This window comes from Notamacropus eugenii, chromosome 2 (genome assembly GCF_028372415.1).
Source record: "Notamacropus eugenii isolate mMacEug1 chromosome 2, mMacEug1.pri_v2, whole genome shotgun sequence".
Lineage (NCBI taxonomy): Eukaryota > Metazoa > Chordata > Mammalia > Diprotodontia > Macropodidae > Notamacropus > Notamacropus eugenii.
In genome coordinates, this window is record NC_092873.1 from 28,595,052 (window position 1) to 28,739,230 (window position 144,179).

A 144,179-nucleotide genomic window follows, 5' to 3' on the forward strand; every position below is an offset into this window, starting at 1 on the left:
GAAAGTGAGAGAGAAGAGAAATTCGTAATCTTTAAACTTCCAGTTTTGAGAGAGAATGTGACATTCTAAACATTTTTCAGGTTGATGAAGGGAGGAAAAAGACTGGGAAGAAGCTGATATTGTGAAGGAGTTGTCAATCTCTTTCATGTCCTTATCCCCAGTTTGACACATTAGAGACTTCAGGAATTTTTCTTTAGGTGAGATCTGAGACTCTCTCTCTTGGTTGAGGTGAGTTATTTTAATCCCAATGGGAGGAATCATCTATTCTCTATATGGCTTGCCATATATTCTACATATTTTTCCCTGATTTGCAATTTGTTAACTTGGATAAATGGATTTATTTGCTATGCTATATCTGTCCATTGTGAAATATGCATTTGGTCAGAATGGGGTAAGTCTTGGAGATATGTATATGTGTGTATGCACACATAGATGTACATGTGTGCATATACACATATGAACGTGTATGTATGTGGAGATATATCTAAGTGTATCTTCATATACATGCATTTGTGAATGCACACATCTGCACGTTGTGTGTGTGTGTATGCGTGTGTGTGTGAGAGAGAGAGAGAGAGACAGACAGACAGACACACACACACACACACACACACACAGAGTGCTTAGGACCCTCCTTCCCATTAAGGGATAGTTATCAAAAGTGGAGCTGGGACGGGGGAACCAAGATGATGGAGTAAAAGGAGCATTCCTGCTGAAAACTTTCTTAACATTCCACACCAAAAAACTTCAAAATAATCCCTCAAATTAAATTTTGGAGTAGCATAGCTAACAAAAACTCAGGGTGAGATATTTTTTCCAGAACAGGACAGCTTACTTAAGAGGTATGAAAAAAGGTCTATGACACTGGTGTGGGTGGCATGCAGGAGTGTAGTGGTGTTGCCACTGAAGGCTGTAGCATTGACTGCATCTTTCTGCATTCCACCATCTTGGAAACCTTAAATATAGAGACTCAAAGAATCATCTATGAAAACAGCAGATTGAAAAAAAATGAGCTAGGGACAGCTCTACTACTTCCCAACTTTAATATAAAGCATTCAAAGTCAAGAAAAAAAGCTGGTAAAATGAGCAAAGAGCAAATGAAGACCCTGACCTTAAGAAGCTGCTATGGCAATGGTTAAGATCAAGAAAAAACTCAGAAGCCATTGACATAAAAAGATTTGGAAGAAAAGCCTCAAAGAAAAAATGCAAATTAGACACAAGCTCATAAATAATTTCTGAGCGAACTAAAGAAAGAGAAAAAGAAAAATTATGTTAAAAATCAAGTAAGAAGTGTAGAAGAAAAATAGGGAAAGAAATGAGAGCGATGCAAGAAAATTATGAAAAGATGAGCAGAAAATATGAAGTTGGGGGGGGTGATATACCTTAAAAAACTTAATTGACCAAATAGTAAAAGAGGTACAAAACTAGGTTGATGAAAAAAATTTAAGAAGCAGAATTGCCCAAATGGAAAAAGAGCCTTAAAACCTCACTGAAGAAAATCATTCATTAAAAATTATTATTAAGGAGCAGCTAGATGGTAAGGTGGATAGAATATTTACTTGCCTTGGAGTCTGGAGGACCTGAATTCAAATTCAGACTGAGACTCTTACTACTTCTGTGCCCCAGGATTATTCACTTAACTCTAATTGTCTCAAAAAAAAAATAGAATTGGGCAAATAGAAGCTAATGGCTCCATGACACATCAAGAAACAGAATAAAGCCAAATGATTGAAAATGTATGAAAAAGTGAATATTTCACTGGATAAACAACTGAACTGAAAAGTAGATCAATGGGAGGTAATTTTAAAAGCCACAAAAAGAGCCTAGACACATTTCAAGAAATTTTAAGGAAAATCTATCCTGATATACTGGAAACAAAAGGACAAATAGAAAATGAAAAAAATACACAAATCATCTCCCGAAAGAAATATGAAGATGGAAACTCCCAGGAATATTACAGACAAATTCCAGAACTCCCAATTCAAGGAAAAAATAACGCCAAGCAAACTACAGCAATATATCACAAAGATCATAACACTGTAATCAGGTGGAATTTATACCAGGAATGCAGAACTGGTTCTATATTACTAGAACTGTAAGTGTAGTTGACTTCTCAATAACAAAAACAACCAAAACCATATGGTTATATCAATGAATGCAGAAAAAGCTTTTAACAAAATACATCCATTCCTATTAAAGATATCAGAAAGCATAGGAATAAATGAAGCGTTTCTTAAAATGGTAAGTAATATCTGTCTAAAACCAAGAGCATACATTTGTAATGGAGATAAAGTAGAAGCCTTTCCAAGAAGATCAAGTGTGAAGTAAAGATGCCCATTATCACCACCACTATTCATTATTATACTGGACACTGTAGCTATAATAACAAAAGAAAAAGAAATTGCAGGAATAAAACTGGGCAGTGGGGAAACAAAACTAGCATTCTTTGTGGATAATGAAGAACTAGACAATCAATTAAAAAACTAATTGAAACAATTAAAACTTCCAGCAAATTTTCAGGAAATAATATTAACCCCAAATAAATCATCACCATTTCTAAATATTACCAACAAAATCGAGGAGAAAGAGGAAGGAGAAATTCCATTAAAAAGAACTACAGACAGTATAAAATACTTGGAGTCTACCTGAAAAGACACACTTACAAAATTATATGAATACAATTTTAGAACACTTTTCACATAAAAAGATCTAAATAACCTGGGAACTATTCATTCCTTAAAGGCAGGCTAAATCAATATAATTCAAATGATAATTCTACTGAAATCAATTTATTTATTCAGTGCCATACCAATCAAATTACCATGTTATTTTATAGAGTTGGATGAAATAGTAACAAAAGTTATGTAGAACAACAAAAGGTGAAGAATATCAAGGAAATCAATAGAAAATACATGCAGAAGGTAGCATAGCCATACCTTATTTAAACTATATTACAAAGTGACAATCATCAAAACAATCTGGCATTGGGTAAGTCAGTAGTAGAACAGCATTAAAGATTAGATACACAATATAGGGAGGCAAATGCCCATTGTCATCTAGAATTTGATAAACTCAAAATTTCAAACCTTGGGGACAAAAAGTCATTATTTGACCAAAAAACAATTCTGAGAAAACTGGAAAGCAATTTGGCAGAAATCAGTCATAGACCAATATCTCCCACCGTGTACTAAGAAAAGCTTGAAAGAGAAGAGTGATATCATATGCAAATTAGGGGAACATGGGAAAAAGTTGCCTGGCAGATAAGGAAAATTTTATGACCAAACAAGCAATAGGTAGCATGGGAAGTAAAATGGCTAATTTTGATTGCATATAATAAAATTTTAAATGAACAAAACTAATGTAGCCCAAATTAGAGTGAAAGCAGGAAACTGGGGAAAATATTTGACAGCAAGTTGCTTCAGATAAAAGTTTTATTTCTCAAATATTTGGGGAACTGATCCAAATCTATAGAAATAGAAACCATTATGCAGTTGATATGGACAAGTTTTCAGAAGAATAAATCAAACCTATCAAGGTCATATAAAATGCTCTAAATCACCAATAATCTGAGAAATGCAAGTCAGAACAAGTCTGAGATGCTTACCAGATTGGCTAATATGAGAGAAAGCAAAAATAATAGACGTTAGAGGGGATGTGGAAGAAGAGTTACACTAAGGCACTGCTGGTGGAGTTATGAAATTATCCAACCTTTCTGGAAAGCAATTTGGAATTATGACCAAAGAGCTATCATCCTGTACATATTCTTTGACCCAGAAGTACAAGTACTTGCTCTATAACCCCAAGAGATCAAAGGAAAGGGAAAATGATTTATATATACAAAAATATTTGTAGGTGCTCTAAAGGTGGCAAAAAATTGAAAATTGAGAAGCTGCTCATCAACTGGGGAATGACTGAACAAGTTGTAGTATATGACTGTGATAGAATATTATTGTGCTATTAGAAATGATGAGCTACATGGTTTTAGAAAAATCTTGGAGCTGATGAAAATGAGTGAGAAGAACTACACAGTACTGCATACAGAAATAGCATTATCATAACATTAATTAACTGTGAAAGACTTGGCTACTCTAAGTAATATAGTGATCCATGGTAATTCCAAAAGTCCCATGGTGAGAAATGGTACTTACCTCTAGAATGAGAACTGATTAATTCTGAATGAAAATTGAAGCATATATCTTTTCACTTCATTTTTCTTGCTTTTTTGCAACATAGCGCATGTGAAAACATTTTATGTGAATTCACATGTAAAATGGGTATCATATTATCTTCTCAGTTAATGGGGGAGGGGATTGAAGAGAGGGAGAAAACTTCGAAATTGAAAATAAATTTTTTAATTTATTTAATTAATTTTACAACATTGATTTCCACAAAATTTTGGGTTCCAAATTTTCTCCCCATTTGTCCCCTCCCCCCACCCCAAAACACCGAGCATTCTGATTGCCCCTATCACCAGTCTCCCCTCTCTTCTATCATCCCTCCCTTCTCTTATCCCCATCTTCTCTTTTGTCCTGTAGGGCAAGATAACTTTCTATACCCCTTTACCTGTATTTCTTATTTCTTAGCTGCAAGAATAATACTCAACAGTTGTTCCTAAAACTTTGAGTTCCAACTTCTCTTCATCCCTCTCTCCTCACCCATTCCCTTTGGGAAGGCAAGCAATTCAATATAGGCCATATCTGTGCAATTTTGCAAATGACTTCCATAATAGCCGTGTTGTGTAAGACTAACTATATTTCCCTCCATCTTATCCTGCCCCCCATTGCTTCTATTCTCTCTTTTGATTCTGTTTCTCCCCAAGAGTGTTGACATCAATTTGCTCCCTCCTCGCACTGCCCTCCCTTCCATCATCCCCCCCGCCCTGCTTATCCCGTTCTCCCCCACTTTCCTGTATTGTAAGACAGGTTTTCATACTAAAATGAGTGTTCATTTTATTCCTTCCTTGAGTCGAACGCGATGAGAGTAAGCTTCATGTTTTTTCTCTCACCTCCCATCTTTTTCCCTCCACTGAAAAGTCTTTTACTTGCCTGTTTTGTAAGAGATAGTTTTCCCCATTCCATTTCTCTCTTTTTCCTCCCAATATATTTCGCTCTCACCACTTAATTTCATTTTTTAACATATGATCCCATCCTATTCAATTCACCCTGTGGTCTTTGTCTCTGCGTGTATTTGTGTGTGTGCGTGCGTGTAATTCCACCAACTACACAGATACTGAAAAAAGTTCCAAGAATTACAAATATTGTCTTTCCATGTTAGGAATGTAACTCGTTCAACTTTAGTAAGTCCCTTATGATTTCTCTTTGCTGTTTATCTCTCCATGCTTCTCTTGATTCTTGTGTTGGAAGGTCAAATTTTCTTTTCAGCTCTAGTCTTTTCATCAAGAATGCTTGAAAGTCCTCTATTTCATTGAAAGACCATTTTTCCCCTGAAGTATTATACTCAGTTTTGTTGGGTAGGTGATTCTTGGCTTTAGTCCTAGTTCCTTTGATTTCTGGAATATGATATTCCACGCCCTTCCATCCCTTAATGTAGAAGCTGCTAGATCTTGTGTTTTCGTGATTGTATTTCCACAATACTTGAATTGTTTCTTTCTAATTGCTTGCAATATTTTCTCCTTGACCAGGGAACTCTGGAATTTGGCCACATTGTTCCTAGGACTTTCTCTTTTTGGTTCTCTTTCAGGAGGTGCTTGGTGGATTCTTTCAATATTTGTTTTGTTCCCTGGTCCTAGAATCTCAGGGCAGTTTTCCTTGATAATTTCATGAAAGATGATGTCTAGCCTCTTTTTCTGATCATGGCTTTCAGGTAGTACCATAATTTTTACATTCTCTCTCCTGGATCAATTTTCCAGGTCAGTTGTTTTTCCAATGAGATATTTCACATTATCTCCCATTTTTTCATCCTTTTGGTTTTCTTTTGTAATTTCTTGGTTTCTCATAAAGTTCTTAGCCTCCATCTGTTCCATTCTCTTTTTTAAGGAGTTATTTTCTTTAGAGAGCTTTTGAACCTCCTTTCCCATTTCACTAATTCTGCTTTTTAAAGCATTCTTCTCCTCATTGGCTTTTTCAACCACTTTTACCAATTTAGTTAGACTATTTTTCAAGGTGTTATTTTCTTCAGCATTTTTGGGGTCTCCTTTAGCAAGGTGTGGACCTGCTTTTCATGGTTTTTTTGCATCTCTCTCATTTCTCTTCCCAGTTTTTCCTCCATGTCTCTTACTTGATTTTCAAAATCCTTTTTGAGCTCTTCCAAGGACTGAGACCATAGAGTATTTATTTTGGATATTTGGGATGCAGAAGCCTAGACTTTTAAGTCTTTCCCTGATGGTAATCGTTGTTCTTCCTCATCCAAAGAATGAGAGAAGACTATGGCCTTATTTTTCTCCCTTTTTTGGACATTTTCGCTACCAGTTACTTGACTTTTGGGTCCTTTGTCAGGAGTACGTTATACTCTGGGAATCCTTAAAATCTCAGTTCCTCCAAGGTGGCACAATCAAGCGTGTACTGGTCTGGGCGCAGAAAGGGATTTTTGTGCCGAGAATCTTCACAGAGTTTCTTCTCCCCAGCCACCTGGCCTCCAGTTCAGCCAAGCCAGCACTGGGAGGGGCGGGGGGGGTGGGATTCAGTCAAGCTGTGGGGGCAGAGCCACCATTCAGTGCGAGACAAAGACCAGTTCCCCCAGGGCCTCTATACAGGGCTGAGGTAAGACTCAGCTCCTCAGTGTCCCCAGGGGTTTTGCAATCCAACAATGGTCGCAGACTGCTGTAGGGGCTGCTGGGCGTCTGCAGTTGCTGCCTGAGGCTGGAGCTATGGGAAGGCCCTTCTCCCTTCTTGACCAGCTGAAAAAACGCCATCACTGACCTTTGTCGCCTGTGGGTTGAGGGATCTGAAAACCTGCTGCTACTGGGACTGGGGATTCTGGGACTGGAGATTCTGCCCCCGAGTGCTGTTCACAACCGGGCAGCCAAGACTAGGCTCCACTCCGTGTCCAGTGTAACAGACAATAGACGGTTCCCGTGGGCCTTTCAGGTCACTCTTGGCTGGAAATCTCCTCCACTCTGTTGTTCTCCACTTCTGCTGCTCCAAAATTTGTTGAGAGTCCCTCTCTATAGGTATTGTGTGGGCTGTTTGGGGAGAGCCTGCATTTTTGTGTCATTCTACTCCACCATGTTGGCTACACCCCCTAAATTTTTTTTAAATCAGTAGCTTAAACTTAAAAACTATTTCCCCAGATTTACTGTTTTTAAGGGAGAAGCTATAAATCTTAACCCTTTCCAAGAAGGGCAGAGTGGCCAGCTACTACCTCCAATCTCCTGCTTTCCTTCCTGGCAAGAATCAGACTCCTTGGAGAAGGGTGGGAGGAAGAGATTCTAGAAATATCTGCTTTTGCCTCCGTGAAAGTCACATCTAGACAGACCCATATAGGCACTCATAACGTACATGGGTCAACAAAAAAGAACCCATACCCTCTTACACTAGATTTTGGTGAAGAGTTTGATAAACTATCTCATGCTGTTCTTATGGAGACGATCGAGTGCATAGTACAATCAGATGGCATAGATAAGTTTAGAAGTGACATTGGATGACTTTGGAACTGGTTGAATGGCATCCCTCAAAGAATATTTCTTAACGAGCTGATGTCAACCAGGAAAGAATTCTCTATTAGCATATCCCATACATCTTTGCTCAGTTTGTTTAATACTTTTGTCAATGACTCCAAGACATACATGGATATGACTACTTTTTAGGTTATTCAAACTGTGCGGTATAGCTAACATACTGTAAGATAAAATATTCATCCAAAATAGACCTTAACACAATGGAATATAGGGATTGAATGTTTTTTTAGACAAAATTGGATACAAATTTAATAAATTGGTAACCATTTATACTTTGCATCAAAAAACAACTCTACAAGTACAAGTTAAGTAGGCATGGGTAGTAATTATTTGGGGGAAAAAAGGTTTTAACAGAGTTTAAGGTCAAACTGAGTCAACTCTGATGTGGCAATCAAAAAAGGGAATGTGATTGAGCTTCATTAAGGGAATTGTAACTTTTAGTAATGAGATGTCCCAATGCACTCTGCCCTTCTTAGATGACATCTGGAGCATTGGGTTCCATTCTGAGTCCTACTTTTTTGAAAGGCCATAAATAACTTAGACAGCACCTAAAGAAGGGCAAACCAGATTGTAAATGATAGTGATTCCATCATATGAACGAATGGCAGTTTAACTGGAGATATTTAACTTGTAGAAGACAAAACTGGAACGCAGTGTCTTTAAGCATTTAAAACCGTGTCACATGGGAAAGGATTTAGATTTTTCCATATGGCTAGAGAGGGCAGAATCAAAAGAAGTGTGTAGAAATCTCAACGGCAAATTTGGACTTGAAGTCCGAAAAAAAAGTAATTGTTAGAACTCTTCAAAAGTGAAATGATCTGCCTTGAGTAAAGTAGTGGTTTTCCAAAGGCCACCTGATGTCCCATGGACTGTATCATAGTGGGGACTCTTTCAGGCATAGGTCTGACTAGATAAAAACTGGGTTCCTTCTGAACATGTGGCCTCCCCAATTAGAATCCGAAGTCCTTGAGAATGAGATCTATTTCTTGCCTTTTTTTGTATCATAAGAACTTAGCATATATAAAATGTGCTTGTTCAGTTAACTTTTCTAAAATCTCTACCCAATGAAAGAGCACCAGAATGGGGGTTAGAAGAAACACTTGCTAACTTCAGACAGTTTCTTCTCTGGGCCCCAGTTTCCCCATCTCTAAAAGAGGCAAATTGAAATGTTTCTCTACAGATCAATTTCTAGTTTTTAAGCTATGATTTTCCCCACCCCTGAAGCAGGAGCCTTCCCTCTCCCTTTTCTTCCCCTTACTCTCCCTCATCCTTTCTCTTCTCTCCCCACTCAAACCATCAATTTCTAAATTATGTCATACTCATCTGAAGGTAAGTGACGAGCAACAGGCAAAGAACTATGAGCAAACAAAATATAATCAAGTTAAGTATTAGATAAGGAACGAAGGAAGTCACTAACATGTAGCAATATTGAGGATGGCTTCTTGCAGAACATGGGATTTAGTTGGGACTCAGAGAAAGACTGGGAGGCCTGGCAATAGAATGGAAGAATGTGCATTGGAGCTTGCACAGAATAACCAAGGTGTTTGTTCCAAAATACCTAAGTATAGCTTCCAAAAAAGTATTTATTTAAAGGACTGATATTGCATCACCTAAATCTAGGGAATATTGAATTCCTAATGACTTACCTCCAGCTGGAAATGTGTTTAAGCAGGACACAGTTTTGGTAAAATTAGGCAACAAATGAAGTGGATTGTATGAAAATTGCACCTTATTCTGGTCCACTCCTTCTAATCAATATAGTCAGTAAATTTATAGGTAACTGCTATAAAGGGACAATAGCAGGAAATGAGATTGCAAAGAGGAGCCTGAAAGTCATGTACAAACTGTCTTAAAGGTCAAAGGAGCATGATTTGCAAATTGTATCATATATTAATGGCAACTCATATCTAGGTAACATGTGCTAGATCAGGGGAAACCATCTAGGTGGTGATGTCAAGGTTTTGATCCTGGTAAATGTGAATTCCAGACAAAATCCAGCCTCTGCAGTTTCAGATCAGCAGAATATCCAAGGGTGCTGATGATTTGAGATGATGTGGATATGCCAACGAACTATCTCCAAACTGTCATAGATAATTGGTCTGTCTCCACAAAAAATAAACTCTTGCTTCTTCCTCACCCCCAGTACCCTTCCGTCTGAGTCAGGTCCATGCTGGCCAACTCTAGCCCATAGTTACATGCAGGATATTCTCTGCCTCTCCTCTTCCCTATCCTTTACTCCACACCACCTGCCTTTCTTCCACTCCATCCGTTTCCATGAGATCTGCCTCTGTTTCACTCTTCATCATTTGTCTCTTCTTTTACAGGATTTTTTACCCCCATACTCAATTTAATTAAAGTGTTATTGCCACCTCTTTTCTCACTGTCAACTTATGGTGTTTTCTGGCAAGTACCCGAAACACTGGATATGTTTGCCCCAATTTCCTAATTTCATAAATTATCAATTCATAGATATTCAGCCCCCCAAGCCTCCACTGTTCTTTCCAGCATTGGTCCTCCTCTGATCACTTTCAGATGCCTAAAAAGCTCATGCTGTATACACATTCCTTCCATATCTTTCAAAACCTATTCTCTGGAAAGAATATGTTTCCATTAAATATGCAGGACCAATATTTAAAAGTCTTTATCTTTTAGGAGGTAATGGGGGTGAGGAGTTTTTCTAACTTAACAGACTGACAAAGCATTTATATAAAGAAATGGAATTCTAGATAGAACGTGAGTCCTGCACTTCTGGAGGTGGGGGAGGTATTTTGGGGGCTTCCAAATGACAGCAGAGTAAAATGATAGTGTTGAGAATGGAAGAAAAATGGTTTCCTTAGAGTGCCTTGTGCTGGAAGTTATTTAATGTTACACTTCATGGCATGCCTTGGCTTAGAATGCAAAATTAATGGGATCGCTGAAGGTGAAGGTGCAGGTTTTGCTCAAGATAAGACTTTCCCAACACAGGGTCCAAAAAGATTGCCTTAAGAAGTAACAAGGACTCCATCATGAAGAATGTTGGACCAGATTTTGGATGAACACCAAATATATAAAAACTCGTGAATAAAATAAGGGTGGCACCGACCACATGAACTCTGAAGTTCCTTCTAATTCTAATCATTGTATTTTCAGATTGTATATGTTTTTTCCCACTCCAAGGTATAAGAATATAAGAGCTTTAAAATTTTCCTAGCTAAAGTTTGTAGGCTTTAAGTTGTAAAACAGAAGCATAGAGTTCATAATTACACAAAACCTCTGAAAGCCTGCATCCTCTCAAAAACAAGCCTAGTCAGATATACTGCAATTTCTTTTCATAGTGTTGAGAACGTACTTTATTGTTAAAGAAGTATCTTTTTTTTCACTGACTAAACTGTGCTCCTCAAAGACAACCCCATAAAAGAAAGCTCTTGATGCAGGTGGTGAATCTTACTCAAATTGAGTAGAATTGTACTCGTATGTTGTTAGAGCTAGTAAAGCGTCCAATTTCCTCAATGGAGGAACAGGGAGGGAAAGCAATTTGCTCAGTGACTGCACCATGAGGTATGTCTTCTGTCTCCCAGCTCGGTTCTTCTCAGTGCACCACATTACATTTCTACCTCTAGGACTGGGAAATGACTAGTTACTCAGTCACGTGTGTACTTCTATATAAGTGGGGGTTTTTGTTGTTCAATTGTTTTTCAGGTGTGTCTGATTCTTCGTGACCCTGTTTAGAGTTTTCTTGGCAAAGATGTGGGAATGATGTGCCATTTCCTTCTCCAGTTCATTTTACACATGAGGAAGGAAACTGAGGCAAACAGGGTTAAGTGGCTTACCCAGGGTCACACAAAAAGTATCTAAGGCCAGATTTGAACTCAGAAAGATGATTTCCTGACTTCAGACCCAGCACTGTATCCACTGTGCTACCTAGTTGCCTGAAAGTAAGTGGTATGACTTAAGTAAAACTTCCTTCACGTAAACGGCTAACTTCAGGTTTATCATTGGTTCAACTTTGCCAGGAATAGCATTCAAAGACTAAGTGTTCTGGTAGTGATCTTCTCAGTCCCTCTCCCATATATGCCCCCAAGAGCACTTGTGCATCGTCATCTAAAGTGAAGTTCTAAAAACACAATTAATTTGAATTTTTCTTTATTTCCCATGATACAATACATGCAGTACAAATCAGACAAAGTGGTACATCCAGAGCCCTCTGGTCTTGCATTCTAAGAAGTCTGGCAATAATAATGTTTCACGTGTATGTGTGTAGGACTTCTAACTTTCAGAGCACTTTCTTTATTTTCTCAATCAATCTTTCCAACATGCCTGTGGGGGGAAAATGTAGCAGAGTCATTATTATGATGATTCAGCAGGTGAGGCATCCAAGGCTTCAGAAAGCTTAAATTTGAAATAATATAGATCTAGATGACCTACTTTTGATGTTTTTCACTAAAGAAGGAAACTGAAATACTTGTCCATGGGCTGGCGTGGAACCAGCATTGTCAAATGAGTTTCCCAGAAATCTTTTCTTTCTTCTGAAACCCCCTGTGAGAGAAGCAACGACTCTTCACTGCTGTTTTCATCAAAGCTTAAGCTCCTGGTCACTAAACCAGTGGGAGGCAAAGGCCATTCAGAGTTATTGTCTTCACACATTGCTCCATTCTCCTGGCACCTGGATATACTCCAGTACCTGTGACTTTCATTGAATGTTGCAGCAGCCATACATTTGGCAGCAGTCTGATCACAGGAGCACAGAAGCTTCTCACACAGACTCTGTCCTCTACCTAAAGAAGTAAAAGCAAAACAATGAACAATTCAAAATATTATGTCCTTCTCACCAAGAATAACTCATGGGTCTATAGTGAAACTTTACCTTTTACCAAGGCTTTCCTTGTAACAGCCTTGAGACACAGGTAGTTTGATATTATCACCCCCATTTTAAAGATAAGGAAATTAAGACTCAGAGAGTGACATGACTTGCCTGTTCTTACAAAAAAACTGACAGTATCTGGATTCAGACTCAGATCTTCTCAAATTTGAAGTTGAACACTCTTTCTACCTCATTAACTTTTACAGAGAAATTTGTTAACTACAATGCCTCTTCAAGTACAATTTCGTATTATATAATGTGGTGAAATGGAATCCCCTGCTAGATTATAAAGTACCTGAGGAGTTGGGAGGGACTTTGGAGATAGTCTTGTCTAGCGTCTACCTAAAGCAAAGCTACCACCTATAGCAACTATGGCGACCAGATAGCCTCTGCTTGAACATTCCCAACCTATTTAAGCATGACCCTCATATTTAGGAAATTTTTATGTTTTTTCAACCTATTCTTCCCTATAAATTGTACTCATTAGTCCTAGTTTTGCCTTCTAGAGTCAAGTAAAACAAACCTTTGATTTCTCTTCTGAATGATAGCCCTTGATAGATTTGAAGATCCCTGTATCTTCCTCTAATCTGGTCTTCTTTAGTGCAGTCTAAACATCTCCAATTCCTTTAGCCAGTCATATAGTAGGGATTTCAGTTCCCTTACCATCCTAGTCACATTTCACTGGACATACCCCAACTCAACTGAGCTCTTTGTGTTATGTGATGCAGAGAACTAGACACAGTACACCAGCTGTATTATGACTGGTGTGGAGGAAGAGAGAATGATCACCTCCCTTACTCAGCATATTTGTATTTCAGAATTCATATCTGCCCTAGAATCAGGTATAGTAATCGTTACGCAACAGGCACTGAATAAATTGTTAATTTATTGAATTTATTGAATTTCAAGGTCTGATAGGAATGACAATTGCTCTATTCGAACATAGTCATTTCTCAAGGCATATATATATGTGTGTGTGTGTCTGTGTGTGTGTGTGTGTGTGTATGTGTGTGTGTATGTATGTATGTATATGTATATCACACGGAGATTCACAGAGTTGTTACTAGGCTCAGATGAGAAAAGCAAGTGCGAAGGCACCTTGTAATTATAAAGTCTCTCCCCTACACCAGGATGTACATCCCCCTCCTCCACTTCCCAGCACTGCGTTTATGTGTTGTCTTCACACATTAGAACGTAAGCCTCTTGAAGGCAGAGGCCTTCTCTTTTATTGTATTTGTATCACTACAACTTGGCACAGTACCTGGCACATACTGAGTGATTGGTAAATGCTTTCTCTCTCTTATCGATCCACCTATCTATCATTTATGTATGTATGCATGTATGTATGTATGTATGTATCATTTATTTCTGTCTATCTGATTGTCCTCTCTTTAAAGAGTTACCAGAATGAAAACTATTATTATTAATCATATTATTATTATTTCACCTGGCAGCCTAACCTGCCCTTGATCTCCCAGTTCTTTGACCTGATCCTGATTTTCAGTATTTCTAAATCACCCATTCCAGGCTATTTTCTCTCTTACATATAGCCCTTAATTTAGCCATATTTATTCACTGATCGTCCCCTTGTACTTTCTCAACTCTGCATCTTCTTTGCTTGCAAATCATGCTATTGCAGTGCCTCAAAATCTTTCCATTTGTAAATCCTGTCCATTTTTCAAAAGTCAACTCAGATCCCATCTCATGCATGAAGATTTTCCCCTACGAAACTTTTTAAGTCTGATCCTTACTTTTCACCTTTTGCTACCTGGCTTCTAGCCTTGTCATTTAATTGAAACTAAGATAATTTTTTTAATACCAGGTTCAACTCCAATTTTACTTCTTCCATGAAGACTTCCCAGATGATGTCAGCTGCTCTCTCCTTTCTTTGATCACATGAATACAGTTCTACAAGGCTTCAGTAAGTGCCTACTCTGCTGGAAACCCTGTTTTGGCCACTCGTTTGACCCTTATTATATGCTGCTTTGTATTGTTAATTCTTCTTCTTTGTGTATGTATGCTCCTTGATGAAAGGACTCATTCTATTTTTACCTTTTTGTGCTCAGAGTTGAGCACTGTGTAAAGTGCATGACAGGTACTGAACGAATGTTTATTGGTTGACTATCTCTTCTGCTAGATAACCAATGACTTAGGCACAGTGGCTCTGCCTTCTTGGAAGAATAGACTCTTACAGTTGGAAGACATCACAGAGGTAGCCTACACCCTTGTATCCCTGAACAGTCTATCCTATTGCCTCTATAGATTCCTCAGTAAGTGGTCATCCAATTTTGACTTAAATGCTTCCATTGATAGGGACTTTATTATATCGCAAGAAGTTGACTCATTCCACCTAAAGTACTAGTAAATTTTCCCTCATATTATTCCTCAATTTGCCTCTTTGCAATTTTTTAATTGTTTTTAGTTCTATCTTCTTAGGTGAAGCAATATATAGCATAGAAGTATTACCCTTCAATATTACAATCCTTCGTGTAATTGATAATAGCTCCACTGAAGCCTCCTCTGCTCCACTTTAGACTTTCCTCCCTCCCTTCAATTGTCTTCATCTAATATCACCTCCTTCCATTGTATACTTGTTGATAGGCCTCAGAGTGCCTAAAAGACAAAATAGATGTTCAGTGAATATTCTTTGGTTGATACACTGAGAAATGGTGCTTCCAGTAGGAGCTAATGCCATTGAAAATAACAATTGCATGGAATTAGGGAAGTTTAGAGTCATCTTCTCTGGTGTCTAAGTGAAGCATAAATATCATCACCATAAGATGATGGTGAGCATCCAGCCTCCATTTGAAGATCAAAATTCAGAGCCAAATAAATAGAATGGGGGGGGGGGGGGAATAACATATGCAATGATTACCATAACCTAGATAAGGTAGTCAGGCTCAGATCAGTCACAGTCATCAGTCTTCGGAGAGTACATAATGAAACACATCTGACAAAAAACTAAGAGACTATGGAGGCAGAATATACGTATATTATTGGACCACTGTTTTGTCCATGGAAATGAATTAATTTCGTTATTTGTATGGAGGATTGGGGTGGGTGGGGAAAAATTGTGCAAAAAACAAAGGCATCGGTAAAAAACTTTTAAAAATTCAGCATAGTTACATTTGAATTATTTAGAGTTTTGTTAGGGCTCTTGTATTTACTTTTCCCATATTAATTTTTCTTAAGTTTCTCTTATTGCATAATTACTTTATAAAATACTTGATATTTATTTCCTCTGTATTTACACATACATTTATACATACGAACACAAATATATTTACACATTTTTGTGTATTTATTTTTTCTTTTCTTTATTTCCTGTCTCTAACCAGATTATTCAACCATTTGGAGGGAAGGGCCATGAGAACATGCAGCTTGTACTCAGTGATTCCCTGCTAGCCTGACCTGAGCAACAGCCTCCGTGGTATCACTTACATTGTATTTTGTGATTCTCACATGTCACTTTGAATTTTGGACTCCTCTATAACTCACGGTGAAATTTCTTCCCTCGTTCCAATCACCAATGATGTGAAAAGCAACACCTGCAACAAAGCAAAAGGTTTCTTGTTCAAAGGTATCAAGTGCCCAGGCACAACTTTGTTTTCTCTTTAAAAACAAACTCCTATGGCTCCTTCTTTATGGAAAAAGCAGTATATTAACAGTGCTCTCTTGGAAACCAGGCATATCAAAATAGCATCCCTAAAACTATATTCTATGAATCCCTGGGGTAGGGGAAACAGCCAAGGAATTCTTTGTGGAAACAAATTTAGAATGGTCGCCAAAAAAAACAAAACAAAACAAAGCACAAAAACTGTCATCATTTTCTTCTGTACTGCTCTCTGGGCCAGGAGTGCACAACTTGTGTAATAAGCTGATGCAGATATTGATTGAAAATTTATTGGTGTCCCCACAATTGTTGAATACTTTTAAACAGAATGTGATGCAACCAACAACATGATTGTTCGGTTAGTTCAGGAGAGTTCAAGTAGGATAATGTGTCCATCTGTACTCACACCGGCAACATTTCTGACAATTAGTATTGCCAAGCTCTATGCTAAGTTACAAGGGTGCAAAGTAAGGTAAAAAACAGCCCCTTCTATAAAGAAACTTAAATTCTAATGAGAGCAATGTCAGAAAACAGGTGCACACAGGTTACATATGGAACAAAAAACACTTAATCTCAATGGAGAAAGCACTAACAGCTGGAGTGCCCAGGAAAGGTGTCTTGCAGAAGCATGCATTGGATATGAGACATGAAAGAAGTCATGGAAACTCAAAGCTGGAGGTGAGGAGGGGGAGCATTCTAATCATGGAAAGTAGTACATGCCAAGGTAGGTGGAATGCCAAATGTGGGAAGCAGCCAGTAGATGAGTGTGGCTGGATTTAGAGCATGTCAAAGGGAGAAAACTGTATTAATGTTGGGAAGGTAGGTTGAGGCCAGGTAGTGAAGACTTTCAGTTTCAGATGGCCGTGGAATGACTTTCATTACCTGTGTGATTTTGAACCAATTTGTTCAGTTAACCCTGAAGATACTTAACCCTGTTTGCTTCAGTTTCTTCATCTTATAGTGATCTAGGAAAGGAAATGACCAACTGTTTCAGTATCTTTGTCAAGAAAACCCTAAATATGATCAAGAAGCATCAGACATGACTGAAAATGACTGAACAACAACTTTGTATTCTCAATAAGTTCAAAATAAGCTTGTTTTGTTCTCTTTGTTGTGCCTTTTTTATCCAGTAGAAACAGGAGTAGTCTGACATCGACAAGGAAGCAACACAGGAACAGTAAAGACTTGTGATAAAAGGAAAGGCAAAAACATAGTCATTACTATCCAGGTACTCACATTCAAATGGGAGACATAAGCAGTGAATTATTATGTACGTACAAGTCACATGTAGTCTAAATGGAAGATAATCTTGAAAACAAAGAAGCAGGACAGAGGAGGGGCAGACATAATTTGGGGAAGGGACAAAAGGACTTGGACATGATGGATTTGGTCACTTCTCACATTATTTTCTTCACAAACTTTGCAACTATCTAGTTCTATATAAACGGAGATCGTTTAGAACATGAATATTCCTTTGCCCACATTTGTAAATAAGTCTAGCAGGTATCCTAGTACTTCATGATGGGCTTTGCTGATAAGAGAAGCTTAGGATCACTCATAGCAGAGGATTTTAACAAAGATTATATAAATCCCCAAGACAGCTATGAATAGATTTCAGGGGGTCTGTGGACTTGGATAGGAAATTATATATATATATATATATATAATTCAATATAATTTGCTTTCCTTGTAGCACTTTGTAATTTATTTCATGTATTCAAAACCATTATTCTGAGAAGGGGTGCATAGGTGTCACCAGACTTCCACAGAACCCATCTCTCTCTCTCTCTCTCTCTCTCTCTCTCTCTCTCTCTCTCTCTCTCTCTCTCTTACACACACACACACACACACACACACGCACACACACACACACACACACAGCGTGCAGATGTGTGCATTCACAAATGCATGTATATGAAGATACACTTAGATATATCTCCACATACATACACGTTCATATGTGTATATGCACACATGTACATCTATGTGTGCATACACACATATACATATCTCCAAGACTTACCCCATTCTGACCAAATGCATATTTCACAATGGACAGATATAGCATAGCAAATAAATCCATTTATCCAAGTTAACAAATTGCAAATCAGGGAAAAATATGTAGAATATATGGCAAGCCATATAGAGAATAGATGATTCCTCCCATTGGGATTAAAATAACTCAGCTCAACCAAGAGAGAGAGTCTCAGATCTCACCTAAAGAAAAATTCCTGAAGTCTCTAATGTGTCAAACTGGGGATAAGGACATGAAAGAGATTGACAACTGCTTCACAATATCAGCTTCTTCCCAGTCTTTTTCCTCCCTTCATCAACCTGAAAAATGTTTAGAATGTCACATTCTCTCTCAAAACTGGAAGTTTAAAGATTACGAATTTCTCTTCTCTCTCACTTTCACCAACTCTGCCCAACTTCTGACACTGAGCAACCCAATCAATGAGCTCTTTTGCACCAAAGGTTAGAAGAAAAATACTGTTTCTGTGTTGTACTAGTTTAATAACTGCCAAAAATGTTATTAATTAAAGCTCATTACATTAATTTCCTCTCATTCCTCAAGTGTTTCAATCTGGCTTCTGAATTTATTACAAAATGAAACTGCTCTCTCCAAAATGACCAATGGTCTCTTAATTGACAAATTTGATAGTCTTTTTATTTTTAAGTCCTCATACATTTTGACCTCTCTGCTGCATTTTATAATCTTCACCATCCTTTCCTCGTCAATTCTCTTTCTTTTGGTTTTCCTGTTTGACCAATCCTTTTAGGTCTCTTTTTAATTATCGATATCATGCCTTCTAACTGTGGGTCTTTCATAAGATGCTGTCCTGGGAATTCTTTCCCTACATTTTCTCTTGTGGTAAACATTCAACTGCAATAGGAGCTGACTTAATTATCATTTCTTTTAATATTAATCCCAAATCTATATACTCAGACCCAGTCTGTCCTCTCTCTCTCTCTCCCCTTCCCTTCCTCCCTTGCTCTCATGAGTTTTACTCTGACATCACCAATTGCCTAGTAGACATTTCAAACAGGATGTCTTAAAGGCATTTCAAAACCAACATGGCCAAGACAGAATTATCATCTTTCCTCCAAATCCCACTTATCCAACTTCCCTATTATAAGCATCACCATTAATTCACGCTTGTTGTTCCACTCTTACAGGCTCATAAAACTATAATTATGCCCCCCCCCCAACTCTGTTCATCTCACATAACAAATCAAGTGCCAAATGTTACCCTTTTTCATCTGTGCAACATATCTCATATTTGAACACTTGTCTCTAGTTACCTAGTCACCATATTAAGCCTTCATCACTTAGTCTACACTACTTCAATGACCTCCTCATAGGTCTCCTTTTTTCTAGTCTCTTCCCACTCAACTGTCAAATGGTTTTCCTAAAGTACAAGTCTGACCATGTCAACCCTTGGTCAAAATCTTCTGACTCATCACCTCCTGAACAAATATAAATTTTTTGACATGCAAATATCTTCATAACCTTCCTTCATACTCCCTTTCCAGTCTTTACACCTTACTTCCCACCTTATGTTCCATGATCCAGTGACATCAGTCTCTTTGCTGTTGCTTACATAGTACATCTCGAAACTCCAACATTTTTTTTCTTTTTTATTGTTCATTTATTTTTAGTTTTCAAAATTCACTTCCAAAAAAATTTAACTTTCAAACTTTCTCCCCATCTCTCCCCTACACGCACCCAATAAAATCTTGCATTCTGATTATCCCTTCCCTCAATAAGTTCTCCATTCTATCACACCCATTCCTTCCCTTATCCCCTTTTTCTCTGTTTTCTTGTAGGGCATGATAAGTTTCTATACTCCGTTACTTGTATTTCTTATTTCCCAGTTGTATGCAAAAACAGTTCTCAGCATTGGTTCTTAATACTTTGAATTCCAATTTCTCTCCCTTCCTCCCTTCCCAACCATCCCCACCGAGAAGGCAGGCAATTCAATATAGGCTGTATAAGTGTAGTTTTGCAAAAGACTTCCCTAATAGTCATGTTGTTGGAGACGAGCTATATTTCTCTCCATCCTATCCTGCCCCCCAAAGTATTGTATTCTCTCTTTTGACCTTGTCCCTCCCCAAAAGTATTTACTTCTAATTCTCCCTGCTCCCATTTCTCCTCCCTTCTATCATCCCCCTCACCCCATTTTTCCTCTTCTCCCCTGCCCTCTGTAGTGCAAGATATACTTTCATATCCAACTGAGTGAGCATGTCATTTCCTCAAGCCAAATGTGAAGAGAGTAGGCTTCCCTTTTTTCCTCCACTGAAGATTTTTCCTGCCTCATTGATGCGTAATAAATTGACCTCATTCCATTTCTCCCTTTCTCCTCCCAATATATTCCTCACTCACACCCCAAATTTATTTAATTTTTTTAACTATCATCCCTTCTTATTTAACTCCCCCTGTGTTTTCTGTCCACACACACACACACACACACGCACATATGCGTGTATGTTTGCGTCTGTGTGTGTTGTGTGTGTGCCATCCCTCCAAGTACCCACTACCCAAAGTCACAGGAGTTACAAATATTACCTTTTCATGTAGGAATGTAAACAGTTCCACTTTACAAAGTCCTTTATGTTCACTCTTTCCTGTTTACCGTTCCATGCTTCTCATGATTCCTGTGTTTGAAAGTCACATTTTCTACTCAGTTCTGGTCTTTTCATCAAGAACGCTTGAAAGTCCTCTATATCATTCAATGACCATTTTATTTCCCTGAAGTATTGTACACAGTTTTGCTGGGTAGGTGATTCTTGGTTTTAATCCCGGTTTCTTTGACTTCTGAAATATCATATTCCAAGCCCTTGGATGCCTTAATTTAGAAGCTGTCAGGTCCTGTTTTATCCTGATTTGATTTTCACCATATTCAAACTGCTTTCAATATTTTCTCTTTGACCTGGGAACTCAGTAATTTGTCTACAATATTGCTAGGAGTTTCTCTTTTCAGATCCTTTCAGGAGGTGATCTGTGGATTCTTTAAATATTTATCACCCCCCCCCCCCGATTCTAGAATATCAGGGCAGTTTTCCTTGATAATTTCATGAAAGATGATGTCTAGGCTCTTTCTTTGATCATGGTTTTCTTGTAGTCCTATTATTTCTAAATTGTCTCTCCTGGATTTACGTTCCAGGTCAATTGTTTTTACAATGAGATAGCTCACATTATCTTCTATTGTTTTCTTTCCTTTGGTTTTGCTTTGTAATTTCTTGGTTTCTCATAAAGTCATTAGCTTCCATCTGTTCCATTCTCATTTTTAAAGAACTATTTTCTTCAGTGAGCTTTTGAACCTCCTTTTCCATTTGACTAATTCTGTTCTCTAAAGCATTCTTCTCCTCATTGCCTTTTTGGACCTCTTTGCCATTTGGGTTAGTCAATTTTTAAAAGGGTTATTTCCTTCAGTACTTCTTTAGGTCTCCTTTAGTAAGCTGTTGACTTCCTTTTCATGATTTCCTTCCATTGCTCTCACTTATCTTCCCAAATTTTCCTCCAACTCTCTTGCTTGATTTTCAGAATCCTTTTTGAATTCTTCCATGGCCTGAGCCCATGGCATATTTATGTTGATAGTTTTGGATGAAGAAGTCTTGACTTCCTCTGAGATTACGCTTTGTTCTTACTCATCTGGAAGGATGGAACAAAATACCTGTTCACCAAGAAAATAACCTTCTAAAGTCTTATTTTTTCTCCTTTTTGGGCATTTTCCCAGGCAGTTACTTGACTTTTGATTCCTTTGTTGAGAGGAGGGTCTATTCTGGTGACTTGTATTTTCTCACATCCTCCAAGGTGGTATACAAACAAGGAGGAGGTATTTACTTCTTTCCTGAGCTGTTTTCTGGTCTGGGAGCAACCAAAAACTTTTCTGCCCAGCATATGCAATTGAAATCCCTCTCCGTATCCTTCACTAGCTCCACACCACTGCTCCTCCTCACCCCTGGGTGGAGCTCAGGTCTAAGAATCAAATCAGAGGCTCAAATCCCTCATGGGCTTTAGGCAGAGGTCTCCCAGGGCAGCCACTCAGGGCTGAGATTAGATCAACCCTTTAATTCCCCAAGGGCTCTGGGTGAAGGGCTCAGAAAGTGGCAGCTGCCATGCCTGCTGCTGAAGGTCCAGATGGCACTCCCCTCTTCTGGGTGAAGGAGCTTTCCCACTGACCTTTGAAGCTGTCTGTGGTATTAGTGGGTTGAGCAATGTGGGAGCTGCTTCCAGTGGCACCTTAATCCTGTTCTGGGTCCTGACCCTGCTGCTCAGCGCTGGTCTGTACTCGTTGCTCTGCTCTCCAGACATTTTCACTGGCGGGCTCCCATTCCTAGAATTATTCCCTTCTCCTCTGTCTCCTGGACCCCCTAAGGTCTCTGCTAAAATCCCACCCTGTATAAGAAAATTTTCCAGATCTCTTTTAATGTGAGTACTTTCCATCTTTCTCAATGTGAGTACTTTCCATCAATTATCTCCAATTTGTCCTGCACTCTGTGTATTTTGTTCATGTGTCCTCCATTAGATTGTGATCTCCTTGAGAGCAGGGAGTACTTTGTTTTGTTTTGCCTTTGGATGCCTAGTATTTCATATACTAACTACTATATTGAGTACATAATAGGCACTTAACAAAAGGTTGTTGAATGCTCCATCACAGTCTATCCCATTACTCAATCAATTCCAGTGACTCCCTATTGCTTCTAGGATAAAATACAAACTCATCTCTTTGACTTTAAAGTCCTTTACAGCCTGACTATTTGCTTCACTGCAGCTTTCTTCCATCACATGATAGTCTAGCTAAATCCCCACACAGAATTGCATCTCCAACCTTTATTTTAGCTGCTATTCCACTCTCTCTTAACTTTTACTTCAGAAAATTCCTCTTCCTTAAAGATGCAAGGCAAATATTTTCAAAACAAAGCATTTTACAATTCCAACTGCTAGCACCATTCCACCTACCTTCTATTTCTTTTGAAAAAGTTTTATATACTCATATGTGTACTTAGTGTCTCCCCTCATATAAACTCCTGGAGTAGAGTTTTGAAGGTAGGAAGCATACTCTGTATCTCCAAAAGCTAGGATTGTGCCTAGTATTGTGGCATAGAGTAGAAGCCTGAAAAATGTTGATGAAGCTATGCTTTGTCTTTGTGATCATCTCTTCCATTTTAGGGGTTCACAGCTATCTCTTTAAATAATGTTTTGTACGTTTTCTACTCACTGCAATCAATGTAACTGGTTTGTGTTGGAATATATGAAATGGAAGACTCCTTGCTTTTCCCTTCAAAAAATTGGGAATGTTTTCTACTCTGCACTCTTGTGATTCCAGTCTTCATAATTTTTCAATGATCCCTGAGAGTGATCAAGCAATCAATTTCCTCTAGTATCTGAGGATGTATGTGAATCAAGATTTGGATTGATTAAAGATAAAATAGTGACCTTATTATCTTAGACTTCATGTTCCTAGTAGCAATTTTTGTTCTGCTTTTTCTAATCCAAGTCATATTCCTCGCCAGAGAAAACAGAAACAAAATAAACATTACAGAAACACTTCAGACACAGACCTCTTGCCAGTCATTGTCTCATCCATCTGGAAGACCTGTCTTTATACCTACCTCCACTGATCCTCTTTCCTCTCATATAGTTTTCAAAACAAAAATTCTCATTGTCCTGCTCTTAGCTTTCCTTGCCTAACTTGCTTCTGATTAGGGTAAATGAGGATTCTTCAGATGAGCACTTTAACTTTGAACTCATCTGAGACTAAATCAATCTTAGAAATTCAAAGTTGGTAATTTATAAACTACCAATTAATTTAATAAAAATGACTGTATAAAGAAATAGATCTATGTAACTATAACAATCACTATATAACTATATACAAATATATGTGTATATGCATATCTATCTATATCTATATCTATCTATCTATCTATATCTATATCTATATATCTGTATATACATATATATTTAGGGTTAGGGTAGTTATATGCAGGCAGTCATCCCTGGGTGAACATGATTGGTACCTGGAAAAGGCCACTTCAAGCAAATCAACGGACAATATAGACCAGTATGTTTCATTGAAATAGTGGGAAAATTTTCGTTTGGGACCCTATACTATACATTTTATTATATTAGGACACTGGCTCTGGAGTCACATCATTTCACTCCAAATCAGACCTCCGACATTTGCTACTTAGGTGACTTTCAGCATTAATTAACTTTTACCCTCCATTTCCTCATCTTAAAATGAGGACTAAATAACTAAAATTCAGAGGACACTAAGTGATTTTTTAAGGTCTCTTCCAATTCTACACTTACAATCCTAAAAACTGAATCTAAATACTATGAAAAGAAATTTATTTTGTTTTATGTTTAACACAATACTGGTGATGACTGCAACCCTGAAGTAATTCTTAGAATGAGCAAAGATCAAATGTTACCAAAAAATAAGGGTTTCATCAATTTGCCCAAGATCCTCTTATATTCATATCATTCTTTTCTGAACTATCTACTGACAATCAGGAAGAAAAGGACCAGACAAAGACAAAATAGGATGGTCTTGGAAATACATCAGTCTTAAGTATGAATGGTGGCATCTAATTGTATAAGTGGTCAATTCGTGAAAATATATTCATGTTACAATTTTGGTTTGCCCCAGTAACTTCCAGAGGAGGCAGTATAACAGATCTCTGTAGCAAGAAAATTTGTGCTCAGAGTCTGCCAGTAAAATGCACTAGATTGTTACCTTCACCTTTCAATTCTCTCCGCAATATTCTATGACCACAAATTGCAAGATAACTGCTGATCTGTGGACTGGTAAAAGTTTTCTCACTGGGAGTCCCCTAATCAGCTACCATGAAACAAATCCAGATTCAAACAAAATGCAACCTCATAACTTTGAGGACCCAAATAATAAATACCCAAATAATGAGTGACATATATTTGTATGTATTCATATATATATATATATATGTATATATATATATATGTATATATATATGTATATATATATATATATGTATACCTTATTCTAATACAAGGTTTTTCTGACTAGAACAAAAAAATAAGAAAGTATTTAAATATATGTATGCATACATACACACATATGGAATTCATTGGTTCAGTACTTGGCAACGAATTTATCTACTTCTAATTATTTCTAATACAGATGTTTGTGTGTGTGTATGTGTCTGAAAAATCATCAATTTTATTTCCCCACACTTTGAGTTAAGCACCACTATGTGCTAGACACTGTGCTAATCTCTTAACTAATATTTCCTTTGATCCTCACAACAATTGTAGGAGATTGGTATTATTACTTTCATTTTACTCTGTCTTGATCAGCACACAGCAGAAAAGTGCCGGTTTGAACTTACATAGTCTTGACTCCAGACCACCTGCCACATAGTTGCCCCCAGTTAATAGAAAAGTAGTTTTAACAGAAAAGAATGAAAGATCTCTTTTACTGCGAGATTGACTGCACAGTCACCAGCATGTAGACACACTTAAGAAATCTTTATTAAGTGAATTATTATAGTGAAGAAGAAAATATAAAATAATATTTGCAAAGCAAGATATATACAAGACAGTTGAGAGAGGGGAGGTACTACAGTCTAGTGGCTGTGGAAAGATTCCTGTGGAGGGTGAGATTTTAGCCAGGGAGGTCACTTGTCAGGGTAGAGGAGCAAGAGCTTTTCAGGCATGGGGTTCAGCCAGAGTGAGTGCTCAGAGACGACAGATGGAGGGTCTTCTTTGTCAAAGTGGCACAAAGTCAGTGTCACCCGTTGGAAGAATACTTGCTGGGGAGTAAGGTGGGAGAAACCTGGAAAAGGTGAAGGGATCCAGGTTATGAAGGGCTTTGAATGCCTAATGAGGCATTTTGTATTGGATTCTGGCAGCAATAGGAAACTCCTGGGCTTTATTGAGTATTGACAGGGGTGATATGATCAGACTTAAGCTTTAGAAAATCACTTTCGTGGCTGAACAGAGCATGGATTGAGGCAGATAGGAATGTCCTCCTCTCCCTTTCTCCCCTCCCCGCCCCCCCCGCAGAAGGTTATTTTTATAGTCCTGGGTGTGAAAGTCTGTAACAGGGGGTGTCAGTGTCACAGGAGAGAAGTGCAGACATGGGAGAGATGATGTGAGGGTGTAATTGACAGGCCTTGCCAATAGCTTGTTGCCAAGGGGGTGAGACATAGTGAGGAATCCAGGCTGACTCCTAGGTCATGATCCTGAGGGATTTGGAGGGTGGAATTGCTCTCTGCACTCTTGGGGGAGGTATGTGATGGGAAGGGTCTAGGGGGAAAGATAATGAGTTCATCTCTCTGCATTTTTAGTTCCATATGTTTAGTGGACATCCAGTCTGAGATGTCTGAAAGGCCCTTAGAGATAAAAGACTGGAGATTGGCAGAAATATTGGGACAGCAAAGGGCCATTTGGGAATCAGCATAGAGAAAATCGTTAAATCTATGGGAGCTGATGAGATCACCAAATGACGTGGTGTGGAGGGAGAAGAGAAGGGCCCAGGACAGAACCCTGAGGGAGACCTATGTTTAGAATAGTATCCAACAAAGGAAGGGGAGTAGGAGAAGTCAGAGAGGTGGGAGGAGAACCTCAAAAATCTAGAGAAGAGGGTATCAAGGAAGAGAGAATGATTATTGGTGGCAGAAGCTGCAAAGACCTCAAGGAGACTGAGGTTTGTAAAAAGGCCATTGGGAGTCTGGCAGAGTTGGGAGAGAGAGAAGCACAGGGCCTGAGTAAGCAGCAGCAGATGCAGCAGCAACAGCTACTTCTGGGCCTGTCAGCTCACAGACTGAATATTTGAAAGTTCCCTACTTGAACTTCCAGAATCCAGGAGGGTAGAGTACATTGTAAATACTGTCACCATGCTTTGTTGATCTTGAAAAATCCACAGAATATTTTCCCAGGATATACCCAGGAGAAGTGGAACCAGCAGAAGTGATACAACGGTCTTTTAGAGATTGACAGGAAGGACCCTTCTTGCTGTGTCTGAAGGGGACCAGTGTAGGACATGAGACAATCCCGGAAACTTCACTTCATCATATCTTATAGCACAATAGAATTCCATTATGTTCATATACTGCAACTTGTTCAGCCATTCCTCATTTGATGGGTGTCCCCTCGATTTCCGGTTCTGGGCCACCACAAAGAGAGACGCTATAAATAATGTTTTATATGTGGGACCTTTTCCTATTTGTATGGTCTCTTTAGGATAGAGTCCTAGAAAAGATATTGCTGGGTCATAGAATAAGATCATTTTTGAAGCCCTTTGGTGATAGTACCAAATTGCCCTCCAGAATGCTTGGATCAGCTCACAGCTCCACCCACAATGAATTAGTGTTCCAACTCTCCATATCTTCTTCAAAATTTATCAACTTCCTGTTGTGTCATGGTACCAATCTGGATACCTCAGAGTTGTTTCCATTTGAATATCTCTAAGCAATAGGGATTTAGAACACTTTTTGTTATGAATACAGACAGCTTTCATTTCTTCCTCTGAAAACTGTCTGTTTGACCATTTGTCAATTGGAGAATGACTTGTACTCTTGGATATTTGATTCCGTTCTCTATGTATTTTAGAAATCAGGCCTTTATCACAGACAGTAGTTACAAAAATTCTTTCCCATTTTTCTGCTTCCCTCTTATTTTTGGTTTGTATGTGTAAAAGCTTTTCAATTTAATGTAATCAAAATTTTCCATTTTGCCTTTTAAAACTCAGGACCAATAGATGGAAATAGAACTTCCATTGAAATTATACAATATTTGGGTGCTTACCTGCCAAAATAAACCTAAGGGCTATGGGAACACAATCAGAGAACCCATTTCCCACAAGTATAATGAGATCTACATCAATGGAAAAACATCAGATGCTCGAGGATAGCCTGAGCTAATGCAATCAAAATGATAATTCAACCTAAATTAATTTGCTTGCTCAGTGCCATCAACAACCAGTATTGTTTTGAAGAGATAGAAAAAAATATCAAAATTCATCTGGAAATTTAAAAGGTCCAGAACATCAAGCTATGAAACGAAAAGAAATATTCCCAAGCTGGTGTACCATACCAGACCTTACATTGTATTATAAAGCAACAATCATCAAAATGACTTGGTCCTGTTCTATGAAATAAAACAGTAAATCAGTGGAGTAGGTTAGCTTCACAAGACACAGTAGTCAATGGGTACAGTCATCAACTGTTTGATAAACCCAAAGACGACATCTTCTGTGATAAGAACTCACTGTTTCACAAAAGCTGCTAGAAAAACTGGAAAATAACAAGGAAAATTTGGACATAGGACAATGTGTGACACCATATACCAAAAAAAAAAAAGTCCAAGTGGTTATCTGATTTATGTATAAAGACTGATTGAGAGTATAAACAAATGAGGGGAACAAGAAGTAGTTTATCTGTCAGATTTATGGAGAATGCAGGACTTTATGACCAGACAAGAGATAGAGAACATTACAAAATGAAAGATGCATGATTTCGTTTCCATTAACTTGCAAAGTTTATGTGCAAACCTAAGTCATCAATGATGAGGAGGAAGTAGAAACCTGGAAATAATTTTGACAAGTAGTGTCTGTAATAAAGGACTCATTTCTAAGATAAATACAGAGCTGAGTCAAATTAAGGAGAATCCAACTCATTCCCCAGTTGATAACTGGTCAAAGATATGAATAGGCAATTTTCAGAGGAAGAAATTAAAGCTATCTATATTCCTAAGAAAAATGCTCTAAATCTCTTTTGTATAAAATGAGGCAAATAAAAACAACTGTGAGGTATTCCATCATGCCTATGAGATTGGCTAACATGAAAAGAGGAAAATGATCAGTATTGGAATAGATGTGAGGAATTTGGAAGACTGATTCGTTGTTGGTGGAAGTATGAGCTGATCTTACCATGCTGGAAAGCAATTTGGAACTTTGACCAAAGATCTACAAAAATGTGCATAACCATTGACCCAGCAATAATACTCCTAGGGCTGTATGCCAAAGAAATTATAAAATGGGAAAAGAACCACACATATAAAAACATTTTTCACACCTCTTTTTCTGATGTCCAAGAACTGGAAATTCATGGGATGGCCATCAGTTGGGTTGTTGCTGAACAACTTGTGGCATATAAATATAATCAAATGCTATTTAGATATAAGAAATGACAAACAGGCAGAATTTTAAAAATCCTTCAAAGATTTCAATGAACTGATGCTGATTGAAGTGAATAGAAACAGGAGATCATTGTTCACAGAAACAGCCTCAGTGTATGATGACTGATTTTCATAGACTTAGCCCTTGTCAGCAACGCAAGGAGGTTAAATATTTCAAAGGACTTATGATGGTAAATGCTATCCACATTCAGAGAAAACAACTAAAGAGTCATAATGGAGAGCAAAGAAGACCATTTTCTTTTTTATTTTGTTTTGTTTTGTTTTCTTTCTCATGATTTCTGCCATTCGTTATAATTCTGACATGCAATCTGACTGATATGAACATGTTTTGCATAGGAATGTATGTGTAAAGCCTATATCAGATTGCATGCAGCCTTGGGAAGGGAGGGGGAGAAAATTTAAAACGTATAGAAGTGAACTTTGAAAATTAAAAATAAAAAAGAGAACACCATGAATGGCTTAAAAATACAGTACTGTTTACTCCATGAGAGCAATTATGCTTCTGTCACATACAGAGTACACATGAACATGTCTGGAATGATCAGGACCCCTGCATTACATCATTTGCAGGCCAGTTATTATGCAGAATAGTCATCTGAAGTCCCCATTCAGGGATTACTCCCTCTCATCCCTAAAGATTACAAACACAGAAATCTCCAACTCTTTACTGCAACTGTATTTCTACGGTTTTTTAAAAAATAAAACTCAACCAAATCCAAATTTCGCAAACTGCTAGCCTTCTGACGTAGCCATCTGATGATATTTAGTTTTGGTGGAGTAGTGGGAGGAGCTGAAGTGTGGCCTATCCAGGGATGCTTATTTGTAAATGAATGAATGTATTCTATGTTTCCAGAGCACCATGCAAAGACAGAGCAAGCAGAAGTCTAAACTGATGTGGTGTCTTAATTTTTTCCATTCCTGTGCATCAGAAACAATGACTCCTGAGCAGGAAAGTGACAGAAATGGAAGTTTTCCCTTTTTTTTTTTTTTTTTGTAAAACTGCCTACCATGCTCATAAAGTCCAGTCTCCTGGGATTGTACTTTTCTCCATGGTTTCACTGGTTTCATTTGGCTGGGGCGACTCTCACCTGCTGTCAGTTTCAGGTATAAACCTCAGGTTTTCACAACTGATGGAGAGAAGAGAGATCCTTGTTGTTATCCTGTCTTTGACCACTCTGCCAAGGTAAGATGGATCCAGGAATACAAGCCAAGAGCTAGCCAAACTATAGTGCCCTCCACTAACTATTGCCAATCTTTGTCCATATCCCCCTTTCCTTTCCCTCCCTCCCTCTTATGCACTCCCTCATCCTCCCACTTACCATTTTTTTTCTCTGCTTGTGTGGGACAAAAGGTCCTTCATGGACCTTCTGGTGACAGGTACCCCAACTGCTACTTAGGAACTTTGGTGCGTCAGCTAGAGAGAGGAAGGTTTGTCCCACTGAAAGAGAAGCAATGTTCCTTTGCAAATAGTTGAGAAAGAAAGGTGATGGAAACAAAATAAAACCCTGTCATGTAGGCACTTTTGTGTTGGAAAGGTATACTAAAAAAAACCAATCATTTTTCTAAAAACCTTACCAGTACATGTCAACTTCCCTAAATCTCTTTATACCAGATATTCTAGCAGCAAACTTAAACATGACAATGAGCCAAAAGAAAAAGAAAGACAATCCAAGAATTCTGAAATTGCAAAATGGGATTTTGCAACAATTAAATCGTTATAATTTTACTGTTTTTACACAACCAACTATATACAATGTATGTATTTGAACAATAAAGTAAAATGTCCCAAAGAAATGTTCTCTTCTCTGGAGGAAAATAAAGCTTATTCAGATATAGGGTCGTTGCTTCACTGCTGGCTGGGTGTTGACAGGGTGGTTCAGGCAAAGATGAAATTTACGAGTTTCCTAGAAGCAGCAGATGGGAAGGTAATGGAGAGGTCCATTAAGTGACAGTCCATCGATGAGTCCATGAAGGCATCGATTCATGTATTTTGATCGTTTGATCTTCCATGTGGTGTTGAAGACTATCCATTTGTTGCCTTTTAAGAAAAGGAAACAGGTCGAAGGAATAAATACTGTGTAAAATGAACCCCGGGAACAACAGAAAGAGCTATAATAATTTTCTATCACAATTATTTGAAATATTAGTTTCCAAAGCAAACAGAAAGTCCTCGTTAACAACTGGATGTGGCTGAATATAAACTTGGGTTCTCAACCTTATACTATATATTAACATCAATTGCAGCAAGATCGTACAGTTAAGCCCTTAAGGAAACCCAAAGTTCGATGAAAATGAAATCATACTTCAAGAATTTTTATCTGTTGAGAAGAGGAACATATGATAGAATTAGATAAAAAAAGAGCAAAACACCCTTATCTCTTCACCAATAACCAAGAGAATCAAAATCAGCAGAGACTAAATAGCTCCATTAAACGTAATCTGTCAAATTAGGATGTCTTGCAGTCGTAGAAATATTCAAAGGAATCACTCATCCCCTAATGGATCAAAGGTGATCTATCCACAGACAATCAACAACACATACATCAAAAATCATCTCTTGAAACCCCCCCAGAAATTATGAGTTCTGAGGACGTAGGCATCCACACATGCCAATCCAAACTTCGACAAAGAACCCCCAAAAGCAAATATCCTTAGGGCCTGTTAGATATCTTCTCCAAAAAGACTTGCTGGGATAGAGAACTGATCACCTCTTGAGAAAACCTATTCCCCTTTGTGTCACCTGGAATTCTGGTGATTTGCTAATTCCACTGTTTGGCATTCTGACACATGGGACTCAGCTTTCTTCCATGTGACTGCCTTTCAAATACTTGAAAACTGCCACAATTCCTGCAGATATCCTCTTTCCCCAGCTAATCATGCCCTCGTCCTCCCTAGATAAGCTGGCAGGGCCTGAAGACCACCAATCATTATGACTACACTTTCTACTTTACCAATGAGCTTCACACTGCCTTTTGGATGTGTACTTACTGAGGCAAGGTACAGAGAGATGATTGCCTTCCTAGGTCTGGGTATGTTCATTTCTTATTTCAGGAAAGATCGCTCTAGCTCTCTTGTCTGCCATATTACACTACTGACTCAACTGGAGTTTGGAGTGCACTAAAAGGCCAGATTCTTTCAGGAAAATCTCTGCCTAATTATGCCTGCCCCTACTTTGTTAGTGAAGTAGATTTTTTGATCCTTAATTATTTTATTCTAGCAAATAATTTTATACTCCAAAGAGACCAAAGAAGAAGGGAAGAATAGATACGTGCAAAATATTTGTGGTAGCATTTGTTGCTACAGCAAAGAACTGAAGACTGAGGGTGTGTTCATCCATTAGAGAATGACTGAAAACATGGTATATGAAAGGAAGAGAGTGTTGCTGCACAGTACGGAGTTATAAAAGGAAGTGAAATCTAGGAAGGCATATGAGCTGACAGATTAAAGCACAATTACATACACTGACAGCAATGTGGTAAAGAGAAATTCCTCCAAAAGACTTGAGACTCTGGTCAATGCAATGATGAATCAATGAGTCCAGAAGACTAGTAATGAAGCAGGCCTCCATCCTCTTGGTACAGACTATAATTGCAGAATCATACTGTCTTTAGTGATAACAGATGTGTGATTCCCCCCTCTCTTCTATTACCTTAGTCTGTTAGAATGGGGGCGGATTACGTTTTCTTCAGGGTGGATTAGAAGGAAGGATATGAATATTTGGGGGGCAAGTGTAACAAGAAGATACTGATTCCAAAAATAAAAAAAAATGAGCTACAAAACATTTAATTTAAATTTAAATTTAAGAACATCCAGCAAAGAAGAGAATCAAGTTCAGAAAAGGGACATAGACATATGTAAGCCACACAAAATAAATACATACTTTGAAATTACCCAAACTACATATAATAGAGATTCATGTTTCATACACAATTCTCTTTTTCCTCTTTATTCTATCGTTGATAGAAATAGTCATATTGGTTGATGTTTGTCAAATTCTTAGTTAAAGAGACCAAAAATAATTTCATCTTACTAGATTTGACCTAATAACTTTACCATGTGAGATCTTTTGGCATCTGACTGTTAGAAGTGTTAACTGTCTTGGAAAAACATGCCATCTATGCCTAAGTCACTGAGGTATGACTACGACTTCAGTCTTGTCTTTCATCTCCTTGTAAATCCATCTGAACGTATTACTTTCTAGACACTTTCTTCACTCATTTTGGAAAGGACCGCATGGGAAACTTGGTCAAATGATTGGCTACAATCTAGAGAAAGGATAGCTCCAGCATTCCCCTTCCTGAGCAGTCTAATGACCCTGAGAAGAAGGGAGATGAAATGCACTGGGTGTGACTTTGGGAAAGCTAACACCAGGCGCTGACACTTCCTGCTTTTCTAGCAGTTTTCTAGCCACTCCCTAAATAACATGCTCTATAATTTCTCAGCAACAGAGGTCACCCTCCTTATTCTCCATGTGCAGACTTCGCTCTCTTCCCTTTTGAGAAGATCAGGACACTCGCCCTCCTTTGGTCCTCTCCTGTGCTCCATGATTTTCCCCAAATCCTAGTTTGTGGCCTCACCAGTGACATCTGCCTTATTTTTCCCATCTTGAGAGCTCAACTGTGCCTCGTGCCCTGAAGTCGCCAAGGACAATCAGGTACCTCTCTTAACTGACGCATCTTCCTTTTGAGCAGCTATTTCAGTATAAAATGGATTCTCCTTAGTAAAGAAAACAAAAGTGCAGTAGGAGGGACTGCCTCTCTGCTCTCAGGTAGATTATACAGCTGGAGCCCTAGTCCCGATCCTTGTTTCTTCATCCTCTATTTCCACATTGAGATAAAATCTTTTAAGAAGTTTAAATTTAAGTTAAAATTTAAATTTAAGAATTTAAGTTAAAATTTAAAAGTGAGAGCCTTTTCTTCTGTTCATCCTCCCTCACAATCAAAGATATTCCAATGAAAAGAATGTAAAGGTATCCTCTAAACTGGTCAAAACAAGGAATATTGACCAGATGATGTGGGGTTGTGACGTTCTGTAGTGTCCTACTCTTCTTGACCCCATCAGGCATTTCACATGGCTTAAAATGGTCCTGCACTACAGAGGAAGAAAGCAGTCTCAGAGAGAAGGCAAGCAGGTGAGGGAGAGGGTGAACTAGCTGTCTCTATGTCTAGCTACTGATTAACATAGCCTCTCCCCTGGCATCAGAGGCCAGCTGGTCTTCTCTAGAGTCTTAAGTCTGCTTAGTGTTGCCTTCTTTCATGCCGTTCCCCTTGCCTTGGAAGCCCTTGTCTGCAGTCTCTGCAGAGTAGAATCCAAAACGCCTCTGAGAATGGTCCAATTCAGTCTCCCTTCCTTTGAATCGATCTAAAACTTAAATGTGCCTGTCTTTCTGTATTATGTGTGTCTATATACTAGAGTTGTTTGTAAGACTCTGCTAAGTTCTATCTCCTATACTCAATCCTAGGTGCACACACAGTATGTATCAATAAAGGATAGATGAGTGGAAAAAACAAAATCACTTAGAGATATCCCACTCTGGCCAGGGCTGCCCACAAGGGGAGGTCTCCTGGTAGAGTTTGGAGCAGGTCTGTGCAACCTGTGGCCCTCGGGCTCTGGAGCTGGATGCAATGAGTCCAAGGACTTCCTCTCCACATTTTCCTCTAAATTTGTCAGTGGCCAAACCTGAAATACTCTGGTAGGTAGCACAGGGCCCATGAACCACAGGTGGGGAAGGCCTGGGTTAGAGGCTCACGCTATGTTGGGGATCTGTTCAAGGGGAATTTTCTTCAGGTGTGAGTTGGCAGACGGAGTCCATAGGTGATCCTGTTCAAATCTGAACCTTTTGTTATCTTGTGAGAGGAAGCAACATGGCACAGTCACAGGGCAGGAAGAGATTTTTAGGTTGGCAGATCCACTTGTTGTGCATTTGGCATAAGTAACATGAAAGGATGTTCCAAACATACCATAATAAATGATAAACAAAAGGTCCTACCTGAGTTGGTGGAGAGAGATGTGCAGGCTGTGGAGCTTCTCCTTGCTCACAGTGGGCTGGGTATTGAGCAGCTCCTCTAGAAGGGAAGCAGGGACAGGGCAGGATGGAAGTTGAATGGGAGTCACAGGGAAGGATTTGATCTCTCCCTTCAGTTCCTTCCTCTGAAAAACGAAGGTGTTATTTGTGTTATTAGTGCCTACCGTTTAGAGACACAGAGAAAAACTGCAGGGGTGAAGGAGGGAGAGAGATAAAATAATGGTACATGTGTGCAAACCCAAGCTTTCTAAATGTGCACAATGTTACCCAGTTATTGACAGGAGGGCCCCCAAACTCAGCAAGTACAATGTTGGTGTTTTGATGGCCCCCAAGTTGTAGCTAATATTTGTATTGCATTTTCATGTTTGTAAAGCACTTGACATGTGGGAACTGATGGGGATTATATGAATTTGCCAAACTCATGATCATCAATATCATCTCCCTTAGATATGAACCAGTAGATGAGGATTTTCCATGAAGCACTTCTGGCATCATAAGCAACTGTTACTTGTACAATGGGTCATCAGGCTTCACCTTTATTTTACTGGGACATTTATTTCAGATGGATGAATTACAGCAATCATCCTCAAACGTATGGAAGTCCTCTAAAGACATAGCAGGAAGACGCCATACAGAGTGAGCCTTGGGCGTGCCGTGGCCCAAAGCAAAGGATGCCTGGGACCTCTGGCCTCTGAACAGAAACATTCAGGAGCAGTTTTCTGAATTGGGTTTCATTCCAGATCTCCTGAGCAGGATAAATTCCAGAACCTGCCACTTGTTGGGGGCCTAAAGATCTTTCCATCACAACACCTCTTCCTCTTGGGACATTAACTAACTACAAACTGGCAGCTACAGAGGGAACATGATTCTGCTGGCTAAGGCTCTGCAGCATGACCACGTGACCTGTCCTGGGGAGGGTATTCTGCCCCATGAGGGAGCTCAGGTCAGGGGGCATTACCTTGCTCATCTTGCCTTGCTGCAGCTCAGCCTGAGCTTCTGCCAACTCCAGCTTCAACTGGGACACTTCCCGGTGGTGTTTTTCGTCCTGTGTCCTAAGGATGGACAGAAGAATATCAAGTAAAAATGGCATTTCTATGCTGATCTGCAACTGGTTTTGGCTATAAAGCAATCTATGTCCAGTCTAGAAGTGATGGCACCTGGTATTGTATTTTGCATCTTTCTTAATGTCATGTATACAAGACGTACAGTGATGTTCCAGAGCACTAGGGATTTATGAGCACACAGACTCCAAAAAAACACTTAAGCACAGATGTTTGATAACTACATGTTTCTGATAAATCTGCCTGATGATCCTCACCTTGTGCTGTCTGCACTAGTCACAGACACCATATGTGTTTCAAGGGTGATTTACTGTACCCTTTCTAGTTACCCTCAAGTGTGCCACCAAGGCATTTTTATGCTGGCATAAACACTGCCTATCCCTTACATCAGCTAAAAGCTTCTTTTCGAAGTTGACCTAGAAAGGGAGCCAAACTGAACCTGAGCCCCTCCTGTTCCTACCCATGCTCCCGGTGCTGATTAGAGATCAAGTCCAAGGGAAAACATGGTCTAACCAGGAAAGACTGCATTGGTAATGACCCAGACTGCATTGGCAATGACCCAGACATGAAAAGACATTGTGCCTGTGTCTCTGGCTTCTGGACCTCAGGAGATACTGGAATGTAATAATAATAATACCACGAATGGCTACATTTCTTCAACACCTACTATGGGCCAGAAACTGTGCAGAAGACTTTACAATGATCATCTCATATGATCGTCACAACAACCTTGTTGGAACAGATGCTATCAACATCCCCATCTTAAGAGTCGAGACAGCTGAGACAGACAGAGGGTGAAGGTTTAGAGCACTAAGTGCCTGAAGCCAGATTTGAATTCTGGAGTCGGAGCCCAGACAAGTCCCAGTGGGGCAATACTTACAGCAGCCTATGTGTGTCTGCCTGGAGATTCTTAGCCAGCTGCTCCTTGGCCTGCAGTTCTTTCTTCAGTTCAATGAGTTCCAAGGTGGCAGCTTTGTAATGCAGCTTGTTGTGAACGGCTTTGATCTTACTTGCTGCCACCTGTGGCAAGGGGAAGCAAGAGTCAGGCCAAGAAGCCTATTAAGTTGCATTTTCTGTGAAATGAACAGGCAAATAAGCAGACCTTTTTACTTCTGGTGTAGACAAAAAGGCCTTTCAATAGTACTCCTTGAAAGATGCTGAGAAAGCCTTTGACACTACCATCTCTGTGATATGTCTTTCCACATCTGGCAACGACCAAAACCACATAGCCCCTGGTGAGAGCTGTTCTGAGATTCAGAGGCAGCAGGAGTAGCCACATCCACCCACATCCACCTGAGCAACCACATACCTGCTCCTTGAGGCTGTGAACATTGGCCTTCTCAGTCTTTAACGCCCTCATGAATGCCTGAATCCGCTGGTTGATTTGCTGGTCTTCCTCTACTTTTTTCTGGAGAACCACCTTGACCTAGACAACAGGAAGGCAGAGGGGTGGCACATTGTCCTCTCAAGTGTCTGGGAAACCACAGTTAGTGTAAAAAGTAGAACTAGTGTTGGGTGACAGCATTGCCACAACAGCAGACCTTAGAGTGGGGGCTGTATGCTCTTCTAGGCACTAGCTCCAAGCAGGACCATGCACATTCCAACGTGCCACTTAAAAGCAAGCCACAGAGTTTTGAGTTTCTGTGAAGAGACTAAAATACTTTTCCAGAGAAACTAGGTAAAAATGGACTACAGAGATTGCAGAATGTGGAGTATTTAGTGGTGTTTCTTAGCCTTCTCAAGCAAGCATGGTCTCTAGTGGGCTCCCTGGCCAAGTCCCTGATAAAGGCAGCCTGAGTGATAGGGGGCAGAGTCAAAATGACAGAGTAGAAAGAAGAAGCTGTGGAAGCGCCCCACATAGCCCATAAAATACTTGCAAGTATGACTAAACAAATTCTGGAGCAGCAGAAACCATAAAAGGACAGAGAATTGCAGCCCAAGACAGCCTGGAAAGCCACCAGGAAAGTGTTATCACAGAAGATGCAGAGTAGCACACAGCCCAGGGTGGACGGCATAATGGGGCAGGGACGAGATATGGAAGAGGTTTCAGGGAGCCACCAGCTGCAGCATTTTCCAAATTGCTCAATCCACAAATGACAAAGACAGTTTCAAAGGTCATGAAAAAGCTCCTTTGCCAAGGAGAAAGGAATGTGGAATGCTTTACAAAGCAGAATTAGCCTAATGGAAAAGGAGGTTCAGAAGCTCACTGAAGAAAATAGTTGCATAATCATTAGAATGGAGCAGATGGAAGTGAATGAGTGTATGGGAAACCAAGAAATTACAAAACAAATCCAAAAGAATGAAAAAATAGTAGATAATTTGAAATATCTCACTGGAAAAACAACTGACCTGGAAAACAGATCCAGAAGAGACAATTTAAAACGTATGGACTACCGGAAATGCATGAACAAAAGAAGAGCCTAGACAGCATTTTTCATGAAATTATCGAGGAAAACTGCCTTGATATTCTAGAACCAGAGGGTAAAATAAAAAATTGAGAGAAACCACCAATCACTTCCTGAAAGAGATCCGAAAAGAGAAACTGCTAGGAATACTTCAGCCAAATTTCAGAGTTCCTAGGTCGAGGAGAAAGTGTTGCAAGCACCTAGAAAGAAACAATTCGAGTATGGTGGAAATACAGTCAGCATAACAGAAGATCTAACACCTTCTACATTAAGGGATCAAAGGGCTTGGAATATAATATTCCAGAATTCAAGAGAATTAGGATTAAAACCAAGAATCACCTAAAGGGCAAAACTGAGGATAATATTTCAGTGGAAAAAAGTGTGTATTCAATGAAATAGAGGATTTTCAAGCCTTTTAGATGAAAAGACCAGAAATGAATAGAAAATCTGAATTTTAAACACAGGAATCAAGACAAACATGCAAAGGTAAACAGAAAACAGAAATCACAAGGCACATTCTAAAGTTCAAATCATTACATTCTTACATGGAAAGATAATATTTGTAACTCTTGAGCCTTTTCTCAGTATTTGTGTAGTTGTACAGATTGTGCCACACATACTCACACTTGTCTGGAGAGAGAGAGAGAGAGAGTGAGAGAGAGAGAGAGAAAGAGAGAGAGAGAGAGAGAGAGAGAGAGAAAGAGAGAGAGAGAGAGAGAGAGAGAGAACAGGGTGAATTGAATAAGAAGGGATGATATCTATAGAAATAAAATTAAGAGGTGAGATAGGAATATATTGGGAGGAGAAAGGGAGAAATGATATGGGGGAAATTATCTCACATAAAAGAGGTAAAAATATATTTTTTCAATTGAGAAGAAAAGGGAGGAAGTTGAGAGGGAAAAAGTGAAGCTTACTCTCTTTATATTAAGCTTCAGGAGGGAATAACATGCTCCCTCAATTTGGTATGAAAATCTATCTTACACTACAGGAAAGTAGAGGAGAAGGTGATAAGTGGGGTGTGGGGCGATGATAGAATGGGGGACAAATGAGCGCGGGGATATGTGGGGGGATGATAAAAGGAAGGGCAGATGGAAGGAGGGAGTAACTAGAAGTAAACTCTTTTGGGGAGAGACAAGGTCAAAAGAGAGAATAGAATAAATAGGGGGCAGGATGGATGGAGGGAAATATAGTTAGTCTTACACAGCATGACTATTATGGAAGTCTTTTGCAAAACTATACACATATAGCCTATATTGAATTGCTTTCCTTCTCAGTGTGGATGGGTGGGGAGGGAGGAAGGGAGAGAAGATGGAACTCAAAGCTTTAGGAAGGAATGTTGAGAACTGTTTGGCATATAACTGGGAAATAAGAAATATAGTTAATGTTATATAGAAATCTATCTTTCCGTACCAGAAAAGAGAGAAGATGGGGATAAGTGAAGGGAGGGGTGCGATAGAAGGGAGGGCATATTGAGGGAAAGGGCAATCAGAATACCAAGTATTATGGGATGGGGGAGGGGAGAGATGAGGAGAAAATTTGGAACTCAAAACATTGTGGAAATGAATGTTGACAACTAAAATTAATAAAAAAAACTTAAAAAAAATATATGTGTAGTGCAATTTTTCCCAGAAGAAATTTCCAAACTACGGAGCTAAGAAAAGACCTTTAGCAATGGCCAAGACAATAGCACCTTTCTAAGTAAAATAAAAAGAAGAACAAGAAGAAGAAACAAAGAAGGAAACAAATTCATGAGTCACTCATCTTGTTGATTTAGTCCCGGAGGTTAAAGTTGTGCCTTAATAAAACCTTGTTGAGTAAAATTACCATATATACTATAACCTTATGAAACAAGGAAAAACGTTCTCGTTTTCACTGTGGAAATTCTATCTCCACAAGGAGAGATAGGAAGAAATAGTAATTCTACTCATGCCTCACAGTCAAATTGTTTCCCTCCAAACTATTCTTAAAGAAAAATGTGTTTTGATTTGAAGATCCAGGTGAACCAACCCACTAGCATAAAGCTCCAAATACCTTCAGGTTCAACTCTACTAAATCGGCTTCTCTCTTCATTGAAGTCATTTCCAAGACATTGTTTTTCTCCTGAAGGGCTTCATTGGCCTGTTCCAAAATGTTAACCTTTTCCTGCTCCTGATGTAATTGCAGAGTCAAATTCTTATTGATATCCTTCAGGCGCTGTATTTGCCTTTTGAAGCCTCTTGGCTCTTGGAGCTGGGGAGAAATTACGGTACAGGCTCCCTGTGATCTGAGCTAGTTGGACACTTTAGTGAGTAAAATATTTTGATGAATACTTATCAGGCAGAGTAATGTTCCAGGAAATAGACCACACCAATAAAATATGTGACAGATGTACAGAAGTTGTATCCATAGAGTTGTACTCAACACGACATCCCAAGAAACCAGCTTCAACCATCACAAAACCCAATCACTAGCCTGTACATTATTGCAGTCCCCACAGTCACCAGCCCATCTTTCCTGCCATTTCTCACACTCCGTTTCTGTAGCATCCCTTAACATCTCCCCCAAGAAGCAGCAGAGACAACCACCTCATCTTCCAGGTCCATGACTTTCTCCTGGTACTCTTCCAGCCTGCCCTGCAGCTCCTCATGTTGGGTCTGCAGCTCGCTGAAGGACTGCTCCCGGATGTGCAGAGTGTCCTGGACCAGGGTGATCTGTCTCATGAGATCCAGGTTCTTCTGCTGCAAGGCATCCAATAGCGAGTCTCGCTGAGGCATAGTCACCTTTCCCTGTGAGAAATCAACTCCATAAGTCACCTCCATCCAACACAACAATTCCAGTGTTCACTTGTCCTTTCTTGGGCTGCTGTTTGATTGCTAACCATTTAATATCATGTAAACCTCGAGAAAGGGCAGAGCCTGAACTAATTGACTAGAGGTAGCCCCTTGGTCTCACAGATATCTCTTCTCTACTCTCTACTTCTCTACTCCCAGAATTCCCTTTACTGTGTCAACAAGGCAAGATGAAGTAGACCAGAGCATTCTGCTATTAATGACTACCAAGGACAAAGCTCCTCAAGAGAAGGCACTATCGAAAATATATATTTCATGGACATATGCTATGTTATGTCATTTTCATGGTAAAGAAAACAGATATCCTGGGTCATATTTCAATTAATTGTTTGTCTCCTCTCTTGTCTTACTGTATTTACCACTCATTCAGTTAAGAAAATTCTTTTGCATATTATGGTTAAACATTTATGGAAATCATAAATCTGAGTCCTGCATCAGGATTGTTCTAGCATGTGTTAAAGCCTTCTCATTCTTTTGAGCACACAATCCGAATTTACATTCCTGCTCCTTAGATATGCATGTTCTCTATCTTTGGCCAGCCTGAAGGGAAGAAACAATGTGAATTAAATGCCACCTAGCCTGTTTGCCTCTTTTAACCCAACTTTCAGGCAAACAATGTTTAAAACACAAACCAAAAACAGACAAATATTTGAGTGCTGACTATCATGTCTTAGGAGTACACATCTCATGCCTAATTTTCTGGTTTTCTCACACTAAATCTGGTCTTGTCAGTGTAGAGAATTGCATGTATATGAGCTAGGTCGAGCTCACTGGAAATGTGTATTACAGAATTTTCTGCGGAATACAGCAGTGAAGTGACTTCCTCAAGTTCACACAACCAGGAAGTGTCTGAGGTAAGATTGGAACTTAGGTGTTCCTGGGGCAGCTTGGTTGAACAAAATATAGAACCCTGGACTTCGAGTGATGAAGAAATGATTTCATATCTATCCACACACAGGTCTGCCAGAGTCTGACTCCAACATGAAAAGGGTTTTATTCTCTTTCTCCTGACACCATGAGGACACAGGTGGACCCATTGGATTGTGCCCATGCGAGCTTCACTACATGGCCATAGCAGTTGCCAGTCACACTTCTTTGTGGCTGATCTGTGGGAAAGCTGCTTCCCACTTTCCTACCCTATTGCTCTCTATGTTTTCAGGCTGTGGACTCTACTGTGCTCCCTGTATTGTAGCCATACATCAACACTGGAAGAATACTGGTATTCACAAAGGGTTCTTTGGATGGAGGAGAAAAGGTCCCCAAAACCAACCAATGATTTCTAAAGGAATAAGAATTAAAGGGTTAGAAAAAGGAATACACTGGGAGAAAGGGAAAGGGAAAGGTACAATGAGGTAAATTATCTCACAACAAAGAATAAAGAATGAACTATAACAGTTGAGGGGAAGATGGAGGAGGTGGGAAACCTTAATCTTGAACCTTCACCGTGAACCTTATTCTCCTCTGTACTGACTCAAGCAAGGAATGGCACCAGAAGGAATAACTCAGTTATGTATAGAAATCCATCTCACACTGTTGGAAAATTGAACGGGGAAGGGCTAGGAGAAGGGGGTGCTTCTCATTGAAGAGAGAGAGGTGGAGGCAGGAATCAGAAGCAGTTCATGTTCAAGGAGGGATAAATGTTACACACACTCCTACAAGCTCGGTTATAAAAAGATGAAGGGGCCTTTTAGTCGTTACAGAAAACACTGGACTAGGTGGTGACGGGGGGATGGACACAGTCTATCTAAAAAGCCTGATTTTGGGGGAAGAGAAATTTCATAATTTGTTAGGTTTGGAAAGTTCTCGGGGAAATCCTTATTTGGTGGAGAGATTTTGAAAATCATACAAGATTTGGTACTTTGACATTTGGCATTGGAGTACCATGAATGAGGAAATTGAGTCTTAAGAAAATTTTGTTTTGGTGGAAGAACAAGAAAAGCATCCTTTAGAAAGATTCATTTTTCTGTATTTGGGTCACCAAACAGGAGAAATAGCATACACTTCCATAAGAAAAATAAGGGTATGAAGGCTGCATGGTAATTTTAAATTGTGTCAAGATCAAGTTTGTAGCAGAATTGACAAAAGATAGAAGATTTCTACATAAAGACGGCAAGAAGTTCCTTTTTTGAAGATGACTTAGATGAGCATGCAGATCAGAAATCTGCCTCAGACTGTGTCTCCCCCAACCCCTAGACTGCTGTGTGAGATGAGACTTCTAAATGTGCAATTATATTTTATCTTTTTCTTTTGGGTCTCTATATCTGTCCTTACCAAAGGGACTGCCCCTTTGACTTATTAATGCGTTGATCATCATCTTCTCTTTCCCTCTTTCTATATTTGTTGAGAACAATCTATTCTTGCTTAAAAGGGAAATGGATGGAAGGAAGGTTGTGTATGGAAAAGAGAGTGAGATAGCATTCATCAGAATGGAGACAGATGTGGAAAAAAGATTTGAATACATAAAAGAGGATGAATTGGGAGGAATGAGTACAATTTTTCTCTCCACAGAAATTACGTAATATATGAAATGAAACCAAAAGGGATCCATACAGGCCAGAGAGTTTTGACTTGCAAGAAATACAGGAAAATAAACTAACTGTAGGAGACACTATCAACGTGAATTAGTGCTAGATTATTTTCTAGCAGAGGAAGAGGGAAATTTGAGCAATATCATGGAGAAATCATTTCCCTAAGTTCAGAATAGCCATCAGTAGAATGGGAGACATAAGGAAGGAGTTATGTTTCACAGAGAAGGTAACACACAAAGCAAAGGTCCAACTGGTCTGGAACTTGTTTTGAGGTTAGAAGGCAGCTAAGTAGAATAAATGTGAAGTGTAGCTTGGAATTCTCATGAATAAGAAGCTAAGAAATGTTGATTTCTCTTCTAGGAAAGCTAAAGGTTCATTTTCACGGTCATCCCATACCTGTAGGTATGGGAAGGGAGAACATGGTATTGGAAACTATACACCCTGTATTACCTAGTCAATGAGGTCCTAGGGGACAGACTTTGTAGTCAGGTAAAGGTTTTTAAGGCTTACTTTTGTTTCTGGAGGCTGTTCTATTCACCCCTCCAGAGTGTGAATAAGTTATTTCTCATGGTCTTGCCTCAGAAGCTGGTGTTTGGCTGAGGTCATCAATGGGCTGGGCCCGTTATCCCTGGGCCCAAATGTCAGCTACCCTTACAAGCCTAGCCCTCCATTGTCTTACCTCCAGGGAACCTTCAACTACTGCCCATTCTTCATGCTAGCAAAATGCTTTTTTATTGGTTTCTGCTGTCCTGATGCCAACTTATTGGTCACGCCCTTCAAGACCCTCCATAAATCCATTCTCCACTCACCCCAGACTACTGGAGCATGCCTAGATCCCTACCACAGTCTTTCTGAATATAAGACCCAACTTGCCTCCATGATAGTGCTCAGATTCCATCTGGACCTTATCACCAGGGTTCAGTTTCTAACTGGTCCATGTGTAAGTCACAAATGTACATGTCCCTAACCAGTCTACCCCAAATGGAAGACCTATAATCAACTTTTTCTCTGGCTGTCAAAGAAGGCTTGGTTCAGTTTATCTGGGAAGGGCAGGGGTTTGCAATTTCAGGTTCCGACCACCCCCAAACCTCAACACAATGACTTGCCCAAGGTCACATAGCAACGAAGAGTCCAGTGCAGGATTTCAACCTGGCTATTATTGCTTCTATAATGAAAAGTTTCTAACAGCACTTACATGCTGCTTTAAGGTTTACACAGCATTTTCTGGAGCTAATCTCCTTCTTTCCTCCACATATTCCTAGCACTTAGAAGCTATGACTGTTTTTGAACAGATTTTTCTTTGACATACTAGGAAATGGTGGCTGAGAAATCTCAGGGGCCCGTACCAGGTTGGAAGGGGGAGATGGGTCCTCCCACCCGGGAGGTTGCCTCGCCGCTTCTGGGCCAGCTGAAGAGAACCAGGCAGGCCTGGGCTGAAGCAGGCCCAGGGACCAGGGTGAGGGCCTCTCAAGTGACCCCCGAGGCAAGGAGACAAGAAAGGCAGGAAAGTCCTTGTGATTCTGAGTGTTGAGCCACTGGCAATCTGCTGTACTAAGGGCGCTACACTGGAGAAGGGGGAAGGTAGGTCCCTGGGACCTCCATGGTCTCACCCGATCTGTGTTCCCTGAGTGCCAGGGATGGAGGGCACTGGGCCAGGCAAGGTAGCTGCTGTGTCCAGCGATGCCATGGCAGAACGCCCCGCTACACTGTTTCCAGATGTGCACGGCACAGCCGACCAGCAGCACGACAGCCAAAGCGCACAGCAGCTCCCAGACTAGTGTTGGCCACTCTCCTGGCCCCTTGTCCCACCAATTGGCCCCCCACCACCCCTCCTCCCACCGTAACGCCCCCAAATTTCCCATCCCCCACCACATAACACCCTGGAAGCACACTGCCTCCCACTAAGGCTTGTGCTCCCACTCAGTCTCCGGCCCCCTTGGCAGCTTCAGGGTCACCAGGGTACTTGAAGGACCTCCAATCCACCTCCTCTGTGGATCCTGAAGACAACTGAGGGCTCCCAGTGAACCGTGCACAAACGGGAACCAGGCAACCAACGAACGTTCCAAGTTCCCCAAGACACAGGCTCAACCTAGGCACTGGAATGCCAGAGCCTATATGCCCTTGAGCCCCACCCCCTCAGTTCTAAGGATGGGGCATCTTAACTGATCTAATCACTCCTACCCCTTGAATGGATTGGAGACAGTTCTGCCCCACCCAGTCCAATGGACTTCACTGAACCAGCCCCAGTGTCCCCAGTCAACCACAACTACCAACCCCAGGGACCTGGCCACACAGGAGCCTCCTTCCTCACCCCCAGGGGTCCCTCAGTCAACTGAGCTCCCAGTTGAATTCTCTAGGACCACCGAAGACAGGTCAGATCTGGTCAGATTTTCCCATGTCCTAACCCTCCTAAGGCATGATGACAATCTCTGTACACCTCCCTTGAGTCCAACTTCTTGACCCCCTCAGGGGTACCCAAGCAGGGTTCTGCAGCAGCAGTATCCTCATCAGGAACACCACTATCACTAGACAAAGGTGCTAGAGGAGGTTGGAAGAAGCTCACATTTGGAAATGGGGGCTCAGGGATGATTCCCTGGTCAGACCTCTCTTAATCAGGGTGCTTCTCTTTTCATTCCTTATTTATCCTCTATATAGTTTGCTTTGCATATCGTTATTTGCATGTAGTCTCCTCTGGTAGAATGTGAGCTACATTCATGGCAGGCAATGTCTTTGGTCTTTTTTTGTTTTCCCAGTGCATCACCCATTACATGCTGGGTCATCTCCAGTCATCCTGATGAACATTTGGTCACTGGACCCAGAAGGCTCAGCTGGAGAAAGGGAGGTTGGTGAGGCGGTACACCCTAACCTCGCTCAAAACATAGTCAACTGCAAGTCATGTCAACTTTACTCTGATGACATGGTCTTCTTCAAAATCTAAGGACAAACACAGACCTATGAGTAGACGTAGATGCTTGAATAGGGATGCAGCTAGCTGGGTACCTCAGTTCATCTTTTCGATTTTGTAGACCCCTACCTTCTCCTCTCCAAAGGAAGGTAAATTTGAATGGCCAGAGGGCCACCAATAAACGTGGGGTTAATTGGCTATATTTCTTTCTTTCTTTCTCTTTCTTTCTTTTGTTCTCTCTTTCTACCTTTCTTCCTTCCTTCCTTCCATTCTTTCTTTTCCTCTTTCTTCATTTCTCTCTTTTTTATTCCTTCCTTCCTTCCTTTCTGTCTCTCTGTCTGTCTGTCTGTCTTACTTTCTGTCTTTCTTTCACTTTCCTTCTTTTCTTGCTTCCTTCCCTCCTTCCTTAAATTCTTCCTTCTTTTCTTCTTTCTTTCCTTCCTTCCGTCTCTGTCTCTCTGTCTTTCTCTCTCTCTCTTCCCAAACCTTAAAGCAAGTACACTCATACATGGCACACCAATATGTCCCTGACCAAACTCCACTTAATATTTTTCTGAACCTTCTTGGTTTAAATGATTATCAGTAGTCACTGTTGCTCTTTCCCTCCAGTCGTATTTACTCATATTTTTTTCTTTTGATCATTACAATGGCCATTCCCTGATTATTTCTTAAAGAGTTCTATTCATTAAACATGCATAATCACTCTCTAAGAGAATTCCAGAATAGGACTTAGCAGAAAAAAACAACATCTCCCACTGCATCCCGGCCCATCTCCAGTTATCATGATTAATATCTTGTCACTGGATCCAGAAGGCTTAGGAGGAAAATACGAGGCTGGTGACCTTGCACAGCCCTCCCTCACTCAAAACAATGTCTAGTGCAAATCACGTTATCATTTCTCTGATGTCCTTCAGAGGCCTTGGAGTCCAAGTCCTTCCCAAACAAAGGAAGAATACAACAGGTAGAGTTTCAATAGGAGCCTCAGTTGTGTGGAAGAAGGTGCAGTAAGACTGCCAAAGAGACTTAGGGGGATTCTGTTTTAGATAGCTTGATCCATGGCTGGCCAAGGTGGGAGAGTACCAACTCTTGGGAGCATCTTTAGAGCTAAGTAGATTAATGTTTGGTAGTATTCACTTGTCAATGCAAGTGATCCTGGGAGTTGCACTTAAGGACCTCATTTAAAGCTTATTCAATTTTTTTATGAAGATGGGACTAAGTATTTCATTTTCTCTCCTGTTGATCTGATCTGTTTACATTTATATATATATTCATGTCTTTCTCTAAAATGGTTTCATACATTGGCACGTTATTAAGCATAATATCTCCTTTAAATTGCTTCAATTTTACATTAATTAGTTATAAAGATATCTTTACATTTTGTTTTTTACATATTTATCTTCAAATATATCCATCTCCCACGAAGAGACTTCCCTTAAAATAAAAGATTTTAGAATGTGTAGCACAACTAGCCAATACATCAAAAAGTTTTTACATTAAATCAATATTCCATACTGATAGACCCTTAATATTTCAAGGGAAGGAGGGAAATAAATTTTGATATCTCTTCTTAATGGATAAAGAGTTCATTAGACATTCAGAGCATTCAGTTAAATTTCTTTAGCAGTTCTTGACATTCATACAGTTCAATGATTGTGGACCTTGTTGAAGTGGTTCTTCATATGTCAATTTCTATTTAATCTTGTGTCTTCCCATGTAAAGGAGGATGATCAGAGAGTTTATGAACGATAAGGTGGGGCATTTAGCCACATTCCTAGCCTAATTCCTCAGGCTTCTCAAAGAGGTTCAAGGCAAAGTCCTGGGTAACTGTGTCCTTCAGTTAGGCTGAGCAGAGAAGAAGTGGAACTTCTATCAGGGTAGTAGCTTACTCATGTAGTTGGAAGTGCATGTGTTCTCTGTGAGTGCTTGCAGAAGTGTCTGTGTTCTCTGGGAGTGTGCTGGACACTGTCTGACTTTCTTTTGGCCCTCCTATAGACACCAAGAAAGGGCTTGTGTCCCCTCCACCATCTGTTGGGATGGTGCTGGGAGCAGTGAAGGACAAGGCAGCTGAACCTGCCTCTGCTGCTGCCTGAGTATCCCATGCCACTAGTGTGGCCTTTCAAAGCTCTCTAGATCCTTGGCTGACTGTGGACTCTACTGGAGTCAAGAAGCATGGGAGGTTTATGGGAGAAATCAGCATCACTCTGGAGGATCTCTTAGGTGAAACTGAAGTTTTTTGGGGAAAATCCGCTGGTCCACTGGGTGTCTCAGATCTGAGCCCATTTGTGATCATGGCCACAATGAGAAGTGTACACAGAACGGTAGCTGAGCCTACAGGGATTTCCATGATAACTGTCTCTGAAATAGAATCTCTGACTGTGGAGCTCATCATGGGGATGCTGGTAGACTCTGCTGATTTGCTGGTAACATCAGACTCCCTAAGCCCATGAAATGTGCTCCTGGAAGAGAATGCTACAAGCAGAGGAGTTGGTTAGTTTATGCGGGCAGGTTTGGTGTTATTGTCACAGGGATATCCATTTTCTCTCAGTGGGATAATACCCAATCTCCTGAGCTACACTTTCCTCCCCCATGCACATCATGGGCACTTCCTCCCGTAGAGCACTCTCATCAGCCCTGCTCAGGCCTTGAAACTATGCTCTAGCCATTTCTTTTCAAGCCTCCTTACTTCCTTGATGCCCACACAAAAGACTGGTCTTGAAAGATTCAAGCTTAGTCTCCAGAAATTCAGCCTTGGCCTACCATGGTCCCCATAGGTGCATCACTCTCCTCATATATTTTTTCATCGAATCCAAGCTCATGCTTCATCTCACTCTCTCCTTTACCGTACACGGGTACACTTTCATCCCCCAGATCCTCTCCAGGTCTGGAAATTTGACCCAATCCTCTCTCTCATACTTCTCTAATGTCATGTGTCCATGTACTCCACTTGTTCCCCAGGTACCATTCCTTCATGATGAGGCACTCAGTTGCCTCTCACTGGTTACCACTCCTTTCTAGGCCTTGTCTCCCCCATTAGATGCAAATTCCTTGAAGGCTGGCTGCCTGAGGAGCTCCATTTCACACTGTTTCCCTATCTTTGCTGATATAAGCTGTGACCTTTGACAATGCAGAGATCAAGTTCCCAACAAGGCCAGTGCAGACTGCTAGGGCAGTTTGACCATCCAGGGTAGAAATGCTTTTGACTTTCAAGCCCGTGGGTAGTTTTCTGTGGTGCTGGAACAGTGACTTCAGCAAGCATTTTGAAAAGAAAAGTAGCGGTACTGGTGCCTCTTTCAAGCAATTGCTCCCTTGGCCCAGTGGATAGTGCTTGGTCAGAGGGTGTCCACAGGACTAGTGCCATGTGTTATGGGGTTTTCTGAAGGGCAAAACATGGTGGGATGGGTCCTGCTGGGTTGTGTCCGTGAGATGGCAACTTTGGAATCCTGGTCCTCCTCCAGCCCTGAGATCAGAGTGAAATCTGATAGAGTAACTGTGTTAGTGACCTTGATTGCAGTACAAGACAATGGATGCTTTGTGTCAATCTCCCATGGGGCTTTGGTGATTTTAAATGAACTTTGAATTTCAAAGAGGATGGTCTGGGTCACAGCAGACACACTTGAACCTCATCTCATATGGACAGGAGTCACTGTAGTTCCCCCTCCTATCCACTGCCAAGTGGAAGAAGGGTATATATCTCTGGCAGTCAGAATGGCCTCAGTACTTTTTGGAGTCTCCTCTGCAATTGTAGGAGGAGGTATGGCTGAGCTCAATTCAGCTGCTGTGTTGAGCCCTGGAGGAATTGAGTTGATACTTGTTATTGTCCTGCATGTAATCATGCTCTCTGTAGTCAGAGGAACCTCTGAGCTCCCTTCTGTCTGCTTGTGAAACAATATGAGCATCAGTCACCACAAAAGTTGAGCCTGCCATGGTGATCAATGAACCTCCAGGATTAGTGTTTGAGAACAGTTGATCTTCAGTAGAAGTGGTAGTCTATGGTTCAGTTGTGCTTTTCTCTGACACTCTACTTGGAATCTCGGGGCTGAGAGTGACCACAGGACAGAGAGGGCCAATATCTGGGATTTTGGTGATAAAGGTGATATCCGGCCTTGGGACAGTTGAGCTGATGTTCACCGTGGTGAGATAACTGGCTTCAGCTTCAGTAGATGAGGGGGAAACTGTGCTTTGTCCAGGGAAAACCATGCAAGTGGTGCTGGTAGTAAGAAGCAGTGCTGAGTTCACTTGAGATTCTGTGCTGTGCCCTGTAAGAGTCATAGCGATATCCCCAGCCTTCTTCTTCAATGGAGACTGGAGATTTTTTGTTGCAATCACCAGTGGAAGTAAGCCACGAGTGGTACCTAACCCCCTTGGTACTTCTCCCATAAAAGCAGCTGAGGACATAGGAGATACAGGTAAAGGAGTGATCAGTGAAGCACCTGTGCTACTTTCTCCCACTGTACCCAGAAGCTCTTGGTTGGGAGGGGACTCGAGATAAAAAGACACCATATCTGTGACCCTGCTGCTGAGGATGACACTTGGGCTTTCAGTTCCAGGAATATTTAAGCTCATAGCCTTAGACTTGTAAGTATCCTCAGAGATGGTGACTGTAGACAAAGGAGAGAAGGTCTGGGGCAAAGTAGACATAATATCTACCAATCCTGTTGACATATGTGGCTTCAGTAGAGGTCAAGAACCAGGGAACCTCTGTTTTTATTTCAGGCAGAGCCCCAGCAATGCTGGTGATGGAGATAGCAGGTGCTGGTGAAGTGAATACCAAGGATGAGTCTGATTCTCCTTCAAGCCTGACCCAGGACGTACTTGGAGAGTGGCAAGGAGTACTGTAGCCAGCTAACTCTGCCCTAGACCCTCACAAAGGAGTTGAGATGTAGTGAGCTGTACTCTCAGCCAGAAGAAACATCCCTGGGATGAGTGTGCCAGCCTGTGATGCTGCAGTGCTACATGATCTGATGGTCTCCCACACTGATGTGCTACTAGAGGCCAAACTGCCATGTCAATGTCCACTGTCACCTAGTTCTGAAGTCATTCATTGGTGCAACAGAGGGAGTGCCTCCTTCAGGGGGTGTGAAATCTGTCCTGTTGGACAAGTGCCTGTTAGAAATCTTGAACTTGGTGTCTTGTACACATCTGAAATGCAACACATCCAAAATTCTACTCATTGCCCCTCCCTGTAAACCTTCATTTTATCTCAGTTTCTCAATTTCAGGCTATCACCATCTTCCTAATCACCCAGGCTCACAGTTCAAGATTACTCTCTTTCACTCCCAATCCCATGTCTAATCTGGTGAAAAGGAATACAGATTTTGCTCTCCTGACACCTCTGCTATATGCTCCTTCACTCCTGTGACCCTATCATCATCCTGGTGCAAGCCCACATTACCTCATTCCTGGACTATTGCATTAGCCTTCTGGTGGGTTTTCTTGTCATAAGACACTCTTGTCCATCCTCCACTCAGCCACCAAAATGATTTTCCTAAAGCCCAGGTCTCCCCATGCCATTTTACCATTGAATGAAATACAATGGCTTTCTGTTACCCTCAAGAATCAAATAGAAAGTGCTGGTTGGCATTCAGAGACATTCACAGGCTGCCCCCCCTTTTATTTGCCAATCCTCTTGTAGTGACACTGGCCTTCTTGCTCTTCCTTGCATTGCCTCACCATCTCCCAACTTAGCACATTTTCGCCGACTGTCTTCCATCCCTGGAGTCCTTTCCCTCCTCATTTTACTAACTTCCTTCAAGCCCCTGTTAAGATTCCCCCCTTCCTGTAGAAAGGTATTCCTTTCCTGTCTATAGGAAGGTGTGATCTTAATAGACATGATGCCCTTGATTCTTAAGGGATCACTATTAATTCTAGTGTCCTTCTTTTATTGATAATCTCCGATTTATCAGGTATTTACCTCATCCTCCCACAGGACTTGTCAAGAGGCCAGCTCTCAGCTCATCAGGAGAGACATCCCTGATGCAATTTCACTGGGCTCTGAGAGAGCTGTGTGGCCTGTTGGAGTAGCTCTCACGCTAGGGTCCTGGTGGAGAAGGCAGAATCAGCACTGCATGTAGCCACTGGTGTAACAGAAACAGTATACTTCTCAAAAGCTGTGGGCTATGTAGGTTCAGTCGCAAGTGATACAAGTGGGATTCTCTGAGCTCATCACACTTCTTTCAGAGAGTGAAAAGAAAGTCCTGGAGTAACTGGTCTCTTCACTGAGGCTGGGCAGACAAGAGTTGGAGATCATATAAAGCCATTCAAGTTACTCCTTGACCTGTGGGCTGCTTGTCTTAGAGTATCATGTGGTCTATAGCAAATTGTTGCCCACTCTTTTACACTCCATTGACTTTTCTATAGACACCAAAAAAGTTCGTGTGTCTCTTCCAGGAGATGTTGGCATGATTCTGGGAGCAATGGAGGACAGGGCACTGACCCTGACTGTGTTACTGTCTAGGGCAGGCATCCTACTTTTCCGGGGTGATTCACATCATAGACATATCTGGGTTTGGCCCAACTCCCATGGCACTGATGGATGTAGGATTTGAAGGTAGAGAAAAAAATGGGCCTGATTTCAATTCCTGTTATTCAGACAGAGACATGGGTAGAATCAAATCCAGTGGGCCATGGAGCCTGGGTGGTAGTGGGACTCTTCCTAGGGGATATTTCTGATAGAAGCATGTCCAAAGGGAATGCAGAAAACGTTGTCCTGGCTGTACTTATCTTTAAAAGGACTGCTGGAGATTGAGCTGACTATGGCCTCTATTGGAGGCAAGGAAAGTATTGGGCTTTCAGCAAGCCCAAGGCATCTCCAGCCAATGTTTCATGTGATATTGAGGCTTCTGTGAAAGAGTACATGATTATTCTCTGTTTTGTAGGCCTGAAACCAACTGTGATGGTGGCCACAGTGGGAAGGTGGAGCTTCAATGGCTCTTGTACCTGGAGTTGTCTCTATGATGATCATCTCTGTTGCAGTGACAGAAATGGTATCTCTCTCAATAGAGACAATCTTGGGGATGCTGGTGGACCCTGTTAGTCTCTTCCCAAGTCGGATCCACTGACATTATCCAATGTCACTATTCTTGAGTTGGAGAATTCTGTGCTTATGTAAGTTAGTTGGAGTTGACAGTTGGTTGAAGTGTGCCTAAGTGTTGAAGGACAAATTTTGGCCTCATTTAGATAGATTTTTATTGCCTCTTAACATGGCGCCTTCTATATTCAAGACATCTCCCAAACCACTGCCTCACTTTCCCCTGCATTCATTAGTTCAGCTTCAGTTCCTGGATAAGCCTTACCTATGGTGTAAGGATTCCATCAGAGACTGCTATACACTGCTATGCTAACCTTAGTGTGGCCACGTTTGTCTGTGAGGCCCATGTAAGTGAACCAATCCCATGACAAGATTCATTTTTGACTCATGCAGATCCCAGGACGACTTGCAGAACAGAGATAAGAGGAGAAGGTACTGATCCTTACTTGCAATTTTATTGATATCTGTGGCACAGGAATGAATTAGGATAGACAGTTAGACCCGGGGACAGCTAGATTGTTCAGTGGGATAGAGCAATGGTTCTGAAATCAGGACGACCTGAGTGAAATCCAGCCTCAGATATTTGACACTGGCCATGTGACCCTGGCAAAGACACTTAACCCCAACTCTCTTGCAAAAAGATAACAAATGAAAATTAAGCTCAGATTAACTGACTGATTGATACTTGCCCAAGCCCTTACCCACAATTCTCCAAAGTTGCTATTACCCTACAGGCTTCACTGGAGAAAGCAATTAGACAGGAAAATCTGGGTACCACATTTCAGGAAGTATGTCAAAGGAATATGATTCAATCTACACTGCTAACGCTTATCCTTGTGAGGCTTTGGTCAAAGGTTCACATCTACTTTAGAGTTTTCTCTACTTTAAAATATTTGTACTAGACAACTAAATTCCCTTCAAGTCCTAGTAATATGAGTCCATAAGCGCAAGCAGAATGGTGAATTGTTGGCCAAGTAAAGATGTTTGCCATTCCAGTCATGGCAAGAGATATGACTTCAGATGTAGCAGAAGATGAGGTGCTGTCAGTTCTTTCTCCTATATGAGTCACAGAGCTACTGCTGCTAAAAGTAGCATGACTTGCCACTGTTGATACAGGACACAAGACTGTTTTTGCTCCAAGCCTGAACCCCAGGAAAGGAGGGTGCAGTGTAGAGTGGAATTGCCATCTGGCCTGGTGCTAGACACTCCAGCATGACTTGCCTTGAGGTCAGCTGAGGTCTCAGCAGGAAAAGATGCCCTGGCACCATTGCTCCCCATCCCCGACTCATCTCAAATGAAGGGGTGCTTATGGAAGCCATATAACTAGCCAGCTGTCTGTTTGCAAGAGTGATGAAAAATCTAGGATCTCTTCTAACACTAGGAGGAAAAGATGTTTCTCCAGTCACTGGTCCAACTGATCTGGCTGCCGCCTCAGAATGCAAGGTCTCCCTGTGTTCAGAGGTAGGAGGTAGAGTTTGTGTTGTCAGGGCTCTTGTCGTGAGAGGAGAGGGGATAGTTTGAGAAAGGTTGGCTCCTTGTCTTACATCATGGGAGCCAACAGTGGATGTTGTCTCTGGCCTGGTAAAAGTTGGGGATCCCTCTGAATGTGTTTGATATTTGAGAGTTGTGTGGTGTTTGAGTGTACATTCCAGAAAGAAAACAGACAGTGTTATAGGCCCAGATATCCCTTGGTAGGTGCCAAGGAAGAACATGTGTTGGGATGATCCTTATAGCACGATGGTGCTGGGCAGCTGAGCCAGACTCTCTTCAAGTCTAGGAGTCTGACTTCTGTGTGGTAGTGACCTCAGCTTGTACTGGATTCAGTGCTGGGTTTTCTCCTGGTTCTTTGCCATGGAAAGTTGAAAGAGAGAAGGACATGGAGGCAGGAGGACTGGTGCCCATCCCTAAAGCTGAGGCAGTTGTGCAGAGGATATCTGGTCGAATTGTCATAAATATTGATCCCATACTGGTTTTCTCCATGGTAATTGTACGTGCTTTAGACAGGATGATTGGGAGAAGAGAAGGAATTCTCCCAGGGACGCTGGTCTGTAATGGAGTGCTTGACTCAGAGGTAGTTGTTGTTTCATCTGAAGTCAAGGTGAACAACAGACTCCTGGTTGCCATGTTCCCTCCTGCAGATGTCTTGGGTACAGCAGGGGTTCTCGTTGAAGAAGAGGTTGATTGTGTGTGAGGGTGTCTTGATTTACTGGCCAGTTGTCTCAGTGGGAACATGTTGGCTGGTGGACTGAAGTGAAGGAAGTACCTCCATGGCAACTGACTCTGTTGGAGCATTTGACAAAGAGGGTGATCTCAAAGATGGTGTTCAGCCCTGAAAAGTCACAAGTTTGAGGAGATGAGCCTCCTGCCTGGGTTCTTTTTCTAGGGAATTCTGTGATTGAGTAGTTGATTGGCACATGTGAAGGCTGCAGGGAAGCAAAGACAGCAGGCTATTCATCCCCATTTCTCCTCAATAATGCAATTCCATCTTAGGGAGACCACCCCTACCACTTCACTTTCTCCTTCAATGCCTAACATAAACACATTTTCCCTGATATGTGTAAGTTAATCCACCAAAGGGGCTCACTGGGGACCATGACTAATACTACTCTGGGGTACAGCATGCAATATCTAGCTGGCCTAAATCCAGCCCCATTCTGCCCACTACCCAAGCCTCACTAGAGCTCTTACCTAGGAACCCTAACCTCTGGCGCAGGCCCCTCATATCATTCTCTTACTGGTCCCCGTACCTATGGTCCCTCTCCTAAGCTCACCTCGGTGCCCCTCTTCTATTCAGTTAAGATGCTCTCTGACTTCCCTCCTTGCCATGTAAACATGACTCTTCGCCACCTAAATTCTGCCACCTTCTTTACTTAACTTAGTTCTAGCCAAGTCATCCCTCTGCTTCCCTCCAGCCTCACCTGTTATGCTGGCCCTGTCCCACCTAAGCATCAGACTTTGCTCCTTTCTCTTCAACTCTGCTTCCAAACCTCCTCCTCTCCTACCCCAATGAGCTCTGATTCCTTTACTCCTCAATTGTCTCCCTCTACTGTTCACTCTCACCTCTTTTTTTCATCCTGACTCCTTATTAAACCAATTCATTTCCACACTGTAGCCCACTCCTGTATCCCTAGCCCCTTCATCATTTCCTCCCTTATTCCCTTTCAAAACTCAGCCTTCGATCAGTCCCCCCCTTTCCCACTATGCATACTACACATATGCTACAAGATGAAGTTGGAGAAAGTCACACAATCGTTCTGACTAGGTCCACGACAAATTGGTAACACCACGTCAACCGGGCCCTCACTGCTCTAGGCAAACCTTCTATACCTCCCTCATCAGCTCACTCTTCTTCTCTCCACAGTGAATCTTACAAACCTACTCATCCCTCCTCAAACGTCCTATGGTTCTCCCTCCCCTTATACTCTCTCTGCTGAGAACTTCACCTCATACTGTACAGAAAATATTGAGAGCTTTCCCCATGAGCTCCTCATTCACGTGTCTTCTGCCCCTCTTTCCTGTCTTCTCACCAAGTCTAACACCTGAAAAGGGGGAATTCTTTCCATCTCATCTCCACCAACAGTTTATCCCACTCTACCATCTGTCTCCACCTCCTATTTTCAGTCTTTCACTCCTGCTCTTTCTCTGCTGCTTACAAATATATCCTCATCTCCCCCTTCCAAGAAAACCCCTCACTTGATCCTACCATCCCTTCTAACTCTCATCTTCTCTCTTTTCTGTCCTCTGTGGCTAAACTCCATGGAAAGGCCACTACAAAAGACCCTTCCACCATTCTCTCTTTTTAAGCCTTCACCATCCTGCTATGACCTCACTACGACACAAAAACTACTTTCTCCAAAGTTATCAGGGATCTCTTCGTTGCCAAATTCAGCAGCCTTTTCTCTGTCCTCATTATTCTTGACCACTCTGAAGCCTCTGAACCCCAGGACCATTCTCTCCTCCTTGATACCCTCTCTTCTACAAGTTTTCAAGGTTCTTTTCTAACCTCTCTGATTGCTCCATCTCAGGTTCCTGGGTTGGTTCCTCCTCCAAACATAGGTGACTCTCAAGGTTCTATCGTGGGCCCTCTTCCCTATACACTTTCACTGAGTGATCTGATCAACTCCCATAAATTCAATTATCATCTGTATGCTGATGGTTCCCAACTCTAACTTTCCTGCCCCAATCTTTCTACTGATCTTGTGTCTCTGCGTTTCAGATATCTCAACCTGAATATCAAGTAGACACATGAAACTCACCATGTCCACAACTGAACTCATTGTCTTTATCCTTAAACCATTTTCCACTACTCCTTTCTGTACCCCTGTAACAAATAAGACCACAGTCTAGTCCACTAATCCTGGATGCTTCACAATCTCTCAATCCCTATAGTCAAAGTGTTACCATAGCCTGACAATCTCACTGTTGCAACATCTGTTCCACAAGTCTTTTCTCCTGTGGTACTTGGTGAAGGGCTAATCATCTCACATGGATTATTGCAATACTTTGCAGGAATATGTGCTGTCTCTGAAGTCTGCTCACGTCTCTCTCCACTCCAATCTAACCTCCACTCAGCCATTCCAGTGTTTTTCCTAAAAAATGGTCCTATATTTTCACATAAACTGCTTCCCACTTGCCCACTTAATAATCTCCAATGGCTCCTTTTCACTTCCAGGATCCAATACAAAATGCTGTATGACCTTAAGCCCCGCATAACCTAGGACCCTCCTAACTTGCTGGTATTCACACACCTTACCTCTCAACTCATACTCTTGTACCTAGTTATGCTGGTCTCCTGGATGTTTCATCACGCAGACCCTCAACTACCCAATTCCATGCATTTTTTCTGGCTGCCCCCCATACGTGGACCTCTGCCCTCCCTCCCCCCCACCACTCTACCTTACGAACCTCCCTGACTTCCTTTTATGTCCCAGCCAACATGTCATCTTTTACTGGAAGCCTTTCTCAGTCTCTTCCCTCTGTTGATTATGTTCTACTTACCCTGTATAGAGATTGTTAGTACATGTTTCTTTGCTTCTTGTCTCCATTACATTGTAATCAGGGTCTGTCATTTGTTTTCACATCCCCAGAGCTTAGCAGGGGACTAGCACATGGGAGGATTTTAATAAATGTCTATTTACTAACAGAGTCAGGGCAGGCACTGGGGTGAGTGATGTGGATACAAAGAAGGGAAAGAAAGAGCCTGTGCTCCAAAACTTTCCAGGCCAATGGGGAAGACAACGTACTGTGTAGGGTACAGAGACGCTTAGCAATGAATGAGAGAGTCAGAGATATTAGCAAAGAGAATAGTTCGTTTATTGACTTTCTCAAGAAAGGGTTCCCTCAGAGTGCTGGAACCTAAGAGAGCTGAGGTGTGTTCAGCTCAGCAGATTATAGCTTCTAACAACAATCCTCTCCTCACTAACCCCCTTCCTCAGGGCTCATGGGTGCAAGCCCTGAGGGTACAATTCACAGCAATCTACGCTAGCGACAGAGAACAAAGACAGTTGCACAAACTTGCCTGGAGACAAGGACAGGAGGGAGGTGGGGGGGGGGGAGAGGTGTTATTTCTCCTAGCTATGTGCCTATAACATGGTGGGGTGGGGGAAGTCTGGGAAAGTACATAATATATTGAGATATTTCTTTACAAGTCAACAGGACAAGAAAAAATTGACTCTGTGAGGAGGCCTGCTTCACTCCTGAGAAATCTTCAGAGATCATCTCTCACAACACTAACCACTCTTTACAGATGAGCTCTCAGGCAATGAGAAGCCATTGCATGCTGTGGAGAAGGTGAGGGCAATGGTGACTGTGAAGCCTTGGAAAGTAAATGTTTGAAGGATTTGAGGAGGCTGCTGCCTTTACAGCAGCAGCAGCTACTTCTGGGCCTATCAGCACACAGACTGAACATTTGAAAGTTGCCTACCTGAAGTTCCAGGATCCAAGATGGCAGAGTACATTGTAAGTGCTGTCACCATGCCTTGTTGATCTTGAAAACTCCAGAGAATATTGGCCCAGGATATATCGAGGAGAAGTGGAACGAGTAGAAGGGATACACCAGTCTTTTAGCTGGGGAGACTGGGGAGATTAACAGGAAGGGTCCTTCTTGCTGTGTCTGAAGGGGACCAGTTTCGGACATGAGACATCTCAGAAAACCTCACTTCATCATATCTTATAGCACAATAGAATTCCATTATGTTCATACACCACAACTTGTTCATCCATTCCCAATCTGATGTGTGTCCCCTCCATCTCCAGTTCTGAGTCAACACAAAGAGAGCTGCTATAAATAATTTGGTACGTGTGGGACCTGTCCCTATTTTTTGTTCTCTTTAAGATAGAGTCCTAGAAAAGATACTGCTGGGTCATAGAGTAAGATCATTTTTGTAGCCCTTTGGTCATAGATCCAAATGGCTCTCCAGAATGGTTGGATCACCTCACAGCTCTGCCAGCATTGAATTAGTGTTCCGGCTCTTCAAATCTTCTCCAATATTTATCATCTTCTTTTTTGTCAAGGTAGTCAATCTGACGCAAGTGATGTGGTACCCCAGAGTTGTTTTCATTTGTGTATCTCTAAACAATAGTGATTTAGAGCACTTTTTCTTATAAATACAGATAATTTTATTTTCTTCCTCTGAAATCTGCCTTGTTATATCTTTTGACCAATTGTCAACTTGGAAATGACTTGTATTCTTGGACATTTGACTCAGCTCTCCATATATTTTAGAAATCATAATTTTAGAAATTTGGATAGGAGACAACAGTTACAAAAAAATGTTTTTCCCATTTTTCTGCTTCCCTCCTACTTTTGGTTGCTTTTGGCTTGCCTATGCAAAAGTTTTTCAATTTAATGTAATCAAAATTATTTGTATTGCACGTTACAGCCCAATGGCATGAGATGGAAAGAGAATTCCATTTGAAGGTACTGTATACATTATGAAATATTTGGGAGCCTACCTGCCAAAATAAACCTAGGAGCTGTGGGAACACAATCAGAGAACACTTTTCTCACAAATATACTGAGATCTAAACCACTGGGAAAACATCAGTTACTCCAGGGTAGCCTGAGCTAATGCACTAAAAATGATAATTCAACCTAAATTAATGTACTTTTTCAGTGCCATCCCAATCAACAACCAGATATTACTTTGAAGACCTAGACAACAATATCAAAATTCATCTGGAAATATAAAAGATCCAGAATATCAAGCTATGTAAGGAAAAGAAATATGAGTCAAGCTGACGTACTACAACAGATATTAAATCGCATTACAAAGCAGCAATCATCAAAACGACTTGGTCCTGTCTATGAAATAAAACAGCAGATCAGTGGAGTAGGTTAACTTCACAAGACACAGTAGTCAATGAGTACAGTAATCACCTGTTTGATAAACCCAAAGATGCCATCTTCTGTGATAAGAACTCACTGTTTGACAGAAGCTGCTAGAAAAACTGGAAAATAACAAGGAAAATTTGGACATGTGACACCATATACCAACATAAAGTACAAATGGTTTTCCAATTTAGGTATAAAGCCTGATTGATTGCATAAACAAATTAAGGGTGTAAGAAATAGTTTATCTCTCATATTATGGAGAATGCACGATTTTATGACCAAACAAGAGATAGAGAACATTATGAAATGCAAGATGGATAATTTTGTTTCCATTAAATTGCAAGGATTTTGTACAAAGGTAAGTCATCGAAGATTAGGAGGGAAATAGAAAACTGGAAATAATTTTGAAAACTAGTGTCTGTGGTCAGGGACTCATTTTTAAAATAAATAGAGAACTTAGCCAAATTAACAAGAATACAATTCATTCCCCAACTGAATACTGGTCAAAGATATGAAGAGTGAATTTTCAGAGACAGAAATTAAAGCTACGTATATTCATAAGGAAAATGCTCTAAATCACTTTTGCGCAAAATGAGGCAAATAAACACAAGCTATGCCTATAAGATTCCCTAACATGACAAAACAGGAAAATGATCAATGTTGGATTAGATGCGAGTAATTTGGAAGACTAATTCGTTGTTGGTGGAACTCTAAGGTGATCTAACCATTCTGGAAAGCAATTTGGAACTATGACCAGAGATCTACCCCATCTTTTTCCTCTCCTTGTGTGGGACCTAAAGTCCTTCAGGACCTGCTGGGACAGGGGACCCAACTACCATTTAGGAAGTTTGGTGTTTCAGCCAGAGAGAGAAAGGCTGGTCCCACTGAAAGAGAAGTAATGTGCTTTTGCAAACAGCTGAGAAAGAAAGGTGATGGAAACAAAATAAAACCCTATCATACAGGCATTTTTTTGTTGGAAAGGTATACTAAAGAAAATAATCATTTTACTAAAAGCCTTACCAGTACGTCAGCTTCCCTAAATACTCCGTATACCAGATTTTCTAGCAGCAGACTTCAACATGGCAATGAGTCAGAAGAACAAGAAAGACATTCCAAGTAATTTTGACATTGTAAAAGGGGATTTTGCAACAATGAAATCGTTGTAATTTTACTATTTATAGACAACCAACTATATACGATGTATGTACTTGAAAAATAAAGTAAAAGGTCCTAAAGAAATGTTTTCTTCTCTGGAGGAAAAGAAAGCTTATTCAGATCCAAGGTCATTGTTTCATTACTGACTGGGTGTTGAAAGGGTGGTTCTGTTCCTTTCAGTCAAAGCTGGAATTTTCAAGTTCCCTAGAAGCAGCAGATGGGCAGGTAATGGAGAGGTCCATTAAGTAACATTCCATCCATGAGTCCATGAAGGCATCGATTCATGTATTTTGGTCTTGTGTTCTTCCATTTGGTGTTGAAGACTATCTATTTGTTGCTTTTTAACAAAAGGAAACAGGTCAAAGGAATAAATACTATGTAAAACAAAACACAGGAACAGCAGAAAGAGCTATAATCATTTTCTACAACAACATTTAAAATATTAGCTTCCAAAGCAAGAAGAAAGCCCTTGTTAACAACTGGATGTGGCTGAATATAGACTTGGGTTCTCAACCTTCTACTGTATCTTAACATCAACTGGAACAAGATCGTACAGTTAACCATTTAAGAAAACCCAAAGTTAGATGAAAATGAAATTATACTGCAAAATTTTTTATCTGTTGAAAAGAGGAACATATGATAGGATTAGACATAAGAAACCCACAACACCCTTATCCCTTCACCAATCACCACGAGAAACAAAATCAGCAGAGTCTAAGTAGCTTCATTAAGCGTAATCCATCAACTTGTGATGTTTCAAAATCTCACAAATATTCAAAGGAAACATGCATCCACTAAGGGATCAAAGGTTCTATCCGGAGACAATAGACAACACATACATCAGAAATGATGACTTGTGAAGACCTAGGCATCCACACTTGCCACCTCAAACTTTGACAAAAACACCCCTAAAGTGAATAAACTTAGGGCCTCTCAGCTAGCTTCTCCCTAAGGATCTGCTGGGATAGAGAACTGACAACGTCTTGAGAAAGCCCATTCCCCTTTGTGTCAGCTGGAATTTTGGTGACACTGCTAATTCTACTGTTTGGCATTCTGCTGCATGGGACTCTGCTCTCTTGCATGTGACTGCCTATCAAATACTTGAACACTGCCACAATTCCTGCAGATATCCTCTTTATCCAGCTACTCAGGGCCTGCTCCTCCCTAAATAAGCTGGCAGGGCCTGAAGACCACCAATCATTATGACGACACTTTCTACTTTACCAATGAGCTTCATATTGCCTTTTGGATATGCATTTACTGGGATAAGGTACAGAGAGATGATTGCCTTCCTAGGTCTGGGTATGTTCATTTCTTATTTCAGCAAAGATCACTCTAGCTCTCTTGTCCGCCATATTACACTACTGACTCACCTGGAGCTTGGAGTGCCCTAAAAGGCCAGATTCTTTCAGGACAATCACTGCCTAATAATACCTGTCCCTGTAATTTATTAGTGAAGTAGATTTTTTGATCCTTAATTATTTTATTCTAGTTAATAATTTTATACTCCAAAGAGACCAAAGAAGAAGGAAAGGATTAATACATGCAAAATGTTTATGGTAGCATTTGTTGCTACAGCAAAGAACTGAAGACTGAGGGCATGTTCATCCATTACAGAATGACTGAAAACATGGCATATCAATGGAAGAGAACATTGCTTCACAGTATAGAGTTATAAAAGGGATAAAGTGCAATCTAGGATGACATATGAGCTGACAGATTGAAGCACTATTACATACACTGACAGCAATGTTGTAAAGAGAAATTCCTCCAAAAGACTTAAGACTCTGGCCAATGCAATGATGAATCAGTGACTCAGAAGACTAGTAATGAAGCAGGCCTCCATCCTCTTGGTACAGATTATAATTGCAGAATCATACTATTTTTAGCGATAACAGATGTGTGATTCCCCCTCCCTCCTATTATCTTAGTCCGTGAGAATGGGGGCGGATTACGTTTGCTTCAGGGAGGATTAGAAGGAAGGATTAAATACTTGGGGGGCAAGTGTAACAAGAAGATACTGATGCCAAAAATAAAACAAAAATGAGGTACAAAACACATTTAAAAACATCCAGCAAAGAAGAGAATCAAGTTCAGAAAGGGGACACAGACATATGTAAGCCACATAAAATAAATACACTTTAAAATTACCCAAACTAAGTATAAAAGGGATTCATGGTTTCATACACAATTCTCTTTTCTCTCTTTTTTCTAACTTTGATAGATGTAGTCATTTTGGTTGATGTTTGTCAAATTCTTAATTAAAGAGACCAAAAATAATTTCATCTTACTAGATTTGACCTAATAATTTTACCATGTGAGATCTTTTGGCATCCTGACTGTTATAGCCGTTAACTGTTTTGGAAAAGCATGCCATCTATGCCTAAGTCACTGAGGTATGACTACGACTTGAGTCTGGTCTTTCATCTTCTTGTAAATCCATCTGAACGTATTACCTTCTAGCCATTTTCTTCACTCGCTTTGGAAAGGACTGCATGGGAAACTTGCCCAAATGACTGGCTACAATCTAGATAAAGGATAACTCCAGCATTCCCCTTCCTGAGCAGTCTAATGACTCTGAGAAGAAGGGAGATGAAATGAACTGGGTGTGACTTTAGGAAAGCTAACACCAGCCGCTGACACTTCCTGCTTTTCTAGCCATTTTCTAGCCACCCTCTGAATAGCATGATCTATAATTTCTCAGCAACAGAGGTGACCCTCCTTATTCTCCATGTGCAGACTTCGTTCTCTTTCCTTTGTAGAAGATCGGGACATTTGCCCTCCTTTGGTCCTCTCCCGTGCTCCATGATTTTCCCCAAATCCTAGTTTGTCGCCTCACCAGTGACATCTGCCTTGTTTTTCCCAGTACCTTAAGAGCTCAACTGTGCCTGGTGCCCTGAAGTTGCCAAAGGCAGTCAGGTACCTTTGTTAACTCAGGCATCTTCTTGTTGAACAACTATTTCAGTATAAAATGGATTCTGCTTAGTCAAGAAAACAAAAGTGCAGTAGGAGGGGCTGCCTCTTGGCTCTCAGGTAGATCATACAGCTGGAGCCCTAGTACCAAACCCTGTTTAATCTTCCTCTATTTCCACAATGAGATAAAATCTTCTAAGCAGTTTAAATTTAAAAATTTAAGTTAAAATTTAAAAGTGAGCCTTTTCTTCTGTTCATCCTCCCTCACAATCAAAGATATGCCAATTAAAAGAAATTAAAGGCATCCTCCAAACTGGTCAAAACAAGGAATATTGATCAACGATGTAGGGTTGTGACGTTCTGTCTTGTCCAACTCTTCTTGACTCCATCTGGCATTTCACATAGATTCAAATAGTCCTGAACTGTAGAGGAAGAAAGCAGTCTCAGTGAGAAGGTTAACAGGTGAGGAAGAGGGTGACCCAGTTGTCTCTATGTCTGTCTACTGATTAAAGAAGCCTCTCTCCTGGTAGTAGAGGTCAGCTGGTCTTCTCTGGTGTCTTAGTTCTGTTTAGTCTTGCTTTCCTTCATGCTATTCCCCTTGCCTTGGAAGCCACTGTCTGCAGTCTCTGCAGAGGAGAACCCCAAACTCCTCTGAGAATGGTCCAATTCATTCTCCCTTCCTTTGAATCCCTCTAAAACATAAATATACCTGTCTTTATCTATTAAATGTGTGTGTATACTAGATTCGTTTGTAAGACTCTCCTAAGTTGTATCTCCTGTTTTCAATCCTGGGTGCACATACAGTATGTATCAATAAAGCACGGATGAGTGGAAAAACCAAAATCACTTAGAGATATCCCACTCTGGCCAGGGCTGCCACACAAGGGGAGGCCTCCTGGTAGGAGTTGGAGCACGCCTGTGCAAACTGTGGCCCTCGGGCCCTGGGGCTAGAAGCAGTGGGCCCCAGGACTTCCTTTTCATACAAAGGATGTTTTCCTCTACATTTTCCAGTGACCAAGCCTGAAATGCTCTGGTGGGCAGCACAGGACCCATGGGATACAGGTTGGGAAGCCCTGGGCTAGAGGCTCACCCTGTGTTGGGGATTTGGTCAAGAGGAATTTTGTTCAGGTGTGAGTTGTCAGAGGGAGTCCATAGGTGATTCTATTCAAGTCAGAAACTTTTTTCATCTTGTGAGAGGTAGCAACATGGCATGGACACAAGGGAATGAAGAGGTTTTTAGCCTGGCAGACCCACTTGTTGGGCATTTAGCATAAGTGACATGAAAGCATGTTCCAAACATATTTCCTTTTTTATAATGAATGATAAACAAATAGGTCCTACGTCAGTTGCTGGAGAGAGATGTGCAGGCTGTAGAGTTTATCTTTGTTGACAGCGGGTTCAGGATTGAGCAGCCCCTCTCGAAGGGAGGCAGGGACAGGGAGGAGTCACAGGAGTCATTGTTCTCTCCCTTCAGTTCCTTACTCTGAAAAACAAAGGTGTTATTCATGTTAGTAGTGCCTAACTTTTAGAGACAGACAGACAGACAGAGAGAGATGGAAAATAATGGCACACCTGTGGAAACCCAAGCTTTCTAAATGTGCATAATGTTTCCCAGTTACTGACAGGAGGGACTCCAAAATCAGCAAGTGAAATGCCCGTGTTTGATGCCCCCCAAGTCGTAGCTAAGAATTACATTGGATTTTCATGTTTGTAAAGCACTTGACGTGTGGGAACTCCTGGGAATTATATTGATTTTTCAAGCTCATGATCAACAATATAACCCCTCTTACATATGAAGTAGTAGAGTTTTCCATGAAGGACCTTTCGCATCATAAGCAACTCTTTTTTATCCAGTGGATCATCAGGTTTCACCTTTATGTTACTGGTACATTTATTTCAGAGGGATGAAGTACAGCACTTCTCATATTTATGAAAGTCCTTTAAAGATATAGCAGGAAGAGCCCATACAGAGTAAGCCTTGGGTGTGCTAAAGCCCAAAGCAAATGGAGACTGGGACCTTCGGCCTCTGACCAAAGATATTCAGGAGCAGCTTTCTGGGTTGGGTTACACTCACACCACTTCTCCTGAGCAGGATAAAGTCCAGAAGCTGCCACCTGTTGGGGCCCTAAAGATCTTTCCATCACAAAGCCTCTTCCTCTAGGGTGATTAACTAACTACAAACTGTCAGCTACAGAGGGAACATGATTCTGCTGGTCAAGGCTATGCAGCCTAACCACAAGGCCTGTTCTGGAGAGGGTCTTCTGTCCCATGATGGAGCTCAGGTCAGGGGGCATTACCTTGTTCATCTTGTCTTGCTGCAGCTCAGCCTGTGTTTCTGCCAACTCCAGCTTCAACTGGGACACTTCCTGTCGGTGTTTTCCCTCCTGCATCCTAGGGATGGACACAAGAATACCAAGCAAAAATATTATTTCTCTGCTGATCTACAACTTCTTTTGGCTATAAAAGTCTATATCCAGTCTAGAAACGACAGCACCTATCAGTATATTCTGCATCATTGTGTAAGTCATGTATAGAAGACATACAATAATGTCAGAGCACTGGGGATTTATGAGCACACAGATTCCAAGAAACAGGTAAGCACAGATGTCTGATGACTACATGTTTTTGATGAGCCTGCCTGATGATCTTCACTTGGTCCTGTCTGCTCTGCTCACAGACACCAGATCTGTTTTAAGGGTGATTTACTATGCCCTTTCTAGTTACCTTCAAGTATTGCCACCACGGCATTTTTATGCTGGCATGAACACTGTCTATCCCTTAAATCAGCTAAAATTTGCTTTTTGGAGTTGCCCCATAAAGGGAGCCAAACTGAAACTGAGCTTCTCCTCCTGATCATACCCATCCTCCCAGTGCTGGATAGAGATCAAGTCCAAGGGCAAGCATGGTCAAACCTGGAAAGTCTGCATTGGTAATGACCCAGACATGAAAAGACATTGTGCCTGTGTCTCTGGCATCTGGACCTCAGGAGATACAGAGATGTGTTAATAATAATACCATGAATGGCTACATTTGTTCGGTGCCTACCATGTACCAGGAACTGTGCAGGGCACTTTACAATGATCATCTCATATGATAACCACAACAATCCCATTGGAGTAAGTGCTATCAACATCCCCATCTTAAGAGTTGAGAAAGCCGAGGCAGACAGAGGTTTAAGGCTTAGTGCTCTAAGTTCCTAAAGACAGATTTGAACTCTGGTGTCAGACTCCAGATAATTCTCAGTGGGGCAATCCTCACAGCAGCCTGTGTGTGTCTGCTTGGAGCTTCATAGCCAGCTGCTCCTTGGCCTGCAGCTCCTTCTTAAATTCACTCACTCCCGAGGTGGTAGCTTTGAAATGATAGAGGTTGTATATGGCTTTGACATTGGGTGCTGTTGCCTGTGGCAGGGGAAGGTAAGAGTCAGGCTAAGAAGCCTATTAAATTTCATTTTTTGTGCAATGAACAGACAAATAAGTAGAGCTTTTTACTTCTGGTGTAGACTAAAGGACCTTTCAACAGTACTCCTTGAAAGGCTTAGAAAGGCTTTGGCACTACCATCTCTGTAATATGTATTTCTAGATCTGGCAATGGTCAAGCCTACATGGCCTCTGGTGAGGGCTGGTCTGAGATTCAGAGGCAGCAGAAGCAGTCACATTCACCCACATCCATCTGAGCACCCACATACCTGCTCCTTGAGGCTTTGAACATTGGCTTTCTCAGTCTTCAGTGTCCTCTGCAAGCCCTGAATAAACAGGCTGATTTTCAGGTCTTCCTCTTCTTTTTTTCGGCAAACCTGCAGTGGACCTAGACCAGAGGAAGGAAGTGGTGCGGCACATTGTCCTGTCAAGTGTCTGGGAAATCACAATCAGTGTAAAAACAAGAACTCTGTTGGATGACAGCACTGCCATGGCAGGAGACCTTAGGGTGGGGACTGTATGCTCTCCTAGGCACTGGCTACCTAGACCCTGGACATTTCAATGTGCCACTTAAAAGCAAGCCACAGCATTCTGAGTTTCTGTGCAGAGACTAAGATGCTTTCCCAGAGAAACTAGGTAAAAATGGATGACATAGCCTGGTGGATGGAGAGACTTTAGTACTACTTTTTAGCTTTCTCAAGCAGGAGTGGTCTGTAATGGATTCCCTGGCCAAGTCCCTGAGAAGTGCAGTATGGAAGATGGGTGTGAAGTCAAAATGGCTGAGGAGAAAGAAGGACCTGTGGAAGCTCCCCCAAATACCCCATAAAATACCTGTAAAAATGAGTAAACAAATTCTAAAGCTGAAGAAACTAAAAAACAACAGAGTTGCAGCCCAAGACGGTCTGGAAAGCCACCAGGAAAGGTCTATCGTACCAGGTTCAGACTGGCACACAGCCCTGCATGGACAGCATGGCGAGGCAGGGACAGGATCCAGAATAGCCTTCAGGGAACCACCAGCAGCAGTATTTCCCAGATAGCTCAATCCACAAACACCAATGACAGTTTCAAAGGTCAGTGAGAGAGCTCCTTCACCAAGGAGAAAGGAATGTGGAGTGCTTTAAAAAGCAGAATTAGCCTAATGGAAAAGGAGGTTCAAAAGCTCACTGAAGAAAATAGTTGTATAATAATTAGAATGGAGCAAACATTAAAAGGAATGATTTTATGGGAAACCAAGAAAGTACAAAACAAAAGAAAAGAATGAAAAAATTGTAGATAACTGTGAAATATCTCACTGGAAAAACAACTGACCTGGACAATAGATCCAGGAGAGATAATTTAAAATTTGTGGGAATACCTGAAAGCTATGAACAAAAAAGGAGCCTAGACATCATCTTTCATGGAATTATCAAGGAAAACTACCCTGATATTCTGGAACCAAAGGGTGAAATAAAAATTGAAAGAAACCACCAATCACCTCCTGGAAGAGATCTGAAAAGAGAAACTCCTAGGAATACTGTAGCCAAATTTCAGAGTTCCCAATTCAAGGAGAGACTATTGCAAGCAACTAGAAAGAAACAATTTGAATATTTTGGAAATACAATCAAGATAACAGAAGATATTACAGCTTCAACATTAAGGGACCAAAGGCCTTGGAATATGATATTTCAGAATTCAAGGGAACTAGGATTAAAACCAAAGATCACCTAATGAACAAAACTGAGGATAATACTTCAGTGGAAAAAAGTGGTTATTCAACGAAATAGAGGATTTTCAAGCATTTTTGATGAAAACATCAGAGATGAAGAGGAAATTTGACTTTCAAGCACAAGAATCAAGAGAAAGAAGCTAAGGTAAATAGGAAAGAGATATCACAAGGCAGTTTCTAAAATTCAGCTGTTTACATTTCTACATGCAAAAATAATATTTGTAACTCTTGAGACTTTTGCCAGTATTTGTGTAGTTGAACGGATTGTACCAGACATACACACGAAGACATACAGAGACAAACACACACGCACACACACTGAGACATATATACATATTTAGATAGATAGATATATGGAGTGAGAGATTACAGGATGACTTGCATAAGAAGGGATGATATCTAAAAAATAAAACAGCTGAGAGAGGAATATATTGGGAGGATAAAGAGAGAAATAAAATGGGGAAAATTATCTCATCAAAGATGCAAAAAAAGTTTTTTCAATGGATGAGAAAAGGGAGGAAGAGAGAGGGAAAAGGGAAGCTTACTCTCTTTACATTAAGCTTAAGGAAGGAATAATATGCTCACTCAATTTGGTATGAAAATCTATCTTCCACTACAGGAAAGTAGGCGAGAAGTGGGGTGTGGGGCGATGATAGAAAGGAGGGTAAATGAGAGGACGGGGGTATGTGGGGGGATGATAAAAAGTAGGGCAAATGGGAGGAGGGAATAATTAGAAGAAAACACTTTTGGATAAAGACAAGGTCAGAAGAGAGAATAGAATAAACGGGGGCAGGATAGATGGAAGGAAATACAGTTAGTCTTACACAGCACGACTATTGTGGAAGTCTTTTGCAAAGCTACACATATAGCCTATATTGAATTGTTTTCCTCCTCAGTGTGGATGGGTGGGGAGGGAGGAAGAGAAAGTAGTTGGGATTCAAAGTTTTAGGAACGAATGTTGAGAACTGGTTTTGCATATAACTGGGAAATAAGAAATACAGTTAATGGGAGATAGAAATCTATCTTGCCCTACCAGAAAAGACAGAAGATGAGGGTAAGGGAAGGGAGGGGGTATAATAGAAGTGAGGGCATATTGAGGGAAGGGGTAATCAGAATGCAAAGCATTATGGGGTGGGAGGAGCTGAGAGATGGGGAGAAAATTTCGAACTCAAAATATTGTGGAAATGAATGTTGACAACTAAAAATAAATAAATAAGCGTTTTTTTTTTAAAAAAAGTGCGGTACTATTGTTCCCAGAAGAAACTTTCAAACCAAGGAGCTAAGGAATGACCCTCAGCAATGGTTGAGACAATAGCAACCTCTTCCGTTCTAAGTAACCCCCCCCTCAAAAAAGAAATATAGAAACAAACCCATGAGTCAGTCCTTTTGTTGATGTACTCCTAGACAATAAAGCTGTACCTTAAGAAAACCTTTTTGAGTAAAATTACCAGGAAAAATGTTCACATTTTCACTGTGGAAATTCTGTTTGCACAAGGAGAGATGGGAAGAAATAGTCATTTTACTTATGCCTCACTGTCAAAGTCTTCCCTTTCTAACTCTTCCTAAAGAAAGATGTGTATTGATTTGAAGATCCAGGAGAAGCAACCCACTAGCATAAGGCTTCACATACCTGCACGTTCAGCTGTGCTAAATCTGCTACCCTCTTGATTGATTCCATTACCAAGATATTGTGGTTTCCTGAAGGGCTGCATTGGCCTCTCCCAAAATGTTCACCTTATCTTGCCCTTGATGTAACTCCAGAGACAACTTCTGAAATACATTCTACAGGCGCTGTATTTGCTTTCTGAAGCCTCTTGGTTCTTGGAGCTGGGAAAAATCACAATTCAAAGGCTCACTGTGACCTGAGCTGGTTTGGGACTTTAGGGAGTAAAATATTTTCATGGACATTTATCACTCAGAATAGTGTTCAAGGAAATAGACCACACCAATAGAACACGTTACAGATGTACAGAAGTTGTATCAGTAGAGTTCTGCTCAACACAATACCAGACAATAGTCAGCAGTGCTAAAGCATGAGATGAGTGCACAAGGTCCCATGAAACCAGCTTCACAAAACGCAATTACTGACCAATATATTACTGCAGTCCCCACAGTCACCAGCCCATCTTTCCTGCCATTCCCCACACTCCATCCCTGAAGCATCCCTTAACTTCTCCCCCACGAAAAAACAGAGAGAAGCACCTCATCTTCCAGATTGATGAATTTCTCCTGGTACTTTTCCAGCCTGGCCTGCAGCTCCTCATGGTCAGTCTGCAGCTCGCTGAGGGTCTGCTCCCGGATATGCAGTTTCCTGGACCAGGATGAGCTGTTTCATGAGTTCCAGGGGCTTCTGCTACTGGGCATCCAACTACAGCTCTCGCTGAGGCATAGTCACCTTTCCCTGTGGGAAATCAACTCCATAAGCCACCTTCATCCAACACAACAACTCTAGTGTTCACTTGCCCTTTTTTGGGCTGCCATTTGATTGATAATCATTTAATATCATGTGAACCTCAATAAGGGGCAGAGCCTGAACTAATCAACTAGGGGTAGCCCCTTGGCCTCACAGATATCTCTTCTCTGCTCTCTGAGTAAACTCCCACAATGCCACTTACTGTGTCAATAAAGCAAGATGAAGAAGACCAGGGCATTCTTCTATTAATGACTACCAAGGACAAGGCTCCTCACCAAAAGGCACTATCTTAAATACATATTCCTTGGACATATGTTATGTCATGTTCATGGTAAAGAAAACATAGATATCCTAGGTCATATTCCAATTAATTGCTTGTCAACTCTCTTGTCTTACTGTATTTACCACCCACTCAATTAAGAAAATTCTTTTGCATATTATGGTTTAACATTTATGGAAATCACAAATTGGAGTCCTGCATCAGGATTATTTTAGCATGTGTTAAAGCCTTCTCATTCTTTAGAGCACAAAATCAGAATTCACATTCCTGGTCCTCATACATGCATGTTCGCTAGCTTTGGCCAGCCTGAAGGGAAGGAACAATGGAAATTAAATGCTACCAAGGCAGTTTGCCTCTTTTAACCTAATTTTCAGGAAAAGCAAGTTTAATACACAAACCAAAAACAGAGAAATGCTTGAGTGCTTACTATCATGTCATATGAGTACACATCTCATACAAAATTGTTTGGTTATCTCACACTAGATCTGTGGTCTTGTTAGTGTAGAGAATTGCATGTATGTGAGCTAGGTCCAGCTCACTGGGAATGTGTATTACAGAATTTTCTGGGGAATATAGCAATGAAGTGACTTCCTCAAGGGCACACAACCAGGAAGTGTCTGAGGTAGGATGTGAACTTAGGTATTCCTGGGGCAGCTTGGTTGCAATGTATAGAGTCCTGGACTTGGCGTAATAAATGTTCTGTCCACACACAGGCCTACCAGAAGCTGACACCCACATGTAAAGGGATTTCTTCTCTTTCTCCTGACACCATGAGGACACAGGTGGACCCAAAGGATTGTGCGCATGCCACCTGCACTACGTGAACAAGCCAGCTTCCAGTCATACTTCTTTGGTGCTGATCTGTAGGGCAGCTGCTTTCCACTTTTCTACACTATTGCCCTATATGTTTTCAGGCTATGGAGTCTGTTGTGCTCTCTGCACTGCAGCCATCTATCAACATTGGCAGAATACTGCTATTGACAAAGGGCTCTTTGGTTCAGGGAGAAAAGGTCCCACAAATCAACCAATGACGTCTAAAGGAATTAAAATTAAGTAGTTAGGTAAAGGAATGCACTGGGAGAAAGGGAAAGGGAAAGGCACAATGAAGTAAATTGCCTCACAACAGAGATTCAAGAACGAGGTTTTACAGTCAAAAGGAAGATTGGGGAGGTGGCAAAACCTTTATTTTAAACCTTCACCTTGAACCTTATTCTCCTCTGAACTGGCTCAGGCAAGGAATAGCATAACAAGGAATAACTCAGTTAGGTATAGAAATCCATTTCACACTATTGGAAAATAGGAGGGGAAAGGGATAGGAGAAGAAGGAGAGAGGTGGAGGCAGGAATCAGAAGCATATCGTGTTCAAGGAGGGATAAATGTGATACAGGCTCCTGGAACCTTGGTTATAAAAAGGTGAAGAGATCTTTTGGTGTTACAGAAAACACTGGACTAGGTGGTGATGGGGAGATGGACACAGTCTATCTATAAAGCCTGAGTGCTGGGGAAGAGAAAGTTCATAATTTGTTATATTTGGAAAGTTCTCAGGGAAACCCTTATCTGGTGGAGAGATTTTGAAAATCATACAAGATTTGGTACTTTGACATTTGGCACTGCAGTGCCACAAAAGAGGAAACTGATTTTGAAGAAAAAAAATTTTTGATGGAAGAACAAGAAAAGCATCCTTCAGAAATGTTCATTTAGCTGTATTGGGGTCACCAAACAGGAGAAATAGCGTACACTTCTTTAAGAAAAATGAGGGTATAAATGGTGAATGAAAATTACAATTGTGTCAAGATGAAGTTTGTAGCAGAATTGACCGAAGATAGAGGATTTCTACATAAAGACAGCCAAGAAGTTCCTCAGTTGAAGATGACTTGGATGAACATGCAGATCTGATGATGTCTCCCCCACCCCCTAGACTGCTGTATGAGATGAGACTTCTAAATGTGCAATTTATTGTTTATCTTTTTCTGTTGGGTCTCTGTATCTGTCCTTACCAAAGCGACTGCTCCCTTTGATTTGTGTATGGGTTGATCAACCTCTTCCCTTTCCTCATTTGTATATTTGTTCAAAATAATCTATACTTACTTAAAGAGGAGATGGATGAAAGGAAGAATGTGTATAGTAGAGTGAGGGAGCATTCATCAGAATGGAGATAGATGTGGAAACAAGATTTGAATAAATAAAAGAGGATGGATTGGGAGGAATGAGTACAATTTTTCTTTCCACAGACCTTATGTACTATACGGAATGAAACCAAAGTGATCCAGGCCAGAGAGTGTTTTGACTTGCAAAGAAATGCAGGAAAATAAAGTGATTGTAGAAGATACTATCAACAACAATTAGTACTAGATTATTTTCTAGCAGAGGAAGAGGGAAATTTGAGATATATCACGATGATATTTGTTTCCCTAAGTTCAGAAGAGCCACCAGTAGAATGGGAGACATAAGGAAGGAGTTATGTTTCATAGAGAAGATTACAGGCAAAGCATGGGTCCAACTGGTTTGGAACTTGTTTTGACGTTGGAAGGCAGCTAAGTAGAATAAACATGAAGTATAGCTTGGAATTCTCATGAGTATGAAGCTTACAAATATTGACTTCTCCTCCTCTAGGAAAGGTAAATGTCCATTTTCATGGTCATACATAACTTGTGGCAGAAGGGGGAACATGGTACTGGAAATTGTACATCCTGCACTCCCCAGTCAATGGGGAGATAGGGGAGGATCTTTATAGTCAGGTAAAGGTTTTTAAGGCTTACTTTTGTTTCTGGAGGGTGCTATCTTCACCCCTCCAGAGTGGGAATAAGTTATTTCTCATGTTCCTGCCTCAGAAACAGGTGTTTGGCTGAAGTCAGAAGTCTTTCATTATCCCTGGGCCCAAATTTCAGCTACCCTTACCTAGCCTCTCCCTCCATTGTCTTATTTCCAGGGAACCTTCAGCTACGTCCCATTCTTCATGCTATCAACATGCTTTTCTCTTGGTTTCTGCTGTCTTGACGCTACTCACCGAAATTACTGGTCACTCCCTTCAAGACCTCCCCTAAACCCCTCCTCCACTCACCTGAAACTACTTGACCATGCCTAGATCCCTATCACAGTCTTTCTGAACATAAGATCCAACTTGCGTCCATGATAGTGAAGGAATATTTCATATCCCTTGAATAAAGTAAGTTCACTCTGTCCTTTTGGTGACCTCTCAAGGAATATAACATAGGTGAGTCAGCCATGTATTAATGTTTTGGGAACTAGCCACTCCTGGAACACATAGATAATACTTGGAAGATTTGGCTAATCCTCCCAGTATATGACTAATTAACTTATATCTTGTGACCCCTGTATGATATCTCCCTGATGGACAAACATCTGTATTCCCATGGCCATGTTCCCGACCAGCTTGGAACAGTGTGCGGAGCCGTTGGCAAAAAGCCGTCTTTGTCTAGGTCCCTATAAAATCTCCTTGCTTAGTGTAAGTTCTTGGAATCTCACCCACGGAGAGGACGCTCTGCCTGGGACTACTTGCTCCCAATTCAGACCCTGAAAGCTGTATCCCGGGACTCCCCAGGTGAGAAAATTCAGGTGTCGGTACTTTCCTGAATTGGTGATGTTTTTCTATTTCCTCTTATATCTATGTTAATATTGCTACAATTATATTGGTATTAGGCTATATTAATTATTTCTGCTATAGCTCTAAACTGTTCATGCATTTGCCTTTTCTGTAAATCAATAAATTATCCAGCTTCTTCTTCTCAAATGGGTCTTATTGTAGGTGCGAATCTGAACCATAAATTTCCTTAATCACACAGATAGTGCCCGAATTGCATCTGGGCCTTATCCGCAGGGCTCAGGTTCTAACTGCCCCACGTGTAAGTCACAAAGACACAGATTCCCAACAAGTCTACTGCAAATGGCAGACCTATAATCATCTTTGTCTTTAACTGGCAAAGAAGGTTTGGTTCAATTTCTCCGGGAAGGACAGGGGTTGCTCTTTCAAGTTCCAACCACCCCCAAACCTCAACATAATGACTTGCCCAAGGTCATATAGCAAGGAAGAGCCCAGTGCAGGATTTCAACCTGGCTATTGTTGCTTTTACAATGAAAAGTTTCTAACAGCATTTACATCCTGCCTTAAGATTTCCACAGCACTTTCTGGAGCTCACCTCCTGCTTTCCTCCCCATATTCCTGGCACTTAGATGCTGTGAAAGTTTTTGAACATATTTTTCACTGACGTATTAGGAAATGGTGGCTCAGAGAGCTCAGGGGGTCCTGCCAGGCTGAAAGGGGGCGACAGACCCTCCCACATGGGAGGCTGCCTCGCTGCTTCTGGGCCATCTGAAGAGTAGCTGGCAGCCCTGGGCTGAAGTGGATCTCAGGGATGAAGGCAAGGGCCTCTGATGTGACCCCTGAGGCAAGGAGACAAGAAAAGCAGGAGTGTTCTTGTGATTCTGAGCACTCAGCTGTAGGCACGCTATTGTACTAAGGATGCTAGGCTGGGGCAGAAGGAAGGCAGATCACTGGGGCCTCCATGGTCTCACCTTATCTGTGTCCCCTGAGTGCCAAGGATGGAGGGCACTGGGCTAGGCGAGGTAGCTACTGTGTCCACCAATGCCATGGCACAATGCCCTAGTCCACTGTTCCCGGAAGTGAACGAGACAGCAGACCAGCAGAACGACAGACAAAGCACCCAGCAGCTCCCAGACCAGTGCTGGCCACTTTCCTGACCCCTTGTCCCACAAATTAGCCCCCCCCCCCCACCTCGCCTCCCACCGCAACGCCCCCAAATTTCCCTTCTCCCACCACATCGTCACCCGGAAGCACACTGCCTCCCACTGAAGCTTACACTTCTACTCAGTCTCCGGCCCCCTTGGCAGCTTCAGGGTCACCAGCGTCCTTCAAGAGCCTCCATTCTGCCTCGTCGATGGATCGTGAAGACAAGTGAGATCTCCCAGTGAGGAACAGGTAAGCAGCGAATGTTCCAAGTTCCCCAAGACACAGGCTCAACCTAGGCACTGGAATGCCAGTGCCTACAAGCCCTCAAGCCCCATGCCCTCAGTCCTGGTGAGATGGGACACAATTACTGACCTAATCAATCCTACCCCATGAATGGATTGCAGACAGTTCTGCCCAACCTAGTTCAATGGATTCCACTGAACCCACCCCAGTGTTCCCAGTCCACCATAACTACTAACCCCAGGGGCCTGGTCACACAGGAGCCTCCTTTCCCACCTCAGGGATCCCTCAGTCAACTGAGCCCCCAGTTGAATTCTCTAGGACCATCTAAGACAGGTCAGATCTGATCAGATTTTCCCATGTCCTAACCCTCCTAAGGCATGATGATGATCTCTATACACCCCACTTGAGTCCAACTTATTGAACCCATCAGGGGAACCAAGGGGTTCTGCAACAGCAGTATCCTCATCAGGAACACCACTATCATTAGACAAAGGTGCTGGAGGAGGAGAAGCTCACCTTTGGAAATGGGGACTCAGAGATGGTTCGCTGGCCAGATCTCTCAACCAGGGCTCTTCTTCTCTTTTCATTCCTTATGTATCCTGTACATAGCTTGCTTTGTATAGCGTTATTTGCATGGAGTCTCCTGTGTTAGAATGTGAGCTCCTTTCAGAGCTGGCAATGTCTTTGGCCTCTTTCTGTATTCCCAGTGCCTCACCCATTGCATGCTGGGCATCCTGATGCATATTTGGTCACTGGACCCAGAAAGTTCAGCAGGAGAAAGTGAGGTTGGTGAGGCTGTACAGCCTTCCCTCACTCAAAACAAAGTCAGCTGCAAGTCATGTCATCATTTCTCTGACGACATGGTCTTCTAAAACTAAGGACAAACACAGACCTGTGAGTAGATCTAGATGTCTTAATGGGGGTTCAACTAGCTGGGTACCTCAGCTCATCTTCTAGCTTTTGTTGACTCCTTCCATCTCCTCTCAAAAGGAAGGTAAATTTGGATGGTCAGTGGGTCACTAGTTAACGTGATGTTAACAGAGCATATTTCTTTCTCTCTTCTTTCTTTCTTATTCTTTCTTTTTTCTTTTTCTTCCTTCTTTCTTTCCTTTCTTTCTTCATTTCTCTTTCTTTTTTCTTTCTTTCTGTCTCTCTTTCTGTCTGTCTTACTTTCTTTTTTTCTCTCCCTTCCTTTCTTTCTTCCTTCCTTCCTTCCTTCCTTCCTTCCTTCCTTCTCTCTGTCTCTGTCTGTCTGTCTCTGTCTCTCTCTCTCTCCAAACTTTAAACCAAGTGCCCTCATACATGGCACACCAGTAAGTCCCTGCCCAAACTCCACTTAATATTTTTCTGAACTTTTCTGACAGAAGAGTGATTATCAGTAGTCACTTTTGCTGATTCCTTCCAGTGAGATTTACTCATTTTTTTTTCTTTTGCTCATTAAAGGGGCCATTCCTAGATTATTTCTTAAGGGGACCTATTCATTAAATGTGCATAACCACTCTCTGAGAGAGTCCCTGAATAGGACTTAGCAGAAAAGACCAAAATCTCCCATTGCATCCTGGCCAATCTCCAGTCATCATCATTAATGTCTGGTCACAGGATCCAGAAGACTTAGGAGGAAAAGGTGAGGCTGGTGACTTTGCACAGCCCTCCCTCATTCAAAACAGTGTCTAGTGCAAGTCATGTTATCATTTCTCTGTTGTCCTTCAGAGGCCTTGGAGTCCAAGTCTTTCAAAAACAAAGGACGACCACAACAGGTAGAGTTTCAATAAAAGCCCTGGTTGTGTGGAAGAAGGTGCAGTAGGACTGCCAAAGAGAGTGAGGGGAATTCTGTTTTAAAGGGCTTGATCCATGACTGGGCAAGTTGGGAGAGTACCAACCCTTGGTAGCATCTTTCGAGTTAGGTAGATTAATGTTTGATAGAATTCACTTGTGAATCCAGGTGATTCTGGGAGTTTCTCTTAGGGACCTCATTAAAAGCTTTTTCAATTTCTTTATTAAGATGGGACTAAGTATTTTATTTTCTCTTCTGTTGGTCCGGACAAATTACATTTTCGTAAATATTCACGTCTTCCTCTAAAATTATTTCATATATTGATATATAACATCTCCTTTAAATTGTTTTAACTTTACATTAATTAGTGATAAAGTGATGTTTGCATTTTGTTTTTTAGGTAATATTTATCTTGAAATATATCCATCTCCCTCCTAGAGACTTCCTTTAATATAAAAGATTCAAAAACGTATAGCACAACTAGCCTATACATCAAAAAGTTTTTACATTAAATGCATTATTTCATACTAAATTTAATACTAATATTTCATACTAATAATTATTTCATACACTTCAACATTCCAATGAAGGGAGGGAAATAAATTTCAATATCTATTCTAAATGAACAAGAAGGTCATTAGTATTTCACAGCATTCAGCTCAATTTGTATAGTAGTTCTTGACATTCACATTGTTAAATGATTGTGCACATGGTTTAAATGGTTCTTCATATGTCAGTTTCTATTGGAACCTATGTCTTCTCATATAAAGAAGGATGATCAAGGAGCATATGGACGCTGAGTTGGGGCATTTAGCTACATTCCTAGCCTAATTCCTCAGGCTTCCCAAAGAGGTTGAAGGCAAAGTCCTGGGTAGCTGAGTCCTTCAGTTAGGCTGAGTAGAGAAGAAGTGGAGATTGTGTCAGGGCAGTGGCTTACTCACGTGCTTAGAAAGTGCATGTCCTCCCTGTGAGTGCTTGCAGAATGTTTGTGTCTTCTAGGAAGGGGCTGGACACTGTCTGACGTTCTGTTGGCCCTTCTGTAGACACCAAGAAAGGGCTTGTGTCCCCTCCACCATCTGTTGGCATGGTGCTGGGAGCAGTGAAAGACAAGGCAGCTGAATTTGCCTCTGCTCCTGCCCGAGTATCCCATAATAGTATGGCCTTCCAAGGCTCACTAGATCCTTGGCTGACTGTGGGCTCTGCTGGATTCAAGGAACGTGGGAGGTTTACAGGACAAACAAGAGGATTTCTCAGGTGAAGCTGATATTTCTATGACAAAATCTACTGATCCTCTGGGTGTCTCAGATCTGAGCCCATTTGTGATCATGGCCGCAATGAGAAGTGTACCCCAAATGGGAGCTGAGCCTGGAGGGATTTCTATGCTAACTGTCTTTCTTACAGTCTCAGAAACAGAATCTCTCACTATGGAGCTAGGCATGAGGATGCTGGTAGACTGTTTTCATTTGCTTGTCACATTAGACTCACTAATCCATGAACTGTGCTCCTGGAGAATACTACAAGCAGAGGAGTTGGTTAGTATGTGGACAGGTTTGGTGTTATTCTCATAGGGATATACATTTCCTCTCAGTGGGATTCTTTCATTCCTTGGGATAACACCCAATCACCTGAACCTCGCTTTCCTCTCCAATGCACATCACAGGCACTTCTTCCTGTAGAGTACTCTCATCAGCTCTGCTCTGGCCCTGAAGCTAAGCTCTGGCCATTTCTCCTCGAACGTCATTACTGTCCTGATGCCCACACTAAAGACTAGTCTTGCAGGATTCAAGCTTAGTCCCTAGAACGTCTGCCCTGGACTTCCGCGATCCCCATTGGTGTGTCACCCTACTCATCTATTTTTTTTTTTTATCAAATTCAAGGTCATGCTTCATTTCACTCTCTCTTGTACACGGGTACACTTTCATCCCCCGGATCCTCTCCAGATCTGAAAATGTTACCCAATCCTGTCTCTCATTCTTCTCTAATGTCATGTGTCCATGTACTCCACTTGTTCCCCAGGTAACACTCCTTCATGATGGATAACTCAGTTGCATCTCACTGGCTACCACTCCTTTCTATGCCTTGTCTCCCCCATTAGATGCAAATTCCTTGAAGGCTTACTGCCAGAGGAGCTCAATTTCACAGTTTCCCTATCTTTGCTGATATCAGCTGTGACCTTTGACAATGCAGAGATAAGGTTCCCAATAAGGCCAGTGTCCACTGCAAGGGCAGTGTGACCATCTAGGGCAGAAATGCATTTGACTTTCAAGCTCCTGGGTAGTTTTCTGTGGTGCTGGAACAGTGACTTCAGCAAGCATTTTGAAAAGAAAAGTAGCAGCACTGGTGCCTCTTTCAAGCAAGTGCTCACTTGGCCCAGTGGATAATGCTTAGTCAGCGTGTGTCCACAGGACTAGTGCCATGTGTTATGGGGTTTTCTGAAGGGCAATCCAAGGTGAGATAGGTCCTGCTGGGTTCTGTCCATGAGATGGCACCATTGGAATCCTGGCCTTCCTCCAGCCCTGAGATCAGAGTGGAATCTGATAGAGTAACTGTGTTAGTGACCTCGATTGCAGTACAAGACAATGGACATTATGTGTGAATCTCCTAAGGGGCTTTGGTGATGATAAATGAACTTTGAATTTCAGAGAGGATTGTCTGGGACACAGCAGACACACTTGAACCTCATCTCATATGGACAGGAGACCCTGCAGTCCCCCCTCCTACCCATTGCCAAGTAGAGGAAGGGCTTATATCCCTGGCAGTCAGAATGACCTCAGGACTTTTTGGAGTCTCTTGGGCAATTGTTGGAGGAGGTATGGCTGAGCTCAATTCAGCTGCTGTGTTGAGCCCTGGAGGAGTTGACGTGATACTTATTATCATCCTGCATGGAATCATGCTCTCTGTAGTCAGCGGAACCTCTGAGCTCCCTTCTGCCTGCATGTGGAACAATATGAGCACCAGTCCCAACAAAATTGAGCCAGTCGTGTTCACCAATGAACCTCCAGGATTAGTGTTTGAGAAGAGTTGATCTTCAGTAGAAGTGGTGGTCGATGGTTCAGTTGTGCTTTTCTCTGACACTCTACTTGGGAGATCAGTGCTGAGAGTGGCCACAGTCTGAGAGGGTCAATATCTGGGATTTTGGTGATAAAGGTGAGACTTATGGTATCAGGTCTTGGGGCAGGTGAGCTAATGTTCACTGTAAAGGGAATCGTTTCAGTTGAATTTAAGGAAGTTGAAGAAGAGAGTGTCCATGGCCATGCAGGGGTGGCATCTGTCTCAGTGATGGTGAGATCACTGGCGTCACCTTTAGTAGGTGAGGGAGAAATTGTGCTTTGTCCAGGAAAAACCATGCAACTGCTGCTGGTGGTAAGAAGCAGGGTTGAGTTCACTTGAGCTCCTGTGCTGTCACTCTGGAGCCACATAGATATCTCCAGTCATCTTGACTGTGACAGTATGGACTTTGCTCCATTGTGGCCAAAGGGAGAACTCAGGTCCTCTCTGAGTGTCCAATTGGGACTGCAGATGGTTAGCCGCAATCACCGGTGGAAGGGAGCAAAGAGTGGTACCTAACCTCCTTGGTTCTTCTCCCAAAAGGGAAGCTGAGGACATAGGAGATCCAGGTAAAGGAGTGATCAGTGAAGCACCTTTGTTACTTTCTCCCACTGTACCCAGAAGCCCTTGGTTCTAGTGGTCTCAAAATAAAGAAAGCCCACATCTGTGACCTTGCTGCTGAGGATGACACTTGGGCTTTCAGTTCCAGGAATATTCAAGCTTATGGCCTTGGACTTGTAAGTATCCCTCAGAGAAAATGACTGGAGACAAAGGGGCAAAGTAGACATAATATCTAACAATCCTGGTCAGATCTGTAGCTTCAGCAGAGGTCAAGGACTAGAGGACCTTTGTTTTCATTCCAGGCAGAGCCCCATCAATGCGGGTGATGGAGTCAGCAGGTGCTGGTGAAGTCAAAACCAAGGATGATTCTGTTTCTCCTTGAAGCCTGACCATGGAAGTAGTTGGAGTGTGTGATGGAGTTATGTAGGCAGCTGACTCTGGCCTAGACCCTCACAAAGGACTTGACATGGAGTTAGCTGTGCTCTCAGCCAGAAGAAACATCCCTGGGATGGTCTGATGGTCTTCCACACTGATGTGCTGCGAGAGGCCAAACTACCATGTCAATTTGCACTGTCATCTAGTTCCCTACTAACCTATCTGCAAAACATGAATTCCCACCAAAAAAAGCACCTTCAGTTTTTCATTCTTTCCCTGATAATATTCTTCCTTAGTTCTTCCCTTTTTCTCTTCAAGTTCATTGAGATAGCTATTTACAAAAGGTGTTTCCATTTCCATTTCTCCCACTCCCTTTTTATCTCTACAGTCTGGTTGCTAAGTTTCATAAGCAAAATGAAATTGTCCTCGCTAATGTTACTATAAAACTCGTCATTGCAAAAAGAAATGACCTTTTCTCAATCCTCATTCTTCTTCATCTCATTGCAGCCTTTCCTTCCATTCTCCTACTTTCATTGATATTCTCTTCCCTTTAGATTTTTATGACAATACTCTCCTGGTTCTTTGGCTGAATCCTGTCTCAGTCTTTTTTGCTACATTCTCACCCAAGTCATCAATGCGAATTTTGGGTATTGTATATTAGGGCTCTGAGTTGGGCCCTTGTTTTTTCTTTTTCTAGGAGATTTTGTAAGCTCCTGGAAATCCGTCCTCAGAACGGTGATTCTCAGATATACTCATCTACCTTTAGCCTCTCTAGTGATCTGCAAACTCATTACTCCTTTTGGACAACTGCCTGTTAGAAATCTTGAACTGGTTGTCTTGTCCGTATCTGAATCGCAACACATCCAAAACTCTACTCATTTCCTTTCCCCCCCAAAATTCATTTCGTCTCAATTTCCCAGTTTCATGCACTCCCCATCTTCCAATCACCCAGGCTCACAGCCCGGAACTACTTACTTTCACGCCCAAACCCATATCCAATCTTTTGTTAAGGAATATAGGTCTTGCTCTCTTAACACCTCTCCTATATGCTCCTTTACTCATATGACCCTATCATCCTCCTGGTGCAAGCCCACATCACCTCATTCCTGGACTATTGCAGTACCCTTCTTGTGGATTTTCTTGTCATAAGACACTCTTGTCCATCCTCTACTCAGCCACCAAAATGATTTTCCTAAAGCTCTTGTCTGACCATGTCATTTTACCATTCAATGAAATATAATGGCTTCCTGTTCCCTCAAGAATCAAATAGAAAGTGCTAGTTCACATTCAGAGCCTGTCCCTCCTTTTATTTGTCAATCTAATTGTACTTTACTCCTGCATTCTGCCAGTGACACTGGCCTTCTTGCTCTTCCTTGCATTGACTCACCATCTCACAACTCAATATATTTTTACTGACTGTCTTCCATCCCTGGAGTCCTTTCCCTCTGTATTTTTCTGGCTTCCTTCAAGCCCTTGTTAATCTTCCCCCCTTACTGTAGAAAGGTATCCTCTTCCTGTCTGTAGGAAGATGCGATCTTAATAGACATGATGCCCTTAAAAGCTAAGTGCATGCAGTTCTTTAATTCTTACGACCTCACAGAAGTGGGAAGAGATGAAATGGGAGAGCTCTCCCGATCACCATTAAAACAGTATAGTTTCCTTTTCAGAGACAAATGAAACAGTATAGTATAGATAGAGAGGAGGTAAATGTTGCAATATATATAGCATGTGGGGAAAGTACCAAAACAAAGTATCCTTATATAGAAAATGATCCTATTTGTATTTAGTCTCGAGAAAAGAAAATTCTCAAATTTGTAATAGTAAATTCACAAAAGAGAACACAGAAAAGATCAGAGCATCTATAAATATTAGCTTAAACATAGTTTAGTAAACCAAAACAAATATGGAGAGATTTGAAAATGATTCATCTTACGTAAAACAACAAAGCTTTACTGGGACTTCACTACAAAGCATTTCTTTTTTTTTTTTTTTGAAACGTATGTCAATGAAAGTTCTCATTTGATTTCCATAAAGGTATTACTTATACAAATAATATGATAAATATAAAATAATGAAAACTTCATCACTTAATCAGGGAAATTCGAAAACTTTAAGAAGAGCCCTCCCAAAATCCCTTACAAGGTTATTGCAGTTGCCATAGTACTATTTATGATTGGCACCTTTCACAATGTCATAGGCGCTCTGCTATTAGCTGGATATATCAGCAAAGGTGGGGCAGAATGAGTCATTTCTGTTCTGGTAATTGAAATTCTGGTATTCCTGCCAGGATTCTACCTTTTGTGCATTGCCTACTATGTTCCCAAATGCTACACGGGCTACTCTTACAATGACATTCCAGATTTTGATGACTAGAGTCTACTTTGGTCCAGAAAAAAAAAAAAATTTGCTTTTGGGAATAAGCTTATCACTGAAAAGCTGAACCCATGGAAATTTAAATACCAGTGGGTCAGAGAATTCTCTAGTTCTCTAGCAGTTACTTTACCAAGGTCATTGCTAGGCTCTATGGGGTTATCCCAAAGATGTGAACTGAGCTTGCAATTAGAGAAATAAGTTTCCTTACCTCCTGTTCTGAGATAAGGTTTTTGAGGAGGCAGCTTTCCCATACACATATACAGATACATATTTTCCAAAGCAGTTGTGGAAAGGAGAATAGAATCATTCAAAAATTTTTTTTGGTAAGACATGTCCTTTTTAGTCTGAGGTTCATCATCAGGTGGGCTTGATGATGACGAATTTTTCTGTTGCAGATTCTTTTGGAGACCGTCAACAGAGTTATAGAGAAGTAGCTGGATTTCCCTATCTGAATACATGTGTGTGTATATGAATAGATGAATACATACATATATGTGTATATTCACATGTACATATACACACAAACTTATATAGTAACAGGAATTTGGTGAGGAAATGGCCAAATAATGGTTTGGTTGAAAAGAGACTGAATCTCTCAACTGTAAGTTGAAAATGTTGACATTTTAGCTTTTATTTTTGGAAATAGTTTGTCATTAACAACATGATTTGTGTCAAATAGAATACGTAATGTGTTTAATTTTATTTTGTTAAATAATTATTTGAAAAACTCCAAATGACTCATTTAACCCATGAAGCTATTTTTTCCATTGTCCTCCAGTAGAACACATCTCAGTAAAACTAGGCATAATCGAATGACAATCCACGATCATTCCAACTTGCTTTTTGAAGTGTCACACAAATTAGGAATTTTGAATGTCTAAGAAGAGATTTTGCAGTTTTTCATCTTCCTGATATTCTTGCTAGGCCTTACATGTTTCATGAAGGCTTGATGTCTATACCATGGGGCATTTTGTCCTCTGATGATAAGGATGTGCCATGCTTTTATCATTATTTTAATTTTTTTTACCAGTTGTTAGTATTGCTATTTTTTTTAATGAAAAAATAAGGTTGGGGTAATCATAATTTAGTTGTTTTATAAATTGCTTTATTAGTACCTTTTGCTGTTTTCTTATTGTTAAGAGATACAGACTCAGTTACCTGAAGTCTACTCTTGGCCAAAGTAGGCTGATTATTTCATTGTTGCAGGGAGTGAGTACATTTAATAGAAGTTAAAATGTCAAAGTCAGAGCTCTAGATTTAATACTTGTAAAGCCTGTGCCTTACATTGGACATTTAATAGACTTGATTATCATGTTGCATTTCAGTCTATGAATCACATATAGAATATATCCTCTACTATCTTCAATTCAGGACACCAGCGACCAGATTCCCACTGGGACAATTGTCCAGAAATCAAGACACCCTCTCTCACACACAGTCAACCTATTTTTCAAGAAGAGCCACTGCTGTACCTAAGACATCTGCAGGAGTGAACGTGGCAACCAGGAGCCTGTTGCTCGCCTTGACTTCAGATGAAACAACAGCTACCTCTGACTCAAGTACTCCTTTACAAACCAGCCTGACTGGGAGACTTTCCTCTCTTCTCCCAATCATCCCATCTAGAGCACCAACAACTACCATGGAGAACTCCAGTATGGGATCAATATCTATAGCAATTCCACCAGATGTCCTCTGTACAACTGCCTCAGCTTCAGGGATGGGCACCAGTCCTCCTGCCTCCATGTCCTTCTCTCCTTCAACTTTCAGGAGAAAACCCTGCACCAACTCCAGGACAACCTGAGGTCACTACCCCAGAGAGGTCAGACTCTCAGATGTGAAGAGAATCTGGCTCAGCTGCCCAGCACCATCCTGGTATAAGGATCATCCCAATACATGTTTGTCCTTGGCACCCACAAAAGGGATATCTGGGCCCATAACATTGTCTGTTACCTTTGTGGAGAATATACTCAAACCCCACACAACTCTCAAATATCAAACACATTCCTTGAGACCTCCAACTTTTACAAGGCCAGAGACAACATTCATTGTTGCCCTCCATGATGTAAGACAGGGAGCCAACCATTCTACAACTATCCCCTCACCCAACACGACAAGAGCCCAGACAAGCCAAACTCTACCTCCTACCAATGAACACAGGGAGACTTTGCATTCTGAGGAGCCAGCCAGATAACTTGGACCAGTGACTGGAGATACATCTTTTCCTCCTAGTGTTAGAAGAGATCCATGGAAATTCCAAAGATCAGGCACTATTTTCCTATAAAATTTAGAACAGGAATCCTATTTTTAAAAGTATCATTATGCTTTAAGCATTAATTATTTTTATGTGATACTAACTCTGTTTTTTAAAAATTGTTTTTGTTTCCCTACTAATTTTTTATTTATCTCAGTATTTATTTTTTACCCTTTAATAACAATTCTTGCTCTGTGTCCAAAATTGCAGTTTGTGTAATCACTGGCTTTTATTTGTGGAAGATGAATAGCTTCGTACAGTCTAATAGCAGTTCCCATTATCTATGATTTTTCACATATGCAATGGGTGCCATTTCTGAGAAATATTAAACTGGGTAGCAATTTTGTATAAAAAATTTTAAAATGTTATGTATAGTATAGATGATCATGTGTTTTAATCTAGTCATTCCATACAAGAATTTAGTGTAGTTGGAGGAATTCAATGAATTATGCCAAATTTACCCTTCACAACTTTACATTGGCTTCTTTAAACTTTACATTTTCATTAAAAAGTTTACCAAACTTTAGTTAGATTTATTTTTACAAGGTATTTAATCTTATCTAATAAGGGAAAAAATGGATTTCTTTTGCTTTTTGGCTTGATTTGCTATTAGCAATTTTGAAGTAATTTGCTTTGCTCTGGAGTATTTTTTGTAGCGTATCCGTATATACATATACAAGTGTGTATTTTTGTGTGCATACGTACATATATATACATATATATACATATATATGTATATATATATATATATGTATATATATATGCATGTGTATGAATGAATTTACCTATGTAGGTCTTCCTTCCAGGTTAAAGAATGAAATGAAATGGAATGACCTGCCTTCCCTTTACAAAAGTGAGCCCTTTCACCACACTGTATTCACATAAGTGGGAGAACTATCATACTTTCTATAGTTTAGCCCTTTTCTGTCCTATGACTGCAACCAGGAGTGTAATTCCTATCCTAACAGAAAAAGGAATTTCTTTGAAGACTTGGCAAAGAGAGTTGAAGATGTGAAGGGTAGTTCTCAACCTTATTTTTGCTATTGTTTTGGCTTTAGGCAAACAAGGTCATTGATGTCAAGTGCTTTTACCAAACCTGACAAGCATATCAGTGCTTATATCATTCTTTTTTGAATTAATTAATTTATTTAACTTTTAACATTCATTTCCACAAAATTGTGGGTTCCAAATTTTCTCCCCATTTCTTTCCTTCCCCCACCCCAAAACGCTGGGCATTCTAGTTGCCACTATCACCAATCTGCCCTCTCTTCTAACATCCCTCCCGTCCCTTATCCCCATCTTCTCTTTTGTCCTGTAGGGCAAGATAATTTTCTATACCCCATTACTTGTATTTCTTATTTCCCAGTAGCATAAACAGTACTCAACAGTTATTCCTAAAACTTTGAGTTCCAACTTCTCTTCAACCCTCCCTCCCTACCCATTCCCTTTGGAAGGCAAGCAATTCAATATAGGCCATATGTGTGTAATTTTGCAAATGACTTCCATAATAGTCGTGTTGTGAAAGACTACCTCTATTTCCCTCCATCCTATCCTGCTCCGCATTGCTTCTATTCTCTCTTTTGATCCTGTCCCTCCCCAAGAGTCTTAACTTCAAATTGCTCCCTCCTCCCATTGCCCTCCCTTCCATCATCCCCCCCACCCTGCTTATCCCCTTCTCCCCCACTTTAGGTATTGTAAGATAGGTTTTCATACCAAAATGAGTGTGCATTTTATTTCTTCCTTGAGTCAAATGTGATGAGAGTAAACTTCATGTCTTTCTCTCACCTCCCCTCTTTTCCCCTCCACTAAAAAGTCTTTTGCCTGCCTCTTTTATGAGAGATAATTTGCCCCATTGCATTTCTCCCTTTCTCCTCCCAATATATTTCTCTCTCACCGCTTAATTTCATTTTTTTAAGATACGATCCCGTCCTCTTCGTTTCACTCTGTGCATTCTGTTTGTGTGTGTGCTCATGTGCGTGTGTGTGTCTGTAATCCCACCCACTACCCAGATACTGAAAAGCTTCAAGAGTTACAAATATTGTCTTTCCTGGTAAGAATGTAAACAGTTCAACTTTAGTAAGTCCCTTCTGACTTCTCTTTGCTGTTTACCTTTTCATGCTTCTCTTCATTCTTGTGTTCGAAAGTCAAATTTTCTTTTCAGCTCTGGTCTTTTCATCAAGAATGCTTTAAAGTCCTCTATTGCATTGAAAGACCATTTTTTTTTCCCTGAAGTATTATACTCAGTTTTGCTGGGTAGGTGATTCTTGGTTTTAGTCTTAGTTCCTTTGACTTCTGGAATATGATATTCCAAGCCCTTCTATCCCTTAACATAGAAGCAGTTGGATCTTGTGTCAACCTGATCGTATTTCCACAATACTTGAATTGTTTCTTTCTAGGTGCTTGCAATATTTTCTCCTTGACCAGGGAACTATAGAATTTGGCCACAGTGTTCCTATTAGTTTCTCTTTTTGGACCTCTTTCAGGAGGGGATCTGTGGATTCTTTCAAAATTGAAAAGATGATGATGTTTAGGTTCTTTTTTTGATCATGGCTTTCAGGTGGACCCATAATTTTTAAATTGTCTCTCCTGCATCTATTTTTCAGGTCAGTTGTTTTTCCAATGACATATTTCACATTATCTTCCATTTTCTCATTCTTTTGGTTTTGTTTTGTGATTTCTTGGTTTCTCCTAAACTCATTACCCTCCATGTGTCCCATTTTACTTTTGAAAGAACTATTTTCTTCAGTGAGCTTTTGAACCTCCTTTTCCATTTGGCTAATTCTGGTTTTGAAAGCATTATTCTCCTCGTTGGCTTTTTGAACCTCTTTTGCCAACTGAGTTAGCCTATTTTTGAAGGTGTTATTTTCTTTAGCATTTTTTTGTGTCTCCTTTAGCAAGGTGTTGACCTGCTTTTCATACTTTACTTGCATCTCTCTCATTTCACTTCCCAGATTTTCCTTCACCTCTCTAACTTGATTTTCAAAATCCTTTTTGAGGTCTTCCATGGCCTGAGCCCATTGGGTGGGCTGGGATACAGAATCCTTGACTTCTGTGTCTTTCTCTGATGGTAAGCATTTTTCTCCCTTATCAGAAAGGAAGGGAGGAAAGACCTGTTCACCAAGAAAGTAACCTTGTATAGTCTTATTTTTTTCCCCTTTTCTGGGCATTTTCCCAGCCAGTGACTTGACTTCTGAATGTCCTCTTCACACCCACTTCACCTCCAGATCCACCCAGCCAGCGCTTGGGGTCTGAGATTCAAATGCTGCTTCCCAGCCTCAGGGCTTTGGGAGGGGGCGGGGCTGCTATTCAGTGTGAGATTAAGTTCAGGTGCTCAGGTGGGGGCAGGGCTGCCACACAGGGCTTAGTTCCCTCAGGGGGTTTATGCAGATACCTTCAACAATGGATCCAGGCTCCTGCCTGCTTGGGGAGCCCCTGTTCGTTTCTGCTCCCGCTGCTGCCTCCCAAGGGGGCCCGAGCTATGGAGACTCCCTACTCCCCTCCTGGCAAGCCAAAAAGACTCCCTCATTCACCCTGGCGCCTGTGGCTGGAGGGATCTGCAAGGCTGCTGGAGACTCCCTCCCCAAAGCCTGCCTGGATCTGCTCCTCTCGGTGCGTCGAGGCCAAGGTAGGGCTGAGCTGGGCGCCGGGTCCAGGGCGCGACAGACCTTTCCTAGGTTTTTCAGGGCTTTCTGAAACAGAAATCTCCTCCGCTTCATTGTTCTATGGCTTCTGCTGCTCCAGAATTTGTTGGGAGTTCTTTTTTACAGATATTTTATGGGCTGTGGGTTCAGAGCTACCATACGTGTGTCTTTCTACTCTGCCATCTGCACTAATTCTTCTTAATCCAGTTGTATCCCATCCCTATCAGCTGTGATTAGGGTAGGATTTCATTTTACTCATAAAAGGGAAAAAGGGAAAAGGGAAGCAGGGTAAAAGAGCCTGGGTAGATAGAGATATTCCTAGGAGGGCACTGATAAGAGAGGGAAAGGAATTTAAAAATGTGTTGATATACATCTGAGAAATAACAAACTTAGTTATGAGTGGTAAAAGAAATGAGAACGGAAGGAAGCAAAACAGCCTCAAATGTTTATTGTTAGGGGAAAGATGAAGAAAGTGAAAGATAAGTGGGTCAGCCATCATACTACCTGAGTGGCACTATGTGGGGAGGGCACCTTGGTTGCTGTGTATTTTAGGGAAGAATATAACCACAAAGACAGGGGCGACAAAAGTCTGTGACAACTTTCAACCTCACTTCACCTGTAGTTGCTGTTAGCAATTACAACATTCATCATTCTGGGAATGTCTCTATCCATGGTAATTACAGTTAATCTTCCAACTAGGCAATAATTATCTAGTTGCCATACCATGCAGGATCAACGGGCTAGGGTTCACTTCTTTCAGCACGACTGAACACAGTGAAAAGTATCTCAACCTTGAAAAGGGACTAGCATTTTTCAAACTGTACAGTGACTGGTTGTATGTTTTTGTATTTCTTCAGTTTTAGACTACATTTGTATATTAAACAAATAGGTTACTACACTCATTTCCGTTATCATTACTCTGCTGAAATGCTTTTTAATAACCATCTCAATAAAACAATATATATTTATGGGAAGGGCAAAAGTTATTATATTAGTCTGCAAATCACAGCTTATGTATCAGAACAAGGTCAATGAGGATAGCCAGACAATCATGAAAGCCTTTGACTTCAGCCATTTCAATGAGCCAGTACCTCAGCTGCTTTAACCTATGAGGCTGTTCTCTCTCATCCATTCCTACTTTGGGCCTGTAATTGTGAAGGCAGCGGTTCACAAGGATCATGCCAATACTGGCATTTCTTGGCTTTTAGGATAAGCGAAAATATTAATTGAAACTCAATATATAGTTATCACTTCTAATTTTGAAAGGTAATGAATGACTAATGTTGGAAATTACATTCAACATAGGGGTATGGTAACAACAGGACAGCATTTCGTTGTTTCTAAGAACACATCTAATAATTTGTGTATATTTTCAACAATTATGAAAATGTACAAACGTAGATTGGGGCAAATGAATAATGCGCTGGGAACCATCAAATGCCCATCCTGGATTCCACAGACTTCCAATGTTTCACAGACAAAATAAAACATATATGTCTTTTATAAATACACTTGGAACTTAATTTTCCCATGGATAATTTCTGTGACTCATGTTTAAAGATCCCCTTGCTTGCGTCGTCAATTACCCTCCAGAAAGGCAGTACAGCACAGGGGAGAGAAAGCAAGCCTTGGAGCTGGCAAGAACTACCTCTGACTCCCACTGGCAGTGTGACCTAGGCCAGTCACTTAACCTCTCAGGGATCTAAGTAACTATCTAAGATTCTAATTTGCTGAAAGATACTGGCCTGCAGTGCAAAGGGAGTTCCCTATAGCATGACACCATATATCCAGTCCATACCCCATGAGAAACTCAAACATACACATTTAATCGGATAGCTATATTAGGTATGCTGAGAGAGTAAGGAAGCTGATTCTATAAACTACACCTGAAAAACCGGTCACCTTACACTTACCACAGCTGCTCTTCCAAACCTTTTCATCCCTCCTCAAAGCTCCCATATTTCACTCTGCACCTCCTCAGCTAAAAATCTTGTCTCATATTTGGCTGAAAACAATTGAGGCTATTACTTGAGACCACCCTGTCCCCACTTCTTCTCATCTAACATCATCCAAATGCCTTCTGTCAGTATCTCCTCCTTCATTCATCCCACATGAAAATGCTTCTTCAGGGGGCGGAGCCAAGATAGCGAAGTAGAAAGACGCACATACACATAGCTCCGAACCCACAAACCACAGAACGGCTAGAGGGGACCAACCCAGGGCGAATTCTGCACCCAGAGACCACGGAATATTGGAGCAAGGGAGATTTCTGTTCCGGAGAGACCTGCAAACCTCTCGCGGGGGGTCCTTCGCACCGTGGACTAGGCGCCGGGACTGGGAGCAGAGGGCAGCCCTGTCGTGGCCGAGACACCGTGAGGAAAAGATCCGAGCAGGCTACGGGACGGGATCTCCAGCAGCGGCACAAGCCCCCCCACCAAAAGGTGACTGACGGGGATAGGTGAGAGAGTCTCTTTGGCGGGTCGAGAGGGGAGTGGGGTGCCCCCATGGCCGGGCCCCCCCAGGAGATAGAAGCTGAGAGGCGGCTACAGACAGGAGCTCCCCAAACGGGCGGGAGCCTGGATCCATAGTGGAAGGTCTGTGCATAAACCCCCTGAGGGAACTGAGCCAGAGAGGCGGCCCTGCCCCTGACCACCTGAACTTAATTCTCACACTGAATAGCAGCCCTGCCCCCGCCAAAAACCCTAAGGCGGGAAGCAGCATTTGAATCTCAGTCCCCAAACGCTGGCTGGGAGGACCAGGATGCGAGGTGGGTGTGAGGAGAACATTCAGAGGTCAGGTCACTGGTTGGGGAGAATGCCCAGAAAAGGGAAAAGAAATAAAACTATTGAAGGGTACTTATTCGGAGAAAAGACACTTCCTCCCTTCCTTTCTGATGGGGAGGAACAATGCTTGCCATCAGGCAAAGACACAGAAATCGAGGATTCTGTGTCCCAGCCCACCCAATGGGCTCAGGCCATGGAAGAGCTCAAGAGGAATTTTGAAAATCAAGTTAGAGAGGTGGGGGAAAGACTGGGAAGAGAAATGAGAGGGATGAGGGAGAAGCATGAAAAGCAGATCAGCTCCCTGCTAAAGGAGAACCAAAAAAATCTTGAAGAAATTGGCACCTTGAGAACTAGCCTAACTCAGTTGGCAAGGGAGGTGCAAGGGGCCAATGAGGAGAAGAATGCTTTCAAAAGCAGAATTAACCAAATGGAAAAGGAGATTCAAAAGCTCACTGAAGAAAATAGATCTTTCAAAACTGGAATGGTACAGATGGACGCTAAAGACTTTATGAGAAAGACCGATATCTCAGAACATAGCGTGCAGATTCGAAAAATGGAAGATAATGTGAAATATCTTATCGGAAAAACAACTGACCTGGAAAATAGAATCAGGAGAGACAATGTAAAAATTCTGGGACTACCTGAAAACCATGATCAAAAGAAGAGCCTAGACATCATCTTCCATGAAATTATCAAGGAAAACTGCCCTGAGATTCTAGAACCAGAGGGCAAAATAAATATTCAAGGAATCCGCAGAACACCGCATGAAAGAGACCCAAAAAGAGAAACTCCTAGGAGCATTGTGGCCAAATTCCAGAATTCCCAGGTGAAAGAGAAAATATTGCAAGCAGCTAGAAAGAAACAATTCAAGTATTGGGGAAATACAATCAGGATAACACAAGATCTAGCACCCTCTACATTAAGGGATCGAAGGGAATGGAATAGGATATTCCAGAAGTCAAAGGAACTAGGACTAAAACCAAGAATCACCTACCCAGCAACACTGAGTATAATGCTTCAGGAGAAAAAATGGTCTTTCAATGAAATAGAGGATTTTCAAATTTTCCTGATGAAAAGACCAGAGCTGGAAAGAAAGTTTGACTTTGTAACACAAGAATGAAGAGAACCATGAAAAGGTGAACAGCAAAGAGAAGTCATAAGGGACTTACTAAAGTTGAACTGTTTACATTCCTCCATGGAAAGACAATATTTGTACCTCTTGAAACATTTCAGTAACTGGGCACTGGGTGGGAGTACACACACACACATGCACACACGCACACATACATAGAGAAAGAGTGCACAGAATGAATTGAAGAGGATGGGATCATATCTTTAAAAAAAAATTAAATCAAGCAGTGAGAGAGAAATATTGGGAGGAGAAAGGGAGAAGTTATATGGGGCAAATTATCTCTCATAAAAAAGGCAAGCAAAAGACTTATTAGTGGTGGGATAAAGAGGGGAGGCAAGAGAAAAACATGAGGTCTACTCTCATCACATTCCACTAAAGGAAAGAATATAATGCACACTTATTTTGATAGGAAAACCTATCTCATAATACAGGAGTGTGGGGGACAGGGGTACAAGCAGGGAGGGGGGGAAGATGGAGGGGAGGGCAGGGGGAGGAGAATGCAATACGAGGTCGACACTCATGGGGAGGGAAAGGACCATAAGAAAATAGAAGTAATGGGGGACAGGATAGGATGGAGGGAAATATAGTTAGTCCTATACAACACAACTAGTATGGAAATCATTTGCAAAACTGCTGGAGATGGAAGCTCAATTCCATGTGGACAGCCTCGGGCGGGTAAAGGTGGGAACTTCTAAATCTTAGAGTTCTCACGAGGCCCCCCCAGGAAACGACTGGGAATCGAGGTGAACCGAGCTATCTCGTGTATTTCCGCCTCTTCCCGTGAGAAACGTGATGGGAGAGAGCTCTCCCCGCCCTCGAGATTGTCCCGGACCTGGGCACACCTAACAGCACGATATTCAGATGCAAACTATGCGGCTGGAGAGCTTAAGTAGGATCAGGAAAGCCAGAAAGTTCTCTTGGGCGGAGGGGCCACGTGTGAGGACAACAAGGCTCCGCTTTTCCTCTCTCCCCTCCCCCTCTCTCCCCACTTACACTTCTACTTCCAATCTCTTATTATAAGATCTTTGCCTCCTTGGGAGATTCTTCGCTCCCTCCTAAGGAAGAATTCCCCTGCACTTGTAACTAGACCCTGAAATAAAGCTCAACCCTTGTTCGACTCTGGAACGTCCTTTCTCTCATACGAGCATCCGGTTTGGCCAACCGAAGACCTCCGATAGAGGTAAGGTAAGACTCGGGTAGCCCACAGGCCTCTAGGCCTGGCACAAAACTAAACAGATTTGGCCTATATTGAATTACCTGTCTTCCAAGGGGAAGGGGTGGAGAGGGAGGGAGCTAAAGAAGTTGGAACTCAAAGTGTTAGGACCAAATGTAATGTTCTTACCACTGGGTAACAAGAAATACAGGTTAAGGGGTCAAGAAAGCTATCTGGCCCTACAGGACAAAAGAGAAGACGGAGACAAGGGCAGGGAGGGAGGATAGAGGAGAGAGCAGATAGGTCACAGGGGCAATTAGAATGCCTGGGTTTGGGGGGGAGGGGATAAAAGGTGAGAAAATTTGTAACCCAAAATTTTGTGAAAATAAATGTTAAAAGTTAAATAAAAAAAAAAGCTATTAGACAAGTCAAGGAAAGAGGAAAAAAAAAAAAAGAAAATGCTTCTATAGGTCCAACTCATCGCATTCTATCTTATCTCCTCCAGCGTATCGCCCCTCTCTCATTCCTATTCTTGCTTTCTTCAATCTTTCCCTGCCTAATGGCTACTTCCCTCCTTCCCCATTCCCAAAAACATCTTTACTTCGTCAACCTGTCCTCACTCTCATCTCACATTTCTCTTGGCATTTTTGCCTAATTTGTGCTCTAAGAGGATTCCTGAAAACACGTGTCTCCACTTCCTTTCTGGACTCTTTCTTTTAACATTAGTCTGGCTTGTAAAATCTCCAAAGATACCAATGCTGCCTTAACTGCCAAATCTAATGGTCTTTTCTCATTTCTCATCCGACTTGATCTCTTTGAAGCCTTGTCAAACTAGAACACTTATCTGCTTGATATTCCCTACAGTCTTCGTTTTGTAACACTAGTTTTCCCCGGATCTCCTCCTAAGTATCTGATCCTCTCCTTCCTAGCCTCCCTTGTAGATTACCATCTCCATTCGACTGACCTCCTAGCAAGCAGAGACAGCCTCCAGATTTCTTTTTATCGGTTGTGATTAGCTGGGTGACTGACACATAGAACGCGATTAATAAAAGCAGAAATTTCTTTTCTGCCTTGTTGCTTCTACATTCCACATAGAGTGACCATATTTCTCCAGATGGGGCAGCTAGGTGGCCCAGGGGATAGGAGTGCTGGCTTTGGATCAGGGAGACTCATATTCCTGGCTTCAAATCTAGCCTTAGGCAAATATTCGTTGTGTGGCCCCGGGCAAGTCACTTAACCTTATTTGCCTCAATTTGCTCATCTGTAAAAGGACCAGGAGAAGGAAATGGAAAACCACTCCAGTATCTGTGCCAGGGAAATCTCCCAAAGTCTTCCCAGAGAGTCAGGCACAACTGAAAGGCTGAAAACAACATTTCACTAGAACAGGGTAGCATTTGCTCCCACCTCACCACTGAGGAGGCGGAAGTCAGCTGGAGGCTGGCTAAAGGAAAAAGTGAAGGAGTTTCCCTTCATTCAAAATGGGTAGGCAGGAGGGGGAGGGGACGCCAGTGGTCACGATTGGGATCCACTCTCCAGCAGGCAGAGCCTGACCCTGCTCTGTCCCAGATGCTGAGGGGAAGAGCTTGGCCAAGGGGTAGCAGAGGCACAGGCGCCCCCGTGGAGGGGGGGGTGTCTGACGCTGCTCCTGGGGGCCTTCCCTTCACTCTCCCCCACCGCCCTCTCACCTGCCCTTTTTATCCAGATCGTCGACTCCGGCCTTTTCGTGGAGCAGCAGTTCCTGCACCTTCTTCACATCCCCAAGCTCGGCAGCTTTGTGTATCTTATCGAGGTCCTTGACTCTGATGATGTAAGAATCCGGGCCGAAGGGTGGGACCCCGCTGTCCCTGCGCGGGGGGAGGAGGAGGAGGAGGAAGATGGGGACACAACGCTCCTCCTAAAGATGTTAGAAATGTTCTTCATGTTGGCAGGGGGTCACAGAGAGGGTGGGGGAAGTCACGAGGAGTTCTCCCTTGATGTATTGGCCTCCTCTGGGCCCTCGCCTATTCTCCAAAAAGAACGTCAACCGCTCCAAGTGAAGTGACTCCTAAGCCAGTAACAGCAAGGAATCGATCCTAGAGACGGCTGTAGCCCTAGCAACGCCTCGAGGGGGACCGAAATGAGCACGCGTTCTCCAGATGCAGGAGTCACGCGCATGGGCCCAACGGTAAAGCTAAGCCTGGGCGAGTGCACACGTGCCAGGTCAGTTAGGTCTCCGCGGGAGGGGTCCACAGCTCAAGATCGCGAGGGTGGCTGAGCCCTGGGCTGGCTGCTTCCTGTGCTGGAGGTTCTTTGGAGCTTGGAGCTGTGACAGGATGCATAGAAGACGGGGGAAGGCGATGGGGGCCAGGTGAAACCTAAGGGGAGGGTGGGGCATGTGGATTGGGAGGAACTGGGTTCGAACGTCGAATCCTGGACCCGCTCTGTTGTTTCCATTTGTGAAGGTGGGCAAAGCACTTCCTCTCTGAGCCCCAGTTCCTTCTTCTGTACAACGCAGACTTCGGTCTTGATAACTTCCCAAGTGTCTGCCAGCCATGAATAATTCTGTGAAGCCCAGACTGAAAGCCAGCACCATGTTGGTGCTCTGATGCCTGATGGACGCCCTGGGACAAACGCAGTCTAGGTTCCTCTCTCCTCTGATTCTCCCTTCAGGAGGACAGGGCAATGATTCCTCTGGGACAGGGAGCCTGGCACAGGGAGGGTGGAGCTGGCCTTAACCAGGCAGCCCTGGGTTCGAGCCCAGCCTGTGCAGAACTGCAATTTCCCTATTGATGCTTTTATTAGAGTGGGGGCTGAGGGAGTTACAGCAGTTGTTTGGGAAAAGATATGTCAGGTTCAGCTGATTATAAGTAAGGCTAGAGTACAGAATGAGACTATTTCTTTTTAACATGGCCAATGCAGAAATTTATTTTGCTTGACTTGACAAGCACATAATAGGAGTTTTGATTTGGTTTCTTTCTCAATGAGGAGTAGGGCAATTGGACGAGAAAAGGTAGATTTCTTTCTGAAAAAAGCAATAAAATAAATTCTTCAAAATGTACCTAATACATACCTACATGAAAGTGCTAGATTATTTGCACAGAAAAAAATGATGAGACACAGGAAGCCACAGTAGATGGAAGGCCAACCTTGAGTTCAGGAAAATGAGAGTTCAGGTTCTACCCTGCCATATTCAAACTGTATAACCATTGGATTGTCATTTAACCTTTCAGGGTTCTGAGGCAGCTCTCCTATAAGCCCCTAAGATTGTGGATGAGTTATTGAATCTACGCAAGTGGAAGGAGTTAACACACCTAGAATTGCTAGTAAAATCCCAGGTCTGAAAACAAATGGAAAAGAAAACAAAAGGGGAATAGTGCATGACAGGTATTCAGAGAAAGATGGGAAAAAGTATGTGGACTAATTGAATTAAGTGAACATAATCAGGAGGACAGCACAAAAAAAGAAAATCACAGTGGAAATGAAATGCCCAAAGACAGTAGCATTGTAATTCTGATGACTAAGGTTCGAGATTAGTCCAAGAGAGTTAGGAAATGAAGCTTGCCTTCCCACTCTGTGGAGATGAGGAACTGTGGGAGCAGAATGCCACACAGGTCGTAAATGTCTGAGGCCATGTGACCTAAGAGCTTCCTGACTCCTAAAGGCCCAGGACTCTACACCCTGAGCCACCTAGTTGGCTCTTAGACAAATTGGGTTCAGTGACTTGCTCAAGGTCACACAGTAAATGATTGAGGCCATTTGAACTCAGGTCTTCCTGACTCAAAACCCAGCACTCTATTCACTTGATCATCTAGCTGCTTCCCCCTGCTGAAGGTAATAAATGGCTATTCCTGTCTTCACATGGGAATCCTGTGATGACAGGAAAGACCTATCCATGATCAAGAGCTTGGTTGTCAGATCAGACTTTCCACATGCTACCATTTCCACAAAGGACAAGACTGCTACCCTGAAGGTGGAACAATTTTGGTTTTCAGCCTCAATGTCAATGCAGCCATGGCACCTACTAGGACCAGATCAATCTAAACAGTGGAGGAATGTGTGTGTGTGTGTGTGTGTGTGTGTGTGTGTGTGTGTGTGTATTATATATATATATAATGAGAGGCAGAGACCATGGACCTACCTGCCATGAGTGACCAGCATGACTGATCTTCCTTCCAACCCCTCCTAAAGGCATCCTCCAAAGCCTTCTCATAGCTCCCCATCTTTTCCCTCCTTCCTTCCTGGAAATTGGCTCCTCACTGTTCAGCCTCAAATACTTTGGCCTCAGCCAGGGAGCCTTGCTTAAAAGCGAAACTGCAACTCCAGCACCAGAGTGAAACCTCTGAACTTTTTATTGCTAAGAAATACTCACCTGTGGTCCTTTGTATGCTGCAACCTGAGGTCAATGAAGCTCTTTCCATCTGACTCACAATTGGAATGTCCTCTATTTTTTGTCTTCAAATATAAACTCCTTGAGGACAGACTTACTTTTCTAAATGTATTCCCAGTTCATTTCATAAAGGTCTAATAAAAGCTTTCCCATTCATTCTTTGTTCCTCATTCATACAAAGTAAACAGAACCAGGAGAATCCACAGACTATGACTGCAATGGTGTCAAGTAAAAGAAGACACCATCTTAGAGAACAGAGGAAAAAAGGAAGCAGTTTGAATTGTAGTGACTAATGTTTGTCCAGGAAAACAGATCATCAAAAAGTCTGCCATGCCCTCTACATGTAATCATTAGAACATGTGTTGGAATTCTCTCAGGTCCTGTTGAAGAAAGAGAGATGGGAGAACTGCTTCAGAATGTGAATGAATTCACTTAGATCTTCTCTGTAGCCATTGCGAGGTTTATTGATGCAGAAGCTGAGATTTAGTAAGGAGCTAAACAAAGGCCTTGCTTTAGAAAAAGGACCAGTTTTATGTAGGATGACTTTAGGGTTTCCTTGTGGGTGTAGGAGATCTAGGGTCTTGCAAGATAAAGACACAGGGTGAGGACTATGATGGACACATGGTAAGGAAATCCCATTCCCCAGGATCAGGGGTAGGAACAGGAATTTTTTGTTTCCCCAGGATGAGGGGTGAGAACGGGGAATCATACGGTCCAGGATAAGAGGAGGATGTGGTAAGGGGAGATGTTTAGGGCACCAAGGGCTTCACAAAGTCAATCAATATTACTTTACCTCTCAGGGCACTGTTTCTACCCACATCAGTCCTACCTGCAGGAAGAACCAGAACCTAAATATTCCAGAGACTTCATGCTGTGGTTGAGGAGCTAACCACAAATTCCCCTGAGAGAGCAGGAATAACGCAGTGAGGACTCACAACTGGTGGATGACTATGATGGGGTGCTTGGGTGCATGTGCTTGGACCCCAATTCTAAAATCACATTTCTCTTAAAAATCACATTTCTCTTAAAAATCACATTTCTCTCTAACCTCAAAACACTCTCTCAGTCAGTCTCCCTCCAGTTCAAGGACAGCCTGCCCCAGCAGGAACCGTTATCTCCCTTCCTACCATAGCAGCCAGCTGCACCTATAGAATTTATCACTTAGAGCCAGCTGCGTGCTGACTAAACTAGCTGTGCACTGGTTCATGGCGACATTAATTCCTCGCTGACCAGTGATACGCATCTTCAACTTAGATTTATGTGAGCTCCTTTACATAAATCTTGTCTAAGAAGACATTGGTAACAGAAGTATGATTTTTTATGATCAATCCTGACTATCGTTTGACTTAGTGACGTTTCAGACTTAAAACCACACCTCCATGTAGCTCCCCCTTGGGCTATTTCCCGATAAATATTGAGTAAAATACCTACACAGTACATACCTAAAGTACATGTTCTTTTAAGAACTACTCCCTAATCACACCACAGAATACCTAGTTAGCGTATTTGGCACCCATTTTACTATACAATAATCTGTATAAACTTTATCTATAATTCCTTTAAATGGCAGGTTCCCTAAGTATTCTTGCCCGCTAAAAAGTGTAATAATAATAAACTGTTTTGCCTACTTGACTTAAGATTGTTTGAGTCCAGTGAATCCTTTCCAGACTAGGTTGACAGGGATCGCTAGCGCTTCCTGCACCTTTCTTGACCCTCATCATATTTTTGGCGACTCCTCCAGAGCATAATCTGACATCTCAAGTCCTCTCCAAGTCAAGGTGAGTTTTCTTTTCCCTTAAGCTTGCTGAGCTTTCCCCTCTCCTTGCCCTATAGCTGAGGTTCAACTCGTGCACAAGGAACGCTTACTGGGGTTCGGGCAGAGCCTTTAATGGGCTCTGCCACTCTCCATTGAAACAAGGGACGCCTTTTGGAATTCAGTGCACTTTCTAGCACACAGTGGTGCTTCATTCAAAATGTGGGGAAATAAAATTGATCATTTTTTATACACACACCCCCACAAACCTATTTATTAGAAGTAATTATAAGTAGATAAATTCATGGCCAAGTAATGAAGCAATGAATTCCATATTTGTGTATGTATGCATACATCTATTTAAATACTTTATTATTTATTTTATTTTAGTCAGAAAAAGCTATGTATTCATATACATACAAATACATGTTAGTCATCATTTGGGTATTTATTATTTGAGTCCTCCAAGTTATGAGGCTACATTTTGTTTGAGTCTGGATTTGTTTCACGGTAGCTGCTTAGGGGACTCCCAGTGAGAAAACTTTTACCAGTCCGCAGATGAGAAATTATCTTGCTATTTATGATCACAGAATATTGCCCAGATAATTGAAAGGTGATGGTAATAGTCTAGTGCGTTTTACTGGCACAATCTGAACACAAAATTTCATGCTACAGAGATCCCTTAACGCTGCCTCCCCTGGAAGTTGCTGAGGCAAACCAAAATTGTAACATGAATATATATTCAGGGATTGACCACTTATACAATTAGATACCACCATTCATACTTAAGACTGACATATTTCCAAGACCATCCTATTTTGTCTTTGTCTGGTCCTTTTCTTCCTGATTGTCAGTAGATATTTCAGAAGCGAATGATATGAATATAAGAAGATCTTAGGGACATTGATGAAACCCTTTTTTCTCTGGTAACATTTGATCTTTGTTCATTCTAAGAATTACCTCTGGGTTGCAGTCATCACCAACGTTGTGTTAAACATAAAATAAAATAAATTTCTTTTCGTAGATTTTAGATTCATTTTTCAGGATTGTAAGTGTAGAATTGAAAGAGACCTTAAAAATCGTTTAGTGTCCTCCAGCTTTTAGTTATTGAGTCCTCATTTTATGATGAGGAAATGAAGGGCGAAGGAGGTTAATTAACGCTGAAAGTCACCTAAGTAGCAAATGACAGAGGTGTGATTTGGAGTGAAATGATGTGACTCCAGAGCCAGTGTCCTAGAATAATAAAATGTATAATAAAGGGTCAGAAACAAAATTTTTCCCACTGTTTCAATGAAACATACTGGTCTATATTGTCCGTTGATTTGCTTGAAGTGGCCTTTTCCAGGTACCAATCATGTTCACACAGGGAAGACCTCCTGCATATAACTGCATACATATATACAGTTGTATATATGTGTGTATGTGTGTGTGTATCTACACATACACACACATATATACATCTATATATATAGATATATATACACATATCTATCTACCTATCTATATATATTGACATATACATATCTATATATCTATATACATGTATGCAGACATATATGAATATACATATTTATATATAGTTATATAGTGATGGTTATAGTTCCATAGTTCTATTTCTTTATAAGGTCATTTTTATTAAATTAATTGGTAATTTATAAATTACTAGCTTTGAATTTCTAAGACTGATTTAGTCTCACATGAGCTCAAAGTTAAAGTGCTGATCTGAAGAATCCTCTTTTACCTTAATCAGAAGCAAGTTAGCCCACGAAAGCTAAATGCAGGAAAATGAGAATTTTTGTTTCTAAAGCCATGTGAGAGGAAAGAGGATGAGTGGAGGTAGGTATAAAGACAGCTCTTCCAGATGGATGAGACAATTACTGGCAAGAGGTCTATGGTCTGAAGTGTTTCTCCAATGTTTATTTTGCTTCTGTTTTCTCTGCCAAGGAACATGACTTGGATTAGAAAAAACAAACAGAACAAAAATGGCTACTAGGAACGTGAGGTCTAAGATAATAAGGTCACTTTGTTGTCTTTAATCAGTCCAAGTATTGATTCACACACATCCTCAGATACTGGAGGAAAAAATGATTGCTTGATCACTATCAGGGATCTTCGAAAAATTATGAAGACTGGAATCACAAGAGTGCAGAATAGGAGATATCTGAGACTCTCTCACTTGGTTGAGCTGAATTCTTTTAATCCCAATCGGAGGACTCATCTACTGTATATATTGATTGTCATATATTCTACATATTTTTTCTCTAATTTCCAATTTGTTAACCTGAACAAATGGATTTATCTGCTATGCTATATTTTTCCATTGTGAAATATACATTTCGTCAGAATGGGGTCAAACTTGGAGATATGTATATGTGTGTATGCACACATGTACGTTCATATGTGCATACATATATGCCTGTGTGTATGTGTAGATATAACTAAATGTATCGTCATATACATGCACTAGTGAATGCACACATCTACACATCGTGTGTGTGTGTGTGTGTGTGTGTGAGAGAGAGAGAGAGAGAGAGAGAGAGAGAGAGACACGCACACACACACACAGGGCTTGGGACCCTCTTTCCCATTAAGGAATAGTTATCCAAAGTGAAGCTGGGAGGGTGCAACCAAGATAAGCATCCCTGCTGAACTCTCCTAACATTCCACACCAAAAACTTCAAAATAATCCCTCAAATTAAATTTTGGAGTCGTATCGCTAACAAAAGCTCAGGGTGAGATATTTTTTCCAGAACAGGACAGCTTACTTAAGAGGTATGAAAAAAGGTCTTTGACATTGGTGGGGGTGGCATGCAGGAGTGCAGTGGTGTTGTCAGATCTTTGGTTTGAAGGTTGTAGCATTGACTGCGTCTTTCTGCATTCCAACACCTTGGAAACCCTAAATTTTCACAAAGAATTATTTGTGAAAACAGCAGATTGAGAAAAAACGAGCTAGGGACAGCTCTCCTACTTCCCAACTTTAATATAAAGCGTTCAAAGTCGATAAAAAAAAAAGCTGGAAAAATGAGCAAAGAACAAATAAAGACCCTGACCATAAAAAGCTGCTTTGACAATGGCAAATCAATAACAAACTCAGAAGCCATTGGCAGAAAAAGATTTGGAAGCAAAGCCGCAAAGAAAAAATGCAGACTAGACACAAGCTCAAAAATTATCTCTGAGTGAGATAAAGAAAGAGCAAAAGAAAAATTATGTTAAAAATCAAGTAAGAATGGGAGAGTGATGCAAGACAATTATGAAAAGAGAAACATTTTGGTAAAAGTTGAGCAGAAAATAACGGGTTGAGGGAGGGTGAAATACCTTACAAAACTTAATTGAGCAAATTGTAAAAGAGATACAAAACTAGGCTGATGAAAAAAACCTTTTAAGAAGTAGAATTGTCCAAATGGAAAAAGAGCCTTAGAACCTCAGTGAAGAAAATAATTAATTAAAGGTTAGAATTAAGGAGCAGCTAGATGGTACAGTGGATAGAATACTTTCTTGCCTTCAAGACTGGAGGACCTGAATTCCAATTCAGCCTGAGACGCTTGCTAATTCTGTGCCCCTAGGTTATTCACTTAACCGTAATTGCCTCAAAAAAAATAGAATTGGGCAAATAGAAGATAATGGCTCCATGAGACATCAGGGAACAGAATAAAGACAAATGAATGAAAATGTATGAAAAAATGAGTATTTCATTGGAAAAGCAACTGAATTGAAAAGTAGATCAATGGGAGGAAATTTTAAAAGCCATAAAAAAGAACCTAGACACATTTCAAGAAATTTTAAGGAAAATCTATCCTGATTTCCTAGAATCAAAAGGCAAAATAGAAAATCAAAAATAAATTCAGGAATCATCTCCTGAAAGAAATATGAAGATAGAAACTCCTAGGAATATTACTGTCAAATTCCAGAACTCCTAATTCAAAGAAAAAAAAAAAACGCCAAGGAAACTACAGCAATATATCACAAAGATCATAACACTGTGATCAGGTGGAATTTATACCAGGAATGCAGAACTGGTTTTACATCACTAGAACTATAAGTGTAGTTGACCTCTAAGTAACAAAAACAACCAAAATCATATGGTTATATTAATGAATACAGAAAAAGGTTTTAACAAAATACATCCATTCCTATTAAAGACATCAGAAAGCATAGGAATAAATGGAGCCTTTCTTAAAATGGTAAGTAGTATCACTCTGAAACCAAGAGCATACATTTGTTATGGAGATAAGTTAGAAGGCTTTCCAAGAAGATCAAGTGTGAAGCAAAGATGTCCATTATCACCACCACTATTCATTATTACATTGGAAATTGTAGCTATAATAATAAAAGAAAAAGAAATTGCAGGAATAAAAATGGACAGTGGGGAAACAAAACTATCATTCTTTGTGGATAATGAAGAACTAGCCAATCAAGCAAAAAAACCAAATTGAAACAATTAAAATTTCCAGCAAATTTTCAGGAAATATAATAAACCCCAAATAAATCATCACCGTTTCCAAATTTTACCAAGAAAACCCAGTATTAAGAGGAAGGAGAAATTCCATTTAAAAGAACTACAGACAGTATAAAATACTTGGAGTCTACTTGAAGAGACACACTTACAAAAGTATGTGAATACAATTTTAGAACACTTTTCACATAAAAAGATCTAAATAACCTGGGAACTATTGATTGCTTGTGGGCAGGCTAAACCAATATAACTCAAAAGACAATTCTACTGACATTTATTTCTTCAGTGCCATGCCAATCAAATCACCCTGTTATTTTATAGTGTGGGATGAAATAGTAACAAAATTTGTGTAGAACAACAAAAGGTGAAGAATATCAAGGAAATCAATATAAAATACAGGCAGAAGGTAGATTTAATTATATTACAAAGTGACAGTCATCAAAACAATCTAGCATTGGGTAAGACAGTAGTAAAACAGTGTTAAAGATTAAGTGCACAATAGAGGGAGGTAAATGACCACTGTCATCTAGAATTTGATAAACTCAAAAATTCAAACCTTGGGGACAAAAAGTCATTATTTGACCAAAAAGCAATTCTGAGAAAACTGGAAAGCAATTTGGCAGAAACCAGTCATAAACCAATATCTCACACCGTGTACTGAGAAAAAGTTGAAAGAGAAAGGTGATATCATACGCAAATTAGGGGAACGTGGGACAAATTACCTGGCAGATAAGGAAAATTTTATGACCAAAAAATCAATAGATAGCATGGGAAGAAAAATGGCTAATTTTGATTGCATGTAATAAAATTTTAAACAAATAAAACTAATTTAGTCCAAATTAGAGTTAAAGCAGGAAACGGGAAAATATTGGACATCAAGTTGCTTCAGATAAAAGTTTCATTTCTCAAATATATGGGGAACTGATCCCAATCTATAGAAATAGGAACCATTATCCAGTTGGTACAGACAAGTTTTCAGGAGAATAAATCAAAACTATCAAGAGTCATAAAAATGCTCTAAATCACTAAGAATCTGAGAAATGCAAGTCAGAACAAGTCTGAGATGCTTTCCAGACCAGCTAATATGAGAGAAAGCAAAAATAATAGACGTTAGAGGGGATGTGGAAGAATAGTTACACTATGGCACTATTGGTGGAGTTATGAAATGGTCCAACCTTTTTGAAGAGCAATTTGGAATTAAGACCAAAGAGCTATCAAATTCTTTGACCCAGAAGTAGAAGTACTAGTTCTATAACCCCAAGAGATCAAAGGAAAAGGAAAATGATTAATATATACAAAAATATTTGTAGCTGCTCTAAAGGTGGCGAAAAATTGAACATTGAGAAGCTGCTCATAAGTTGGGGAATGACTGAACAGGTTGTAGTATGTGACTGTGATGGAATACTACTGTGCTATTAGAAATGATGAGCTAAATGGTTTTAGAAAAATCTGGGAGCTGATGAAAATGAAGTGAGAAGAACTACACAGTACTGTACACAGTAATAGCATTGTTGTAACATTAATCAACGATGAAAGACTTGGCTATTCTAATTAATATAGTGATCCAAGGTAATTCTAAAAGTCCCATGATGAGAAATGGTACTCACCTCTAGAATGAGAACTGATTAATTCTGAATGAAGAATGAAGCATATGTCTTTTCACTTCATTTTTCTTGCTGTTTTGCAACATAAGTCATGTGAAGATATTTTACATCATTTCAATGTGTATCATATTACCTTCTCAGTTAATGGGGGGAGGGGAATGAAGAGAAGGAGAAAACTTTGAACTCAAAATAAATTTTTTTAAAAGAGTAGCTTAAGCCTAAAAATTATTTCCCCTAGACTTTCAGTATTTAAGGAAGAAACTATAAATCTTAACCGTTTCTAAGAAGAGCAGAGTGACTAGTTACTACTTCCAATCTCCTGCTTTCCTTCCTTGCAAGAATCAAAGACTCCTTGGAGAAGGATGGAAGGAAGAGATTCTAGAAATATCTGCTTTTGCCTCCCTGAAAGTCACATCTAGAGAGACCCACATAAGCTCTCATTATCTACATGGGTCAACCAAAAAGAACCCATACCCTCTCACACTAGATTTTGGTGAAGAGTTTGATAAATTATCTCATGTTGTTCTGATGGAGAAGATCGAGAGTATAGTATAATCAGATGGCATAGCTAAGTTTAGAAGTGACATTAGATGACTTTGGAACATTAATGACATCCCTCAAAGAGTATTGATTAATGAGCTGATGTCAAAAAGGAAAGAATTCTCTATTACCATGTCCCATGCATCTTTTCTCAGTTTGTTTAATACTTTTGTCAATGACCCAAAGATATAGACGGATATGACTAATTTTTAGATTATTCGAACTGTGTATAACTAGCATAATGTAAGAAAAAATATTCATCCAAAATAGATCTTAACACAATAGAATATAGGGATTGGATTTTTAAAAAATAAAATTGGATACAAATTTAATAAAATTGTAACCATTTGTACTTTCCATCATTAAACAACTCTACAGGTACAAGTTAAGTAGGCATGGGTAGTAATTATTTGGGGGGAAAAGGTTTTAACAGAATTTAAGGTCTAACTGAGTCAACACTGATGCGGCAATCAAAAAAGGCAATGTGATTGAGCTGCGTTAAGGGAATTGTAGCTTTTAGTAATGAGATGTCCCAATGCACTCTGCCCATGTCAGATGACATCTGGAGCATTGGGTTCCATTCTGAGTTCTCCTTTTTTGAAAGGCCATAAATAAGTTAGACAGCACCTAAAGAAGTGCAAACTGGATTGTAAATGGTAGTGATTCCATCATATGAAAGAATGTCAGTTGAACTGGAGATATTTAACTTGTAGAAGACAAAACTGGAACACAATGTCTTTAAACATTTAAAACTGTGTCACATGGGAAAGGATTTACATTGTTCCATATGGCTCCAGAGGGTGGAAGCAAAATAAGTGGGTAGAAGTCTCAGCGACAAATTTGGACTTGCAGTCCGAAAAAAAATAATTGTTAGAACTCTTCAAATTTGAAATGGTCTGCCTTGTGTAAAGCAGTGATTTTCCAAAGGCCACCTGACCTCCCATAGACAGTATCACAGTGGGGACTCTTTTAGGCATAGGTTTGACTACATAAAAACTGGGTTCTTTCTGAACATGTTGCTTCCCCAATTAGAATTCGAAGTCCTTGAGAATAAGATCTCTTTTTTGCCTTTCTTTGAATCACGAGAACTTAGCATATATAAAATGTGCTTGTTCAATTAACTTTTCTAAAATCTCTAACCAATGAAAGGGCACCAGACTTGGGGTTAGAAGAAACATTTGCTCACTTCAGACAGTTTCTTCTGTGGGCCCCAGTTTCCTCATCTCTAAAAGTGGCAAATTGAAATATTTCTCTACAGATCAATTTCTAGTTTTTAAGCTATGATTTCCCCCACCCCTGGAGCAGGAGCCTTCCCTCTCCCTTTTGTTCCCCTTACCCTCCTTCCTCCTTTCTCTTCTTTTCCCACCCAAACCATCACTTTCTAAATTATGTCGTACTCATCTGAAGGTAAGTGGCCTTCTATGACCTTTTGACTTTCAGATAACCAAGCAACAGGCAAAGAACTATGAGCAAACAAAATATAATCAAGTGAAATATTAGATAAGGAACGAAGGAAGTCACTTACATGCAGCAGTAATGAGAAAGGCTTCTTGCAGAACATGGGATTTTAGCTGGGTCTCAGAGAAAGACTCGGAAGCCTGGAAATAGAATGGAAGAGAGAGAATTACAATTGCATTGGAGCTTTCTCAAAGTAACCAAGCTGTTTGTTCCAAAATACCTAAGTATAGCTTCCAAAAAAGTACTTGTTTAAAGGACTGATATTGAGCCACCTAAACCTAGGGAATATTAAATTCCTAATGACTTAGCTCCACATGGAAATGTGTTTAAGCAGGACACAGTTTTGGTAAAATTAGGCAACAAACGAAGTGGATTGTGTGAAAATTGCACCTTATTGTGGTCCTCTCCTTCTAATCAATATAGTCAGTAAATTTATAGGTAACCGCTATAAAGGGACAATACCAGGAAATGAGGTTGCAAAGAGGAGCCTGAAAGTTATGTACAAACTGTCTTAAAGGTCAAAGGAGCATGATTTGCAAATTATATCATACATTAATGAAAATTTATATCTCGGTAACGTGCTAAATCAGAGGAAACCATCTAGGTTGTGATGTCAAGATTTTGATGCTGGGAAATGTGAATTCCAGACAAAATCCAGACTCTGCAGTTTCACATCAGCAGAATATCCAAGAGGTGCTGATGACTTTGAGATGATGTGGATATGTCCATGAACTATCTCCAAACTGTCATAGATAGTTGGTCTGTTTCCACAAAAAATAAACTCTTGCTTCTTCCTCACCCCCAGTACTGCTCCATCTGAATCAGGCCTCTGCTGGCCAACTCTAGCCCATAGTTACATGAGTGACATTCTCTGCCTCTCCCCTTCCCTATGCCTTACTCCACACCCCTTGCCATCCTTCCACTCCATACGTTTCCATGAGATCTGTCTCTGTATCACTCTTCATCATTTGTCTCTGCTTTTACAGGATTTTTTGCCCCATACTCGGTTTAATTAAAGTGTTATTGCCACCTCTTTTCTCACTGTCAACTTATGGTGTTTTCTGGCAGCTATCCGAAACACTGGATATGCCTGCCCCCATTTCATAATTTCATAAATTATCAGTTCATAGATATTCAGCCCCTCAAGCCTCCACTGTTCTTTCCAGCATTGGTCCTCCTCTGATCACTTTCAGATGCCTCAAAAAGCTCATGTTGTAGACACATTCCTTCCATAGTTTTCAACACCTCTTCTCTAGAAAGGTTATGTTTCCATTACATATAAAGGACTAATATTTAAAAATCTTTATCTGGTAGCAGGGAATAGGGATGAGAAGTTTTTTTAACTTCATAGACTGACAAAGCATTTATCTAAAGAAATGGAATTCTAGATAGAATTTGAGTCCTGTACTTCTGGAGGTGGGCGAGGTATTTTGGTGGTTTCCAAATGACAGCAGAGTAAAGTGATAGTGTTGAGAATGGAAGAAAAATGGTTTCCTTAGAGTGCCTTGTGCTGGAAGTTATTTAATGTTACACTTCATGGCATGCCTTGGCTCAGAATGCAAAATTAATGGGATCGCGGAAGGTGAAGGTGCAGGTTTTGCTCAAGATAAGACTTTCCCAACAAAGGGTCCAAAAAGATTGCCTTAAGAAGTAACAAGGTCTCCATCATGAAGAATGTTGGAGCAGATTTTGGATGAACACCAAATATATAAAAACTCGTGAATAAAATAAGGGTGGCACCGACCACATGAACTCTGAAGTTCCTTCTAATTCTAATCATTGTATTTTCAGATTGTATATGTTTTTCCCACTCCAAGGTGTAAGCGTATAAGAGCTTTAAAATTTTCCTAGCCAAAGTTTGTAGGCTTTAAGTTGTAAAATAGAAGCATATAGTTCATAATTACGCAAAACCTCTGAAAGCCTTCATCCTCTCAAAAAAAGCCTAATCATATATACTGAAATTTCTTTTCATAGTGTTGAGAACGTATTTTATTGTTAAAGAAGTATCTTTTTTTGCACTGACTAAACTGTGCTCCTCATAGACAACCCCATAAAAGAAAGCTCTTGATGCAGGTGGTGAATCTTACTCAAATTGAGTAGAATTGTACTCGTATATTGTTAGAGCTAATAAAGGGTCCAGTTCCCTCAATGGAGGAACAGGGAGGGATAGCAATTTGCTCAGTGACTGCACCATGAGTTATGTCTTCTGCCTCCCAGCTCAGTTCTTCTCAGTGCACCACATTACATTTCTACCTCTAGGACTGAGAAATGACTAGTTACTCAGTCACATGTGTACTTCTATAAGTGGGGGTTTTTGTTGTTCAATTGTTTTTCAGCTGTGTCTGCCTCATCATGACCCTGTTTAGAGTTTTCTTGGCAAAGATGTGGGAATGATGTGCCATTTCCTTCTCCAGTTCATTTTACACATGAGGAAGGAAACTGAGGCAAACCGGGTTAAGTGGCTTACCCAGGGTCACACAATAAGTATCTAAGGCCAGATTTGAACTCAGAAAGATGATTTCCTGACTTCAGATCCAGCACTCTCTCCACTGTGCTACCTAGTTGCCTGAAAGTAAGTGGTATGACTTAAGTAAAACTTCCTTTACGTAAACGGCTAACTTCAGGTTTATCATTGGTTCAACTTTGCCAGGAATAGCATTCAAAGGCTAAGTGTTCTGGTAGTGATCCTCTCACTCACTCTCCCATATATGCCCCCAGGAGCACTTGTGCATCGTCATCTAAAGTGAAGTTCTAAAAACACAATTAATTTGAATTTTTCTTTAATTCCCATGATACAATACATGCAGTACAAATCAGACAAAATGGTACATCCAGAGCCCTCTGGTCTTGCATTCTAAGAAGTCTGGCAATAATAATGTTTCACGTGTATGTGTGTAGGACTTGTAACTTTCACAGCACTTTCTGTATTTTCTCGATCAATCTTTCCATCATGCCTGTGGGAGGAAAATGTAGCAGAGTCATTATTATGATGATTCAGCAGGTGAGGCATCCAAGGCTTCAAAAAGCTTAAATTTGAAATAATATAGATGTAGATGACCTACTTTTGGTGTTTTTCACTGAAGAAGGAAACTCAAATACTTGTCTGTGGCCTGGTGTGGAACCAGCATTGTCAAATGAGTTTCCCAGAAATCTTTTCTTTCTTCTGAAACCCCGTGTGAGAGAAGCAACAACTCTTCACTGCTGTTTTCATCAAAGTTTAGCTCCTGGTCACTAAACCAGTGGGAGACAAAGGCCATTCAGAGTTACTGTCTTCACACAGTGCTCCATTCTCCTGGCACCTGTATATATGCCAGTGCCTGTGACTTTCATTGAATGTTGCAGCAGCCATACATTTGGCAGCAGTCTGATCACAGGAGCACAGAAGCTTCTCACATAGACTCTGTCCTCTACCTAAAGAAGCAAAAGCAAAACAATGAACAATTCAAAATGTTACATCCTTGTCACCAAGAATAATTCATGGGTGTATAGTGAAACTTTACATTTTACCAAGGCTTTCCTTATAACAGCCTTGAGACACAGGTAGTTTGATATTATCACCCCCATGTTAAAGATAAGGAAATTGAGACTCGGAGAGTGACATGACTTGCCTGTTCTTACAAATAAACTGACAGTGTTAGGATTCAGACTCAGATCTTCTCAAATTTTAAGTTGAGCACTCTTTCTACTTCGTTACCTCATACAGAGAAATTTGTTAAGTAGAATGCCTCTTCAAGTACAATTTCGTATTACATAATGTGTTGAAATGGAATCCTCTGCTAGATTATATAGTACCTGAGGAGTTGGGAGGGACTTTGGAGATAGTCCTGTCTAGCCTCTACCGAAATCAAAGCTAGCGCCTGTAGCAGCTATGGTGACCAGATAGCCTCTGCTTGAACATTCCCAGCCCATTTAAGCATGACCCTCATATTTAGGAAACCTATGTTTTTCCAACATATTCTTCCTTATAAATTGTACTCATTAGTCCTAGTTTTGCCTTCTAGAGTCAAGTAAAACAAACCTTTGATTTCTATTCTGAATGATTGCCCTTGATAGATTTGAAGATCCCTGTATCTTCCTCTAATCTGGTCTTCTTTACTGCAGTCTAAACATCTCCAATTCCTTTAGCCAGTCATCTAGTAGGGATTTCAGTTCCTTTACCATTCTAGTCACATTTCTCTCGACATACCCCAACTCAACTGAGCTCTTTGTGCTATGTGATGCAGGGAACTAGACACAGTACACTAGCTGTATTATGAGTGGTGTGGGGGAAGACAGTATGATCACCTCCCTTACTCAGCATATTGGTCTTTCATAATTTATATCTGCCCTAGAATCAGGTATAGTAATCTTTACACAACAGGCACTGAATAAATTGTTAATTAATTGAATTTATTGAATTTTAATGTCTGATAGGAACGACAATTTCTCTATTAGAACATAGTCATGTCTGAAGGCATGTATATATATATATATATATATATATATATATATATATATATATATATATATCACATACAGATTCACAGTTATTACTAGGCTCAGATGAGAAAAGGAAGTGCGAAGGCACTTTGTAATTATAAAGTCTCTCCCCTACGCCAGGATGTACATCCCCCTCCTCCACTTCCCAGCACTGCGTTTATGTGTTGTCTTCACACATTGGAATGTAAGCCCCTTGAAGGCAGAGGCCTTCTCTTTTATTGTATTTGTATCACTACAACTTGGCACAGTACCTGGCACATATTGAGTGATTGGTAAATGCTATCTCTCTCTCATCGATCCACCTACCTATCATTTATGTATGTATGTATGTATGTATGTATGTATGTATGTATGTATGTATGTATGTATCATTTATTTCTGTCTATCTGATTGTCCTCTCTTTAAAGAGGTACAAGAATGAAAACTATTATTATTAATCATACTTTTATTATTTCACCTGGCAGCCCAACCTGCCCTTGTTCTCCCAGTTCTTTGACCTGATCCTGATTTTCAGTATTTATAAATCAACCATTTCAAGCTTTTTTCTCTCTTACATATAGCCCTTAATTTAGCCATGTTTCTTCACTGATCGTCCCCTTGTACTTTCTTGACTCTGCATCTTCTTCATTTGCAAATCATGCTATTGCAGTGCCGCAAAATCTTTCCATTTGTAAATCCTGTCCATTTTTCAAAAGTCAACTCAGAGCCCATCTCGTGCACGAAGATTTTCCCCTACGAAACTTTTTAAGTCTGATCCTTACTTTTCACCTTTTCCTACCTGGCTTCTAGCCTTGTCATTTAATTGAAACTAAGACAATTTTTTTTAGACCAGGTTCAACTCCAATTTTACTTCTTCCATGAAGATTTTCCGGATGATCTCAGGTGATCTCTCCTTTCTTTGATCGCGTGAATACAATTCTACAAGGCTTCAGTAAGTGCCTACTCTGCTGGAAACCCTGTTTTTGCCACTCATTTGACCCTTATTATATGATGCCTTGTATTGTTAATTCTTCTTCTTTGTGTATGTATGCTCCTTCATGAAAGGACTCATTCTATTTTTTTTTTTTATGCTCAGAGTTGAGCACTGTGTAAAGTGCATGACAGGTACTGAACGAATGTTTATTGGTTGATTATCTCTTCTGCTAGATAACCAATGACTTAGGCACAATGACTGTGCCTTCTTGGAAGAATAGACTCTTACAGTTGGAAGGCATTACAGAGGTAGCCTACACCCTTCTATCCCTGAACAGTCTATCCTATTGCCTCTATAGATTCCTCAGTAAGTGGTCATCCAATTTTGACACAAATGCTTCCATTGACAGGGAATTTATTATATCCCAAGAAGGTGACTTATTCCACTTAACGTTCTAGTAAATTTTCCCTCATATTTCTACTCCATTTGCCTCTTTGCAATTTTTAAAATTGTTTTTAGCTCTATCTTCTTAGGTGAAGCAATATATAGTATAGAAGTATAACCCTTCAATATTACAATCCTCCATGTATTTGAGCTCTCATGCTCCACTGAAGCCTCCTCTGCTCCACTTTAGACATTCCTACTCCCTTCAATTGGCTTCATCTAATATCACCTCCTTCCATTGTATACTTGTTGATAGGCCTCAGAGTGCCTAAAAGACAAAATAGATGTTCAGTGAATGTTCTTTGGTTGATATACTGAGAAATGGTGCTCCCAGTAGGAGCTAATGCCATAGAAAATAACAATTGCATGGAATTAGGGAAGTTTAGAGTCATCTTCTCTTGTTTCTAAGTGAAGCATAAATACCAACAGCATAAGATGTTGGTGAGCATTCAGCCTCCATTTGAAGATCAAAATTCAGAGCCAAATAAATAGACTGGGGGGGGGAATAACATATGCAATGATTACCATAACCTAGATAAGGTAGTCAGGCTCAGATCAGTCACAGTCATCAGTCCTTGGAGAGTACATAATGAAACACATCTGACAAAAAATCTAAGGGACTATGGAGGCAGAATATACGTATATTATTGGACCACTTTTGTCCATGGAAATGAATTAATTTTGTTATTTGTACGGAGGATTGGGGTGGTGGGGAAAAATTGTGTAAAAAACAAAGGCATCGGTAAAACTTTTAAAAATTCAGTATAGTTCACATTTGAATTATTTAGAGTTTTGTTAGGGCTCTTGTATTTACTTTTCCCATATTAATTTTTCTTATGTTTCTCTTATTTCATAATTACTTTATAAAATACTTGATATTTATTTCATCTGTATTTATACATACATTTATACATACATATGTACACTTAGAAACACACATGTATTTGCACATTTTTGTGTATTTATTTTTTCTTTTGTTTATTTACTATCTCTAACCAGATTATTCAACCATTTGGAGGGAAGGGCCATGTGAACATGTAACTTGTACTCAATGATTCCCTGCTAGCTTGACCTGAGCAACAGCCTCTGTGGGATCACTTACATTGTATTTTGTGATTCTCACATGTCACTTTGAATTTTGGACTCCTCTATAACTCACGGTGAAATTTCTTCCCTTGTTCCAATCACCAATGATGTGAAAAGCAACACCTGCAACAAAGCAAAAGGTTTCTTTTTCAAAGGTATCAAGTGCTCAGACTCAACTTTGTTTTCTCTTTAAAAATAAACTCCTACCGCTCCTCCTTTACGGAAAAAAGCAATGTATTAACAGTGCTCTCTTGTAAACCAAGCATATCAAAATAGCATCCCTAAAACTATATTCTATGAATCCCTGGGGTAGGGGAAACATCCAAGGAATTCTTTGCAGAAACAAAATTAGAATGGTCACCAAAAAAAAACCAAACCAAACCAAAACACAAAAACTGTCATCATTTTCTTCTGTACTGCTCACTGTGTCAGGAGTGTGCAACTTGTGTAATAAGCTGATGCAGATATTGAATGAAAATTTATTGGTGTCCCCACAATTGTTGAATACTTTAAAACAGAGTGTGATATAACCAACAACATGATTGTTCGGTTAGTTCAGCAGAGTTCAAGTAGGATAATGTGTCCCTTTGTACTCAAACTGACATTTCTGACAATTCGTATAGCCAAGCACTATGTTATGTTACAGGGGTGCAAAGTAAGGTAAAAAAACAGCTCCTTCTACCAAAAAACTTAAATTCTAATGAGAGCAAGTTCAGAAAACAGGTGCACACAAGTTACATATGGAACAAAAAACACTTAATCTCAATGGAGAAAGCACTAACAGCTGGAGTGCCCAGGAAGGTGTCTTGCAGAAGCATGCATTGGATATGAGACATGAAAGAAGTCATGGAAACTCAAAGTTGGGGGTGAGGAGGGGCAACATTCTAATCATGGAAACTAGTACGTGCTAGGTAGGTGGAATGGCAAGTGTGGGAAGCAGTCAGTAGATGAGTGTGGCTAGATTTAGAGCATGTCAAAGGGAGAAAAGTGTATTAATGGGAAGGTAGATTGGCGCCAGATAGTGAAGACTTCCAGTTTCGGATGGCCGTGGAATGACACATTTGAAATGCCCCAAGTAGGCAGCTGGTGATGTAGGACTCCAAGCAAGAGAGAGATTTCTGCGTAGAGGTGATGATTAAAACCCATGGAGGCTGATGATGTTCCCAGTGTGGCACTATACGATGAAAGGGCAGAAAACCCAGGAGAGAACCTTGAGCTATGCAAGCCATGTAGGCATAAGATTTGTGACTGTTATTGTACCGAACACAGCTGAACAAAATGAGCATGATAAAAGATGATAACCCTAGTTCTGATGCAGTTGGAGACATTTGGGCGCCTAATTCAAGAATCAAATGTGAAAGTGACCTAGATGAATTGGTGGCCCTTTCTAGACCCTTAAAATCTCACTAAATAGACAGTCACCTTCATGTCTCTGAACCATGATTTTTTCATCTATAAAAGGAAGAGGTTGGCTTAAAAAACTTCTGGACTAGACAAGCTCCAAGACCCAGGTTAGTGCAGGGCCTGGTACTTAGCAGACAATCAATGTGAAATGAACTCCATTTAATTAAAGATGCTTCCAGCTCTAAGCGTTTATGACTGTGTGCAGAGAGTAGCAGCTCTGAAGTCAGGAGTACCTGATTTCAAATACGGCCTCAGACTTTCACCAGCTGTGTGATTTTCAGCCAATTTGTTCAGTTAACCCTGAAGATACTTAACCCTGTTTGCTTCAGTTTCTTCATCTTAAAATGGTCTAGAAAAGGAAATAACAAACTGTTTCAGTATCTTGGTCAAGAAAACCCTAAATATGATCAAGAAACATCAGACATGACTGAAAATGACTGAACAGCAACTTTGTCTTCCCAATAAGTTCAAAATAAGCTTGTTTTGTTCTCTTTGTTTCTCCTTTTTTATCCAGCAGAGAACAGGAGTAGTCTGACATCGACAAGGAAGCAACATAGAAGCACTTGCGATAAAAGGAAAGGCAAAAACATAGTCATTGCTCTCCAGGTGCTCACATTAAAATGGGAGAGATAAGCAGTAAATTAGTATGTACGTACAAGTCATATGTAGTCTAAATGGAAGATAATCTTGAAAACAAAGAAGCAGGAGAGAGGAGGGGCAGACATAATTTGGGGAAGGGACAGAAGGACTTGGACATGCGGGATTTGGTCACTTCTCACATTATTTTCTTCACAAACTTTGCAACTATCTAGTTCTATATAAACAGAGATCGTTTAGAACATGAATATTCCTTTGCCCACATTTGTAAATAAGTCTAGCAGGTATCCTAGTACTTCACGATGGGCTTTGGTGATAAGACAAGCTTAGGATCACTCATAGCAGAGGATTTTAACAAAGAATATAGAAATCCCCAAGACGGCTATAATAGATTTCGGGGGCCTGTGGACTTGGATAGGAAATATATATATATATATATATATATTATATATACAATGTGCATATATATACATACATATATATATATAATTCAATATAATTGGCTTTCCTTGTAGCACTTTTAATTTATTTCATGTATTGAAAAACATTACTCTGAGAAGGGGTCCATAGGTGTCACCAGACTGCCACAGAGCCCATCTCTCTCTCTCTCTCTCTCTCTCTCTCTCTCTCTCTCTCTCTCTCTCTCTCACTCTCTCTGTCTCTCTCTCTCACTCATTCACTCTCTGTCATTCTCTCTCTCGCATGCACACACACACACACACACACACACACACACACACACACACACACACACAGCTATGGAGCTCGACTCTAAAAGTAGTCGTGATCCCGGCTATCTTCATGAGTCAGGGCTTAATTGTAATGATCCTATGCCAATTGACCTTGTGTCACTGCTGTGTGCTTACACTACATCCATATCACACAGCTATAATCCCCCATACCTATTCACAGGATCAATTGGGTCTCCCCTTCCTCCATGACCACAGTAAGAGTCATAAGATTCAGATTCCTCTGGGCACTGAGCAGTCAGAGCGAAGAGCATTTCTCCAATCTGGGGCATCTCCTGCTTGACTTCTCCACTGTCTCCCAGTGGCAGAAAGGTGAATCTGTCACAATTCAATTTACGGAAGAAAGAAAAAAAATCAAATATTCATTTTTCAGGAAATCACAGGATCTGAGTTTTAACAGAGTGAAATTCATGGCAGTCCATAAAAGAACACTATAGGAATACTTTTGGAAGGCAGTAGGATTAGTAGTCCAAAAACCTGGGTTCTAGCCTTTTTCCTGATATTGTGTGACCTTGGGAAAATAACATTATTTCTCTGTCCATCAGCCTTCTAATCTGTCAGATGGAGACCAGTGGAACATGCTCGCTTTACAGATGAAGAAGTTGATGCCCAAAGGGATTAAATTGCTCAGGTTCAGCACTGCTAGTCAGTTTCTCAGATGAGACTTTAACCCCAGGCTTCTTAACTCCAAGTCCAGTGTTCTATCCATTATACTATTCTGCTTCTCCTATAAATCAAGCAATTATCTGTCAACAAATATTTGTTAAATACCTAGTTTGTGTCAGGCATTGTGCTAAGTACTGGGGATACAAGAGAGCAGAAAGACAACCTCTGCCTTCACGGAGAATATGGGTTTTTGCTAATTTTTTCTTAATTTTTCACATTCTTTTTGTAAAATGTGTTCCAAATTCTTTCCCTCCTTTTCTTTTCCTACCCCACCCATTGAGAAAGCAAGCAATACAATATCAATGACACATATTAAATCATGTAAAGCACATTTCCATATTAGCCATGTTTCAAAAAAAGATAAAAGCCAGAAATGTAAAGGATATTTTGAAAATCCCTTAAATCTGCACTCAGATTTCACCAGATCTCTCTTTGGCGATGAATAGGATTTTTATTATAAGTCCTCTGGAATTTCCTTGGGTTATTGTATTGATCAGAGTAGCTACATCTTTCAGAGTTGATAATACTGCTTTTACTCTGTATGATCTTTGAGGAATTTACAGTCTGATGTAGATAACATTGGCCTTATCTATTCACAAATCTTAAGTATTTCGGAGTTATTTTTTATTTTTCCTGTTGTTGCAATGGTATAAATAGTTCTCCAGGTTCTGCTCACTTCACTCTGCATTCGATCTGGTCAGGTTTCTCTAAAAATATCTCTTTTGTCATTGACGGGGATGAAATTACATAATTCCCATCAAAGTACTTCGAGGAGACATGTACAACCTTTAATAAATAAAAGATACTATCCTTATCATTCTTTACAGTTCATGGAAATTTCTGGGGATGATGAAGGAATTACCCATGAAAAACTCTGATTTCTCCAGCTCACTGATCACATTCTATCTTGCACTAAGGTCATTAAGGACGTGTCTTGTCCCTTTGCTTTAAGAAAGTCTGTGTAATCAAGAACTATCTAATTTTTCACCTTTTCGTGACCATCACCTCGCACATAGTGACAGCTGACTGTCTGTTCAATATACCTACCATAAGTGTGAATGTGAATATCACCAAACAAATTTCCTGGATCTGTCCCTTTACCTATCTTTGTAAATCCCCTGATCCGAACTGCTCACCTTACTACCTTCCCTCCAACACTTGTAAAACTATTTGATGGGGTGACAATTCCTCCATCTAGGGCTGTCTATCTATTTAAGCCAGGATTAAATCATAATGGGTAGTCTGTGTCCACATCAACACTTATATGAAGGCTAAATTGAGTTAAAATGGACAACAAGAGCAGCCTTGAAAGAAAAGTTACATGATGTTAACAGGCTTCTGGAAAGATTTCTATAGAAGTTCTTATTGTAGCTACAATAGTCATAAATTTTCCCTTCATCTAGCATGAGACTAAGGATAGTGTCTTGTCTAAACATGGTATCCCCAAAATTGTTACTGAGAGGGATCAGAGAAGGCTCTCAAATGGGTTACCAACAGAATATATTTCTCCCCTCCCCCCATCTTAACCAAAGCCAGACTACCCTTACTTTCAAACCCTGGAATGATTTCCAGTTTTTAGGGAAATAGGAAATAGCTCTCTTTCCTCAAACTATTATGGAATGCTGGAGGGATATAGGGAAAATCTAACTAATGTAAAAATCAGTCAAATCAATAAGCATATATGAAGCACACTGGCTATGTACCAGAAACTGTACTAATGCCTGAATATACATAGAAAGTCCCAAACATGATCCCTGTTCTGAAGGAACTTACAGTCTGACACAGAAGATATCAATTAAAAACTATTTTAAAAATACACTAAAAGGCAAAAGGTGATTATTTTGAAAAAACAGTTGTAGATTCACTGAAGTATACATACTCTTAAGGATACTATTGCTAGGTACACATCCCAAAAGAAAGCAAAGGAAAAGCAAATGGACCCTTATATACAAAAGAGTTGTAAAAACTCTTTTCACTGAATCAAAGAACTGGAAAGAAAGGAGACCACCATCAAATGAGGAAAGGCTCAATAAATTATGGTATATGACTGCAGTGGAATATTATTTTACATCTAAAAATGACAAAAGGGATACTTTCAGAGAACCCTGACCAGACACCTATGAGCTAATGCAGAGTCAAATGAGTGGAACCTGAGGAACAATTAATACCACGTCAATTTATTTCATCCCAGCAGGGATCTCCAGACCAAGACTGGAAGTCTTTATGCACAGTGTCTGAATAGGATGATGGTATCTCATGCATAGTTGGCCTTACATGTGGGTGCAGTGGGTGAATGGTTCTAGATAAGTCTTGTCCCTACAAAATGTCTTCCATGTTGACCCAGGGTGTCTGAAATTACCCATAACTTACACCTTAAGGAACTATAGGTGGCTATTAACATGCTGATGTTACAACAGCACTGGGTGTGGCCAAGTTCTATGGAAACTGGCATTGCTTTTTGTAGACAGCAATAAGCAACTTGTATATTAAGGCAAAATCTTTTTGATTGGTACATGTAATTATGAGGAGATGAGGTTAGTAGACATGCATAGGACATCTTATGAACATTAACTGCTACATACTCAAAGTCTATGGCTTTAAAATGGAGTCGCTGAGGCTTACTCATCCCAAGTAAATGACATTACACGTATATCTGTATATGCTAACATACATGTATGTATTTATTTCAGTGTGTATGTATTTGTATCTTTATGCATGCCTTTTTCACTTTAGCTTATTTCAATAAACATTAAATATATATCTCCTGTATGCCAGGCACTATGCTCTATGTGGGATTACAAATGAGAAAAAGACAATCCCTGTCATCAAGGAACTTGTAATTCAATAGAGGACTCTTTTTGAACAGGGAGGGAAGGCCAACAAGGAGCATTATAAACACATCAAACATACACCAAAAACTGCACCCAATACTGCTGGGTTTTTGGGTAATAAACTCTTTTTATCTTATTTCCTGAATTTGCCTTAGAGACCAGGGTGAGGCCCTACCAAGATACTCTCTGTCTCTGTTTATCTGTCTCTTTCAAACACACACACGTGCATTCACAAACATACATATACACATGTATTATATACAGATATATAGTTACACACATATGCACATGTATAATGTACACACATGTAGACACACACATATATACATGTATTATATAGTCACATGCATTGACATACCTATGCACAGGTATTGTATACGAACATGTAACTGCACACAGGTATATACACATGTATTATGTACACACATGTAGTTAAACCAAACATACACACCATGTATTCCATATTACAATACTGCCATTTTGGAGCTCAAAATCAAAACGTTCCTTCCAGAGATTTAATGGCTCTCTTATATCTATATGGGCAGGAGGCACTCTCTCTAACTGGATCCAAGGACACTGCTGGTATTCCTACTCACCTTTTCCTCTCATCTCCTTGGGGATCAGTTCCAAAGCCTGAAAGTCAGAGTCCTCAGATTTAAGACCACACAAGGCACTTGTTGCTCCTCTCATTATGGAGACAGGCTGCAAGGGACCTAAAAACACATAGATGATAGCACACATAGAAACTGCCAATAGACAGATTAGTCAGTGGTCTCTGTATAAATGCAGAGACATAAGCTGGGTCTATCCAAAAGACCAAGATCCTTTCTTCTGATGTCACAAATGCTGGGCAGACAACTCTAAAGTTCTCATCCTTGACAATTCATTAGAACTTCTTTCTCAAAGGGTCAATGTCTATTCTCTGCCCTCTAAGGTTTTATTGTTTTCCTTCTTGTCCTTATTTGTAGGTTACTCATTTGTATTGCTAATGGCCTTCCTTCAATGAGCATTGTGATTAGAATGATAAGATGGTTTAGAATGACCCCAGTAGGAAGAGCAGCCTGCTTGGAGTCAGGTGCACTGGGTTTGAGTTCTAACCCTTATTCACTGTATTCCCTTTGACAAATCACAGCACCTCACTAAGTTCTCCTTTCCTCATGTATAAAACAGAGATAACAACATTAAATCGGAACTTCAGAAGAGAATATGATTATTCCTCAAACAGGCATTTTTGCTTATTGATCACACAAGTCATTTCATCAACCATCTTTGTACTTTTCAAATGCTATCCTCCACTGTCCCCCAGACCTGGGACACAATGTCTCCTGACCTCCCACTTTGTAGAATCTTTCTTTCCCTCCAAATTGGGCTTAAATGCCACTTTCCACATGAGGCGTCTTCTGATTTTTCTAGCTGCTAGTGCTGTCTTCCGAATGAAATAACATTTATTCTGTACAGAATAGTTACAGATATACATGTGGTGCCATCTTTCCCCTAGAGATTTTAAATTTCTGGAGGGAAGGTAGGATTTCATTTTTGTCTTTGTGTCTCCACATCTAGCACAGTGCCTGTAACATATTAGGTGCTTAATAAGGACTTGCTTACCTGCACACACCTAAACTACTTTGAAATAACACAGAAAAACTATATACGTATACATGTGTATGCAAGAGTGCATGCACACATGCATATGTATGTGGGGGATTGCTGCTCTTACTTGGATACATCCATGATTTCATCAACATGGGTAATTCAACTCAATGAATAGGATGTAAGTTATACTGGCAAACCCAACCTCTTCTTCTGTGTTACTCTTCTCCAAGGACCTCCCATAAATTCCCCTGTAAAAGAGTTCTACTCAACCTGCTGGGAATCTCTCTGTGCTTCTTCCTACATTGTTATGTAGGTGGAGCGTGTGGGTTGTCCATTGCTTGTCTCTCAGTCTATGCCCATCTTCTTTCCAGATCATGTAACTCTTTGGTGATCTACTCCCCTAGGTGTAATTCCTCATATTACCTAGTACACCCTGCTTCTGACTGTCAGGTAGCTCTCCATTGTTCTGTGCCTTACCCTCAAAAGTAATTCTTTTGGAGACCATGGGATTCAGAGCGATATATTATCAATGGAAAAATACTGAAAAAAAGATTGTGTGTAAACATACTTATATGCGTATATATATGTATATATATATATATATATACATATATATATACACACATATATACAATGTCTACACATAATATATGTAATGTGTTTATATTGATTTTGAGTATGCATTGGATATACATACATGCACATTGTGTGTATATATACATACACACAGGCACATGTGTGACTTGCCCAGGCTCATACAGTTAACGAGTATCTAAGGCTGGATTTAAACTCAGGGCTTCCTGGCTCCAGGTTCAGTGCTCAATCCACTATGCCACTTAGCTTTATGATGTACCAGCATGTACACATAAATATACATATATGTATAGGACACTGAACTTGGAGTTAGGAAAATCTTGGTACCAATTCTGCCTCAGACCCTTATCTGCAGTGTGACCATGACTAATGCCCTTCACCTCTCTGAGGTTCAGTATCCTCCTCTAGAAAATGAGGTAAGACTTTAAGGCCTCTTGGGTCACTTTTTAGCTCTAAATATAAGATTTAATGATCTTATTAACTACAAGTCTCAACCCAGGGCACATTCTTTCTCCCCTTGGTTTTTCCTGCATTCATCTCAATTCTGCTGAGGGAGTATTAAACTCTGGGGCTTTAACCTACAAGTACAACATCATCTATATACAGGAATATCTGGAAGGAGTCAGCACTTATAGGAAGTCCCTCCTCCATTGGGACTCAGAGCTGGGCATCCTTTCTGGCAGCAGCAAAGACCTTTGCTCATCACTCATTGTTCTGTTTTAAGCCTCTTTGAATGTGAAAAGCAGTTTTCTTAGAAAGTCACCCACGTGGTTACAAGACTCTTCTGAGTTTTAGAGCAGTAACAGGAGACATCTTATTGGAGGACATTCAACAAAAGGGGCAGTTTCCTCTTTTGAATCAAATAATTAATAGTTAAAAAAATGAGTACAGTGGGATTTTATAGTTTCTGCATTTTTCAGGCAACTATGGGACAGACTTCTATGTGGTTCTACTGCAGGATAATTTGCCAACGTCTTCTTTTTCCTTCTTATACCATCTTCAACAATATCCTCTAGTGTAGTCCCAACTAATAATCTTATGTATGGATCTGTCCATTTAGCTTCACTGATCAAAAATCTTCAATACATTGGTATATCCTGTCAAATTCAAAGTCTTCTCCCTGGCATTCAAGGCCTACATTATCTGGTACCATCTTCCTTTTCTTGCCTTATCTCATTCTCTTCTCCTCATCTAAGCCTGTTTTGCTCCAGTCAAACCAGACTACTCAATGTCCTTCTACAAAAACGCTTACACTTCTGTTCAGGCTATTCCAGGTCTTTGAGACTGTATCCTTGGATGTGTTTCCATATTATTCACATACAATATTTGTTGACATGGGAAAGTAGGTTCAGTAAGAAGGTGTTGCTATTCTGAAATTTGTGGGGTGGACGGACAAGGGGGCTATTATTTTAAAATTCTTGATTTTTCCAAGCATTTGGCATCACTCCATCTTTCAGACATAGTAAGAATCCCCTGACTCTCTCCCAACTGTGTTAACTCTAGCATATATCTCCACTGTGTAGGGTCCTGATCCACTCTGAACTCTACTTCCACATGTTATACGTTGGAGATTTTGATATTAAAGTCCCCAAATAGTGATTTCTCTACCATTGACAGCGAAAAGAGTTAATAATAAAAATCTTAATATGTCTTTCCCACTCTTTTTTGTCTGCTGTTCTCCTAGTTTTTAATCTTTACATACTCTTACCATGATATGGCTTAACTGAGTTTCAGTACACTTCCTGTAAAAACTTATTTTTCCCTGAATTCAAAATTATTATCATATCAGTAGCCAGTATTTCCTTTCTCTTACAATACAGTACATTTCATTTTTTAAATGTTATGTGAAGCTATGTCCAAAGTCTCCTCACTCTTCTCAGAGTATTCATGGTAGATGGGCATGAGGTTTCTGCATAGCCTTCAAGGTTTTAGCTTTTCTTCTTTCCTCCATGTTTTCCACTTTTTTTTTCTACTTTCCTCGTTGCACAGAACAGAGAGAGATCGAATAATAACAAGAGCTAGAATTTATATAGAACTTGAAATTTGGCAAAGTGCTTTACAAATACTAAATTTTATTTTTAGAACAACCCTGGGAAGTGGATGTTATTGAGGTCGACAGGCATGCATGGCTACACACATGAGTTAAGTGACTTGTTTAGTGTCATACCTCCAGTAAGTCTGGATTTGAACTCAAGTTTTTCTGACTCGAGGTCCAGCACTCTATCCACCATGTAATCTAACTGACTCCCATTAGAGAGCATATTGATTTAATGTTGTGGGTCTTCCTGAGTTCTTGTTAGGGCTTCTTTACCTCCAAATTATTTGCAACATATGACAAAAAGCTATAATTATGCTCATGGTTGTCTCTTTGCAAATATTCCTCCTAAGTAATGCACGAAGAAGTGATCCACGAAGTAATGTTTTTGATGAGCAGGAAGGAGACTAGGGAGGGAATAAGCCTTTATTTAGCATCTGCTATGTGCCAAGCACTGTACTAATCATTCTATACTTATTATGTCACTTGTTTCTCATTAGGCAGTAGGTGCTGTTCTTACCCCTAGTTGAGGAAACTGAGGCAAACAGAAGTGATGTGACTTTCCCAGGATCATATACTTAGTAAGGGTCTGAGGTTGGATTTGAACTTGGGTCCTCCTGACTCCAGGCCTAGTTCAAGAAAATCAACTAACTACGTCAACTGTTGCTACAATTCTCTTTTGTCTTCTAGTATCATTTTTAGCAAATATGCCAAGACTTCTATGATTCAGTTCCTCTAGCATATTGGTCACTAGGCAAGGATCTCACTTTTATTGAGAACTAAGGTAAAGGTAATAGAAAGTCTAAAATTTGTGTGATTCTAGCACCCTTTAGGGACTTTAGTTTTTTAAGTTCTATTATCAATGCAGAACCAGAAGGGGCTCCCATAAGACTAGGAACAGTTTTATGCATAATTTTTCTTCATGTGTTTCCATTTCCAAGGGTTCCACTGCTCTGCTTAATCAAGCTGTCTACACTGTGTCTTTGTGACCTTTCTAAAATCCACTTTTTATATGACAGAATTTGCCAAATCTTGCACTCTGTGTTCCTGGTCCCCCTTGTGCCATGAAGAGGGACCAGAGTGGAGTTTTTGGAAGGTTTTTATTTTTTATATTTGGACAGGGCATAGAGAATAATAACATAGACTCTCATCCAGTCCATTTCAGTTCCTTCCCACCTGAGATCACATAGACAGGATGCAAAGCAAAAACAATGCTGTTCCTGTGACCCTCCCTCTTCCTTCTTTCCCCTACTTGGGATCAGGGGTGTGCTGGGGCTAGCTCAAACTGGCTTATGAGAGTTGGTTGTTAAATTTTCAGTGTTAAGTATTTACACCTTGGACATCAACAAATACTACAAATAAGGGCTTGCTTTTTTATCTATCATCCGGAAAGCAATGGCAAAAATGCTAATAAAGCAGATCAAACATAAAAATGTGTTCTGTGTACATTTTTTTCCCCTATATGGCTGGTTGTTAATGATTTTCCTTCTGTCTGGGACTCTTTGGCTTGATGGCTTAAGTGCCACCTTGCTTACTTTTGTCAACGATACCATGTTGGGGTTGCTAGGTGGCACAGTGGTTAGAGCACCAGCTCTGAAGTCAGGAGGACCTGAGTTCAAATCCAGCCTCAGACACTTGACACTTACTCGTTGTATGATCCTGTGGAAGTCACTTCACCCCGGGAAATAAATAAATAGATAGATAGATAAATGAAACCTCAAATGAGCGTTCATTCTTATGCCAGCCATAGTGCCAAGTGCTAGCTATGCCACTGTGGTAGGGCCTGCATCACTGCAGTCGTCATCTGCAGAAGGAGTACAGCAACAGAAGTGCTCAGAGGCAGATGGCCTTCTTCACTCACTAGCTCAGTGATGTTGCTAAAGGCTTTAGTATTCTCCTTAAATAGAAAAATGTGGAAAACGCTAGACTTAAAGCCAGTTCAAATTCTGCCTTAGACATTTAATACCTCTGTGATTCTGTACAAAGTACTTTTAAAAAAACTGCTTACCTCAGTTTCCCCACCTATAAATTGGGGGTAACAATAATACTTAACCTCTCAAGGTGATAATGAGAATAAGATGAGATGATAATAACAATGATTATGATGAGAGAATTGTAAAGTGCTTTACAAACCTTAATACACTACTATAACTATTCACTATTGTAATCCTCTAGGTTGTTTCTACCAGAGGGAAGCCCAAAACAGGGTTGGTGATAATCGGCATGAATCATTTTCTTGGCAGCCAGATAAATTAATCTGAGGAATGAAATGAAATATTGCTCAAAATGTAAAATCTGTTATCTATACCTATTTTCAACTTTCAGTCAAATATCTGATAAGATTCACAATAGTTGGCCAACTCAGTAACTCTGGACCTTTTTCCATGTGGTTCCCAGTCCTTGTCTCTGCTTTATATTCCCAGCACATAGTCCCCCTCCCCATGCTAAGGATAATAATTACTGTGTGCTTTGCTCATAGTCATTGCTCAACTAATATTTCCTTATTTGACATTCATTTTCCTGACTGCCTTAATGATTTCAATTTCTCTCTCTGTGGTATGACCTGTGCTGTATTGTCTCTTCCCTGGCCCTCACACTCCAACATGCTTGGCTTCATTAATCTGTTCCATAGGCAGGGAATGAAATTATCTGAGGTAAAAAAATCCATGGATCACTTACCCAGCAGTGCTACAGTCTCTGGGTGTGCCGTGCCTTCATGGCCTCTGGTAACAGCTGAGCAAAAAAGGAAAAAAATCACCATGAAAACTGATTCTTCCACCTCACCTCTGCTCTCAGAAGGTAGAATCCATTATGATACAAGTGGGAGACAATTAGAAACCTTTCCTTCCTGGGAAATGTGTGGTTTTCCATGAACTTGGGACAATAGGGCCAGTGGAAAGCACGTGACTAAAAATCCAAACAGGTGTTCATTCATTAAGAGCAGCAAGAACTAGCTGGTCTTTAAACCAGCTGAAGCAAAAGGCCAGGGTAAAATTCATCCATCTTAAATAAAATGAGGAAACAGACACTTCTCTTCCCAAATATGTAAAGAGCTTTGAACCAAGTGGAAAGGCACTCCAGGAAAAATAGAGTCTGGTGGGGAGAGAGAGTCATTGCTGATCCTTGGATCTAGGGAAATCAAGCTAATCTTGCTGAGTTTCAATTTCTCCTGTAAAATGAGGATAATATGCACCACCATATGCTGCACTCTAGGCAGCATAATGTGCATCAGGAAAACCCAGGTTCAGACTCTAACATTAACTGTTTTTACTTAAAGCTGATTGGTGCTGCCTCTGACACGTATCAATGAGGTGACCCTAGGTAAATCACTTAACCTTTTAGTACCTGACACAATCGTCTAACACTATATGTTGCCAAAAATGTGCTCATCTGCATTGATGGAGAGTTTCCCACCAGGAGTTCCCTACATCAACAAGATCATATATCTGTTCATTTCTGCCAAAATAAGGATGACACATGCCCTCCTCTACCCCTTAGGCTTTCAGAAGCAGAATACATTAAATGGAGGAAGATGGAGAAAATTTCAGACTCAACTACATAGTATTCGAGGCCCTCTACAACATGGTAGAAGCCTGCCTCTCCATGTGCTATTGGATGACTCACTGCCTCTCAAACACAATCAGAGCTCTCCCCTCTCCTTGCCTTTGCACAGATTCTTCCTATTCCCAGATGTTCTTTTTTCCCTTCCTTAACTGTTGAGTTTCTACTCATCCTTTAAAGCCCAGGTAAGTGTCACCTCAAGCAGAAACCATCCCTGATGGGCTAGACTTTGTCATTTATTTAGTTGGTCATCAAACAGCCAGATAGCCTACCCTTTTACAATGCCATTCCATCTCAGTGAATGCTTCCTAATTCATCAATGACTTTCCTGAAACACGAAACCCAGAAATGAATACAGTACTTTTATCTGGGGATTGACTAGGACTGAGTACATTGACATTGTTGTCTTTCTACACTTAGAGACTTGGAGACTAAGCCTCTCTTAAGTCATTGCCAAGCATCATAAAGCCCTTCTTTGGGGGTATGTGGAATGGTGTTCCAATGCGATCTGGTGCACCAGCCCTCTGGGCTGTGACCCTATCCTGTGCTGCAAGAGCTTGGGTTGTGGGGTTGCCTGTATCAAGTGTGAGCCAGGCTTCCAGCTTCAATCATAATTTCTGTGAAGCCTTAGATTATGTCAGCTATCACATTCTTAATTCATCTTGAGCTTGCACGTCCACTAAGATCTTCAGATCTTCTTCAGATTGTGGAAAGGATGGCACAATCTATCACTGGGCTATACCTCAAACCTGTCTAGCTTTGTAGGATCTGCTTGGCAATTTACAATCCTCTTCTACCTTCTTTGAGAAGGCCCACACCCTCTCACTAGGCAGCAGAGCAAAATTAGAATGGACATGTCTCCCTACAAGATTTGATAAATAATGCTGAGGAAAATCCCTTCTACATACCTTCCACAGAGGAATCCTTTAAGCTGCTGTCTCTAGGGACTTCAGCAATGACTGTGAAAAGAGATCACAGAACTTGAATTCATAATCCACTTTTACTGTAAATGCCAAGATAGACAAATGAGTATTAGAGATGTGGAAGAGACTTCAGGAAGTAGCTGTAATCTAGTGATTCTCAAACTGGGGTCAATGAACTTTTTTGAAACGTATTTTCGGCGTATCGATATATATTGGATACATTGATATATTACTTGCTGTTCAGTGGTCTCTAACTCTTTATGCCCTCATTTGGGGTTTTCTTGGCAAAGATAAGGAATAATTTGCCATTTTCTTATCCAGCTCATTTTGCAGATGAGAAGACTGAGGCAAACAGTGTTACGTGACTGTCCCAGAGTCACACTGTGTCTGAGGCCTCATTTAAACTCTGGGAGATGAGTCCTCCCGATTTCAGGCCACACACTATGGACTTTGGCACCACCTAGTGTCCCTTTATTGATATATTCTTTGGCACATTTTATTTTTAAAACACATATTTTGATAATTATTTCAATGTGATCAAATTTCCTTTGTAATCCTGCGTCTTTTATTTCATTTCAAAACATTATTTTAAAAGTGGTCCCTAGGGTTCACTATACCCCTTTGGAGAACCATGAATGTCCAAAGGTACACACACATGTACACACAAAATATTAAGAACTCTTATTATAATCCAACACCATAATTTTATGGGTGAAGGAACTAGCCAAGAAAAGTGAAATGACTTTTGTAACATCATTGCCCCTGTTAGTAGTGGATCCAGGGAAATAATACAGATCTTTTGACAGCTACTCTGGTGTTCTTTTTGACATGTAGGAATGACCCCTAAGAAAATAAAAATCTATTTCTTCGGTTGTAACACCACCTTAACACTCAATAGTCTCCCTGAACAGGGGAATTTATCAGATTGGCAGAGAAGAGAACAAAATCCCGAGGGCATGCAACACACCCCGGACAGAATTGTTGTAATGAACTCCTCGGGGTGGTTTTGAAAGTCTCCTAAAATCTGGTTCCACTCTATCTTACTCTCTTTGACACAGTCTGCATTCTATATAAACTTGTCTCCTCAGTTTTCTCAAGACAGAACATTTCATGCCTTTGCCCAGTCTTCTGCCATCCTTGAGATGTTCTCCCTCCTCACCTGTGCCTCATAATACCCCTAACTTCCTTCAAGACTCAGCTAAACTTTCACCTATTACTTGAGGCCACTTCTGATTTTCCCACATGCTAGTACCTTCCCCACTGCAGCAAATTACTTTGTATGGACTTTTTACATCTGTTGTAGGCACTTAACTGTATTCACGTTGTAGCTTCTTTCCCCCAGTAGAAGTAAGCACCTTGGACTGTTTTAGTCTTGCCTTGGTATCACCAGCACCTAGTACAATGTCTGGTGAAGTACATGGAGGGCTTTGCTTGGAATCAGGAAAACCTGAGTTTGAATCCTATCTCAGAAATTAATTAGCTATGAGATCCTGGGAAAGTCACAACCTCTCTTAGGTTCAGTTTCTTCCATCTGTATAAAATGAGTATAATGATAATGCCTACTTACAGAGTTGTGATGAGGATCAAATGAGATAGTCTATGTGCAAATTGCTTTGTAAGATTTAAGGTGTAAATAAATGGTGGCTATTACTACCACACCCTCACCCTTATTCACTACCACTAGTCCTCTTTCTCTTTTTCCTTCTTCTCCTCCTCCTCCATGCAGCAGATGAATGTATTCAGAGGAGGGCAATGAGAATGATAAAAGCCTCTGTGAATGCTATATGAAGATTGGTGAAAGGAACTAGGAACATTTACAACGAAGCAGACTAAGACAGGGGCTCCCTGATTCCATATAGTTGAAGGACTATCATACAGAAAACAGTTTTGTTTTTGTATCCAACTCTTTGTAACCACATTTGGGGTTTTCTTGACAGAGGTACTGGAATGGTTGGCCATTTCCTTCTCCAACTCATTTTACAGGTGAGGAAACTGATGCATACAGGGTGAAGTGATTTGGCCAGGATAACATAACTAGTACATTTCTGAGGCCAGATTGGAATTCAGAAAGAACTTTCCTGACTCCAGGACCAACATTTTATCCACTGCACCCTCTAGCTGTTCCAGAAAAGGGATCAGACTTGACCTATAGAGGGCAGAACTAGAAGCAGAGGCAGATTTTGACAGTGTCAAAAAAAATATTAGTTTGAGCTATTCAGAAGGAAAATGAACTTTCACAGCAGGCGGTGGGTTCCTCCTCCTTGGTAATATTTCATCAAAGACTGAATGAGACTTTGTGGAGGATATTACAGAGGAGATTCTAAGGTAGCTATGTACAGTTTGGAAGGCTGATCTCTAAGATCTCTTCCAGCCAGGAGATTCTCTCTTTCAATTACGGAGTGAAAGTGTCCAAGAAAAGGTAGAAGCAGCCATACTTCTCAAAGGCGTGATGTGGATGGTTTACAAATGGTCAGGCTTGGAACTATACTAGATTTTCTCAAGATGGGAAACAGACTCAACATAAGGAAAAATTTGAGCTTAAAGAGGAGAAGAAATGTGGTACAATGGAAAGACTATAGAGTTAGGAGAACCATATTCAAAATCCTACCTATTATAACTGTTTCTTTGTGATGCTGGGCAAGGCACCTAATCTCTCTAGGTATCTTTTTCCTCATCTGTAATATAAGGGTACTGGAGTGGATGGCCTCTGAGGACCCCTCCAGATGAATATCTTTGATCCTAGAATCAAAAGAACTTTGCCTGGAGGTATCATCTTGGGCAAGTAACTCATCTGTTACTTGTCCAAGGCTACTTTCTCATACACTTACAGGAATTAGACGTATAAAGGTCATTTAATCCAATCCCCTCATGTAACAAAGGATAAAACTGAGAAAGGTACAGAGGTGGAATATCTTGTCTAAAGCAGTCATATTGTTCACACAATGGGAGACCCAAACCCAGGGCTCTTCCCATAAGCCCTACCTACTTTGGAAATAGAGGGGCAATTCTTGACTACTGTAGAGAGCTCGGGTCTTAGTTCACTCATCTTTAATATTAGAGCTGGGCCAGATAACTCCATGGCCCTTTCTAGCTCTCATGTGCCATTGGCATATTAATCCACGTCTCATTTTTTCTAAGATGCCTTTAAACAATGCCCTCCTCATTTTCAGGACCATTTCAGTCCTACTTTAAGTCTTAAGGACCTCTATCATAGGCCCACAGTGTCAAGGAAATCACCACTGACAAATTCAGCAACACTTCTATGGTGACATCCAGATGTTCAGTTTAGAGCTTTCTGGTTGTATCAGAGCCCCAGTTACCCTCAGTCAATTAATCAATAGACATTTTTAAAGTGTCTACTCTGTGTCAGGCACTGTGCTAAGTGGTAGAGATACAAAAACAGGCAAAAGACAGTCCCTGCCCTCAAGGAGTTTACAATCTAATGGGGGTGTGGACAACATGCAATAAAGCAAGTTACATAGAGGATGAATAGAAGATAATTAACAGAAGGAAGATAATAGAGTTAAGGGATGGGGCGTGTGAAGGAAGACTTCCTATAGAAGATGGGATTTCTTTTCTTTAGACACTTGAAAGCATTTACTTTTCCAAAGTATTAGTTTGACATTACCAAAGTTCTCTGTTAGCAATTCCTGCTTGAGTGACCTTCCTTACTATTTTTAAACCTATTTAGGTATCAGTTACTCCAAACAGAAAATTAGAATGAGTCCTTAGCCAGTAATCTGGGTGTTTGGAAGGTATAGAGGAGCATCAAGAAGGGGGAAAAATTGAGAGGGACTAGATGCTACAGGGTAGGAATATTAAAAAGTTCACATGATACATATACATATATATGTGTATATATATATGTATATATATACATATATATATATAGTTTACAAAGGTGACTTATTCATAACTACCTTGTGAAACATGTAAGGCAGAAATTATTCCTCTTGTTTCACAGATGGTGAAACTAAGACTCAAAAAAGGTGTCAAAGCAGAAGAAGACTGAACTTGGAATCTAAAGAGATTCACTCAAATACCAGCTCTGCCAATTACTCTGTTTGATCCTAGGCAAGTCATGTTGCCCCTGGGTCCTCTTTAAGACATCTGTAAGACAGGGGGATTGGACTAGATGGTCCCTGAAGTCCCTTGCAACTCTGAGGTTCTGCAATTCTGGGATGCCATGAGTAAGTGAATAAGTAAGTGAATGAGCAACAACATATTATCTTTTATCGTGTTTCTTTTGTGCTTTTCTCCTACAACACCTTTTGTTAGTTCAGTGGATTTCAATGGTGCCTGAGAGCTCTTGTGGGCAAAAAGCTCTGTAGAAGGAAAGAAAATACTTTGAAAATAAGTAAACAAACAAAAGAAAACCTGTTATTATCAAAGCCTGTTTAGGTACAAAGCACCATAATAGCAGTTATCAAAAAAAGGAATATCATTCTACATTATAGATTCTCCTAGGGTTTTGGGGATTTTCACAGCTAAGTTTCATGTCTCTAAAATAAGTGGACAGAGATGAGACAACTGACACCCTGAGAGAAGGGCCTTGCCAAGGTGATGGGAAAGAATCCATGATACAAGGTTGTGTGTTTCTCTCCTACCCCACAGTATGTGTTATATATAATCTTTTACCCCTGTTATGCCCCACTTACACCCTTCAAAAGCTTTTTGAAACTTTCAGTAGACTAACTGGAACTGGGTATGAATCTTGGTTTTTCAGACTTTAGGGCAAGTGCTTTGCCTTCATCTTTAAAAAAAAATGTTGACGTAGATGATCTCTTAGGTCCCAGTCTCTTTCATGTCTCAAATCCTTTGATTCTATGAAGTTGGAATATGATGTGGATTGGAACCACTTTTCTCCCCAACGGCCCTTTGCCTCTGGTGATGCCCTTGTCATTGGCTTAATAGCAGCACAACAAATTCCCTTTGTAAAAGAGGAAAGTGTTGCAAAAAGGAACATGAACTCTGACTAGAATTTCCACATTCAGGTGTTTACGTGTTGCTTTGCCCCACACTCTACAACTCCCAGAGGACCCCTCAAAGATGAAGAGAATATCATCTGTACCCATTCAGATATACCTCCCCGTTTTGATGCCCCAGTATATGAATGAGATATGGTATAATGAGAAAGACTTACAGTCATTTGGGAAATTCAAGATCTCTTCCTTGCTGTTTGTATCTGAAAAGTTAACATGTTGGGAGAGAATGTTAGAGAGATGAGCTTCCAATTTCTCAAGCTCAAATTCAGAAACAAGGTATGAAGTCCTTCCAGGGCCAAATCATACAACTATAGAATGGTGAGACAGGAAAAACTTTGAGAGAAAGAAGATGAAGGATTCAGTTCTTAACTGAAACACCTTTGCATTAAGGCATTCAGAAAGGAATTCTATGGAAAGGGAAGGATGACTCCTGGCAGGTCTACATGGGGTGGTGGCAACACAGAAGCTCGAGGTGGGGGGGAAAGATCCCATTGCTCTAGTACTTGAGAGTTCATCAAACTCTTTCCAGAAAAAGGTCTTGAGATAAAGATAGTGTGAGAGTCAGTATTCCCATGTTATTAAGGAGACTCATGGAGATAAGTCAGGGCCTGAAGTCAAGAAGACTTGAGTTCAAATTTGTCCTCAGAGGGTGATGAGCTGTGTGACCCTGGGCAAATCACTTAACTCTGGGAAGTGTCAAGTCTCTCCAGTATCTTTGTCAAGGAAAACACCATACATGGTCATGAAGCGTTGGACATAACTACAACGATTAGACAACAACAAGAACCAAGAGGTGATTTGCTCATGGACACAGAACCACTAAGTAGAGCTGGGATGCAGAGACTGATCCTCTTGCTCCAGATTCAGTCCTTCTCCTGTTATACTAGTGCTGCCCAGTCTAAACTTTCTGGAAAAGTCATTTGAATGCAGCAAGCCAGCTGGACAATAAGAGATCACCCTTTGAGAAAAGAGGACAAAATGGTATTAATGAATCCACTTATTGAAAGAATCACTGAGATTGTAGGTTTCAAAAAAAACCCCAAATCCTTCGTTCTCCCACAGTCCCCAATGGGAGTAAAATAAATGAAACCAACATTCTTATTTCCTTTTCATCAGCTACAAATGGGTACTCACCTAGGGCCCGCAGGTGAAGGGCTATTTGCAAAACATGTCATGATAATAATGGCTTATATTTAAATGGTATTTTCTGCTTTCCCACAATGGCATATTTTATTATTCATTCTCAGAACCCCCATGGAGTTAGATAGGACAGTGAAAACTATCATCATATGGTAAATGAGTAAACTGAGGTTTGGAGAAGTTGAGAGTCACTCAACAATTTTACAGAGGAGACAGAACTGGAACCCACATCTCAACTCTCATTCCAGTATTCTTTTGTACTTTAATCACTAGCTGCTCATACAAGCTGCTCATAATCACATACTTCTCATATATGACACCTTTGAACTTTATGTATTTTCACTGGCTGTTAAGCCTGCCTAAAACGTTCTCCCTCCTTGTTTCTTCCTCCCCTATTCCCTTAAATGTCAGCAAAAATCCCACCTTGTGTGAGAAGCCTTTTCTCATTCCCTTTAATGCTAGTGCCCTCTGAGATTACCTCCAATTTATCCTGTCTATAACTTGTTTGTACATAGTTGTTTGCATGCTGTGTTCCCCAGTAGACTGAGAGCTCCTTGAACGCAAGGGAATGTTTCTGCCTTTCTTTGCAGCTGCAGTGTTTACTTTGGTGCCTGACACATGCATCATAAGTTGTTAAATGCTAGTTGAGCCTGGCTTAATAGCTCACAGCTGTATTCCTTGTTATTTGGGTAAGTGAGCTTGGTGGATTGCATGAGTGTAGGAGTTTTAAATTTCCATGACAGAAATGCTGATTAGGAATGTACACCAATACAGTTAGTCCCTAGAAGGGGCGAGCAGACATGGGCTACCTAAGGAAGGTGAACTAGCTCAGGTTGGAAACAGAGCAAAGAAAAGGTTCCCAGGCAAGTCAGCTGAATGGTTGGACTATTAAGTGGCTGCTGCTAAGCCTGGACAAGATTTGTAAAAAAAAAAAAAATGAACGGAATACAATAGAAAAAATACAAGTAAGAACAAATAAATAAACAAAAACATAAAATTCATGATTGTTGACCTGATTAATGTGCTCAATACATACCCAAGTCATTCAGACTCTCTTCTGTTTTGGCTCAGCTCCTGACTTTTCCTCCTAGATCCCCATCTTTTCAACCTCACTTTCCCCACTTTTCCCCCTTTTCAGTTCCCTTTCGTGCATTGTCTTCCCAAATTAGATTGTATTCCCAAATCTTAGGATGGTGCATGGCATATGGTAAATGTTTCATAAAAGCTCTGTCTATCTATCTCAAAGGAAATGATCCCTCCCTCCTCATATTTCCCACCATACTTTGCCTAGATCTATTGCTTTTCTACTAGTCTCACCTTTTCTGCTATCACAGTTATTTGTGTTCTTGTCCCTATGAGTTTAAGATTCTTGGAGGTGAGGACAAAGGTCTTCCCAGGACTGAGCACAGGGCTTACAAACGAGCAGGCTATTCATCAATAGTTGTCACTGAATTGTACTGGACAAAGGACAACTAACAAAAAAAGAAGGAAACCCAAATTGATAATTTGTAGAGTTAAAAATTAATTTAAAAACTCTGCTAAGTTAGTGGTACTATATATAAAAAGACCTTATATATGTAGAACTTGTCACATTTTACAAAGCTAGAGTTCTAAGGAACCCCAGAATCCATCTAGTAAACTCAATCCTCACCCCATTCCCACATTACACAGGTGAGGAAATTGGAGCCCAGGAAAATTATTTCTCCAAGTCAATGTCAAAGGCAGGATTTGTGCTTCTGACTTTTGAGAGAATACTCTTTCCACGGTATTATGTTGCCGTCTTTCACAGCATTCCTCTCATTTAATCCTCACCACAAGTTTGATGGTAACCAAGAAAAGAATTATTGTCTCTGGGTTACAGAGAAGGAAACTGAGGCCCCAAAGCCTGTGGCTACACTGGCAGGCATCCTTCTAAAATGAAAAATCTTGAATTCTGAGTAGGATGCATTTCTCTTATTTGAAGATCAGCCCAAACATGTTTGGGGAGGTTCATTAGAAGGATGTTGGGTGGCTACCAGAATACTTATCCTTTCTTTTTCTTTTTTTCATAGTAAACTGTCACATGAAACCATCTGCTAACGTATGAAGGAGAGGAGAACCCATACCAATGAGTTCAGATACTCTAAGTGTTAATGGATGTAATCGTGAACTCTTAGAGGGAGGTCTGAGTATAATTTTTCTGTTGGTCTGACGATGGGGAACTTCAGGAAAGTAGACAGGCCACAAATGCTCAAGTCATTTATGCCCATCATGGACTTTCAATATATATGAAAATTCTTTCTTCATTGGAACTTAGAGGGAAGTATCACCTTTTTCTCACAAGTTCTCCCCTTCCCCCCATCCTCCCAGTAAAACTAAGGCCTCATTCAACAGGACATCTCTAAAGCCAGTTAGATATTTCTCAGTCCACATTGGATTTGAAAAAAGGATATTCACTTACCAGCAATTGGCAACATCAACGTTGGTTGGTTGATTGCTTGGTTGTTATCCTTTGTCTTCAAAGTGGACCAAAATAACATCACCATGATAAAGGGAAATTTCAGTGTGTCTGACTGTGAATGATCAGACCAATATGAGTTCGCACTGCTCTACCACAGGTTAGGCATAGATAGTGCATGTGAATATTTGGGGGGGATATTCCAAATTTGGGTATCCTGCGTTTACTTTGTGCTGTCTCAACTCTGTTTTGCTCAAAGAGCATAGCACCCTTTCTGATGTGGGCATGCCATACTGAGCAGTCATGTGCCAGTGTCTCCCGTGTTGCAAAGTCAAACCCAAGGTTCTTGAGAGAGACCTTGAGAGTGTCCTTATATCGTTTCGTCTGGCCACTAGGTGATTGCCTGCCCCAATGCAAGTTCTCCATAAAATAGTCTTTTTGGCAGGCGTATATTTTGCATTTGAACAGTGCTGCCAGCACATCAGAGTTGCACTCTCTGAAGCATAGTTTGAATATCAGACAATTCAGCTCGAGCAAGGACTTCAGTGTCTGCTACCTTATCCTGCCAGGTGATCCTCAGAATCTTCCTAAGGCAGTTCAAATGGAAGCGATTGAGTTTCCTGGCATGGCACTGGTAGATCGTCCATGTTTCACAGGCATACAACAATGATGTCAGCACAACGGCTCTGCAGACCTTCAGTTTGGTAGTTAGTCTCATACCTCTCCTCTCCCAAACTTTTCTACAGAGCCTCCCAAACACTGAGCTAGCTCTGGCAATGTGTTCTTCCACCTCATTGTCAATGTGTACATCCCTGGAAAGTACACTAGCAAGGTAAGTGAACTTATCCACAGTTTTCAAAACTTCTCCATTTGTTGTAACTGATGGTGTGGTGATGGCTGATGGAGCACCTGTGTTTTCTTGGTGTTAATTATTTGGCCAAAATTAGCACACACAACAGAGAATTGATCCATACTTCATTGCATCTCAGCTTCACAGGCTGCATTGAGTGCAATGCAGAATCATCTGCAAACAGACAATCATGCACCAACACTCCCTTCACTTTGGTCTTGGCTTGTAGCCTTTTCAAATTGAAGAACTTGACATCAGTATGGTAGTTGACCTTGATGCTATGTTTATCCTTATTGAAAGCATTTGTGTATATGGAGTAAAACATCATGCTATAAAGCATGGGAGCAAGCACACAGCCCCAGTTCACTGCATTGGTTACTGGAAAGGCATGAGGGCATTGTCCACTGTCCAGAACCGGGGCAAACTTGCCAGCATGAAATTGATGTACAATATTGATGAATTTCTTTGGCCACCAAATTTTGACGTTATTTTCCATAAGCCCTCACAACTAACAGTGCCAAAGGCCTTGCTCAGATCTACAACGTTGTACATCAACATACTCCTCAGGACAAATGCCTGCCTAGTTTTCTTCTAAAGAATGGAAATGGATCAGAGACCTCCTGAATGAAGCAAGACATGATGAAGAATATTTGCTTAACTCAATTCAATTGAATTCAGTTCAACAAATATTAATTATGCAAAGTAAATGCAGCCAGGAGGTCTTTGTCAATGGAAGGCTGTGCAGGTCACTGTAGAGAACACATGATTGCATATCAGAAGCCTGTGCTTGAATTCTGGCTCCCTGCTCTTAAAGCACCCGGTGACACTGAGGAAGGCATTTCTCTACTTTGGGGGTTGGAGACGTCCTTTCTTAGGAGCTAGATTGCAAAACTTGGATTTGGGCTCAGACTCCCAGGCTTAATTTTTTTTAATTTGCAGCATGGAGACAATGACATTTGTAGCTCAACCTGGCTGTTGGGATGAAATAACTTTGCAAATCTTAATTTGCTATTGAAATTTATGATTTTTCATAGAAAACTTCTTCATTTTTCAAATAATGGTTGGCTTGGATAAGCCCTAAGATTCATTCTACCACATTATGGTGTTAAATTGCTTTCAAGTGTAATATATCCTCTCACTCAAGGTCTCTTCTAGCTTGTAGTATTTTTCGTTTTTAAAATCAACCATTGCAGGAACCAGAAAATATTTCACTCTGATACAGTGTACCGAGAATACCTCAATAGCCATAAAATGTGGATAAATCTTCAGAGACAGAATTTTCATGTATTCAGCAGAGATTCAGATCCGATAGTGACATGGCCCCAGGTTCTTTTGAGGCTGAAAAGAAAAGAACTTCTTAAGACTTTGAGCACGTCATCACCAAGGACAAACTACTGTGACTTC

At 40.6% G+C, this 144,179-nt stretch overlaps 1 protein-coding gene and 1 long non-coding RNA gene across 6 annotated transcripts; both read right to left on the reverse strand.

The window, feature by feature from the left end:
* Positions 1-30,953: 30,953 nt before the first annotated feature.
* Positions 30,954-99,374, reverse strand: LOC140524812 (golgin subfamily A member 3-like). Of its 5 annotated transcripts, none has more exons than XM_072639603.1 (12): positions 99,000-99,374; positions 72,782-72,980; positions 72,210-72,406; positions 69,144-69,262; positions 67,756-67,849; positions 41,334-41,534; positions 40,801-40,998; positions 37,674-37,790; positions 37,245-37,384; positions 36,262-36,355; positions 35,268-35,428; positions 30,954-31,316 (listed from the first exon to the last, which is right to left on the reverse strand). In XM_072639603.1, exons 4-12 carry the CDS (start codon positions 69,164-69,166, stop codon positions 31,220-31,222), a joined length of 1,125 nt encoding a protein of 374 aa, XP_072495704.1. In that variant the 5' UTR covers positions 69,167-69,262; positions 72,210-72,406; positions 72,782-72,980; positions 99,000-99,374; the 3' UTR covers positions 30,954-31,219. The 5 variants fall into 5 exon arrangements, with proteins under 5 accessions (XP_072495704.1, XP_072495707.1, XP_072495706.1 ...); XM_072639606.1 differs by lacking the exon at positions 67,756-67,849 and adding an exon at positions 66,800-66,941 and having other exon boundaries at positions 99,000-99,373; XM_072639605.1 differs by lacking the exons at positions 67,756-67,849; positions 69,144-69,262.
* LOC140524821 (uncharacterized) lies at positions 59,347-66,793 on the reverse strand. Its single transcript, XR_011973844.1, has 2 exons — positions 66,549-66,793; positions 59,347-62,882 (listed from the first exon to the last, which is right to left on the reverse strand). It is a non-coding gene; the product is annotated as an uncharacterized lncRNA (long non-coding RNA).
* Positions 99,375-144,179: the final 44,805 nt, after the last annotated feature.

What these genes read in the sequence shown, in the direction of transcription:
- LOC140524812 (XM_072639602.1), bottom strand. Translation starts at nt 45,999, where the DNA reads ATGTGGTGGGGGATGGGAAATTTGGGGGCGTTACGGTGGGAGGAGGGG. An exon ending in TCATGGACCTGGAAGATGAG is followed by an intron (nt 40,999 to 41,333) that starts GTGGTTGTCTCT and finishes ATTTCTCCCCAG; the next exon opens with CTCCAAGAGCCAAGAGGCTT. An exon ending in TTCACAGCCTCAAGGAGCAG is followed by an intron (nt 37,385 to 37,673) that starts GTATGTGGTTGC and finishes CCCTTGCCACAG; the next exon opens with GTGGCAGCAAGTAAGATCAA.